At 37.9% G+C, this 110,273-nt stretch overlaps 1 protein-coding gene across 9 annotated transcripts; it reads left to right on the forward strand.

The window, feature by feature from the left end:
• Positions 1–17,720: 17,720 nt before the first annotated feature.
• PCNX1 (pecanex 1) lies at positions 17,721–108,348 on the forward strand. Of its 9 annotated transcripts, none has more exons than XM_039553268.1 (36): positions 17,721–17,984; positions 25,759–25,967; positions 31,959–32,064; positions 34,690–34,735; positions 35,602–35,691; positions 37,321–39,021; positions 49,519–49,651; positions 54,179–54,363; positions 61,565–61,655; positions 63,800–63,857; positions 66,005–66,222; positions 67,285–67,438; positions 68,180–68,212; positions 69,266–69,437; positions 72,807–72,917; positions 73,398–73,489; positions 74,778–74,887; positions 76,560–76,665; positions 78,469–78,561; positions 80,105–80,255; positions 82,078–82,219; positions 83,568–83,745; positions 84,141–84,249; positions 84,851–84,980; positions 86,022–86,080; positions 86,865–87,080; positions 87,466–87,719; positions 88,685–88,915; positions 90,279–90,379; positions 91,575–91,725; positions 93,399–93,629; positions 94,011–94,285; positions 95,951–96,192; positions 97,258–97,694; positions 99,072–99,212; positions 102,766–108,348. In XM_039553268.1, exons 1-36 carry the CDS (start codon positions 17,832–17,834, stop codon positions 102,904–102,906), a joined length of 7,050 nt encoding a protein of 2,349 aa, XP_039409202.1. In that variant the 5' UTR covers positions 17,721–17,831; the 3' UTR covers positions 102,907–108,348. The 9 variants fall into 9 exon arrangements, with proteins under 9 accessions (XP_039409202.1, XP_039409204.1, XP_039409203.1 ...); XM_039553270.1 differs by having other exon boundaries at positions 66,020–66,222; XM_039553269.1 differs by having other exon boundaries at positions 49,522–49,651.
• Positions 108,349–110,273: the final 1,925 nt, after the last annotated feature.

A 110,273-nucleotide genomic window follows, 5' to 3' on the forward strand; every position in this document is an offset into this window, starting at 1 on the left:
GTAATATTACTGGGAGATTTTCTTTACGTTTCACTTCATTCTTTTTTTTTTTTCATCCTCATTTGAATTTCAGTGGTGAACCTGGAAATGAAAAATCTCTGTTCATGCTTCATCGTAACAATGAATCGTAACAATGAAAAGCAGAATACTTTCCATTGCTTCTTAAAGACTGGGAATAGACTGGCCTTTTTGTTTACCCTCTAATAATTTGGTGGTACTTTAAAAATATATATGCAAAAATGAGCTTGAATTAAAAGCTTTGGTTCAAAGCTCCCAGTTTGAAGGAAGTTTGAACTATATTCAGAGTATCTTCACATACCCACTGATACCAAATGAGAATCCCAAGCACCCTGACAACACCTGATGTCTTCCCACTTACACAGAAAATCTAGAGTTAAGTTATTCTTCAGTGTTTAGTAAATGCAATTACACAGTTCTTCTCTGCAAGATGGATTTTTAAAAATTTCTCCATTCCCGAGTGAGGCCTTTGGTTTGGCTTATGTACAGAGTAGCTGCTAGTAATTATTTAATGTTGTGTGTTGGGGTTTTATCTATTTATCTATCTTTTCATTAGCACTATGCTGTAGCACCTTTATAGGAAGCATAAAAGGATGATGAAGATCTTAAGTGTAACATGCTCTGAGTTCATACAAAATCCTTATCATTGTTTGTAAAATATTTGAATTTACTTGAATTTACTCTGGGAATACACCTCTACTTAACTGAAACTTAGTAACAAGTATTGCAGAGAACCCTACAGGGAACTACAATTGTTCTAGTTTCTCTTTTTTTTCCCCCAAAGTTCAGAGCCTTTATTTCTCACAGAAACCAAACATAAATGGTCTAGAAAGAGCTGGTATATTAGTATCCTTATTTTACAAACAAAGAGCAAAATGCATCTAGTTGAGGTCAGAACTAACATTTTACTGTGACATATGCAAGATTTAGGCATGCTCCAGCACAAGTTTTCAATTGAACTTGTCTAAGAACTGAGCTTCAGGTTCTCTCCTCTCTCTCCATTGCCTCTTGTCATCGAGGGCAGAACTGAGGATGCATCCTCTCCACTATTCCTTTGTTACTCAAGGGTGTGTTTTCACAATTAGTGTAAGCTTATCCAATACTACTCTGTTGCTGAAAGGGACTTTCCTGCCCCTTGTCACATGCTTGACCTGCTTTCCTGATTGCAACAGCAGTGACTGTGTGGCTGTGGAGTCATTTCAGCTCATTTCTCTAGCTGAAAGCTAAGCCTCTGAGTAGAAGCAGCTAGTTTTCAATCAGCTTTTTAATGTTGATCTGACTTGCATTAGGACTGTACACACAGACATTAAAGCACAAGGAAGCAGGACAGGTGAAAGGGACAGCCACCTTTCAGCAGCATCCCATCTTTAGGTTACCTTGTCTTGATCGTGAAGACAAGGGGTAACAAATAGCTGTATTTATGATTTTTGGAGTTCAAATAATAGATGACTGAGATGGAATGTGAAGGGTTGCTGTTAATCTTCCTAGTTAAAATAATTGCAGTTGCATGCAATAATTTTCTGTCTAATTTTATGTAGAAAAAGATTATTTCTTTAATTCACACAGTGAGAAACAATTATGTTTTATGTGAATATGGTGCTTTAAATGTTGTAATATAAAAAATGTGAGTGAGATATAAGAAAATAGAGGCCCTCCTGTCTTTCAGCTGTTTGCCACTTACTTTGATCACTGCTATAGAGCACTGATAGGTTTAAAGTAGAGAGTTGTATTACTGATGGTGAAAACTATGGTAGGAAAAAGATTGCTTCTGTAGAGACTCAGGTTGCCTTCTGTAGTGACCTGCCAAGACAGAACCCTGCCATCTTGTGGAATGCCTTGATATCAAAGTACACAGCTTTGCTGCTCAAAAGACACCTTCCTTTTTTGTTGTTGTTTGTTTGTTTGGGGTTTTTGTTTGTTTTGGTTTGGTTTGTTTGCTCGTTTGGGTTTTTTTTTTCTTTATTTACCGTGATTATATGTTTGTTTCTACAGAAGTGGTGTGACTGGCTCAGGAAGCCACTTGTGCTTGGAGCTGGGAGAGTGTCCAGGGAAATACTCTGAAGAGCCATCATAGGATCTTCCCACTCTCATAGACTTCTCTTGGCACCTTTTACCAGCCATGTCAGAGACTGGTTTCTGAATGAAAAGATCTGGCCAGATTGGGTAGGCTGTTCTTAGCATCAAGGTAAATAGAGCTGTCAGTAAATATCAAGCTCATGTTCCAGTAACTGACAAAAGGTAGAAGAAAAGAACATTAAAGACTGTCTGCATGCTGTCTTTGAAACATGGCATTTTAGCACTGGCAAGATACAGAAAGATTTTTGAAACGGTCCATGCCTTTCTGATGAACATATAGCCCAAATGCTACATTGAAACTTTTTTCTTATGCATTTTCTAGTAAGACTGTATTTGTTTCCATTATTATTCAGCAGATCTGAATAATGGGAATCAGATTTTAGATATAACAGATCCAGCTCTTAAAGTCTGTATTTGAATACACACTCTGTGCTTCTTAAAGTTTGGACATGGTTTTTCTTATAATTTGTTTAAAAAGGAGAGTCTAACCTGAAAAATGCAGATGATACTCTGAATATAGTTCAAACTTCCTTCAAACTGGGAGCTTTGAACCAAAGCTTTTAATTCAAGCTCATTTTTGCATATATATTTTTAAAGTACCACCAAATTATTAGAGGGTAAACAAAAAGGCCAGTCTATTCCCAGTCTTTGTTTTAAGAAGCAATGGAAAGTATTCTGCTTATTCAGTATCATTATTAATACAAATTTAGGATTATGATCTCAGCTTTTGCCCTGTGTTTTCTAGAGGCTTGTGCAGACTACCAAACTAGTACTCTCTCTTTCAGTGGTTGTGTTTCCTCTCTCTTCACTGGACTTAGCAGCTCTATAACTTCTTAAAACTTGGCAGTCCATAGTTATAAATCTACACTGGATATCAAAATGTTGGCGGTCTAGGCTCCGAGTATCTGTGTTCTGTAAAGGGAGAAAAAGAGAATAGTATTAAAAGCAAAAGAAAGAGGAATGTCCAGAGAAAAGGAAGGAGTACTGTCACAGTCCAGCTACACTGCAGTACTAGAAACATACTGTACTTCCAACTATAGCTACAATGAAAGCACATCCCTACCAGCACAGTGAGAAAGTATAAAAGATTAAGGAGATGCCCCTTGGCACATCTATTGCAGCTCACTCCTTTTACATCCTGTGGTAATTTATATTGCATCTTAAATTAACCCAGCACTAACACTCTCATTTGGCTTTTATACATTTCAGAGGATACACCACAGATTTGTTCTGTGCTTTTATCCACAAATATAGCCATATATACCACTCTGGAGATGAATCTCACTCCAGTAGCCAGATTTGTTTGATCAGTTGCTGGTAATTTCTACTCAAACAATGTAAGCTTTATTGACAAATGGATTCTTCTGTCATTAAAAATTGCCTCTCTACATGGCTGTAAAGCTGAACTAGGTCTTTTCCCCCACTTTAGAACAGTACCACTTTGCCAACATCACTTTAGTGTAGGTTTGCTCTTGATGAGGGGGAGAGGGGTAAGCCGCTGGCAACAGAAGCTTTATGAACTGTGCTGTGCTAGCTAGGAGGCAGGCTGCAAATCTGGGTCTTTAGCATCTGAGTCAGTAAAGAGAGAGCTCTACTCTGCTTCATAAAATATATATGCTAATCTCCCAGATGGCTATATGTTCTTTCTCCATAAAACAGATGACCTGGAAAAATAAAAGACTAAAAACACTGGAGAGTGGGAATTCTGGGCCAAAATCTGGAAACTTGCAGTAGATTTTACAGACAGACTTGGATTTTAAATTTAGTTTGAATCTGGTTTCATAACAAAGTACAGCAATGCCTATTATTATAGGTCACAGTATAATTTCACATGCAACGTGAATGATTCATACATCTGCATCCCTATAAGAAAAATAAAACAAAGGAAGAATTTCAAATGAGATTTCTGTCTGCACTAAAAGATATACACCTAACAGAAATAACGGTTAACTTTGGCTTAGTAATGATTAACGTTTGCACACCGTATATTAGCTCAATCCAAGCCACACATATAGTTCTTGTTTGATTAGTCATAGATGGAGTTGCTGCTCCTGTAAAGGAATATCAGAACCATGCTGCCACACTGGCAACATTGTGCCACAGTTTCGCAAATGTGTGGAAGAAATATTTAACTTATTTGAGGAACTGTGATTAGTGCAATGCAAATGCTCTCACCAGAGTTCAGCAAAGACACTACAGAAAACTTTTAACGTTTCTGAGATCTTTATAGGTGGTGATAGCCTTGATCCTTGTTTTCATGTTTCATGTGAAAATAAAGCAGCAGCAGACTACCCTTCAGTGTCACGGCCAGCATATGGTGCAGCACTCACTCAGAGTACTCTGCACTGCCTCCAGCACCTCATCTCCCATTCAAGGCCTTCTGCCCATGGAACAACCAAGTCTCCCTTGTTTGTGAGGACAAATGAGATTTTGTTTGGAAATACCAAAACCAAGAAGGAAAACAAGGCATTTTGTTTAGGTTTTAAGTTTGTCAAACAAAGCCTTTGGGACAGTTTTCAGATCACTAAAGCCACCCTTGAAAATCTTCAGAAAGACAACACAAGAATGAAGAATCCTGCATCTGAGTTCAAACCATACAGATAAAAACTTCATTTCTAAACATACAGAGACACAACATCCACAAGATACCAGCACTTGTATGCAAATCATAGCCTCATACCCAAATCCTAACTCTGGTAAATTTGTCATTATAAAGTTATGGACATAGAATAGATAACCTTGTCGTTTGGAGTGGCATAATCATTTTGTCAATTGAGGCTGATGTCTTTTTTTCCCTAATTATTATTTACTGAGTTAACTTATTATTCAGAATAATAAACCTCAATCTAAAATAAGACCAACTAGGTCAATGCAGTAGTAATTATCATAGAATTATATAATGGCTTGGGTTGGAAGAGACTTAAAAGATAATCTCATTCCAACCTCCCTGCCATGGGTAGGCACATCTTTCACTAGACCAGATTACTCAGGGCCCCATCCAACCTGGCGCTGAACACTTCGAGAGATGGGGCAGCCACAGCTTCCCTGAGCAACCCGTTCCAGTGTCTCACCCTCACAGTAAAGAATTTCTTCCTAATATCTAATCTAAACATACCTTTTGTCAGTTTAAAGCCATTACCCCTTGTTCTATCACTGCTTGCCCTTGTCAATTGACCCTCTGCAGCTCTCCTGTAGCCCCCTTCATGTACTAGAAGGCTGCAATGAGGTCTTCTCAGAGTCTTCTCCCTCAGTCTTCATTGTAATTGTTTTTTGACACACTGTCTCGAGAGAACAGGCGACATTTGCCTGCTGTTTCCTTTTATTTACAATCCCAGTTTAAATCCTTAGCAGAATCAGTTGGAGGAGCCTCTTTTTAAAAAGTGGATGACTTCTGGAAAATTTTCTGTCTTGATTTCCCCTTATAGTGTCTATGCCTGGTGACTAAGCTCAGATATAATACTGTATCCATTCTAGATTTCATAAGGCAACTAGAAGGAGATTTCCTCATACTTTCATGAAAATAGACCTAAGTCTGTTTTGATCTTTTAGTTAAGTGCGGGCAGAGAGACACATGTTTTTATTGTGATGCTATCTCTCAGTACTGGCAGCACCAGGTCCACAGACAGCCAGAGACATGCATTGAGCAGGGATTTCGTGTTACAGGGTTGAAACCATGTCAAGAAGTCTGTCTTTACAATTCAGAATTAATTTGTGTTATCTGTTTACATTATTTTCCTTCTCAAATTGGTGGTCTTAATTAGTGGACTTGGTCCTGCACACCGTCAAGGCACTGCACAGTTCACTGTACAGCTGAAGCTTTTGTAGGACAAGGAAAATGTGATTCATGGAGTGAGACTAGACAGTTCAGTCCCAGACTACAGACTGGTCAGCGTCATTGAGTCTAATTGGTACTTGAACAGTTTTCAAAAGAGAACATGAAACATAACTAACTTATGAAGGATACATGCCTTCTTCTTTCTCGTGCTGTTGTATTTCCCCTCCAAATGATGGTGCTAAAAGAGCCGGTGAGAATAAGATTGGTTAGCGTATGAATGACAGGATGTTTGCACATATATATTGCTTGACCATAACTCTTCCTGCTCCACTGCTGGTAGGATCGAAACTTTTGCCCGGTCCGGTGGCGGGGAGGCCCCTGGAGCCTGCGGGGGGCGCCGGCAGCCCGCGGTCCCGCCCGCCGCAGCGCCTCCGGCCACTCCGCGCTTAAAAACGGAGGGATTCTCGTCCGGGCTATTTTTGGCCCTGCTGGAGCCTTGCGCTGTTTCCTCAGGGCTCAGAGCTTATTGTTTTTGTTCACGTAGATGAACCAACTGTAGTCTACATAGGACGTATTTGTTTTCCAGTTCCTCAAACCATTATTACCTTTTTCCTGTTCCTCTTGAGAAAATGGACTTTTGACACCCTGCCAGGTTGCATTACTGAATTCCCTTGCCTGTTTCAGGGTGAAATCATGATAAAGGCAGGCGCTTTTACTGAAAGGAAAAAAAAAAAAACCCACAGGAAAAAAATGTGGAAGAAAACCTTACTGTGGGAAAAAAGCAAGTTGCGTAATAGTGAAGGAATGAGGTAGTGTGAGTCATCCCGCTCATGAGCACTTCATCTGGTGAAGTTAGCACCATCCAGGAGGGAATTTGCCAGGCCCTGCTTACATCCCACAACCAGTAAGCCTAGCCAGAGGTGTAGCACTGAAAATAGGACTGTATCCAGTAATCCCCTAGCATATATGAGAAACCATATCACAGTTGTTTTCAGTAGAAGCATCAACTCTCCTTACCTGCATTTTATTATGAATAACACCACGAAACCTGGCCTCATCTAGGTCCACAAGGTAGCCTGGAAGACTTGGGTCCACCGGCTCCCCCAAAGACCCAGTTTGTCCTTGGAAGACCCCTTTTTATGGTCCATGCTTCATACTACCCTTACCATATTTTCTCCATCTTCACCCTCAGAACAAGTTCTTTTATCATCAGAAACTGCAGTTGATTTCAGTCCTTTCCTGTTCTCCAGTTTATCCCTTTTAACCTTCTATGGATCTTAGGGCTGTCATCACCAATCCTAAGGGTGATGTAAGAGTGAGAGAAAAGAAACATGCATTTTGGATGTAATCTTGCTTCTTTTTCTTAAAAACTCTGGAGGAGGTGAGGCAGGTTAACTATCTTTCATTTGAACTTTGAATTAGTCTTAATTCAATTGTAACTGTACACACACATCCAGGACTTCTAGCTTTTTCCTCAGCTCTGCTACTGACGGATTCAGAGAATGTGACAGGTTTTCAGGCTTGTACCCTCAAAGACTGAGTAACTATTGGCTCACTTCTATCCATTATTTTGTATAGAGAGTGTTAGAAAGAAATATGGGTCACAAACACAATGGCCATTGCTATCTCATTGGTGGGGAAAATATGAGGTGTTACTTTAAAGGACAAGCTTTCAATAATGAAATCTCTTCTTTTCCTGAAGACTATACAAGGCCACACATGCTGACTGTGCAGCCACCTCATACTGAATTTCCTTGAAGGTCACTCTAGCTAATTGAATTTGATGGATTTTCTGGAGACATTAGTCCCCCTCCTTCTAAACATTTCTAGCCTGGAGCTGATACTCATCCATCACTCCATTAAACTCAGTCCCTCATAATTTCTCTGTTGTATTTATGAGCAAATCTGATAATTTAAGCACTTGTCTCAAAACTTGTGGTATGATGAGGTACACAGAACCAGGAGATGAAATTAGCTAGTGAGAATAGCATCTGACAGAAGCTCCTACCAGGCCTGCCAGTCACATAGAAGTCTTTTTGAGAAAGTGTGTGTTGTTTAGATCTGTGCTAAGAAGTAAGGCAGAAGGGAGGCCAGTGAAGAGCTGGATAATTATAAGTTCTGAACTGTTTATTTGTAAGACTCAGATCCTAGAGACTTTCTGCATTAAAAGAAAAGCAGAGATATGCACAGTTTTCCTGATGTCAGTAGAAGTAATAGTTGTGAATAAAGATGCTTTTCAATTTAGAGCTTTCAAAACTACACCTGGAACTTTGACTTAAAAAAAATTCTAGAATGTTTTGCTTGTTTTCCATCATATTTCATTTAAAGAGTTACAAGAAAGCATTTAGTTCCAATGCTACAACCTAACTGTAAAGCAGCAGGGTGTACCAGAAAATTCAAAATGCAGTCCAAGAGTCAAATTACGTTGGCCACCTGTACTTAATTCTGTTGTTACCACATTGAAACTGTTTTTCTATGATTTGTGTAACACTCAATATTAAATTAAATCTTGGGAATACTTGTTCTACTGCAAAATATCTTTTTGTGGTTAAAATATTGTTTGCAACAAAACTTCCTCTTTTCATCTCACAGCACATGCTGAAACAATGGCAAAAAGATAAATTACTCCAAAAGTAATTTTAACTGCTGTAAATTTCATAACAGGATCCCTAATTTCTATAATGTTTAGAACTCTGTACATAACAGCTATAGGCAGTGCTTACAGATTTCTGACACAACCTTCACTGGCATTTCTGGGTTCTGTAAGCAGCACAAAACAGAGAACTAGTCTCTCCAAAAGGGTTGCTTACTCCACCCTTCCTTTGTTTCAAAGTGGTTTCTGATTTTTTTGCCTTTAGGGTTATTTTTAATGTTAGATCATTTCCATTGTTTATCTCCAAAAAAGTGTTTCCAGACCATTTTGCAGCCACCACTCTTCTGGAAAGGCCTATGAAAAACTGAAGATTCTATGTTTCCTCGGCAGATGTGGTCAGAAATATATGACTATCATCAGCATCGTACACCTACAATAGTCTTCTCCCTGATCATTTTTCATTGCTTAATCCATCAAACATTTCCCAAAGGGTTGAATATATCTTTCCATGCTGCAGACCAATAAAGAATGCACCAAGACTAGTGCTATTAATATGGACGGTGTTCTGGAGTGAAGAACATAGCAGCTGCACAAGGCACCCATGCAAGTGGTCTTGGGAAATACAGGCACCTCTGGATGCCTGAAGATCCCTAAGGATCTGCCATGAGGGATTTATAGGCTGTTCCATAATGGGTAAATTCACTCATTTCTGAGCAAAAGATCAGGAAGAAACTCTTCAAAGGCTTGCACTCTCTCAGAGAGTATCCTGTGGGCTTTTCCACAGAAGGGATGGACAAATGAGCAAATTTGAGGGTACAAATTTGTAGAAAACGCTTTAGACTGGCTGAGAGCTGGAATTCATCCACCTGCAATTCTCTGACCCATGAACTTCACCACTACTTTGCCAGTTATTATCTGCTGCTGATATGAGCTGGGGAACACTCTCATGTGATAAACAGGTATAGGGGAAAGCTTTAGTTTCATCCCACTGCCTTGTCTCTGACCCAATGAAAAACTCACTTGTCTACCACTGACTCTGCAGAAGCTGTGACAGTTTGTGCAGATGTTCTTCATGTAAAACATAAGTCTGTTTAATGGATCAGGACTTGGGAGATCTGCGTGCTGGATTTGCCAGTGATTTACGTCATGACCCAGAGCAGATCACTCTATTGGTAACAGTTTTAACATCTGTACAAAGCAGTTAAGGGTACCTTCTTTGCAGGTTGCTTTCATCCAGATTAAAGAAATATATCCAACACATGCATTAGTATCGGTGCCACTTAACAGAAAATTTTGAGTTGCAAAGAGTTCATCTATTTCTAAGTCCACTTTTCTTGGCTGCACATAGTTCTCTATTCAATCTGGTGCTATTGTGACATTGCTCATGTGGTAAAGAATTCTGATGTCAGACCTCATGGACACAAGGATAAATATAAAAAGTGAAACCCAGTCTGATATGAGAAGAGGCTGAAGACTATCAGGTCATGCAGCTGAAAGAAGATTTGCATGAAAAATTACCCTGTCTCAGAACCTGTGGTATATCTATACATGTGCATGAACACATGGGGCCATATATACACATGTGCTCTTTGTTCACAGGGATTGCCTTACTGGGTTACAGCAAAGAGCTGGCTGAAGGCAGAGGCTGCAAAGAGAGACGAGTCGAACGTGTGCCCATGTTTCTCTATAGCTAAGACACTAAGGTCTTCCTCCCACATCAGTTCAACATGGAAGGCTGTTTTCGGAGGTAGGCTAAAACCAGTTGCCCATTGAATGTCTGTAACAAATCTATTCAGCCAGCACAAGAAGGAGAAGACCTTTGTTGCTGCTTTTGTTTCCTTGATGAATACTTATGCCATCCCCAGCTGGCTGCTGAAGACCGTTTCTTTAAAAGCCATATGTCCTCTCTAAGAAAGCTCTCATCACACCTCCTTCAGGCTTCCATCATTCTACTGTACTTATGCTTGATTTCATTTAGTTCATGAAGCGATGCAACTGTAAGATGATGGCTTTCTTCAGCTCATGCTTAGAGAAAACATGGCCTAGAGAAGAAGAAACGATTGTCTCGGACAGCAAATGTTACTCACTGGGTAGCTTATGTGGGTTTTCTTTCTAAATAGCTCTTTAAAGGGTTGCTGGAACACAAGTTACTTTAGATCTGCCATAAATTGGCAGCATTTCAGGGCACTCCCCCCAGATTAATAATTTTCACATTCTGAAATCTGTCAACTATACCTCCAGACACTGCCAATTCAAGCAAATACAAAAAAGAGTATTCACAACACCTCAGGGCATGATTTCATCTGTTCTTCTACACTAAGCAGGTCTGACCTGCTCAATATTTATCTGCGAGACCTCCAGAGAACAGAAAGAAGAGTACAGGAATAGGCAGATCTTGTGAGGCAGCTGAGATTTCTTGCCAATATAAATCATGCAACATCTCTGGGAATTTAAACCTTGGTTGCTTAAAAAATGGCACTGCTTCTCCTGTGACCGACCTATATTGGCACTGAAGCACTGTATGGCTAGAGATGCTACCTTCCAAAAGGGATTTAAAACTGAGATTCTGCAGTTCTTTTCTCAAATTCAGGTTGTTAACCATGGCCACATTCCATCTCAAGGCAATGAATTACATACTGTTTCCAATAGTCTTGAATGTCAAAATTATTCTTCACACCTCCTACTAAAGCACATATTCACTGCCATGTTCCACTTCAGACAAGGCTGTATTCAGTGAGGAGTCTTACATACACAGTTAGCAAAGGAGTTGAAATCAGACAGAAATATGGAGTTACTTTTCTAATTATTCAGAACGAACTTAAAATCCAAGAAAGTTCTAGGGAAACTGCTAACACTTGCAGGACCTTTCAACTAATTTTCCCAAGCAAATCCTTTTAAGAAATGCAATTGCATGAAAATGTGACATACTCACTTCAACACTCTCGCCTTGCAATGCCACTAGTTATTCCACAGATTTCCACAGCTCTCTGTTGATAAGCCAGGTGTCTTAACACTATTGTCCAAATTCTGCCCACATTTCCTCCTCGGAATTCCTAATTTTTGCACCTTTGCAGTACCCTGAAATTGACAGGCATTTAATATATGTTGTAATTCTGCCTCTAGCAATGTACTTGAAACCAGAACTGTTTCCTAGGCAGGGACTGACCAATTCAAAAGGCTGAACTTTCTTAGAAAAATGGCTAAGAAGAGCCATAAGAGAGAGGAAATCCTTCAAATTTGAGAAGATGCTTTTGGGGGCTCATTATCTTACAGTGGGAGCTTTGTATTTCAGACAGAGAGTTTTAACTGCAAACAAAGATCTTAAATTGCAATTTATGCCACTGATATCATGAATCATTGTTTGGTAGAAATCTCTTACAGTGAGGCACCACTGTGCTGTACTTTAAAGAATGTGGTATAAGTGCTGCTAAAATACTGTCAGCTGAGTGTTTGGATATTCCAATTTTAGCCTTGTTTATTATGCTTCTTCTCCATGGCATTTTTAGGCAATTCATGTACCAGCAATGTTAGCAAATTCCTCTTTTTCAGAGAGACCTCACGGTCACTGGGACATTGATGACGCTTCTCGTTGTATGGACATGTTCACACAGTTAGGTCCTTCAATGTAAAAGTGCATGATGCCCTTAGAATTTTCTTGTAAGAAGCACTGACAGAGCTATTTTTAGGAGGAAAATCCATGTAAAACTCCACTCTTTCTCCAGCAATGGGACTATTAAGCCATTCTGACTGATTTTTCAACCATGCTGAAGCAGCTGCAAGAAGTTAGGGTAAGGAGACTGTGGCCTACACAGCTGTTAAAAGTGTACAGCAGAAAAATGCATAGATACAAATTCTAACATGAAATAAAAGGAATAGAATTGAAGATACTATTGTTCAAGTGGCAACTTACAGAAAGCTGCTATCAACAAGTTGGTAAGAATTTGTTTTTATTAGCTGTCACGGGACTTCTTTGTCTGTGTGGATCTATTTTAAGCAGTTTTCCCCTTTCAGCACTCCTTGATAATAAGAAACTTATGCAAGTGCTCTTATTTGGAAAGACTCTTGCTTTGGTCTTCTTATTTTGTCTTGAGAAAACCACAGGGCTCAGACAGTGTATGGATAGAGCTTACATACTCAAAAGGTGTAGCAGGCAGCTGAGATAAAGTGCAAGGGCAGGATTAGTGGGACTGTGGATTCCACAGTTCAGCTGTTTACAGATGAGTAATTAGCATCCTCCACCCAGTGAATTATCTCCTCCTCAGTAGCACTGTGAGGTAATATGGAGAGCTGTATTAGTCACAGAGATAGTTGAAAAAAATTTTAAAAAACCCCAACCCCAAACCTTTCTTCCCCTTTCTTCTAATTGTGAGGGTAAGAACGATATTTTCCTCTACTGAGAGGGAATAGTTTGGCCTTTCCCACAAGGTCCTGGGCAGGGTGTATCCTGAAAGCACAGGTGGATCTGGGAATGTGATTAGTGGTAGGCAGTAGCCGGGCACATAGGTGGGGCTGTTTCATGTGGGGTCTGTGCTAAACCTGCCAGCACAGCATGGAGAGGTTGTGTCCTGCTATGGAACCTTGCAGCTGGTAAATCCCTCTCTGGTCTGTGCTGAAACACTAGAGAATAGGCGTATTTTTCTTGTTGTTTCTAAAGGATGTATTCTAGTTGGGAGTCAGGGTAATATATAGGACTAGATTTTGTGAAATAATTTCATAACAATCCCTTAATGTGCAAGGCTGAATCTGGTGTGACTTATAGAAATGAAGTGGGGTCTGTGAGAGTATCTCGTTCTTGCTCAGAAGTTTGTTTAAAATCTGTGCAAATAGCAGATAGGCTGCTGCAAGATGCTGATGTCATGGCAACATGTAGAGTCCTGTAGTTGCTAAAACCACTCTACTGTAATTAAAAGTTAACATAGAACATCTTCCTGACAGGCTTTATGAGAAAATTAGCTCTCTTACAGTGAAACTAGGCTAGCAAATATCATTGTAAAATGACTTTCTCCTTTCTCTCCCTTGTAAATAAACTCACTTCCTAATTTTCATATGAGATGAGAGAATAAAACATATCATCACTATTTATGACAAGGGGTCAAATTCAGATAAAACTTTTTCTAACTTGGTTGCTATTATAGGGAATGGTAGGGGGGAAAAAAGTCAAGAAATAAAATTATGTAAAGGTTTAATGCCTTGGTAGCAAGTATACATTTCATTATTGTTTCTTCAGAAAAGCAAAAAGTAGGTATGCTTTTTTCCTAGGCTGATTAATTATATACAGAATTAACTCCTGTCTTTTTTTTGCCTTTTTTTTTTTTGAGCTAAAGTTGTTGCTTTGGATACTGTATGCAACTCACATAGAGTAGTATGTGTCGGCAGGATGCAAAAATTGGAGTTGAAATGCTGCTGCCTAACTATAGATCCCAAGTCAAGGGATCAATAGGAAGATATATATATATATAAAAGTTGGTAGCAAGCCACCAAGGCCTAGTTTGTCAATCTTCATCTGAGAATAAATACTTTATCCAGCACAGAGAGAAGTGCTAACCTTCATAACTGTTAAGTGAGTAAATTGGTGCTGTTCTTGTTTTCTGCTGAGTGTTTTATTAGCTACTCACAGTTTGATATCATACTGTGATGATTTACTGTAACAGAAGTTTCCAACTTATAAGCTTCTTTTATGGACATAATAAGTTTTGTCCAATTTAGGCAAAATACTCTTTTTTAACTTTCTGTTTCACTTCTTGTCCTAATTATGAGTTATGTTCTCATAAAACTTAGGAATTCTCTTGATAATTAATTTAAAAATTATAATTTTGGGTATCCCATGAAAGATGTCAGGAGGGAAAGTGTAGAACTGCATTCCCTTGAATGAGAAGATGAGAGACTAATGCACTTCTAATGGTGCAAAGCATGCCACAATGTTATTATTAGAAATAGCAATGTGTTGAAGCATTTTTTGTGACAAGTTTCAGTGTTTTATTACTGTTTTGATTAACTTCTTCTTGTAATAGTACATGTTGGTTGGTCTCTAACCACTTAATTTAATGCCCACTCTCAAATATTTTATCTAATAAATTGTCATGCTCTATTTTTTCTGGAGCAAGCTATTTTCCTGTACCCATCCTAAAGAAAACTGTAAGGCTAAAGTACAGTGCAGATGATAAGCTCCTTATTCACTGGCATGCACAGATTGAATCTACTGCTGTTACTTTCTATCTAGGTGTTGATTGTTTGTTTCCCCTTGAAAGCTAATAGTGATTTCTTTTTTCTTGCTTTGTTAAGGATGCCTACAACCAGACTTGTTATCAATTTTACTTTTTGGGCATGGATGGATTCCAATAATATTATTTCCCCCTCTTGTGTCCTAATGTTTTCAATCTGTCTGTATTTAAATAGCTAAGCAATGAAATTTTAATTGTTCTCTCAAGCACATGGTATTCTCTTCCTTATTTTACTGGATGCAGACTAGATCCTCCCATGATGAAGTGTACTTGAACAGGGCTATCTGTGTGGAACGAGGTTATGCTGTTTTGGATCAGGGTTGAGTCTGTAATTTTACCTGTATTTTATGTAAATACATATATGTACATGTATTATTATGTTTTGCTTCCTCTGTTTATTTTTTGCTTTTAACTTACACACACACGCACCTTCCTCCCCCCAATACCCCTAAGCCTTTACAACATCATGGCTGGTCCAGTGGTCCAACAACTTCTAGGAGTGGGGCTGGGGAAACAGCTAGAAGCTTCGACAGCATCCAGCTTCTCACATAGGGGCACTGTATAATACGAATAATTACAAGGACGGTGAGGCTCATCTGGCCAGATTTAATTAAAGGCTTGTAAACAGGAGCATAAAGATTTCTAAAGCATTTACTGTAGCCTTCAGACATGTTATTAGTGAATGCTATCCCCCTTGCCTCCCTTTGTGAAGGTGAACAGCTTTTATGTAACATTCATAAAACAGCTGCTGAAAGAACTAACACTTCATAATCCTGATCATTACAGTATCAAAGTATATGTATGGATAACACAATCTAACCAGTTAATCTTTGAACAGCTGTATTTATAATTTTAGTTTTTAATGGTATTTTGGCAAATTATGCAGTTGAAACTATTTTCTTTTTTCTAAGCATACTGTAACTGTGAGGTTTGTCATGCTTGGCTTTAATGCAAAAGGATAAAGGGAATTCCCCCTCCTCATCCATGATAATCCTCTGTAGTTTTGCACTGTTGTTTTTTTTCCCTTCCCCGCATCTTTATTTCCTTTAATATCTCAATCCTGTTTGACAGAGTGAAAAAAAATGCTCTTTTGTAAAATACTGCTCCCAGTTTTGTATTTGAAAATGCACTGTCTGAGAAAGGTTTATTTTTTTTACTGGGGACAGAGCCATTGTGGTTGAGGCTTTATGTCCATCCCTTCTCCCTACTTTCTCACTGGGGGAACAAAAAATAGATGAAATACATTTGCTTTGAGTCAGTAACTTCTGTCTTCTGGTTTTCCAAGAATAGCCGAATGCTGCCATTGGCTCACTAACTGTCAGGGAGACAGCGGAGACTGAGGAATTAATGCAGCCTCTTGAAAATACCAGCCCAAATGCATGCTCATCATGAGTCATGGCTGAGTGCTTGGGTTATTTCATTCCTGCAGTTTTTCTGCAGTAGAGACCCAGAGTCACAGAATGAGTGAGGTTGGAAGAGATCCCCACAGTGGGTCATCTGGTCCAACCTCCCTGCCCAACAGGGACCTCCTAGAGCACATGGCACAAGATTGCACCCAGACAGTTCTTGAATATCTCCAGTCAGGGAGATTCCTCAACCTCTCTGGACAATGTGTTCCAGCGTGTGGTGACCTGCACAGTAAAGAGGTTCTTCCTCATGTTCCACTGGAACTTCCTGTGCATCAGTTTCTGCCTGTTGCCTCTTGTCCTATTGCTTGGCACCCCAGAGAGGAGCTTGGCTCCATCCTCTTGGTATCCTTCCCTTAGGTACTTATGGACAATGATGAAGTCCCCTCTCAGTCATCTCTTCTCAAGACTGAACAGGCCCAGTTCCCTCAACCTTTCCTTCTAAGAGATGCTCTGCTCTCCTCTTCACCATCTTTGGAGCCCATAGTGTTTGTAGGAAGAGGACTCCTCTTGTCCCTTCTTGAGAGCACTGTCTAAACTCCTTCCCTAATCTGCCCCTTTCTAAATGACATGTGAGATTTGGGATGTGCATATTAAAAGGGAAAGCTTGAAAAGCCAGCCCTTGATGAGAACTGGTGACCTTTTAAAGACAGGTGAATGTGGAAGTTGAAATTTAAATTTGTGAGAGACTCGTGGTGCACCCACGGCCTGCTTGCTGTGTTGTGTTCTCTCTGTAAACCTTAATGGTTCTGGCTTTTTAGGTGTTGCAACCTACAACAAAGCCTTTGGTGGGGATAGGCATGCCAAGGTTTTGGCAACACTATGTATTGAGAGTAAATGGGGGGGCTTCAAAAATGGCAAAGTTATTTTCTTACTGTAAGTTTGGAGACTTAAAGTGTACTTGAGAGGCTTGATAAATGTCTTCCTGCCCTGCTGCAAGGTGAGGATGCAGCACTTTGCCAGGAGTCAGGCCCTGCGAGAAGGAAAGAAAGGAGGTTTGAAGGGGAAAGGGGGTTAGCCCAGGCTCCTTAGACGTGAGCCTGAAGATGGCGTGTCTGAGTTAGGGGCAATGCTGATAGCCCAGCTGAAGTGCCGTCTACACCAATGCCTGCAGTATTTAGATTTAGGTTGGACATCAGGAAGAATTTCTTCACAGAAGGGGCGATTAGACATTGGAATGAGGTGGAGTCACCCTGCCTGGGGGCCTTCAAGGAAAGACTGGATGTGATAATGCCATGGTATGGTTAATACGGTGGTGTTCGGCCATACCTTGGCCTCGGTTAGCTCAGAACTGTTTTCTAACCGAATTGATTTCGTAATTCTTTGATTGAAAAACCCCTTTCCCAGGGCTGTGTCTCTTCCCACGTTCCACAGTACCCTCAGAAGGCGGGAGCCCCGCGGGCCGCTGGGGGGGGGGCGGCACGCGGTACCCACGCTCGGGGCGGACCCGGGCCACCAGGGGGCGCTGTGCCGGGCGGGGGCGGGGCTGCGGGTAGGCCATGCGCAGGCGCAGCGCTGCCCCTCCGGCGGCGGCGGCGCGCGTCCCCTGCCGCAAGGGCCGCCGGTCCGTCGGCGGCGCGGGGGCGGGCGGGCGGCCCGGGCCCGGACATAAGATGGCGGCGGCGTTGCTGGGGCGGGCGGCGGCGGCGGTTGCGGCTGTCGCGGAGCGCGGGCGGTGCGCGGCTCTGCCCGGGCTCGCAGGGGCGGATAGAGCGGGGCCGGCGCGGCGGAGCGGGGCCGCCATGGGCTCCCAGGTGCTGCAGATCCTGCGCCAGGGCGTGTGGGCGGCGCTGAGCGGCGGCTGGTACCAGGACCCGCACCAGGGCGCGGGGGTCAACGCGCTGCACCTCTACCTGTGGCTCTTCCTGCTCGGCTTCCCCTTCACCCTGTACATGGTGAGTGCAGACCCGGCCTGTGCCGGGGGTCGGCCGGGCCTTGCGGGGCCCGGGGTGGGGGGGGACGGTCGGGAGGGGCCGCGGGGCCGCCGCGCGCGCGCCCCCTGCCCGCGGCGCGGCCCCGGGAACGGCCCCGGGCCCCCCCCGCCGCTGGGAGCGGGCCCGACAGCCGCGATCGGGGCTGCGGCGTTTCGGGAACACCGACCCCTTACTGGCAATCTGTGGGTGGGCGCTATCGGGGCGCGGCAGGGCTATAGGCGCTGGCACTTTGCCTTCGTTTTTCTGTTTTCTTTCTTTTGAAATTGAAAATATCTCTGTCAGTTTCCGCTGCCGATATACGGACGGTTTAGTAAAAAGCAGTTTCTATAGAAGCTGTCAGTTTTATCCAGTGTTTTTGACTGGCAGCATTATCACTTTCTGAGTTTTGAGTGTGGTGGAGGGATGTGGTTCCATAACCTGGAAGTTTTATTTGGATGTGGTGTGGTGTGCTCGCTGGCAGTGTATCTGGATTGTATTATCGACAAGAAGTTAGTCTGGCTTTTTTGTTAATGTCCAGATTTCAGTGTACTCGGTTTGTGAGATTTCCTGTCCTATATATCTTTGTAACTGACACTTCAATCAAAGCTGTTAAAATACTAACCTTTAAACCTAGAAACTTTCTTGGCGTTTGGACTTGGGAACAAATAGAGAAGGGATGTGATCGGTTAGAAGAAAAGGGGGCGGTTTCCTGTTGGCCAGTAGTTTTTTTCCCTGTGTAAGCTGTGTTTAACTTATGAAATGCTAATAGTTTACTTTGGGTTTTTCAATAGAAAAGTGTGATGATAATAGTGTGCTTTGACCAGTTTTGTGTATATGAGGTAGAACATCATTTGCAAGACTGCCAGATGCTGTGACAACCTTAAGTAGAAGCTGCCTTATGAAAATTTAGTTAGTGAATGAAATGTTGGAGATAAAATGGTATGCAAGTGCAGTTGCAGAAATTGAGAGCTCTGAGGTCAGGCATTTGCTCTGTTTAAAAGCAATTTGTAAGTTTGCAGTATGAGACACTTCATACTAAGAAATAGCTAATGTGGAAAAGGAGGTTACAGCTCTGTATGGTTTTTAATTCATATTACAGTGTCTTGGAAAAGGCAACTCTAAGGCTTTTTGTTTGAAAACTTCTAGGCTACTGGCAGGGAAACTAAAGGCTGAGACAAATTACTTTTAAAACTGAAGTTAAGTGAGAACAGCTAGATAAAACTTTTAACTAAGCAGATACTTTGTATGAGAACTGTGAATCTGTATGTATTTAAAGTTCTGCAGAATATGGGCAGAAGAGGTACCTTTTGGTTTTGAATATAGCTTTACAATTTTTTTTTTTTTATAATAGCACTGCTCTTCTGTTTCGACAGAACAGTCTATTTAATTAATACTGCCTTGCTGAGAAGGCTCACCATGAACATCTACATCCTGCATGCACAGGAGACTTTTGAAGGGGGCTGATCTATATCGCACATAGGTCTTTTGACAAATGGTAAATCTGGGCCAGCATTTGAGTCTCCTGCTGCTCCTAAAGCAGTAGGTAAGCTTCAGTTACCCGTACAATGGGGTAAACTTCAGTGTTGCTTAAACGCTTTTTCCTGTGCAAAGGGAAAAGACAGACAGCAGCAAACTGCTTTGGGTTTTGTTGAGGTCAGAGAAATTCTCTTGCTTCCTAGCTCTGGATAAGTTAAAGATGCAACAAGTGCCAACTTCCCTGAGAATAAGTAGGGAGATTAGTCACAAGTTAAAGGAGATTGAATCATATTTGGCTGTTCTCCCTCTTTCCACCCTCTGCAGTTTAAGTGTTGTCTAGACATAAACTAAACAGGCAGAACTGTGTTGGTCATCTTAGCTCTTTAGCATCTCTTAAGTTCTTTTTCAGAATAAAAAGCAGTAAGTGTTGCATTGCTGTAGGACATGCATAAATAAGCAGAACTTGCTTAAAAAGTCTTAGGTAATTGTAATCTGAATTCTGAGCATGGCTCACTGATGTGTAGGAGGGAGTTTCTAAGCTAGCTTCAAGTGACTTGTTGCTGGCAGACAACCCTGTGTGTTTAAAAAATCAAGGTATATAGAAAGACTTAGACTGCTGACAGGTGTTATATTACTTATAAAACTTCCCCATTTAAAGATTTATGAGATCATAGCATTGCTTTTATGCATTGGATCATCAATAACTGTGGTTATTTCTAAGTTCTTTTGTAGCAAGAAATACAAAAGAATCCCCTAAGAACTTTGCTTGTAGCTGGCTCTCAAGGCTGAATGCATTTAATAGAAAGCTAATCACTTTTTTTTCCAAATGTTATTTAACCCCCAACAGGAATAGAACACTTTAGGATATGGGAATTTAGATGCACTTACTGCTTAAAGACTTGGTTTAGTGCAACCAACGTTGCTAATCTTTTTTCTGTGCATTTGTTTTGTTGATCTGGTATTTTCAGAATGGAATCTGGTAATGGTTGTGGTCAGCAAGTAATGCCATAAATCTGTGTGTTCCATTGTGTGTGTATGCCAGTGCTGTTAGAGTTGATGGATTTAATGTGTGGTACAAACTTACTGAAAAAATTAGCCGTAGTCAGTAAGCAACCTTTCTTCCTTGGTACTGCATCTGCCTTCTGAGCTTAAGCACGTGCAAGTGAGGGTTTTACCCTGTGTGAAGATGACGGATGTATACATAAATGTATCTGTTTTACCAGTCTGGATACTTTTACTTTTTCTCGTGTATTTATATACTTAAACTGAGCTTGTTGGAAGCGTGGCAAAAATAAAAGTGTAGATAATGAAGGAACTGGGGTCTAGAGTAAGAAATGCTGGTATAGGGGAGCTGCTTGAGTCTGTTCTTGGATTTGTGGCTTGGCAGTATGCATATAAAAATTTTGATTTCTAGGCTAGTTAAATCTATCCTGTTTGTATTCAGTAACAGACTCAACTGTGCTTGTTGATGTGCCTGTCTGTTGTAAGAGCTGATCCCTGCTTTTACTCTAAAGCAAAATTGGAACTGGGAGAAGAAAATGTGCTTTCTATATGGTGAAGCTGTCCAGTCACTTTGTAAAATCTAGTGGTAGAGTTGAAAAAAATACCCTGAATGCAGAGGCTAATGTTATGCATCAGTGTTGCAGGGGGGAGGGGAAAGAGGAGGCTGCCAAAGCACTTCCCCTAGTCGGAATGCTGTTTCAGCCCCACCACGTGCACATGAGGGGGTGAAGTCTTGGCTCTGGCACTTGTGGAATTTTGCCAGTGACTGAAGAGGAGCCAGGGCTGTACCTTGCTTGGGGTGATGGGCTCATATGTACCTACAGAACTTGTCTGTCAAAGTCAAGCTCGTTTAGACAACAGTTCACTTAATTTCCTGACTTGTGTACATAGTTATAGAAGTAGGTCATATAAATGTAGCTTCACGTGGAGGTTTATCCAGCTGAAGTTCCTGAAATATGTCCTGTTTCTTAAAATAAGATTTTAAATAATTGAAATTCAGTTTGTGATCGTAATGCCTGGTATGCCATATTGTTCTAAGACACTTCTAGTTTCTTGGCTACTCAAGTTTCGGTTGTATGGTTTGAGGTTTCAGTCAAAACCTACATGACTTGTAACTGAACTCTCTTCCAGATAACAGCAGTTCTTAAGGGCTCTGATTGTCCATAAACAAGAATTGGGGACAAAATTGTATCTGTTGTTTCCTGATCTTTCCTCTTTTCCAGTAAAACTGTTTCTATAAAATACTGGGCTCAAAATGCTTGTACTCTTAAGTCTTTTTACAAGATGGCTGTTACTTCTTAATGTTTAGTTGATATCACCTTTATGTATGGATTTGCAATCTGATTTGATTTTGAAAACTTTGCTATGACTGTTTTCAACAGGTAACAGCTATGCATATTTTTTTTTTCTGAAAATAATCTGGAATTTTCATTGCATCTGTAGGGCCTAGCTAAAGATAGGTAATTTATTAGATTAGGTAGGATCCATATAGTGTTAGTTTCTTCATAAGGATGTTGTACAGCCTCTGATCAATGAAGTTTCCTCTGGTTCCAGGCACATATGTGCTGGAAACATTCAGTTTAGATGCAGTGACCTTTTGAGGTTAGGAATTATTTTAATGCTGTAACTAGTGGTGGGAGCTTTCTTTTTCTATTTTGACCATTAGAATCTAGAAGTGCTTAAACCTTTTTCTACCTACTTTTTTAGAAGAGGTGTGTTGTGATAGAAGGTGAGCTGACTTAACCACCAGGAGGTGTCAGAAGAGGTAGTCTTCCTTAACTGTGCATTCCTGCATCTTACCTTTGTCCATATGTATATCTTGGATTTGGTAAGTTGACTTGAAAGCTTTAAATTTGGAACGTAACTCTTGTGGCAAAGGTGGTAGAAAATCAGTGTCCTTCTCTCTGCCCCCCATATTTGAGTGTACTACTCTAGCTTCCCTTCAAAGAAATAGTTTCAGGTAGGAGTTTATCTAATAGTTGGGTTTGTTCAGTCATTAGATAACTGAAGTTTTCAACAGAACATAATTAAAAACAGTTTTTGTATGGTTCTGGGTAGCTCTTTATATTGTACAAGAGCTTCAGTTGTGATGACTGCTGTGGAGTATGTTTTCTTTCGGTGCTAATGCAAGTGATTAGAAATGTGCAGTAAAAAGGGCTGTTCTCTGAAATGTTGTTGCAGCTGTAGACTTGTGGCCAGCTGGTATCTACTAACAAGTGCTAACCTGAGGGTTTTAGTATGCTGTGCTCAATAAAAACGCTTTAGTATTTGAAATTATTTTGATTGTATTGAGATGTAATATAGTGGGAAATTTGCATGACTTAGATTTGTATTCCAGTTTTGAAGGTGGTATCACACAGGATGCTGGTGAGAAATCTGTCTCTCCTCAAATGTGGTAAAATGCTAAGCATGGTTTAAAATGGTAATCTTGCTTTTAGCTTGCTTTGTTTTGTGCGGGAGAAGACCCCAAATGGATGTTGAGTGCTTCTAAGTTTGGCTAAGAAAAACAGAGAAGGTGCAAGTGATTTAGCTTAGGCTGCAGTAAGTTTCCTCTTCAGGCTGTACCGCAGACAAATTGCTGGTACCATGGGTGGCAGTGCTGTGCCCACAGCATGATACTTGATGTCAAGTATGTTCATATGGCAGACTAAGCTAGGTAAAATGCCATCTCCTTCCCAGAGTATGTGCCCTATTCTGAGATGAGCAGCTACTACAAATATGAAGAAGGAAAAGTAGTCAGTTAGCTTAGCTTATTTTTTTATTTTTCTGCAATTCTGTGAAAACAGAATGTGAGGAAAAATCTTGAATTCCTTGTTAGGTTTGCTGCAAGTTACATGAGGTGTTTTGCCTTTTTTCTTGCACTTTTTCTTAAAGCTTTCCTTTGAAAAGCTGGATGTGTAGATTTTGGAAGATAAACTGGATATACTGTGACCTTCCTGCTGACAGAGGAGAGGGGAGAAAGAGCTCTCTAGACAGGAAAGTACAGGCATGTCTTTTATGGAGCAATTCTAGCTTTTGTTACCTAGTGTTAGTCTGACTCTTCTGGTAATGGCTTCTGAATGCTAGGTGTTGTAAAGGAGAGGAAAGTTGAAGCTGTGTGAGATGGGGTAGCAGACTGCCTAGCAGGTACAAGCAACTCATGTGTTTTGTCAAAGTTAACGGGCTGGCCCTTGTCTGCAGGGAACCAACTCTGAAGTTTTTGGAAGTAGAAACACCTCATTTATTGAGGAAACCATTCTAGCATGGCTTCATGAGTTGTAGGGATGCTATGTGATTGTGGATCCTGTTTGCTTATTGATGCTGGTTTTAAGTAGCTTGGTTTCTTCTTTCTCCTCCTTAGCTGGTGCTTGGTGAGTGAATATCTGTTCATCATGATGTTGTCCAGCTCAGCATGTGAAATGAAGCTTAGAAAACTTCAGCTTAGTTTGCCTGGCCTACTTCAAATGTTATATTCAGTGTTGACTTAACTTTTTTTGGAGGGAAAGGTACGTGTTGATGATGGTTGTCAGACTTGACTTGTTTTGGATGATACCATGCTGGGTTACAAAGAGTTGTCGTGGTGATCAAAGTTCCAGGGACATCTTGAAGAGTCAGAAGGGGAAAATGAGTAGAGAAAAAGAAAAGGAGGCTTCTCTATTCAGCACATATGATCAGGCTGAGTAATTTAAAATTGATTGGCTGACAACTATGGTTAGGTTATGCTACTTAAAATCCTTCTAAGATTCAGGGAAATAATTTCAGGTAGGAGGTTGCGTTACATTGCGTAATGTTGCGCTATGTTGTCAGCAAGTCAATTTTAAATGACTCAAAATGTTTCTATGTGCTGGTTAAAGGCATTACTGTCTTATACTTTGATCGTTTTGTGGTTTTGACTTGCAAGATGTTCCTGGGACTTTATCAATGATGACTTTTCTCTTCCCATGGCCTCTCTAGGGAGGTATGGAAATGAGCTGGAATTGTCTTTCAGCCATGAGGTCTAACAAGACAGTTCATTTGTTCTACTCATTTACTATTAATGTTCAAGCTGGATATCAGCTGTTTAATTCTGATTGTCATATGTCTGTATGTGTTTTTATATTTTGGAAGTATATCCCAAACTACACTGTGAGCAGGGTAACGGATAGTGGTGCAGTGAAATACTTCAGAACCTAAACTTTTGTTGCTTTTGTAAGGGAAATGGTCTATTTGTGGATGAATACTGAGACTTAATAGCTCATTTTGTTTAGTCACTGCCTAGGGAAATGGCAAAATTTAAAAACATGAATAAAACATGTTTTAGAAGGATGAAAGTGTTGAAGTGAAATCTGGAGTTTAACCAGTACTTTGAACACTTCTAAATAGCTGTTAGGCTGGACTTCATCAATACCTATTGCTGAAGTGTAAAAGCCTTACTTACCTCTGCAAAAGTTGCATGACAACTCTTAACTCTGACTGGAATTTCAAATGTTGAATTCAGGACTGAGGGGTTTTTTTTATGTGGCTTCTGGTTGCCTTTCATACAGATGAAAATTTTTCTTCAAAACATGTGTTGGCTACCTTTCCATGGGCATACAGTGATCTAGCACAAATCTTTGCTGCCTCTGGTCTTGCAGGTTATTGTGTTCTGGTATGCAGTGTGTGTGTGTCACACATGTAAGCAACCTCTTTATGTATGCAAGTAAGAAAGTTTGGCCTTTGTGACTGATCAGTATCTTGTCATGCAGCAGTAGCTGTTGGAAGCTGACAAGCAGAGTCAGAACACCAGTGTTTGGTATCTAAGCAGGTTTTTTCCCATCCAACCATGCTGTCAAACTTGCATCAAGTTTTTCCAAAACGGAGTTGGTGCTGTGCACTAGACCTGAAATAAGATCTCATCCCATCCCATGCTTGCTTGGTTTAATCTTGCCTTTTTTTTTTTTTTTTTTTTTTTTTTTCTCTCATAACAGTTAATCAAAAATATTGGGTGTCACACATGGCTAGCTCTAAGTTTCCTGGTCTAGGTCTTGCATTGCAAAAGCATGGAAGAAGAGAATAAGAGTTGAGCTTGGTTCTCAGGCTTCAGTGAGACAAATCTATTGAGCATGGTGCTGTGGTGATTTGGTATGTTTGGTAGTCCAGCTGTTTCTTTTTTCTGTGTTGCTAGACTTTTAATGTTTTTCACACAAAGACCGACTGTAGGTGGTGTAACTTTCAGAATGATCGTATTTTCTCCATGAAACAAACTGTTAAAATCTAGATAGTGTTCTTACAGATATTTGACCTTGTATTCATTAACTTTTTCTTACTCTTTTTTTGGAAGGCTCTTCCTTCTTCCATGATGATAGTAGCTGTCTACTGCCCCGTGATTGCAGCTCTCTTTATCGTTTTGAAGATGGTGAATTACCGTTTGCACAGGGCACTGGATGAGGGAGAAATTGTGGAGAGGAATGCCAGTGAGCATATGGACAGAGGTGCAAAAACAGAACAAAGCAATGTTTCAGCCAAGAGGAAAGACAGCAGTGGGCCCAGGTAAGTTGTCTGCTGATGTTTGCATACTGCTTCAAATGACTAACAGTCCTGTCTTCATCTGTGTAACTGGAGTGGTGATTGAGATTAAACACTGAGGAATACAGATACAGACCTGTAGTTCTGAAAGATGGTTTTAAGTCTGGTCTTGAAAAGCAGACTTATTCATGTATTAGGTTTGAAATGATGGTTTCACAATAATTTCCTAGTTCCTCTCCCGAAGGAGCTCAAGAACAATATTGAACATGCTGGAAGCACTGAAACAATAGCATGAAAAATGTGAGCTGATTAGGTCACTAAAATACTTAATGAACATAATTAGTACAAGTAATCTTATTTCAGTAGTAGATGTAGTATTAAAAATCTAGCTTCAAAGTCCTCATACTATATGCTAATCCTTTTATCACTAGGAGGAGTGTCTGATGTGGTTTCAATTTTAGTGTTGCAAAAACAGGAGTCAGATACAACGCTTGACTCCAGTCAGTCTTTCTTTAGGAGAACATTTTCCTGTGAATTTGGAAATTCTGGAATTGCTCTGCTCAGTAATGAAGTTAATGATTCTGAAGTACTGTCAATAGGAGGTGATTCCTTTCCAGAGAACTCTGCTGTAGCCAGCATAAAAAAACACCAGAGGTTTTCCTCCTCTGACCAGACTGTTTGGAGAAAGTAGAGCAAAAGATGACTCATCAGCAAGGCCAGCTTAACCAGTTTGATCAGACTGTGGATGTTTTACAAGCTCTATTATCAAAGCCTCTGCTTGCCTTTAGATAATTAGGGCCATCTTAAAAGTTAAACTGTATGAAGTAAATCAACCTTGAATTGTTAGCTTTTAAAGATGACCTTTCTTTTGTCTCTGAGTTTCCGGTACTAGTAGTCCTGAGTAGTTTTCAAAATGAGGTGATTTGTATGCTATCCTGACTCTTAAAAGGCTGTGTGTCTTACTAAGGAAATGTAGTTGAAAGAAGCCTCTTGAGTCTGTTTATTGGGATGCTTTTAAAGAAAGGAAGTGTTAAACTGCTGCTCGTTAAAATGCTAAGCCTAGAAGTGAAAGGACTTTCCTGTGTATATATGGGGTAGCTTCTCATGAGATGGGTCCTAGATTCTTCTCTGTCTTCTCTCAGCTCAGGTATTGTTGGCAAAAACGGTGTCTTAGATTCCTCTAAAGCTGATATACAGTAACTTCTTGTATCAATCTTTTATAAACCTGCCCCTTTTTCCATGATGTGTTTGGCAACTGAAGCTGCTTATTTTAATTGTGACTCCGTTTAGCTTACCCTATACCTTACTAAAACTGTACTGAGGTATTTTGGCATTCTGTTTCCCTAATTGTATCTTAATGCTTACTCTGCTTAATAAAATTCATGGAAATAAACTAGTGGTCTGTTCTTTCTCATGCAACCTTGGTAATGCATGTTTTAGGTGTGACCTTTAGATGTTTTGTCTCTGAGTGGTTTTTGGTGGGTTTTTTTTTTTGTTTGTTTGTTTTTTTGGTTTTTTGCCATGTAGCTTTTGCTTCCAAAACAGTGGCCCAAACTTGGCAAGGGAATTTCTACTAGTGTTGTGAATTACTTCTGGATGTTTCAGTTCTGTTTTGTCTAGGGAGCAGTTGACATGGGACAAGATACTACATTATAGGCATTGTGAGCTCAGAAGTAGAGGTTAGTTTGATGCTGTGTGTCCTGCTTGCCAACTAAAGTTTCATTAACTTTTATATGATCCTTGTTCCCACTTTCAGGTCTCTTAACTAGAACTGGGAACAAGGTCAATGCAGAAATTACGGAGTTACTTTTTGGTAAGTGGGATGTACAGTATATACTAATCTTTGCCTGGAAGCTTACAAGAACTCTGGGATAACATTCAAACCAGTAGATGGGATGTAGAATGAGTGTTTAATTTTGAGCTGTAACTTTATTAGTAAGTTAAATTGGAACACTAATAAAAACCCAAACCTGTGTGGGAAGAGAATGTGTAGGTAGGGTTTTCTTCTTTTTGAATTCTGCTCCTCTAATATAAGGTGGATATAGGGGAGATTTGAGCAGAGATGCTATCTGAAATATTTGCATAATCATAATATTAGTTTTGATAGCTTAGGCTACAGCATGTGATACTGAATACAGATGTATGTAGTATAGTTTGCAAAGCCATCCTAGAGTTTTTACCCTGCCCATTATATACTCATGGAGATCACTTTAGATACAAATCTTAGTATATTTGTAGGGTTAAGTAGAAGTAATGTTGAGGGTTCTGTTTAGCTTTTAAGAATTGTTTTTCCTTTTTTCTGAAGATGTTTATCCTCAAAGTGGTGCTTTCAGGTATCTTAAATTATGTGCTGTCACTTGTAGGCTTGCTTGAGCTGCTCATTTATCTTCAGTCAACACTGGTTTGTGGATGGGGGTTTTTAATGTTTCCGTGAAACTTCAATATGTTTAAGCAAAGAACAACTTACTGTTCCTTTAGGGATGCCTTGTTTATTTTTTTGCTGTCCTCTTTCTAAAGCTGAAATTCTCTAGTTAATTTTTTCTCTTTTGAAAGAAGCTAGTCTTAATTTAGAGATAGGAATGTGAGTTGCTGTTTTCATACTTCATGTAGTTGGTATAGTAATGTTTCTGTGAGGTTTCATGAGAGCAAGTAGAGCAGATATAGGCTGCTGGTCTCGTAGAAATTTAGAAGAAGCAATGCAAGCACGATCTTTGTTGGGTATCAGTGGACCCACATAAATAATTTAAAACCCTTAAGTCAATCCTTCTTTTGGATGTATGAATATGGCTTCTTGTCAGTGACTGCTATGGTTCAAAGTATCATAAAGCGTTCATCTGGTGACGTTGCTGTTTCTGATCTCCATCAGCATGGGGGAACTGTAATAATGATGCTACATAAATTTCAAATGTATTTCTATCAAGTAAAGCTAGTAGCTGGAGAATGTTGCATCTTTGAAATATTTACAGTCTACTTAAATATGAGCAAGAGAAATAAAATTTTAAAAAGGTGATCTCTAAAACTCTTGCCCTGCTTTTGCTTTTTATTCTCCTTGCAGTTTTCTGTGGCTGGCAGACCTGTTCTTGAGTTTGGAGTTGGTTTGTATTTTTGACTATAATTAGTGACTCAAGCTGGAAAGAAAATTTGTCTTAATACTTGAAGTTGTTGTGATCTAGCATTTGCTAGATGCAGTGGCTCTTCTGTATTATGAGAGCAGCCTCCTGACTTGTTACCCTGCTATTTTGATTGGAAATTAAGGACAGATGATGATTTTCAAAGGAAAATAATAAAACCTTTCCTCTGCTTTGTCCAGAAATCAAAATAACTTATTCCAGTTACCTCTTGAAGTTCTGGTCTGAATGTCAGATTTGAGTAGTCAATCAGCCTAAGTCAGATTTTAAACTTCTGAATTCATGTAGACTTATGGCCTCTTCAGACTTTTGGTTAGTCTCTGACATGCTAATGTAATATACCTGCTGGTAGTAATTTTAGTTGAAAGAGTTACTAATAATTAGAAAGAATAGTTTTAGTTTGCTTTATGTCATCTTTGAACGCCTCTTTCACAGCTATCTCCACTGCTGGATATAATGTTTTCAGTCTTCTTGATTTGTGTAGTAACTTCACTGCAGTTATTTTGTTTGCAAATTGAAAAGTGTTAACACTTGCTTTAGGGAATGAAGACAGCCAGCTGTAAGAAACAAATTGTGGATTTTCATATCAGAAAGGCCTGGCCACAGCACTAGCATCAAGTAGCTTCTAAAGAACTCTGAATGTTGCTAAAGTCCAGATACTTAAGCATACAGTGGTCAATCCTAGAAATCTGTATTTCCTGTTTGTTCCTGCAGACTTTGTTGGTGCTTGTTACTAGCTTTTGTTCATCTATTGGTTTGTGTGTGCTATCACAGAATACAGAAGCTGTGAGTATAGTGGCAGTGATGGATTGTGTTGTTATTCATGCTGATATCTGATGATTCAGTTTTAGACAAAATTGCCTCCTTCTTCTACCCTGGCTAACTACCCAGTTCTATGCATGAAAGCATATTTGCAATGACTTATTTTTCTACTTCATAGGATGTACTTTAATCACATGCAGTGTTTCTCAATGAATTATTCAAACAGGAAAGGAAACCCATCTTTTTGTGAAAGGCATTCTTTGTTATATCTTCAGTTTTCATTGTAATGTATGCTGAACTTAAACATTGTGAGATTTTTTCACTTTAGTCTTTAATTTCATGCTATGTCCTTCTGTATTCTTAAAATGCTTACAGAAGCAATATTTTGGCTGAAGCTGGGACTGTATCTTTTAAAATTCATTTTCCTTACCTGCTGTAGAATAATTGATAATACCAGGTCAGAGAGGGCTCTCCATTGCCAAGAGGGTGCCTGTCTGTTTGCTGAGCTGTAACAAAATGGTGGCTTTTCACTACTTTTATTTTTTTTAATTTGCTGGAGTTGGATCATAGTTGTTCTGTGATCTAATGGCTGGTTGTCTTTTAAGTTAACTTATTTTTACTGAAGCAATATAGAATATATTCCTAACTTCAAAGTGTCCTTTTTTTGGTCACCTCTTTGATGTAGGAAGAATCATGTGCTGCTTATATTACCTAGAGTGATTCCCAAGGTTGTGCCCTTACACCTCTCCAAGATGAGAACATCTTGAAGTGTCATACTGCAGAATGAATCATGTGTCAGGTTCTTTAGTGTACAGACAGTTTGTTTACAATGCCCTCAATTGATGTCCATATATTACAAAAATTATTAGAATAACAGAAGATGCGGAGGTGGAAGAGACCCATCAGGATCATTGATTCCAACTCCTGGCCCTGTGCAGGCCACCCTATTCAGTGTTGGTCTTATTGCATGAGACTTTCCTATAAGACTAGTTGTCAATTAAGTAATCCCTGCAGTGCTTCTGTCCATTTCTCCCCCTTTCTTCAGGGGGATTTTGTCTTTAGTGTCTTTGGTCCAGCTGGAGGAGCGTTGTGCATGCGTACTTTGTTCAGGAAAACGCTGGACTTTGCTTGTTGGGAGGCAGTTGTTTATGCTTGGCAAGAAGCAGAGAGGGTCAGTGTCAAATTACTCTGCAGTTACTTCTGTTTAGAAGTCTTCTGGATCAAGGTGCTTGAAGACAGCTGTAATGGGATAAGAAGAAGAGTGCCTCAACTGCTTCCTCTTTGCAATTAACAATCAGTGCTAGGTTGGATCCTTGTGTTCTAGTCCTCAGCTTATTTCAGATCCTGTTCTCCTAATGGATGGATCCAACTTGCCCTTGTTTCATAAAATATCTGCCTTTGACAAGCTGAATTCTGTTGAATTTGATGGTGTTGCTCTAGGAAATAATTTCAAACCAATAGTTATTAATCCAGAAAGGGTGAAATCACTAGGATGTAATGGTATATATGTTGTACCTCAAAGTATTTCTTGGTAGGAACTGTAAAGTACCTGACGGAAAGTTATTTTTGGGTAGGAAAATGTGGTTTGCATCCCTGGGAGAGATACCATGGCCCTATATGTCTCTGCCTGTCCAAAAACTTTTACATGTGGCTTTCTTCATTAGCCATCCTTGCTTTTGCTCCTAGATTCAGTCTAAGGAAAAAAACAGGAGTCTTTTCCATGCTCTGAGTTCTGTGTAGTACATTTTTCTATTGGTGAATTTCTGGGTGTTATAGTTGCACAGATGATCCAAAAGTTACATGTGTACATGTACAGACAGGGAAAATTTAATATGTCAGCATTTTGGAATGTCTTATAGCACCTAGGTCTTCACAGTTTGTGTTGGCTGGTGACGATGGACTTAAGGTGGCAGCTTCTGTGACAGTGTATAGCGTGCTCCAGCTCAGACTGAGCTTCATGTGTCAAACAGGCAGTGTTCATCCAAGATACTGGAATATATTTGAGCCCCTGATTTTTGAGAAGGGAAAACTTGTTTTGAATCTGCAGTCAACATAGACAGACTTTTGTTTAACTGGTGGGATAATGTGTTTTGTTTTTTTTTTTTTTTTTTAATGTTTCTCTCAGTGACCCTGGTGGAGGGATTGAGATGTCAGAGTTCATACGAGAAGCAACTCCCCCTGTTGGCTGTAGTTCACGCAATTCTTATGCTGGGATAGATCCAAACAACCAGGTGAGAATTAAAGCTACTGCAGTTGTTGCTTTAGTATTGCTGGCTTTGCAATCTGTAGATAACCTCTTCCTATTATTTTACAGGGGTTTTTTTTGTAATTTGTATTAGATTAAACAATTTATCTTTCTGTATGTAACTGCTTTATTAGTAAGGCATTGCATTCTCCCAGCAGCATAGCTCTCTCATCCCATCGTGTACTTAAATTAGTAATGGCTGGATTTTGTAAGGGAGCCTACTGTCCCATCAGAAAGTGTTCACTTTTGTTCAACTAGCTTTCTTCTGATTTAATAAATCAAAATGGCTCAGAGCATGGTGAGCTAAATACTAAGAACCCACTGTGGTGGGATTCCCTTGTCCCTCTGGGTATTGGTGAGCCATTAGATAGCTCAAGCTGTATCTTCATCCTTATGTTCTAACTTTTTCTTCCTCCCTTAGTTTTGTTTGTTCTGCCATTTAAAGCTTAATTGGTAAATTTAAGTGCTGTATTTGAGGAGGCTTCTGTTGTCTTAGAAAGTATCCACTGCTGATTATCTCCTGCAATTGTAAATAGCTTTTTGAAAGTTATTATTCCTGGTAGTTCAAATTTTGCAGTTGAAACAGTTAGTTTGCTTAAGTATAAAGAAAGATAAACTGCTAGAAATGGAAAGACTAAAACTGCTTATTTTTTGGATGTCCTCTGCAAAATATTCACTTTCTTGATTGTTCAGCAGGGTTGGGAAGAAAGCAATAAATAGGGACTCCTACCAGATAGAAGTGCTGAAGAACATGGCTTTCTTACATTTTAATGTAACTGCATTATGCTCTAGTTGCCTTGAATTTCACTGGGGAAGTTGCTCTGTTTCCATATTATGTCTACCAGGTTTGTGTTCAAATTCCATAGCATTGGATGTGCTGTTCCTTCTGTCTGGGTTGTGATGTTTAGCTAGTTGTGGCTACTTTTTTATCAACCCTTCATGAGGACAAGTAGATGGTCTGGCCAGGCTGTACAGTTATGTTGACAATGAGCAATGCAGCATCATAGTAAAGACACAGAACCTGTCTTTGAATGACATGGAAGTCCTTGGTGTGGTATTACAATATCATGTTCTTCTAATTAGCTCTCTGAGCAAGCAGTAGATAACAAAGTGCAGTGGTATGCTAATGTTGGTGTTTTATCTGAATCATGCTCAGTTATGCAGCATAGATACTCTTAAGAGATTTTCCTTCCTTTAAGAGAGAACACCAGCAAATGCCAAAGGAATAGGAAGCGATGGTCTATGTGGGAAGATGGAAACATGATGCCCAGACTAGTTCTTTCACTTGTCTTTGGGATAAACCTGTTCCAAACATACTTACAACAGTTTTAATATTAAAGCATGTGAAGAAGTTCAAGCTACTGGGACAGAAAGTATCATGTTTAGAATGTATTTGTCCTAATAAAATTAGTATCCACTGGTCCCCTGTGATTGAATGTGTAGCATCAAAAGGGAATGTGAACAGTAAGCATCTGATTTCTGTTCAGTTTTTTGTGTTAAATAGCTTTCCTATGATGATGCATTTGTATTCAGTGACAGAATTCAGCAAAGCATATTACTGAAGGGAAAAAATGTTGAAACATGACAAAATGAGTAACTAAAAGTATGTGTGACAATGTAGTGAAGAAAATGTATTAAACAAGCTCTTAGCTGCTTTTTCACATTACCCGTAACAGAGCCATTGTTCTTCTGTGGTATGGCTGAATAGAATCTGCACACATCTTCAGGTTACCACAATTGCTGTGCTTACAGAAAAGAATTAGTAGAATTATGCTCTTTTCCTCAGAGTAACTTGAACTAGGAATTTTTGGAAAACAGCATCCCAAATTTTTATGTATTTATGGGTTCAGATTTTGCCTTTGAGTGCTCTTTATCTTATTTCTGAGTAATTTAATTTTCTGACACATGCATTTTTGTATGCTATCTATAGTTAAGAGAGGTTGTATTGAAAATATTATTGAAGGAAAGACTAAGTTCTCTTTACCATCTCTGTAAAGTAATTTCCTGTGGATTATAAGATATATGTAGAAAGGTAGACTGCAAACCTAAATGGTGACATTTTTTGTATGAAGAGGTACTGTGCCTGCTGGTTTGCCATTGAATGTGAAATTAACTGGAAAAATATGGGTTTTTTCACATGGGAGCAGTTTTTGGATTTAGCTTGGTGTTCACTGTGTTGAACAGATAAGTTTTATAGTAAGATTGTGTTTTCTTTAAGCATTTTAGACAACCAGGATCACTGCATTAAATGTTCAGCTTTACAATACCAGTTATTAGTATAACACTGCACTTGTACTTTGTTGCCACATTAAGTAAGGAGAATTCCTAGGTTAGAAACTGTTTTTAAAATCAGCATAGTAAAGTTTCCAGAAACATTGGTTTTTGAATGGAATAGTGGTGTGATATAGTTGGATGCTTAATTACATGACTTGTCATCTCTGCTTGCAGTGGACACATAGTCAGAATTTTACAGCACTGTGCTGCTGGATGCTCTTGTGCCTTCAAAAACTTCTTCTAGGTGTATTGGCAATACATGTGTTGCAGTAATAGGGAATAAGAGTTGTTTATTTCCTGAAAGTGTACAGCTTTTTACATAAATCTCCGTTTTTAGGTTGGATCTGGGTTATCTCGTCTGGGAACAGCAGCAACCATCAAAGGTGAGATTTTTAGCTGTTTAAATTATCTTGCAGAAGCACTTCAAATCGCTGTTGTTTATTATGTTGTTTCCAAATACTGTCTACCATACTCATCTTGATTTTTTTTTTTTTTTTTTTCTTTTTTGAGCAAAATACAGCATTTACTAGTTGGAGAAGGTCTTCTTTGGACATGGAAATTATATGACCAAAACATGAGGAGAGGATATTCTGGGGCTCTTGTTCCTTTTCCCATGTAATGACAGGTTTTCCCTTTGCCTATAAAATGCAGAGCCAAAGGGTTGGTTGGGGTAGACTTTTCTCTACTATTTTGAGTTCAGTGCAACCAGTTACCATTCTGGTATTGTATATCAATGACTTGATTATTCCTGGTTGCTTGGCATCTAGCTAAAGTGTTTTCCAGCCCTTGTGAACTCCTCTAAAATGAAAAGATAACAATTTTGCATATTATGAACAATTTCTTGTGAATTTATCCAGCCACTAATAAGGCAAAAAAAAAATTTGAATATGAATTTTTGTCACCTTGATTTTTTTTCCCCCTTGCTTTTCTGACCATTACAAGCATTTTCTTAGTCTACCCCTCTTTTTTTTTTTTTAATGGGCAACCATGCAAAAGTAAATGTTCCAATAGATACACTTCTAAGGGGGGAAAAAAAAAATCGTTATTTCCATTGAGATCTGTGGAAGATAAAAGAAATAGAGTAGACAGTACTTGTATCTAAAAGAAATCTTGTTATTGTAATTATGTAATTATTGTTACTTACCTATAAATGAAGAAATACAAGCAGCAGTCTTTCATGACAAGTGAGAATGTAGATGAATGTGTTAATACTTTGAGCACTAGTACTCTCATTTATTAAAATTCACAGGTGATACTGACACTGCCAAGACCTCTGATGATATCAGTTTGAGTCTTGGCCAGAGTTCTAGCCTATGTAAAGAAGGGAGTGAAGAACAAGGTAAAATTTCTTCTTCTCCATATTTAAACATGGTATTTTGTTACCAAAGACCTTTTGCTTAATATGCTAAATAAATTAATGCAGTTTGTTGATACCCTTTCTTAGAGTCTATCTTGAAGTTCCCTGTTTCCTTTCTTAATTACTCAAGCTTCTGAGAAGCATAATTTGAATGCTTTTAACTTTATTCTTTGACTATGTGTTTCTTGTTCTGGCATCTTCCAGCAGGTAGTAAATATTTACTGTAACCTTACTGCTGAAAGATAGCTAACTTAATTTCTTTAGACAGTATCTCAGACTACAGGTGGCCTGGGGTTGTAATTTGCTTTGCTTACAAGTACAGACAAATGGAAATGGCTTTTCTATAAAGTAAATAACCCCATACAGAGCTGTATGTTCTTAGAGCTATAGACTGCTTCCAAGGTGCAAGTTATTAGAGCTTGGTGATTTCTTTTTTTTCCCTAATATTTAAGGAAACTGTTTGCTTGTGTTCTGAAACAAAACTTGACAATTTTTCATTTCACTTCATTACCAGAAAAAGACCTGCTCTGACTAAAACAGCATAAAACCAAAGGGAAATCTTTTGTTTTCTGATTTTTCAAGTACCTGGTGATAAGGAGGAAGTTAACTCTGAGAATATCACCTTTCATTTTTCCAGTCTTATCACTAGTGGGTGATTAGGGCCATTAGATGGATGACTGTCATTAATGTGTGTTTCAGTGCAGAAAGTGTGTTTGAAATAGACCATCACAGGTGGCCGTGCTATTGTAATAGGCCAGCAGGGTTCTGCTACTTTCAGCTGAGTAATGTAACTGTGAAGTCTCTTAAGTTGCGTGTGTTCACATACACTCTACAGAAATTTAGCAACTGTAGAAACTGAACTTGGCCTCCAGATCTTCTATTTTTAGTGATTAGTACCAAAAGGGAAAGTAGTCTGACTTTTAGTACTGCCTGCAGGTGGACACTTCTACAGGAGACTGCTTGTGATGGGTAAGAGGAACGATTGTTCTAATCAAGAGCTAGCAGTGAATCGTCATGGTTTGCTTTAACAGCAGAAACTACTGTGGTTTTTTGGTTTTTTAGGGGTAGTGAAACTCAGTGACTTCATAGGGAGTTTCAATATGGTACAAAAAGACCTGTGACACTGACTGCATCCTTGCTAACTGTGAGCTTACTTGGTATCTGGTAGGAAAGGTGACTTTTGTTGTGGTTTTGGTGACTTCAGAGTTAGTGGGGTTTACTCTGTTTTTATTAATAATCTTAGTTTGTTTACTCCGTGTAGGAACCAAAACAATAGGCAAGGTAGTCTTTTATAAGAAACTTTGGGCTACGTGAAAATATTAGGTCTGAGACACATAAGCAATAGAGGAGGTTGAGGACTTGTCAGAATTGCATTGTCTTATTAGCTGCTGGGGTAAGCTGGTATTGATGGTTTCTTTCATTATTAAAAAAAGCCTGTCATGTTTGCCCAGATGTTATAAAATATTTTTAAATGGTAATGTGATGCATTCACAGTACTTGCAATTGGATTTTTCAGTTAATTTACTTTGTCTGATATAAACAGTTTCAAAGCAAGTTGTATAACTTACATGAGTGTTTTTCATTAATATTTTTAAATATGTACTTCAACAGATTTGGCGACTGATCGGAAGCTTTTTCGTCTGGTGTCGAACGACTCGTTTGTCTCCATCCAACCTTCATTGTCCTCTGGACAGGATTTGCCAAGGGACAACAGTGACAAAGTGTGCCTCTCGAACAACCAGCTTGTGGACCAGTCTAAAAACAGTGCATGTGACACAGAAGTAGCTTCGCTTGTAACTCTGCATTCTCACTCCTATAGGAAGGATCATAGACCACGAGGTGTACCAAGGACTTCTAGCTCTGCTGTTGCTTTTCCAGATGCTTCACTAAATGACTTCCCCCTCTATCAGCAAAAACGAGGACTAGATCCTGTCAGTGAGTTAGAAGCTTCCAAGCCCCCTTCTGGATCCCGAGAGTCTTTGGGTGAGAACTCTTGCATTTCAGGAGTTTTTCAATTAGATGACATTCTGAAAAGTAGCAGCCCTCAACCATTGACTAAGAGTGGGAAGAGCAAATCCTTGAAAGCCGACAAAAGTATGGACAGTCTGAGAAGCCTGAGTACTAGAAGCAGTGGTTCAACAGAAAGCTACTGCAGTGGGACTGATCGTGACACCAACAGTACCATCAGTAGCTATAAAAGTGAACATACTAGCTCAACGCATATAGAAAGTGTATTATCAGAGCACGAGGAGGAGTCTCCTAGAGAAGAGAAAAAGGATGGTAAGAAAAAAGACTGTGGTGTCGACTCAGAGGATGACAGTAGTTCTACTACTGACAAAAGGACTAGTAGCGAAAGGACTGCTGTGGAAGTGAGCCCTCTGGGTGGTGTTCAAGAGGTAAAGGGTTCTAATGCATCTGATGAGATGCTCAGCCAGAAAGGTCTTGGTGCCTCTGCTTCAGAAGAGGCCAATAAGAACCCACATGCCAATGAATTAACTACACAAGCTGACAGGCCGCTTGGGAAGGCTGCTGAACAGAGAGAGGAGCAGAGTGAGAAACTAGCTGTGTTAGTAGATTCAAGAGCTTCTAAAGAAACTAGTGGAAAACAAAAAGAAGGAGATGTTCGACCAAAATCTTCTAGTTTAATACATCGAACAGCCTCTACCCACAAGTCCAGCCGGAGAAGGACAGGAAAAAAGCGGGCTAGTAGTTTTGATTCAAGTCGGCACAGGGAATATGTTTCCTTCCGAGGTGTATCTGGTACTAAACCTCACAGTGCTGTGTTTTGTCATGATGAGGACTCCAGTGATCAAAGTGACTTGAGCAGGACATCAAGCATGCAGTCAGCTCACCAGTTCAGCAGTGATAGCTCTTCCAGCACCACCTCCCATTCATGCCAGTCTCCTGAGGGGAAATACAGTGCTTTAAAGACCAAATATGTTTCTAAAGAACGTGGGGGCACAGACTCTGAAAATGCTCACAAAACCCATGTAAGCTCTGAAGGAATTAGCAAAAAAAGATCTACACGACGGACTTCTAGCACAAACAGTGCCAAGAATCGTGCCAGAGTGTTAAGCCTGGACAGTGGTACTGTAGCTTGTTTAAATGACCCAAATAGTTTAATGGCACCAGGTAACATAAAACAGCTAACCACTTCAAAATCTGATTTGGAAGCCAAAGAAGGAGAGGTGCTAGATGAGCTATCTCTGTTGGGAAGGGCTTCACACTTAGAGTCAGTCACTCGTTCTAGGAATAGCTTACCAAGCCAGGCTACATTTCCTGAAGGGGAAGAGCAAGAGTCAGCAAGTGGAGGTAAGTAAATGACCTACCAGAAGAACCTTGTCATATTTTGTTAATGAGTCTGGTATCTATGACTTAAGTTAAAACTATACTTTAAGCATCCTCCTGTTTCTTCACTCTTGCCCAGTAAAACTGAAAAAGCATTTCCTTCATAATCTCTTGGAAGATCTACAGAAATGGATGTTGAATTCAAACAGCTTTTTCAAAATCTCTAAGTAGAGGTATTAGGGGTTTGTTACCAGCAGTCTTCGTTAATTAGAGCTGTATCTTAAAACTGTTATTTGTGGTCAAATCAAACCTGCTCCATTGTATTGGGTATTAGAAACTATTGGCAGCCTCTCTGATGGCTTGAGGTGCTATCAAGAAATAAAGCCAATCCCAAACCCTTACCGTGTTGCCTTTAATTGTGAATTCTTACAATGGTCTGGTTACTAAGCTGAATTCTCCTAGGGATTTTATTTTTGCTTAGCCTTGCCATTGCTGGCTAGACAGTGTTGTTTACTTCAGGTTTTTTTGTCTTCATTATGTGAACACAATAACCTTACAGTGCTGGAGAGGAACGTAGTTTCCTCTTACTTTCCTTAACTATTGTTTTGCTTGGTGTAATGTGAATAATGAGTTTACCTGTAGTAGCTGTTACTAATAGATTAGTAGTGGCATTTAAAACAAAGTTTGGAGCTCTTAATAGTTTTTTTGTTTATTGTTTGTTACAATGTTTGTTTCTTTTCTTGGTTATATTGACTGCCTTAATTGGAAGACTTCTTGTGTCAAGGTAGATAAATGTCCTTAAAATACATTTTCAGAACAGTATGAGGTTGTTAATTACCTCAGTCTGACTTCTGGACTTTTCAGAGGCCAGTACCTGCCCGATAATCTGGATCTTTACATCTAGGTGGACAAACTCTTCGTAAAATTGTATTTTAGATCAAGACAGGTATTTTTAACAAGCTATAGCGAATTTGACTGTTCCTATTATATAGACTGCCTAAACAAAATAATGATTTGTTTTAAAAAGAAAGGCTTCCAGCCCACAGTGAGGTAAGATGTATGACCAATAGTGGGGTTTTCTTTTGGGTTTTTTTTGGCATTTTTTATGGAGGTTTTTTTGTGGTGTGTCCCCCAGTATTAACATAAGCACTATAAAAATCAGTACAGTTAATTTCTGGGGAGGGGAAAAAAGTGTGCCACACTGAAGTTCAGCTGTGTATTGATTATTGATCAAATTTGACTGGTTTACAATTTAGTTCAGACCTATTTTTATGCCTTCACTGTACCAATGTATGCAGATTTTTTTTTTGCTTTCTCTATTATTCCTAGTAACAGATTCTGCAGTAGCTCTAATAAAAGAGTCAAGATTGCTCTTCTAGTACTAACTCTACAAGCTAAATACTTAATGCACATTCTTCCTAAGGCCTTGTTAAAGTGACAGCTGTTCATGTCTACTGAGAGTAATTTGACTAATGAAAGGTCTCCTTTATGTATTTGCCATTTTGACTCTATGCTTTCCTTAGCGCAAAATTTGATTTCTTTTTGTTTTGTGTTATTACTGCTTAAAGCTGTTAAGATTCTCTCTTTATGTGCAAAGGAGGATTAACATACCTTATCTTTCAGAACATGTCAGACTGTGTATGTACTTACTACTTGTCAGTAATCTGGAAGAATTAATGTAAGACAGATGCTGTATATTGTGAAATATTTTGATTGCACTTTTGAAGAGTGAAATAGTGAGGCAGACGAACCTTAACACATTTCAAAGCAATCTTAAAGATGCAAATCTATAGCAGCTTAAGCAGGAAAGGCTTGCTGTCATTTTTGCTGGCCTCATCAATTTCCAGTTTAAAATTTTACATGGTCATTTTGAAGTTGTTAGTATTTTTAATAAGTGGCAAGTACCCAAGTAGTACTTCTCTATGGGTTGTAGAATGTCTCTAAGAAACAATGTGGAATCAAGTTCTCCAGATCTGATGACATGATATAGTTAATAACACTTGCTGTATATTGTTTATTCCTTCCAAGAGAAAAGGAAGTATTTCCTTTATGACTATAAGAAATGAATGTTTTGAAAGCAGAACAAAACTATGACTTACTTTTCTTTAGCACTACTTAAATTTATGTAGTCTTGTCTAGCACCAAGGCAGTGATTTCTTTGCATTTATCTGTTCATGATCAATCAAATTCCTTCATACTGTCCTTCTTTACTGGTTTTTCTTGTGTGTGTTTTGTTGGGTTTTTTTCCCCTAAATTTATAGCTTATATTACAAGTTTTGTAACGTGTATCTTTAGTGGTGGCTTTCTTCTTTAGACTTACCCATGACTAATAGTAATGGGAGAAAATGTTTTAACTCTTTAGCATCTAATTGCTTTATAGCCAATATTTCTTACTACTTTTCTTCACCTTTTGGGAGGTTTTTTAAAGACATACATGTGTAATATAAATACATGTTATATGTATGTAGGTATAGAATTTTTTGGAGAGAATTAAGAAATTATTGTTGCAGGTGAATTACAGAATAAACAGTTTGGATTTTCATAAGATCAAGGGATATTGGTTGGATGTGATTTTTAGAAGTAGTCTGGTCCAACCTCCTGCTGAAAGGATTGTTTTATAATTTTATATAAATATTTTTAAATGTCTGTGATTGGTTATGATAACTTTCTGAAACAAATAATTAACAGGTGCACACTGGATAACTAAAAGACTGATATTAATACCACCTCCTCTTTTCTAGTCAGCAACTTTCAGTTCCTGTTTTTCAAATATGACTTAAATCAGTAATTATAACTTCATTTTATCCTTCAGTCTTTAGGGACTAAACTAAGAAGTACATTCTTGTTTGTGTAACTGCTAAAATGTGTTTCGTAATGGATATGGCCTTTACTAATCTTCCACTAAGCAGGATGCTATACAAACTTGTACATATTTCACTTCTGCAGATACAACTTAGTAGTTTCATTTCTTTATTATTATGCCAGGAAGTGGTGAATGACTCACTTGCTGTAAGATAGTATGTGCATTCGAATAGGATTTGCAATTCATCAAAATACAGAGAAACAGCATCTGAACATTCTGAAGTTAAGTGTATGTGGTGGATGTGTAACAAAAAATGGAAGATGTCTTACAGTAGTTATCCTTGTTTAACTATTCAGACTCCAAAAGTAGCTAGTGAATTGATGAGTCATGGGTTAGTTGAAGTTGTTCAGATGTCTAGTGATATTTTGGAAATACCCCCTTTGCACTGTCCTGTGCCTCATTTGTGTCAGATGTGTGCTGTTTCTGGATTGCTGTTTGTAACTGTTTAAAGAGCCGCCATAATGCTGTATATAACACAGTGATGTTTTGTGCACTTGAGCTGGCCTGAAAAGTCAAATCTTCTCTCCAGTTCTATATTAACTGTAAAAGATGTGCCCTTTAAGTTGCTACTCTGTTTTACAGCTTGCTGTAATTTAAGGTTTATTTACTTAGAGTTCTTGAGATACAAATAAAACTGCATGTAGTGTGATGCATTTTTCCTTCTGTACATTGCATAGCAATATTGAAGTAACAGCTGATACTGTTTTCTGTGTTTTGAGGTTTGCAGTACATCTCTACAGGCAGGCAAAATAGGGCTTTGTGAGTTTGGATTAGTCTTGTGTTTCATGTGACACATGGAAACCTGTTCATCTCTTCAGTCTGTGTGTATTTGTACATACAGGCTTAGCATGTCTGCCTGCAATTACTAAAATTCAGTTCTCTGTTATTCAGCCAATGGTCATGTCAGCTGCTAGCAATATATTACTTTTTCCTACTATGCTGATGCTGCATATGGTCTATGTCATGACTCAATTGCCTGTGTTGTAGAGCTGTTCCACGCTTCTGATGGCTTTAGTTTTTGCTATGTTTTCCTGCAGATAGAATTAATATAATTACAGAAGATGGGGCTTCTGATCTTGTTTTCTGTGCATCTACCAGTTGATGCTCAAATGACTAAACCAAACAGTTTTGCATGAGAAATTGGAGTTTAGAAATGGTAGAAACAGAAAAATGTGTGAAGTTCCTGTGATCAGGTTGCATGTGTGTTGGCTATCTCTATTAATGTATCCAGCAGTAACTGGACCCAGGTAAGCAGATCAGCTGTAGAAAGGGCTCTCTTCTGGATGAGATTCTTTATTGGAAGCAAAAGATTGTATTCCATTACTTGAATTTTTTAGATATTAACTAGCGGAGTTGTAATGCACATGACATTTGGTTCAAGCATGACAGAATTTTTATTATTAGCCCTTTTCAATATCTGACTTGGAAAGCATTATACTGTACTGCCACAGCTTTTTTGTGTGAAGGTTGAGTTTTGCAGAGTTCCTTCTGATGTTGGATGGATATCTTGTCATCTCAGTAGAGGTCGGATAGCTACCTTTAGACACTTAAAGATGTAGACAGTGTTGGGAATGATATGAGGCTACTGTGGAATTTCTGCAGTTTTGGAACTTACCGATGAAATAACACTTGGAATGAGTCATGCATCTATTAATTGTTAACCACTTCTAGTAAAGCAAAATTTTAGTTAATTTTGTGGGGACTTGATCCTGTTCTGTCCCTTTTTTGGTATTTATGGGTAATACAGAGGCTTTCATTAGATGACTTTTGCTTGATTTGGGAATAGTGGTTCCATTTTGTTGACATGTGTTGCTCATGTATTTGCTAAGTATTCATCTCAAACAGGAGCTGAATAGGAATTTTTGATACTAGATAAAAATGAAGCTGCATCTTCATGCTACTTTGTAGATGTACCTGGGTTTATTGGTATGCATATAAGCAAGAAAATTCTGAAAGCTCTGAGCTGTGATGGAATTGCTCACATTGCTGCAAAATGTAGCTGTGAGATGAAACTTCAGAATGTATTGAAGTTGGCCACTAATTAACATTTGGTTTTTTAGTTAAGGCCATGTAATGCAGTCATGATGTTGTGTGTATGCTACACTAACATAGTATGCCACGTATGCTGGAAATGCTGTGTTCTGAAGATTTACAGCAACTTTTCCTTAAGGTGAATAAACCTAAATGCAAAGTCAGAACTAACTTTAATACAGATTAATGTCAATTACAAACGTCTGTCTACTACATGAACATAATACTAGGTATCGATACCCAAATCCCAGGGTATAGGGTCTGTATTGGGCAGGGGATCAGATGAGGTTTAGCTTTAGTTCTTCTGACCTGAAGTCCATCAGCATTATATTCAAGAGGTCTATGTGAGTAGCCTAATGTTTTTAAAAGTGGAATAATTCAAGTGGAAAGTACAATGAAGTAGAATAACTAAGACTCCTAGTTTTATCTTTAGCCTTAGTATAAAAATTTTACTGTCAAGCTGGTCTGTAAAAATACTTGGTTCAGAATTCAAACCAGATGGTTTTATTGTCCTGCTTGTTCCCTCCTTGATGGTGTTTTGCTTTTCAGATTGTTGTAGTGACTGTTTTGTCATAATTGTAAATATTTCTCCAGGCTAGTTTCAGACTTTTTTTTTTAATAAATGCAACCACAACACTGAAGTCTTGGGCTTTACTTTCTTTCCTAAATTGTGTGTTGTTTTCTTCTGCACTATTTTCTAGCAAAAGTTTGTAACTTGGAGATCTGTTCTTCATTGTTTTTCATTTGCTGCCCACATCTCTGTTCTTCAGAAGTAGTCATTAGTGATATTTTTCATTAAATATCCACAGTAAGTTATAATACTCTGAGCCAATATTTTGATTTTTTTTTTAATCAGAGAAGTATAAGTAATCACTGCAACTGTAGGTTTTATTAAGGTGTGTAATAACATGGTGATAAACAGCTGCATACTGAAGATACGGACTGAACAGACTGCTTTTTTCTGCTTGGGTATCTTTCAAGTATGGTTTTTAATACAGTGTCAGGGCATGTGAAAATAAACTATAAATGCCTCAACAGTGAGGAGAATGATAGTGCTAGTCCGTAAGTGCATGTGAAGTACTTCTTCTCTCAGGTTTTGAACACGAATGAGATACAGATGCTCAATACAGAAGAACAATATTTCAGCTGTTTGGTTTGGCAAAGTATGTTCTGTGTTAGAAGACAGATTTCATTGCTTATGTAAGTGCATGAGCTAAAAACTATTCATTCCAGCTCTTGCTGAGAATTTGTAGGCTTAGTAATTAGTGACTGAAAATAGTTAGGTCACAATTTCCCATTTGGTAGGCTGAGAAATGGCATGTCCAAGCATCACTCAGGTTGTGTGTGCACCTTTAACCATGCTTAACCTGACTAATGTTCAAAACCATCTAGGCTTTAAGTGATGGGGAGAGGGGTGTAGTGTTTTTTGGTTGGTTGTTTCTTTTTTTTTTCCTTCTTTCCTGAGAAGAGTAGGAGACTTTCTGCTGTGGTAGGTTTTTTCTTGCTTTCTAGTTAAACTGATGTTTGCAATTTTTATCCTAAGAACTTTATGGTTTTCCACATGGATACTTCACCTTTGTATTACTTTCATACCATATCTTTCCAGGAATCTTCTTATGGAGAATTTGTCTGTATTTCAGAAATTGTGTAAGGCACTGGGTTTAGCATTTTTTGGTAGCAAAATGAAATGGTCTTGTCAATGCAATAAAATTTTGGCAGTTCTGCTTTTGCATGTTGTGCTTCTTAAGCTTCTGTGTTCTAAGTTTTGGTTAAAAGCAGTGGTAACTAGCTGCAGGGAGATGTTGCAAAGGTTTTGGTTTGATTTTGTATAAATGTTCCTGTTCAAAAGAAAATATTTGTACTTTGTTTCTTAAAGCTAGGTGTCTTACACAACAGTTGTGTAGTTGTAGTGTAAAACTGAGAGTCTTCAGTTCTGTTTAAAACCTAGAGAAGCTACACAGGTGAATGTAAAAAGGTTTCATGTAGGGTATCAGTTCAAGTGTCTGATGACAAAATGATATCCATGTGACTTTTTAAGTGTGTAACTGCTAATTGGCTCTTTTCCAATCAGAAGTGTTAAAAAGATTAATTTTAATGCAACCATCCGTGCAAACATATTCATTAACAGATACAAGTGTCATTATTTCTTCTTTGAAATTAAATGTATTATATTTGGGAATAGGTGTGTGAGGGGTTAAGTTTGCCACAAGGTTGTCACTAGGTTTCCACCTCTTACATTATTGATCTCTGGGGTGTAGGTTTGTATTTGTAATTTGTGCACCTTGAACTTCAAACATGACTTTTCAGTTCTTCAGAATAGATAATGTTGGGGACTCATATTCATATGACAACATGCAGAGGAAGTGCTTAAATTTCTTGACATTAAGTGTAGTGATTCAACACAAGTGTAGAATAAAAAAACCCCATAGAGCGCCTTTTAACAAACATTCTGTAAGCTAAAAAGCTTGTCTTCCTCTACTGATTTAACTAAAGTAAGCAGGAACTTTAAGAGCATTACCTGTGTTACCTCTTCCTGTTATATCTAGATTTTGTACATGATTGTAGATGTTGGATCTTACATTTCTGGAGACTAGGATAAGTTATTTTAAGTAGCAGTATTGGAGAAGTGTGTGACACATCATAAATATTAAAGAAAGCTTATTTATATTAAAAGATGAAAAAACTGCTCTCAGATCATTGTAGAGGGTAAGTTAGGAACTTTGTCTTAACTTCCTGCTGGTGAACTCACAAGCAGTTGCACTGCTCCTCCTCATTAAGGGCAAGTAGAAACACAAATAATACGAATTAACATAAATAGCTCTCCATACTGGTATAAATGTATTTTAAATTGTGTGTCTTTTATGAAATATTAAAAAAAAAAACCACCAAAAAGCCTCCCCAAAACTGAGCAAATGAAAAAGACCAATACAACAAAGAAAATAAAACCACAACCCCTTTGGTTTTCCTGTACAACCAAAAGCAAACTTTGCTCAGTTTGGCTTTCCACACTTCGTGCTAATCCTCTTTGCTCAGCTAGCTTTTTTTTTTTTTTAACTTCCTTAGTCATGTTTTCAACATGCAGTTTCTTGCAATGTTGGGTAATGTTAGCAGACTTGAAGCTTGTTGGTCTGAAAAGCCGTGCAGTCTTTTCAAAAACTTGTTGAGTCGTGTAGTGACCCTGGATGTCACCACCTACATTCAGGAAGAGTGTGTATAAAAGATGTGCATTGAACAAAAGTTTGAAGATGATAAATCAAAAATCCCATGGTAAAACAGGTAGAAAGCTACACCAAAATCTACTTTGATTTTAAAAGTTAAAATGAGATAATAAAAGGTTAGAAAATCCCAAAGCTGTTTGCCTGTACAGCTTTGAATTTAATCCCCAAGTACATAGGAGTTTTTTTCATTTTATTTTATCTTCAAGCACATTTGTATCTCTAGTTTCCTCACAGGACATTGCCTCTGTTAGTTCTGAGATAGACTTGCTTTAGTGATAAATTGGAGCTATATAGGAAGGACCTATTGTGTTTCCATAGTCTCTGCTTCAGTTATTGCAGAAGATGATGTTTATTAAAGAAAAACAGATGTCAGTGTTAAGTATGCTACCTTAAAGAATTGCACTTGAACACTGCTTTTGCTAAGTAGTTGCAAATGGTAATTAAGATGCAATGCTGATGTTTACCATGTTTTAATGGTAATAGTAATTCAGATACTTACACTGCAGTTATGACTAGTCGCTGTTCTTTATTTCATGTTGCTTAACTATGGTCTGATTATCAGAATTGCTTTTACATCTGAACTCAGTGGTAGCTGTGTTGTAAATACGAATTTTTATATGCTGATGTGTATCCTAGAAAAAATGAGCTTTACAAATTGTCACCCAAAATTAATGGGCAGTTTTGACGTCGTGTCAGGATTCAGTCTGTCTTTAGTGTGACTCACTTGCTTTGTACTTCAAGTATGAGAGCTACGAAGAAATGCTTTAAGAAATTAGGCAGTGTATTAAAATAAAGCTGTATATTAAACCACAGGAGAAATCTATTGAATTCTTGCTGAAATACCCTGAAAAGGTAGTATAATCTATTCATTATTAGAATTGTGAAAACACTTGTGGAGAGGAATGAGGAGAGAATGAGCAATCCCTCATTTTCCTGAAAGTACAGGAAAGGACTGAATTAAGGATGCCCTTAACTTCTCTAGTTTTGGTAATGAAATGCTTGTAACTTGAATGTTGGTGTTGAAGTGTATCTCTTCATGTAGCTTCTTTTGTTTTAAAGCAAACTATAGATTATAGCCTCAGAGAATTCATTTGGTAACCTGTGGTTCATGGGAATTAAACTCTTGCTTCAGTCTTTATTGCTTGAGCTATGGCAGTACTACACAACAGTAGTAGGTTGTTATAGGTTGTTGTTTCCTGTAGACCAGCATTAGAATCTTTGCTGGTAAGTGTTGAAAGCTTAATGACAGCAGTGTTGTAACTTGAAATGTGCTGAGGTGCGTATGGGTTACTCTGCCTGTAGTATTTCTGCCATTGCTCTCTGTGTTTTGGGGGTTTTTTTGGGGTGGGGGAGAGGGGGTGTTTGTTTTTTTTGTTTGACAGAATTCTTGGTTTTCTCACTCTAGTACAGCCTTCTTGGCTACCAGGTTGTGACTTCCCTGTCAAGGTAGTGATTCTCCTCTTGCACTGACTTCATGTCAATTTTTTTTTCTCTTCCTTCACTTGCCTGCCAAACCCTATTTGCTCTGTGGCCCATTCGTTTTTGAGCTCTTTAGTGCTCTGCATTCAAAATGGCTAGGAGCTTCCTTGGCTTAGGAGGAAGAATTCTCAGATTGTAGACACACCATGAAGCAGTCCAAATCTGAAGCTGTTCAGACTGTAGAGCTTAAGGAACACAGCTGGATTTTGGGGGATAATATGTAGATAAATATTTTAATCCCTTGAGTACATACAAACTGGTTTTTATGATGTTGCTTTATAACCAAACCTTTTGTTTGGGGAGTTGAAATAACAAAACCATCAGTCCTTACAAAAAAAGTACTCTCACTTACTCTCAACCTCCTGCCTCCGTAAATTATATTGTAACTAGTCTAGAAGGAGCAACATGTATCCCTTGATGCTTATGAGAAAAAAAAAAAAAAGAAGCCCCTCTTGTTTTGTCTCCTGAAAGAGTTGTGATGAGGTTAACCTCAACCCTACCTATTTGTTAGAAGTTATAAAATTGAGAAGATAATGGTGAGAAGTGGTAGACAACTTCGGTTGTCCTTTAGGCTTCTTCTTAATTATCTGTTCAGTGAGATAAAGGGTGAGGTCAGTTGTCTCTTCCTGCCATGTGTAAACAGAAAAGATTTGGGCTATCTTTTGCAACCTGGCTGTTTGGATCTGGGGTAAAAAAAAAAAAGCTGTATATTCAAGAACACTCCCCCAACCCCTGAGATGTTTGCTAATAACTGTGTGTTGTGATCCTGTCTTGAGGCAGCTTATTTGAACAGTTAGGGCATAAGCTACTTTTGTTGTTGCAAGTCAAGTTGTTAACTTGGGGAGGGTCAGAGGGAAGAGAGGAGTCTTAAGTTACTGTGTACGTAACTAGGATGGGTTCTTATTTGACCTAAAGTCTGTCTTGATGCAGCAGCACAAGCCAGCGAGGAGACAGTGACATTTCGCCGTGAACGCAGCACATTTAGGCGTCAGGCAGTACGACGCCGGCACAATGCAGGGAGTAACCCTACCCCTCCTACATTGCTCATCGGATCACCCCTCAGGTAGGGTATCTAAATGTTCCACCATATTTAGCATGCATGCAGCAGACCACTTCCCCACACCCACCAGTGTTGCCAGAAAAGCACTTTTTACTTCCTTCCCCACCATAACCTTGAGCTGTCACTGCATGTCACTGTGGGCTTGTTGAATTGTGCATGTATCTGTGGCACTATTTTAAAAATGATCAGGATAGTCAGTCTCTAACATGTTACAGCTGTTTTCAGATTGATATAAAAATTAACTAATGTTAACAAACTTAGCCTCAGTGGTTTTTATCAAAAATTTTAGAAACTTTTACTTTCAATCAATGAGAAAAACCCAAGATAACAGTATCAGCACTCCCCATTTTGGTTTTCTTGAAGAAAGTAAGCATTAGGGACTAGTTCTGTGATCATGCTTCACATCTGTAGATTGTGAGAGATAAGCAAAGTGACAGAACGTTATAAAGAGCTAAGTACATATGGAGGCTCCAAATCTGAAATACAGGTAAACCTTTATGAAGATCTGCAGCTTTTTACAGCAGAAGAGAAATAATGAAGTGAATAGAATGCCCAGTATTGCTTAGTATTAAATCTAATTGTGTGGCACTTTGCATGCCTCAGCAATGTTTGAAATGTACTGTGTACATGTATCTCAGGAGTCCCCCAGCCTTTACTGCCCCTTTGTTTACAATGCTCAGCCTAGTGATTTGTTACATACAGTGGCTCTGTTTGATCTGTCAGCCTGAACAGTAGAAACAGCAGCCACAATAAGTTTTTAAACTTGTGTTTTAAGTCTTTCAATTTTTTGGTTGCTTATGATATTGGAGAATCTGGTGAGGAGAACATGACCTGTAAGAACATCCCCTATAAGTATCAAAGTAATGCTTCCTTCAGTTATGTGATAAATATGTAGGAGTAATTGAATATGTTATATATTCTTCCTTTGTATGCTAAACTGTTTTTGTGTTTTGGGAATATTTATGTAATTTTTTTGAACTAGTGAAAGCTGTAGAAACTGAACAAGTAAAAAGAAGATACTTACAATAGAGGATGGCAGAAGAATTGTGCTATCTTTGTCATATCACTGAAATACTTGAGGGACTGCATTTGCAAATTTTCCTCAGGCACAGGGGGATTGCAAGAATGGTACCTAGAAATCTAACAAGTGAAGGATTGACTTTTGTCATATCAAGAACTGAAACTAGTTAGGTGTGTTTTTAGTGGCTAGTGCAGTATGAAGCACTAATCATGTAATTTCAGAATTTTTTTGTTAAGCTTTTGGTCTTGCTGAATGTAGGGTGTTCAACTTCAAGCTAGTGATTTACTTCATAGTGGAGGATGATAGAACTTTGTATTCTTTCAGATCGCTTTTGCTTTAACTGGTTGCTTTCACTTGCCTCTGATTTTTTTTTTGTTTTCCTTTTTATAAAGGAGGGTAGTGCAGTTTTGTGTATTGCTGCATAAGAGGCTGTGCAGACTGATGCAAGCTCCTCAACTGTGTATTAGTTAGAAAAGTGTTTCCTTTCTTGTAGGTATAAAGTAGGGAAAATAAAGGACTGTTTTAAACTGTGGTTGACAGCTGCCTCATTTCACATGTTAGTGCAGTCATTAAGGTTCCCATGGCTTTAGCTTGACTTCAGTGAGAGACTGTGAAGTAACTTTGTGAACCATGAATTTCACTTTGTGAAGTGGGAGTAACTTTTCAATCAGACAAGATGTTCAAGGGTGAAATAGCAGGTTAAATATTCTAGCCTTGTATTTCCTCTAAGCATCTTTGTTATGTAAGTTTGTTCCATTCTAAATTAAAAAAACCCAAACTGCTTACTGTACTTTCACTAACATAATGACATACATTACCAAAAATACTTCATAATATAAACATAATCAGAATTGAGTACTTAGTGAGGTTAATTTACTCAAAGTGCTGTTCGTGATGCTAAATGACTGCTCCTTGGAGTGGAGTTAAATTGCCCAACCAGACACCAAAGTGCTTTCATATTTGTTTGACACAAATTCCATTTGAGCTATCAACTGTTGAATGTATCTGAAAAAAAAAATTTATTAGTGTTCTAATTTCTAGATGAACAGTCTAAAAAAAAAACCTTTCCTCTGTATGGGTGGCTTAATTTTAGTGTAAATTCTGTGTTACTGGAAGGAGGAGACCCTTAAGAAAGATTTAAAAGAAAAGAAATTATGCCTAAAGAACAAATGTGAAGAAATAAAGAGACATTTTTAGCCGGTTACCACTAAGAAGTTTTCAAAATATTGCTGTGATTGTACTGACATCACTCCTGTATGCTGTTGGTGAGCTGCCCCAGTCTAGTTTCTGATATTGCTAATCCATTACTTCAGATATTTAACTTCTAAGAGTATTAGATTTACTAATCTTTAGTTGCCCTGATGATATGTGTTTCTTATTCTTGCCAGCAAAACTTTAATCTCTAATCTTCTAACTCTGTCATAAAATTGGATGTTGGGGGAATGGTCCCTAGGACGCGTTGCATTAAACGTGATTTCTTTTTAAATTTCCTATCCATGATTGCAATTACTTCTCATTTCTTCTGTGAAATCTTTAGGAAAAGACAATGACATTATATATGTGTGAGTTTGGCAATGGTAAACAAGTAAAACCTGGTCTAGTAATATCTGATAGTTTGATGCTAAATTAGACACAAGATTATTTTGCCTGGTAACCTTAAAAACAAAACAAACCCAAATCCCCCATAAAATACCATCTACCCCTGCTTTTGTCCTGTCTAAATGTCAGCAGTGTTTTGGGCACTTAAAAAATAAGTATGCATTGGCATCCCATGTAGTCAGTGGTGTATGCATGTGTGTAAGTGACTATATGAAGCAGAATTTTATTTTTACAATTATCAGTTAGTCAGAGAATAAGCACCTTTTTTGCATATCTGTGCAATTAGTTGACATCAATACTTTGGTGGGATTTTTTAATTGTGACAGATTTGGATAACTATTCAAAGGGCAGCTGTGTATATACCTCTTGATATGTACCTGCTATTTATGGGAAAGCAGCATTGTTTAGCATTGTTTTGGTGTTGCTGATAACACTTAAAGAACACAGTGAAGGTTGGCGCATCTGTGAACTTCCCTAGGGCTTTTGTTGCTGCATTGCTCACTGAAAGCCTTGTGTACAGTGACAAAACACTGAATTTGAATTTCAGATTAAAATACGTTAGAATACAATAAATGAGTTGCAGTTCTTATCCTCCTGAGCTGTGTGCATGTCTGCATTATTTTGCATGAGCTTTTCTTAACACCTATTCTTATCCATATTTTGTTTTCCAGTGATGCTCTAACAAAAGAACTGAAAAGTAGGTGATGTAGAAAATACTGTTAAAAGCAAGTACATCAGATATAACCCTTCAACTTAGTAAGATTTTTTTTTTTAGTTGCCTCATTTGCCAACTGTAGCATCACACTGTAAATAGTGAAGTGTTAAAAGCAGGTGGTACATATTGTTCTTCAAAAGAGTGCTTAAGCTATTTTCCAGTCTTTAAAATACAAAACCTTTTATCTAAGATAATGCCACAGCTAATGACTGTATAATATAAATTCTTTAAATCCACAAAATGAAGGATAATAAAACCACTGCTCTTGCAAAGATGGTCTGATATATAGTGACACTTTGTCATATCTAATATTAAAAATTTAATATTAAAAAAGCTATTTAAAAATCTAGCTTTAGTAAATAGCTTTATAAAGTAGTTTTGTAATGGAAGTCTGTGAAGAGAATTAACATTTTCAAACATTGTCTGCTCATAACTATAAATGTACGAATTTCTCTGAAGCCCAGGTTGACTTTTTAAAACCTGTGTTTTGGTGAGTAATAAAGCTTTTGCTATTACTTCAAAATAACTTCAGAATCAACTTAAAATTTTTGCCAATTAATAACTTTCTATAGAGAGTCTTAATACGTTCAAAGTAGTTCTGAATCAAACATATTCCTTTGGTTATCGACAAGGTCTGTGATATCATATGGCCATTAACAAAGCTTAAAAATGTTTTCTGGTTAGAGTATGGATTAATAATAAGAAAGGTGTTGTCCTGTGACTAATAAAAAAACCCCCTAAACAGCCAGCTAAACAGCTGATCAAGTCATGCCTGAATAAGCAAAAAGGACCCCAACTTATGTGAGAAGACTGGAGTAGTCAGTAGTAAATATAGGTGATACCTCAGGTTAGTCTATAGTTAAACTAACCACCAGTAATTTGCTTTTGCACCCTTAGGAAATTAAGACTTGCAAGAGTATGCCTGTTGGGTGACTTGGGGAGATAACTAGAAAGCACTACTACTTCTAAGAAGTTGACAGGAACAGTATCTCTAGATTAGTTGATGTAACTAGTGCCTAAATACTCTGTTACACAGAACTTAGGGGTTACTTTAACCCTACCTATTGGCTGCTTAATGCTACTATACTCTTTTAAAAAGTTTTCCTCTTTAAACTGAAAAATCTTGTTTTGCTTCACTTCTGGCTCTTTTTCACTTCTTTCTGGTAATGTATCCCCAATGCGTGTTTTCTCGTAGCCTTCAAGATGGTCAGCAAGGCCAGCAGTGCTCCTCCCAGGTCAGAGTGCAGTCCCGCCCCCCTTCCCAGGCAGCTGTGCCCGGTGCTAGCGCCTCCTTGCTGGTGAGAAATGGGAGTGTCCACTTAGAAGCATCACATGCCACTGCATCTGCTGTAGGCGGTAGCAGTTTGCACGATGAACTTGGTATGCAGGCCTTATGTAACCTTGGTGACATGGAAGTTTTAATACGGCAGATTTATTGGTAATAATGCAGTGAAAATCAGCTAACCTGAGCTTTGTTTCTGAATCATGTAGGTGTGTTTTAGGAAGGCCATATTGTTCATCAGTTTGTTGCCTTTGTCAATCGCCTTTTCTGGACACTTTATGTAACAAATGCATGATGAGAAAGAAGGAGACATAGATACAAGTAATGATGGTGTGAGAGCTTTCTTGATTTGAACAATGTAACACAAGTAATAAATTTTTCTTGTGGTCTTGCAGGAAGTTGAGCAGAGATGGAGACTTTGGGGATCTTCTGGTTCCTGAAAAAAAAAAAACTTATGGCTCCTAAGAATTCTTGATCTTACCTTTTTTAGATGAGTTGCTTAGCTGCTGTTCAAAAAAGAAATACTTATGTAAATGAATGCTTTGCTTTTAATGTACACCTTAATTTAGGAGCTTGGTATTGGAAGTAAATCTGGACTCTTTCTTATATCAAATGTCATTATTTTATGGAGCTTTATAGTGCCCCTTAGTTCTTCATGGTCCATTTTATGTAGTATTCTTGATTATTAACATCTTAATTAACTTCTACGCAGCTAATAAAATTGCTAGGGAGAAGTTAAGATGGTCTTAATAAATGACTGATCTGCCACATAGTAGTACAGGGGCAGGTTTGGAAAAATTCCTGGCAGGGGTCTTTGCAGCTGTCTGTACATGGCGTGAATTACTTATGACTTCATCATTAATATGTAACTCTTCCTTGAATTACTGAAATGGGCATCTTGAACACTGACAATTATTAGTGATGGAATTTTGAGCAGCTGTCAGCTGTAGTAACCTAAAAGTACAGGTTTGATCAGAACACTGACAAAGCATTTGTTTCAGACCTTTCTGTAACCCAGTTCTAAAAGATAAGTGAGTTGTCATGTTACCCCACTAATGGGGAAGACTCCAGGAGTTGCCAGTCTCTGGTAACCATTTAAATGTGAGTTTGACTGAGTTCTTCGTTCTTCTGCATCATCTAGCTGCAACATAAGGAAAAATTGAATATTAGCAAAACTGAAAACCACCTTGACCTACTGAGATATTTTATAGAATTTAACTACAGATGTAATAAATACATATGATCTAGTTATCTAATCATTTTCATTGTAGATTCTGTTGCTTTACTGTTTTCTAGATAGAAGTGTTATTGTTTCAATCTCAGTACTTGTATGTGTCTCTCAACTATGAAAACTTGTCACGTGAAACTCATTTTCTTTATTTAATTTGGACTCTTATTTCTTATTTGAAAAAATATATTTGAAATATAATTCTGAAATTGTTATACTGGTTATATCTGTCTAAGGTTAATGTTGAGATACATTCTTGAGGCTGCCATTATTTATTTGAAGGATTTGGTTCATCTTACCCAAAATAAGACAGTTGAGTTCTGTAGAATTTGCTATTTAATACACAACGTAGGTCTACATTATTTAAGAGCTTATATTACTATGCTGTAGCAGAAATCAAAGTAGATCATATATGAAATTCAGCATGGCATTCAGGCTCTCTAAAAAGGTGTATTCATTGTATTTATTGTGTATTGGAGTCTTCAAAAATTTGTATGACTCAATTCTTCTGAAACTTTGTCCATATTGTGCTTACAATTATACGGGACATCACATTGTCTTTGGGAGGCATAAAACTTCCAGGGTCTGCTAGATACAAATCTGATGTATAATAGGGATTTGTTTCCTGGTTTGAAACTCTGAGAGTCTTGTTTAGAATCCTTTGAGAGAAAGCAGCTGCTATAGGCAGGGTCTTCTTGTGTTATTTTAGCAAAATGAAATTTTCCAGTTTGTGTAGCAGGTTTTGTGTAACAGGTGCTATCTTTTGTTAAGAGTAAAATAGTTGGCAAAATGGTGCAAGCTTTCGTGTGAATGATTCCTTTATCCAGCCTGACAAGAAAGTATCTTTCCTTATAAAGGAAATGTGGTTAGTTTCTTTGGGGGGTTTTTTGTTGTTTTGGGGGTTTTTTTTAAACACTCAGGGATGAAGTAACACTATTTTTCTGTTTCCATTGAGTCTAAGGCTCTTGGTTTTGCTCTGTTATCCCAAGATATCTTACTGTGAAAGAGGACCCTATTACTTTAGATTGTCTGTGGTTTGGGTTGGGAGAAGGTTGTAGTTGGTTTTTTTTTCCTTGATCAGCATCAGAATAAAAATTAAAGCAATGAAGGAGATATGACCAATTCTGTGTTACTGTGGAAATCATTGTGACTGCCCAGGGCAAAAAAAAATCCTGAAAATAGTGGGGAAATATATGGAAACAAAATCTGGTTTACACCAACTGGACATATCAATGACAAACATAGCAGATGGGGTTATATTTCTCTGTCCACTGCATAAGAGTTTATTTTCTTAATTCAAATCCTCTTGGAAAGGCAAGCAAGGCATGTATTAATTTACTTTAAAAGCCTTCACATATAGGGCTCATGTTTTCCTTTACCAATGCAGTGTCTGCTTCTACATTTTTTCTACTTGTGTTGATGTCAAGCTGCAGCACTTAACAAGACACACAATTTTTGGTTTTGTTTGCTTTAAAGTTTCTTGTCTGTTAATTTGATTCTGGTGGCTTTTTTTACCTAGGATGAGCCTCACTGTATTATACCTGTCCCACACGTGGCCTGGTGATGATGCAGTTGTCTTTAACTGGGCATTGCTCTGGGAGTAAGGCAAGAGATGCTTTGAGGCATTATCTTCAGTCTTCCAGGTTCAAAGTAGGAAGATTTTTGTCAATTATGTTGTTGGAGGGCTGAGGGGGGAAGAACTTGAAGGGATGGAAAAGCAGCTTGATGTGGAGCAGAAAATATGAAATAAATCATAGAAGGAATGCAGGACAGAAAGGAAAGGTGGCAAACCAAATGCCATGATTATAGGCAGGGTTGATATACAAATCACAAAAGCAACAAAGCATGTGCTATGACTTAAGTGAATGATGGTTTTCAGAGCACAGTGTGGCAGTAGTGATGCTTTTTGTTCTCACTAATATATGATTCTCTAAACAGGTGGGATTTTTCAGTCCTTGCAGTGAAGACTGATTAAATTCAAATTAGAATTTGTGAAGTAGTTAGGAATCCAGGTACTGAGTTATTAGAACAGATGCCCAGTGTCTGAATCAGGGGTGAAATAACACACTCTTGTCCTTGGCTAGATTATTTTTTTAAATTGCTTTTGTGCTTAAAGAGAACTGCTCATCTAGAGTTTTACAAGACAATTATGCTGCTATGTTGGACTTCTGGTTGTACTGTTTGTATAACAAGCAATAATCTTTCAGATTTAAGTATTTTAATTCATGAAGGCAGTTAAATGGTTTTGAATATCAAAACTTTTCTCTAAAGACAAATGTATTCACTGGTTACTTACTTGATTAAAACCAATTTAGAAGCAGTTACTCAGTGCCTTTTTTTAATTAAATGGGTGTAGTTTATTTGGGATGGATGTGGGAGCATGTTCCAAGGTACATGTAGAAAATAAATATTCACTTCCCATTATTCCTATGGAAAATATCCATGTTGTAGTGTGGAATTTGGTATAATAGGTTAAGTTCTTCTTTTGACAAACTTCATATAGGAACAAAAAATGAGCTGCTTTGAAGTGTTCTAACTGAAAATATGTAAGTCTTCATACCATAGCTGATGGTAAAATTTTGACCTTTGGAAGTAAAGCTCCTAGCAGTCTTCCAAGTAGCCAAATTCTAATGACTGTGGTTTTGCTGACTAGGATTTTAAAAATACTGACTGAAGCAGTAGACAAATATATGGGGATCTAATGATGATACAGATTTCAACATGTCAGTAAGCCTTTGCATGTGAATTAGTCTGAGAGGCTTGAGTAAAAGTAATGTTTATTAGATGTAAAACTGGGAAGCAAACTGAAGATAACTTACCTGAGGAAACCATCAGAGCCCCATTTTAGTTAAATCCTGAGCTACTTAAGTCTTCCAGGTCTTGTCTGTGTAAGCTCATCAGCCTATTGCTTTTGTTGATGCCCTTAACTGTGGGAACATGAGTTCATACAGTGTGAACTATTACATGGTTGTCTCTGCATGTGGTGATGACATATTTTGGTCTTTTGGAACAAGGAAACTTGCTTCAAAGGAAATACCTTTGTCTTTTCTTCTCCATGTCAGAATGATCTATTTTGAACTTGTGCCCTTGAGTATCAGTGTCTTAGTTTGTTATTGTAACCTGGTCCAAATGGAATATGTTTTGGCTGACCTTAATTTGCTAAGAACTTACAGCTCTCCTTTTTTTTTTTTTTTTTTTTTTTTTTTTTTTTTTTTTTGTCTGTGTGTGGAGAAGTTGTAGACACTTATGTTGAGTGGGCAAACATGCTATTGATCATATTTCCTGGTTTGCAAAATAATCTTTGGAGTCTCTCATTTGTTCACAACTTGATAAAACTACAGGCTTTAGAGAGAAAATATTTTCTTAAACTTATTCAATATGATGCTATTCAAAGTATTTCAGAGAATGTTGTGGGAGACACAGGAATGGGAGAGAGTCACTAGAGTAAAGAAAAATGCTAGGTATAGCCATATGTATTGAATCTTGAGTACTGAAATTCTTTGTTAGAATTTGTGTACTGTGAGGAAGCTGTTCCTATCTCACGGAGTTTAAGAAGTATTTATTTATGTGACTTTGGGGCTCAGACATACTATCTCCAGTCACCCTTTGGAGTTTGTGTCACCAACAGCAGTGAACAGTCCTGTCAAGTTTTCTACTGAGATGAGTTGAGGCTTTTCTGAAAAATCTTTTTATTTAAACTAACCAAACAAAAAACCCCAACAGAACAACAACAGCAAAACCAAACCAAATCAAAAACAGCAAAAGAAAAACAAAAAAAGGAGGCAGAAAAAGATTTTGTTTTAATGAGAAATTGTCCTTTGCTTGCCAGGGAGCTTTCAGTAGGAAGCCTATATTAATAGGTGGGCGAATTGCAAGCATGACATATCCTGAATCCATTTTTTAGTTCATGTATAAACAATTGGAATTAAGTGTTCTGTTTGCTACCTCTCTGTTCACCAGGTTTATGTCTAACTGCAGCAATGCAGTACTTACAGCAGCAATATAAATGCAGTGAATTTTAACAGATTTAGAGATAAGTTGGGTGACAGGGAACTGTAGATATGAGTGAGTGTAGTAGTTCAGTAAACTTCTTCTGAAATAGTTCTCTCAGCCCAAGAAAAGGGGACATTATATGTCCAAGTAGTATATTCTAACTTCTGTGACTAGAATTTCATTAATTTAAAAACTTAAAAGCTTAATTTCCAGGATCTCTATTCAGTAATGCAAAACCATGAAGAATTTAACCCAAACTTCTGGGTTTTTATCACAGCTGGTTGCCCAGGAGACTTTTCCCTAATAATTTGTGAACATTTTTGTCCTGAGAGGAACCCGAAGCATATTATCCAGTATCTCCATGTTTGCTGTTGTTTTTTTTTTTTTTATTGATACAGTTAAGAAATAAACCTTTGTAACCAAGGATTTTTTTTTTTTTAGTTGTGGGACGATTCCCCATGTCTTCCACTAGTTTAAATTTTAAGCTTCACTATCAACTGTTTGCTATACTCTGCATTGAAAACCAAAAGATAATTAGCTAAAACACTTCATTAAAATCTTAGCCATTGAGGAAGAAGCCCTAACAAGTGAGCTTTGTGCTTATGCCTATGACAGATGTAATTGAATATTGAGAGGGAGCTGCTGTGTTACTGAGCTCTGGCGCACGCTGTCTGTGCCTCCTGAGCTATGTAGTGGACTGTCTTGTCGGAATGGTGGCTCTGAGCATTGCTGTGGGATATGCCTGGTTTGTCTGAAGTGCTCCCTCTGAGGGTAGAAAGCTTTATGAAGATACTTTCAATATACCAGTATTTTTTTTCGTTGCACTGCGTTTAAGGATCTAGTTGGAGGGATTTAACCTGCTAAGATTCAAATGCTTCCAAATCAAACTTAATTGTCTGTGGGTCTGAAGAGAAGCTGGAACAGGATTATATTGTGTTAAAAAATATTCAAAACCCACTGTGTTAGAAGGAGGCTATGTTCTCACAGAAATGTGAAAGACTGGAAGCTCTGCTCTTGTTAGGTATTTCTCCGGGGACTGCTTGTTATCTTGTATCAGCAGAAGGAAAAGCTGCAAGACATACAGCTGAGGGATGTATACAGTTTTTCTTCACATGCTCCAAAGTGGGATTTTTCCTTTTGTTTATATAAGCTGATCTTGGAATATTGTGTGTTTTGCATCGTGGCTTAAGCAGGGTTTTAAGACAGAAGAGACAGAGAAGTTGGCAGATCATTTAATACGAGATCAGTTTCAAAATCAGGTTCCCTGCATTCAGAGCTGAAATATATTGAACCTGGCCTTCAGGGGAAAGAAATTACAGTGCTTATCTCTCTGATCAGGCCAGTGCTGGGAGGAGGGTACTGTAAAAACATCATATTGAGTAAGGTAATTTATCATTTGAGTCACAATCTTTGGCTCCTTGTTAAAATTATGTATTTTGGAAGTACAAATGGTTTATCTAAGAAGTTAGTTTGCAGTCCTTTGTTCTTACACTGAAGCATTTGTTTCTAGCTTGGAGAATAAATCTCTGCCTCAATTTACTTTTCTGAGTTTCCTAAGTTAACTTATGAAGCATCACAGGTCACTTCTTTCAGTCTTTGTTTCTTTTCAAATAGATGTGGACTTCTCAAGAGAATTTTATTCAGGATACTTGGATTATCTCTGTTGTAGTTAAATGTTCTTAAATGCTGATAGTGAATGATTTACTGATGGTTCTGTTAGTGGTGGGGAAGAACTGAAGAAGCTGGTCACTGAAAATTTTTCATGTGGTTATTCTCTAAGGGGAAAAGAGCTTACATTGTGCCTCTGTTCTGTTAATGGTGGAATCTTGTAAATACAAACTCTTTAAATCAGTACTGGAGTTATGGTATATATGTTATGTAAAATGGTATGAAAGACAACTGTGTAGCTAATGTCTGCACTGGTGACAAATTAATGTGTAATCACATTTTATATTTTGACACTAATGCGAATTCAGATGTCTAAATTGATCTCTGTAGTAAGTTAATGAATAGAAGCTGCTGCCAATGGGATGAAACATGAGGAAATTTTGACCTGCTTTTGACCTTTTCTTTAATAGGTAAGTTCAGTTCTACGCTCTACGAGACAGGGGGCTGCGACATGTCACTTGTGAACTTTGAGCCAGCTGCAAGAAGAGCGTCTAACATCTGGTGTGTGTGAAGGCCAGTCAAGAGTGATGATTCTTGTCTTTCTGCAACTGAATACTTGATTTTAATTTTAAAAAGTTACTTAGTATGGACTACCAAAAAAAAATCTATAAAATATATTAGCCATATACATTTACTTTTGTGACATAAGTGATTTTTGCTGGAAGATGGCATACAGTTAAATATTATCTCAGAAAACAAAGACTTCTGTTAGTTTAAGCAATACACTTCCAAACTGAGAACTTGACAAATGCATTTTTTATTGGCATATAGAAAGTCTTTAAGGAATTTAACCCAGGTTTTGAGAAAGTAGGTGGCTGTTGACCATAATGGCTATTGAACTTCCAGTTGTGAAGCCATTGTAAACTGATAAATTTATTCTCGAGTTCGTACATGGCATCAAACAGTACATGAAAGTGTTAACATGCCTGAGATTAAATTTTGACTTGCAGTTGAAATAGCCAGCTACATACTGGATAGTTCATCTGCTGTTGGAAAGATGCCCTTTCTTTCTCTGAAGCGATAGGAAGCAGAAGAAAGAAAAACAACCCAAAACCTCCTGTGGCTTCCTGCCTGCCCCCAATCCACTTCACTATTGTGAAGTGCTCTGAAATTGCTCTGAAGCTATTGCATCATGTTGAATACTATAATTCCTACCACATGTAGGTGGAATAGCTCTTGGAATTATGGAGTATTGAGTATAAAACCTCCCATCTTCAAATCTTTCTTGTGCGAGTGCCTTTTGTAGAATTGAACTTTGACGAAAAGTTCTGTATTCCTTCCACAAAGCTGCCAATCCCTGCCTCTGCTGCTTGCATGTTCCAGATGCAATGGCTTTGCTGTTGGCTGCTGTTATGAAGTTGTATGTGCTAATGGAAGGAGCAAACTGGCTACTTCAGATAATCAGATCTCGGCTGTAGAGAATACTTGAGTTTCAGTAAAGTAAAATTGATAACAAAGAATGTTTTTATCTTAAGGCAAGGAACTGAAGGAAAGTTGCATAAATTTGATAGAAGTCTTAACAACCATGTGATTTACATAGAAAACAAACACCCAAAAGCTATGCAAAATTGGGGGAAAAAGCAATGGTTGGATATGGACTCTCATACAGTAAGAGGAATTTCTCTTCATCTCTAATGAATGGAAATTGCAAAGTAATTTTGCTCTTATTACCATAGGTTTAACTTCATTTAAAGTTAAGTTTTTCAAAAGCAGTTTAAGTAGCTCAGTATACTTGTGATGCCTTAGGATTTTAGCTTTTATATTTTTCATATATTTATAATTCTGCAATTCTGTAATGTATAACTCTAAACTCCACATAGACTGTTAGCTACTGTTCTCCCATTTTGGTCAGATAAAACAGTTCCTCTGTAGGGCTGAAAATCACGGACACCTTACTGTCTCAGGCCCCGAGAAAAGTAAACAAAAGTGAGTTGGGGGGGAGCAAACTTGGAGTAAATGACTTCATTACCTGAAGCTGTAATTGGAGGATTAACCCCCAATATGCAAATGGACCAAACTTACAAAAGTGTGAAAACCCGTGACCTGTCGTCCATTTTTGGGTGTAGCCCCGGGGCGGGCTTTGTCCACCCTAAATGTACCTGAAGGCCCTTGAATGAGTGTAACTGCTTTTTATTCTCTTAATTTTGTCTAGCCTCTGTTTTTAGGTTGTCCTACAAGGCATCACTTGTGCTAAGTATGTACTATTTTTGGCAGTTTTGGGATCTTGATTAAAAACAGTATAGAACTAAGAGAAACTGCATGTGGACACCTAGCAGCCTCTGCACTTTAGAGATATGATGTGTGTTTACAAATCAGTAGCTAACAGCTTATAAAATATTTTTGGTTTTTTGAGTGGAATAATTACTATCATTGTAGTTCTTTTTAGACAATTTAGGGACTGGGTGTTGAGAAAATGTTATTAAGGGTAAGATTAAAGGATGTCTTGGCTTACTATAGCTATGGAATGTACCACAATACGTGAGATGAAGTGGCTACTTGCATTTATAATAAGTGACTGAAGGAAAAACTTCCAGATATTTAGATAAAATTCACAAGGAATCAAAATTTGGGACACTAGGAAATTAGAGTGACCTGTTAAAATAAAATGTAATTTATAATCTGAAGTATTTTCCCTGTTCTTATAGTGACACGGACTCTCACGTATCGAGTTCTACCTCAGTTCGCTTTTATCCACATGATCTAGTAAGTTTTTCTTACTTATTTTTAAAGCATGCAAAGAATCAGAAAACTATCCAATTTTATAGCACTGATTAATCATTCTTTGTCGTAGTTCTTTGTTCTTATGTAGGAATTTTGTCTGGATTAATGAAGAGAAAGTATTTAGTATTGTAGTGTCTTCGTATATGGATACAAATTAATCTTTTTGCATAGCACTTTAAAACTTAGTTGATTTCCTCTGATCTAAAACCTAGCGATTTAAAAACACTCATAGAAATTGGATCTTCTAAGATACCTTGTAAAGGTTTCCAGAAATAATGTGTACAATTTGGACAGAGTTTTCCTCCTGTGTGTTACTAAGGTTAGCAGGCAGCAGAAAGACTAAATATTTTGTTCTGACCAAAAGAAACTTCACTTGAGTAATTTCCCTGAAAAGAATTTAGAAATTTGTCATTGGAATCTGCTGTACAAAATCTACATTTATATGCAAGGAATGACTGGGAAAACAAGGCAGAAGCTTACACTGTTTCATACTGAAAATAGCTTTAATATTCCTTAGTTTTGTGATCTCAAAACTTTTATCTTATTGTTGAGTCTAGACAAACCTGTACCCTTAATTCTGAAGTCATATATTATGGTATGAAAACAGTGCAAATAGTCATGATTCTTAAGCTGGCAAACCAAAGAAAAGTATGTTGAAGTACCCAATGACCTAATCAAGAGGGAAAATGAAATACAGCTTTAGGATTTGGCAGAGGAGCAAGAGACCTCCATTTGCCTGACCATGCTTGATCAAGAACGTGCTTTTTAAACTTGGTGTCTGCTAGAGGAGCTTTCTTTGCTTTCCACAGTCCCCCTTGAAAATGTAGCCTTTAAAAAAGAGGCTGCATTACCTCCTCTTAGTTTGCCAGTGTAGTCCCATTGGAGGGAATGATTCTGTTTTAAGGCAAATTTGTGACTGAAAAGCTCAGCCTATGCTCCTAAATGGAAATTTCCACTGAAATTTATTATTAGTGCCATGAATGTTATGCTGATTCTACCTTTTAAGAAATTAAGTTTTTAAAAAATTGTCAAAAAAGGACCTGTTTTCTGACACAGCTTACCTAAAATAGTATGGTTTGTATTTTTGAAATGCCTTTAGAAAGGGAGTGTTCCTGCTTGTTGTTTTCACTAGTATTTTTCTAGGAAGAAAAAGCTGGCTAAGCATAGTTAAATACACTGATGATTTAAGAAGTGATGAAAAAAAAATTATAAATCAAGAAATTGAATGTTAACCTTAGATGATTGTAGGAAAAAAGCACCTCCAAACACTAAACCTGTACTTTTAACACTTGAAGGTGGCATGAGTATTGAAATTTTACTCTTTGCTTTAAACATCTGTGAAGCTTTTTCATTAAATGACATTTTAACAGTTATATTGTCTAAGAATAAAGGGCAATATTGTTAAGTGCTTAAGATGCTTCTTGGCCTGGTTAATGAAATTTATGAAGTGGATTAGATGATGCATACATACTATAGTATCTTACTAGCATTGAGTACTCTCCTTAAATACCTTCTATGGTTGTTAGTATTACTGTGATTTTCAGGACAACTCTAGACAAGCTACAAAATAAGTAATAGTCAGTTGTAAATACTACTTGACTGGTTAGGGTGGAGCTTTTTCTTTGGTTAATTTCTGAGTGTATTCTGGATTCAATGAGGTTTGAATTTGACCGCTGGTGCATGTGTATGTTGCATTGTCATGCAAAAAGAACCATTCAGCATTGGTTTGCATGCGGATTAGCTGTCTATAAGAAATGCGTTGTAATTTACTTAAATTAATAATTGGATTATTCTTGTAGTGTATGTTGTCTGTGTATCAGTTTACTCGTCTTCAAATTTGAAGTTTTCAGAGTAAGTGGGATAATGTGCTTGGAAGATACATTCATTTGAAATAAGGCATATGCTGAAATGCCAAAGAGTTGTGTTGTATGCAAACTGTTATTGCTGCTAGTCCTATTCATGTGCCATGATAAGCACAGAAAAAGTAAGTATAAGCCTGTGACAATGCTTAACATGTAATTTCTCAAAAGTGAAACTAAAGAGTTCTAGCAATTTTCTTCAAAGGAATTTTCAGTATAATACAGTGATTCAATATAAATGAGCTTTTGTTAATACTAACTTTCTTTTAGCTTTCTCTTCCTCAGATCAGGTTGAACAGGCTGCTAACAATGGATACAGATCTGCTGGAGCAGCAAGATATTGACCTGAGCCCTGACCTTCAGGACCACATGCAACCTCAAGAGGAAGCAGCTCAAAAAGTCAAGCAGTACTATCGCTTTTGGATCCTACCTAAGATTTGGATTAGCATCAATTTTGATAGATTAACTCTTCTGGCTTTATTTGATAGGTGAGATCCTTGTATGTCGCCAGACCTCAGAAAGCAAAGATGAAAACAGTTACTAAACTGTCGTATAGATAAAACTATCTGTAGAGAATTGTACTTACTTACTGTACTCTGAAAAATGAAAGAATAATACTGAATGCAGTTTTTCTAAAATAATGGAGGATACTCTCCTTTTTTTCTCCAGAAATTGAAAAAGGAAACCAACCCTCACTTTGCCTGTGTGGGGCAGTAACACATTTGTATGATCAAAAACAAAGATTTGTTGCCAATCTTATAGCTAGAGTATAGCCTTCTCCAAAAATTAATCGAAAGAGTCTACAACCTGGCATGTACTTACTGTTTCAGCAAATAGAGAGGATTTGCCTGCTGCTTCATAGCATTTTTTCCAAGAGTCATTTAGTAGTGTGACTTCTTGTCCCTGCTGCATTTACCTAGAAAAATAAAATTAAGGTGATCCTCCAGTTACCAGCTTTTGGAATATGTAGAGTATTTATATTTTGGTAATGAACCTCCTTGAAATAAAAAAGATAGTAGTGATTCTGTCCAGGGAGGAATATTCATAATTCTGTTCTGAAGCACTATCAATATCATGTGGAATTATCTGTATTCCACTTGGCATATCTTACCCAAGCGAGAGTATTTTTAGGTTCTTCATTAGAAAATCATGAATGGCAGGTTGTATACACAGGTAAGTTACCATGCTTGTGTTTTTCATAGGCTTATAATCATCCTAGATGGGCTTTGAATATTGATTTGTTAGACCATGCTTCTGGTTGAACGTTTGAATTATTTCTAAAATTATCTGCTGAAGTTATCTTCTGTTGTTTAAAGTAAGATTCTGTAAGATACTGTTTTCTGCTGTCATTGAAATCCTGGTAGCTCCTAGCTTTGCTAAAGGGCAGTGTGCTAGTGTAGACTGTGGAAGTTCAAATCTATTAACTATTTTGCTACCAGTAGCATAACCCTTGTTAATTTTTGACCCTAACTATTCTTTTGCAGCTTTTTCTAGACATAGTTCGCTTTAAATTCTTTTTTTGTCTTTTTTTATCTCTCCGTTTAATACAGGAATCGTGAGATCCTTGAAAATGTATTAGCTGTCATCCTAGCTATTCTAGTTGCATTTCTGGGCTCTGTACTTCTTATAGAGGGCTTTTTCAAGGATATTTGGGTCTTCCAGTTCTGCCTGGTAATAGCCAGTTGCCAGTACTCGCTGTTGAAGGTATTTTAATTTCTCTTTACTTTCTATAAACAATAGATTTAACTCCAGTTGGGTGTTGCAGGTTAGTTAGAGCTTTAAGGAAAAATGTGCATGCGTATCATTTATAAAGAAATGAGTAAACTTGGCCTCATGGAAAGTTCGATAGATGGTAATACAAGGTCACTTCACTAGAATGGTTCTGCATATGTTTGTTAAACAATCCTTTATTTATTGTTCTCATACTTTTTTTTGTTTGTTTTCACAAAGAGGAACACATTCTTACTAGCTGAAAACCAGCTACAAACTGAACTTGAAGTTTTATTGGTTTGGGTTTTAATTTTTTTTAGTGTCTATGCCTCAGTGCATTCATGATATCTAAGCGTATATTTAATCAGATTATTAATTTTTGTTAGGCTGTTAATGGCATATTGGTAATCTAAGTGATTATTTTTTTATGATTTGACTATTAGGATGGAAATTGGATTTAAAATTGAAGTTCATAATGCTATTGAAAAAAACAGTAAAAGTCCTAAAAATGAGGGGGTTGGAGATTTTTTTAGAATTTGGGTTATGGACATATACTCTTTAAATAGATTTTATTGTTTATGACATCATGCTGTTTAAAGGCTGTAATGTAGCTTGACAACTGTAAAATTAACTGTAGATATTGTTAAAAGAACTTCAACCAAGAAGTTGTGTGGGGGGAGGTAAACATGCCTATCTGTAGATCGGGTGACTTTCCTCTTTTCATTTTGGTTTCAGAGCGTTCAGCCAGATTCTTCTTCCCCTCGACATGTAAGTTGTTGGCATGTGCCACTGTACTAACCCTGCAGATGCAGAACTCCCTCAGAGAATTGATCATTTTGGTTTGATCTTTTTGGCATTTCTTTTATGTTCCTTCTTATAAGGCACAAAAGGCTTGTAGTTGTCTTAGTGTGTGAGAGGGGAACAGATATTGTTTCCCCCCCCCCCATCATACTTACTCCTTGTATTTAACAAGTCATGTCCTCCTGTTTTGAGCTTAGCTTTTGCTAGGGAGGCATGTCATGATAAGCTTTTTGATGAATCTTTATTATTCAAGCAATTATACTGAGAAGTATTCCTAATGTTGTAATTCTCTTTGCTGGCATGAACTGACACAACTTGGATGTTTTGTTCTAGTCTTGTAGATCATTCAGTTGTCCTAGTGGGCACACTGCTTTATTTTTTCCCTCTAACAAGCTGAGTTTGCAATTCTCTAGTGAGCATTAATGTTTGAGCATGGATATGTTAATGTGCTAGTATTGCACAATATGTTTATACTCTGTTGTGCATCTACTAGATTGCGAAGACAAAATACTACCTTTGTCCTAGATGTGTAGAAGCATTATTCCTCTGCAACAGGTCATTAACTTTATTTTGCGTAAGTTGTGTGTTTTGATATAAGACCAATAGAGATTGTCCCCCCCGCAGCAGAAGCAGTATCTGAGTAATAAACTTTAATCCTTTTTTCCTTAAAATTGGTTTATTCTCAGTTGCTTACAAAGCCTAGCCAGAGCTCTAGCATTTAGTACTGCAAGCAACATAGCATAAAATATAGCTGAGACTAAGGGTATGTATATCTTAGTCTAACTTAATCTAACCATTGTGTCCTTGTTATATCAAAGCCACAAAAAGGACAGACTGGTATCACTGCAAGGCAATGCATTAAGGATTTTATGAAGGATATGGTGAGGTGATAGTACACTGGTTGATGACCAATGATTAATTTTGGTTCTGAAGCTATCTGTAGCAGAAGAGTAAAAATTGCCTTTTCCACTAAAAATGAACAAATGTTGGTGTTTTTGTGTTTTTTTTTTTTTTAAACAGGGTCACAATCGTATCATAGCCTATAGTAGGCCTGTATATTTCTGTTTATGTTGTGGTCTTATTTGGCTGTTGGATTATGGCAGCAGAAACATATCTACAACAAGATTCAGGTTGTATGGAATGGCTTTCACCAACCCATTGCTGCTGCTGTCAGCCAGGGACTTAGTTATAGGTGAGTAGATTTGAATTGTTTGCTCTACAGCAGTAGAACTTTATTGGAACACTTTCCCCTTCTATAGCTTTGTTGTAACAAATGGCAGTGATGCCCTCTACTATGGTGTCACAAAATTTTTCATTATCCAATATCTTAGCCCTTACTTTGTTACTTAACTTGGGTCTGGATAGACTACCATTTGCTTGGACCTAGCTGCTCAGTAGTTAAAGGAACATTTTGATTTGGACCCTTTCACACTCTCTGAAGGGGCTTATGGCAAATGAGTAGGAGTTCTCTTAAGTCAGGTTATTTTGCAGTTTGGCAGAACAGTACAGACACAATTTTAAAAAACATTATACACAGGTTAAATCTTATTTAATATGCCTCTTCTCAGAACAGGCCTATCAGCAATACCAAAAATACAATTTTTGAGCTGTACTTCCATTTTGAGGTAATTCCATTGTTTTCTGAGCAGCACAGTGCATTCAGAATACCAATGACATTTAATATCACCCTCCTAAACCTAATGCAAAAAACAAGCATAGACCCCTAAACAACAATCCTTTCCCCTGTGTACTTAATTATGAAAATAATAACAGCCCTGTAATCTCAGACAGAGCTCATAGAAAGAGGGAGACATAAACATTTGAAGACCATCTTATCATGGGAACTTTGTGCATTGCTTTAATGGAGCAAAGTTATTTGAGTGATCTTCTGTGGATCACTGCTTTGGGTGGCATAAGAAAATCTGTAAGAGTTCATCTAAACTGAATGCAGTTGCTTTTCAGTGGTGTCAAAATACCCGTGAGTGAAGGACGACAGCAGTTAAATGTTACGTCTGCATGCCCCCAGACCATTTTCTGTCCAAGAAAAATGAAAACTTGGTCTCAGTGTGGGTTTTTTAAAATTTTGATTAATAAGAATTACTGACCCAGGCATTTTGGGTATTAGTTCTTATTACTTGATTTTAAGAACATCCTGAATTTTATGCCTCATACTGCTTCCCCCTTCAACTTTCTGCTAATAAATCTGTATTTAAATTTAAATGCCCAGAGGGAAAGTGTGTAAGCTGCATATTTATGAACAGAAATTGTCCAGACCTTTTCAAAGGTGCTTTTTGAACAAATTCCTTGGTTCTATTCATATACTGGCATACTTTGTTCTGTATAAAAAAAGAAATTAAGATAGAAGATACTTTTGACTCATTCATGATACAAAACTAGCATAATTTCTCTTGATAATGCTCTGCCAGTTTTGGAAGTATTTTCTTCCCTTTTCTACCATGTGGAGTCATTGCCATAATGTATACCCATATCACCATAAGATAATACATAAATGTACATGGAGATGGTGTGCCCTACTGTGGAAGTGAGCTACTTCTTAAAAGTACTGAACAGTGAGTCTTTACCAGTTTTAAAAGATGTGGTGGCATTTTCACCAGGCCATGTCCATCTTGGGATTAGCTTTCAAAACTACTTAGTTGAAGAGTTCAAAGTGGGTTTTGATCCTTATGTTTTACTGTTCTTCTGGGTTATCTTGCAGCAGCATATGGCGTTTATATTTCTTACCAGTTCTTCCAATAAAAAATCAGATTGCCAGAACAGCTCACTGTACTTTAAAAAAAACCCAAATGAAAATCCTCCAAACAATAAAAAACCACAAGTGGAACTCAAAATAAAAAACCAAGAACCAAACTGAAAAAACACCAAGCAAAACAAAAAAACCTGCCCCACCAACCTGCACTGCACGTCCCACCGTGCTCCCCCACGCAATACACTTGCCCTTGGAGCAACTCTTACTGTTGCCGAAGCACTGTTTCAGAAAGCTTTGCAGTTGATCAATTGTTCTAAATCTACTCCACATTTATAATAATTATTTTGTCTTTTCACCTAAATGAAATTTAATAATTTCATTTAGGTGAATTTAAGTTCACCTAAATAAATTAATAAAAATTATCTTTTCACCTTCTTTGCTATTAGAAAACAATGATGTAAAAGACTGTAAAAGCATCATAAATATTGGCTTTTTGCTGGACTACTCTTTAAAAATTGTGTATTCTCAGATCTGTCTAATAATTTTGTTTCCAATGGGCCCAAGATAGCTTGACTTACAGACTTTGAGGAAACAACTTTTTAATCTGTCAGTGACAGGAGGCTGTATTTGCCTCCTATGTAGGCTTCCTTGACTAATGATTTGAGATAGGGGGTTGACCTGAGAATTTTGAAAAAGTATTTTCTTCAGGTAGTGAAGAGCTGGTCTGAAATCCTATATTTCCTAATTCGTGTCAGTAAAAAAAGTCAGAATTCAGTGTCTTTCCCAAGCTTGCGACCTGCATGTTTTTAAATTATATTATTGTTTAACATTACCATGGAGTGGGGAAAATCAGATTCGCAGTATCTGACTGTAGATATTTCTAATGAGAAATCCTTCAGTGTCCAACTATTCTGTGCATATGGAATTAGAAAATTAAATTTGAGACTTGTGGTTCTTTACAAGATACTTTAAAATCTGTTTCTTCTTCTGGTCACTGAAGGTACAAGTCAGTAAGATGATAGAAAATCTTTCCTAAACTGCCAAATTTTGTCTGCTAGGATTATTCTCATTATTTGATCCTTCTATCTCTCAGAACTTAGAACTTACAATATGCTGTTGCATGTGAATTAAATCTGAACTACTAGATCTGAACTTGTGTAGAAGATTATTTCTGCATCTTTTATTCTTTAAGATAGAAAGTAAATAATATGTACAGGTTGAGACATACCATTTTCTGTATTAAAATTAGGTGGCATTCATTTATCTTTGCGTTCTGAAATCCTGTAATTTGCAGGTGTTTTCATGGTTCATACAGTTGTCTTTGTTAAAAAAGCACAAAACCCCCAGTCATTTAGGATTAGAACTTTCAGAAGTGGTGTGGAAAAATTAGTGAAATTGTCAGATGTTATTAGTAGCAGAAAACCCGGAGGTGGGGTGCTTGGCCTCCCTGACGTCAGAGTGGCTGGTGTTAGGTTGCTCCTGTAACTCCAGACAGGCAGTTAGGCTTGGATAAGCCTCCCTTACAATGAGTGAAAACTCGTAAGTCTAATCTGTAAACACTCCTGGCTGATCTTTGCTAAATAAAAATGGAAAGCCTGAACTGGCCTGTGTCCATGTCTACAGCAATTAAAAGGAAAGTACTATTGATTTGTATGACCTCTGTATGCAGTCAGTTCTGAGTCATTGAAGTAGAACTTTACATAATGTGTATTTTCCTTAGAAATTATAGTAGAAATGCTTCAGTGATGTGGAGTTAAAATATGGGGTGTGTGATACCCTAGAACTTAAACTGAAAAATATCTTACTATGCTGGTTTTTTCACATTCACCACTTTTTCATCTCTTTTTTTTGTAGTGTTTACACTATGTTTCCCTATAGTATTCTTCATTGGTCTCCTGCCTCAGGTGAATACATTTGTGATGTATCTCTGTGAACAGCTGGACATTCATGTCTTTGGTGGCAATGGTGAGTGTTGTGTTTTGTGTCAGTGGCAAAAGTGTGAGATGTGGAGCAGCCAAGATTAGTATGTTAGTTAAAAAATTTAGTGGTTACAGTATTTTTATTCCTACCCTCTAAACATAGAATACTTAATGGTGTTTTTAAAAAGCCTAAAGGTATTCTGATTGATTATTGGGAAACAGAATTGCTGTCCTAGTAAGTCTGTCAAAAAGTGTACTTTCTTCCTCAGCTGGTTTCTATTGCTATTCTCATGGTAAAGCTGTTGAATAAATAAGGAGGTTAAAAAAGCCACATAAAATGCTCTTTATAAAAATCGCTTCTAGGGAAAAATACAAGTAGCTGCTCTGGTTTCAATTGCCTTTTTTTTCCATCAGAGGGTTGTGGCAACTAGGGGGCTGATATCATCTTAAACTGAAGTATTTTGTATTCTAACTTAAGAAGATAACAGTGTTTTGTTTTTTTTCTTTTCATTTCTATGATATTCAGCTACCACAAGCCTGCTTGCAGCACTTTACAGTTTTATCTGTAGTATTGTGGCAGTAGCATTGTTGTATGGACTGTGCTATGGTGCCCTGAAGGTGAGAAAAATTTTATGCACAGTAAACATCAATGTTTTGGGTTTGTTCTCTGCTTCCTTCTGTATTAAGTAATGAAAGTATGCAGCTACTGAATTAGAAACATTAGTTTGATTTATTAGGGTTTCATACTTGCTCAGCTGTGATGTCAATAGAGGAGATGCAATGCAGGAGCAAAGCAGATTTTTTTGCTTTCAAAAGGTGTGTGATTTGTGCCTGCTCTAACAGGCTCTTTTTTTTAGTTGAAAACACATGACATTTACTGTCAGTCCCATTCTACATCAATTCTTGAAAAAAATCATGCAAGTGGCTTGATTCTAGCAGAGTCTGCATGTGCTAGTACATTAACCTCTCAAAATGGCTCATGTAAGTATTTTTTTCTGGTGCTGCAAAACTGAAATAGTATTTTCAAATTAATATTTATTTGAAAAGAAACCAAGAAATAGTTTGTAGTGTCAAAGCGAAGATGTGTGTCTATCTGAAAGGTAGAATTCAAGAGTTAGCTGGCAAAGGGGCAAGCCCCCTCCTTTGTTTTTTGCTTGAAATGTTTTGTTTGAAAACAGTATGGAGTGTGATGTTGGTTCTGTTTGTTCATTTCAGGTGTGTCAATAATCAAATGTGCTCAGTTTACAATGAATTGTAGCATGTGTGGGTCCAACTCAGAGTTGACTGGCTTTTCCACTTTGTCACAGAGAGTAGAAAGTTCCTAGAGGAGATACTCCCATGATGCTATCACCTGCAGAAACATCATTAGCCTTCTGTGAATTTGTACACTTGTCTCATTAGCCTTTTGTAAACACATCCATTTAAGACAAACAAGCTTTAGAAAAGAATAACTCTTACATCTTTGCAGATCCAATACAGATCAGGAAAATAAATATATACACAAATAAAGCCACTTTTTAATCTGCATTCAGCACAACAGAAAAAATAAATCTTGAGCCAAAATATATGTAACTTTCAAAATTGAGAAGTGACTAAATACAGCTCTTAAGAGCCTGTGGTCTCCAGGAATGTAGGAAATGCCTCATAAGGGTTATGAAAAACGATGACTGTTTAATGATTAAGATGGTGTAGACTTGAAGGGGGTGTACACTGTGTTAGTGTTTCTGATCTATAGTTGGACATAGGTAAAGATGGAGCAACTTTTTGTACAAAAAGCCCTGGTTTGTTTTTGTGGAATTGTAGTTAATTTTTCCATTCTCTTACCATGATATACAAAATTCTTGTATGTCAGATAAGTGGTATGTACTTTGTATCCTTTTTATTAACATTTCATTTCTGTCTCCAGGATTCCTGGGATGGGCAGCATATTCCAGTTCTTTTCTCCATATTTTGTGGTTTGTTAGTGGCAGTATCGTATCATCTCAGCAGACAAAGCAGTGACCCTTCTGTACTTTTGTAAGTGGCTCAGTTTGTATGTCTTCCCCAAGGAAGAAGCAAGTTGCGAGGAAGTACTAAGTGAACTAATGTTACACTTAGTACTGTTTGAACTTTTACTCACCTTCATTAATCAGAAATAATGTTCTTGGTTCAATAGTTAGAAATTCTCACATTTTGCATCTAGTTCCTTCTCTAACAATGACCTTTTTTTATGGCTTTTGATAAATCACTTACATGCCAAAATCTGATCTAAATGCCTGCTGATGTTCTCCAAAATGTCAGTCAGGTACCGTCTTTCTGCTGCTGGGTTTGTTGGGAACAACATGTACCCTTTCTGTGTTTAAAGAGGTGCTCAAGGCACTGGTTTAAGCTGAAGTCCACAGGGGGACTTTCTGAACAGTTTCACTTTGTTGATGTATTCTCATATTGAATGTGTGCTCAAAGCACTTGTTCAAATAATTGTGCAAAATTATAAGGATCTGTTTTGGTTATGAGGATTCCCATCTAGCGGGGGGAAACAGGTATTCATGTTGTTATACTGAGTTGGAGTAGTGATCTGACGCTGAGGGCGTTTGATTCATTTAATAATGATACATGTAAAACATAATAGTTCCAGTAGGAGAAACACCTCCCCCAGAACAGCCAATAAAAACTCAGCCATGTACCTAGATTAGGCAGAGCTTGAACTTGGATTTAAATGTAGCCGTAATGTTGGATGGATTTGATAAATAGTGGCCTGGGGTAGAAAGTGAGGGACTGATCTCGGTTAACAAGAAAATTAATGATTCATAAGTGTTTACACTGGAGGAAATTTCTTATCTTTGGGTTGACCACTAAACCTTGTCCAATTACTCTTAGTTCAGTTGATCTGAGGTCCTTTTCCCTAGATATTTGTTCTTCTGTTCTTTCCAAAAACTAAAACCTCTATGTTCATGTTTGACCGGCAGTTTCACCTGTTTAGCCAGATGTGGCACAGTTAAGCATTGTAATACATTGCAATATGTAATTTCCTTGGAAGATCTAGGGCTTGTTCTGTAGTGATCTTCCTGTCCATAAAGTGAAATAGTATTTCTGCCCTGTGTAGGGTACTGTAAGAAAAATCCCACTGAGGAGTTGTAAGACAACTGGTTATGGCTAGTAACACTGCACATGGGCTTCTAAAAGCTTCAGTGTAAGGTTTTGGGGCTTTAGTATCAGCAAGGCCTGCTAAGAATTTAGAAGTTTGGTCAGCATGGCTAATTCATTAATTAATCAGGGTAGAATAGGTTTCTTTTGTTGTTGCTGAAGTTTGAATTAAATCAAAGAATTCATGGGTCTTTAACTGGTGTTGACAAGTAGACTACTTCTAAATTTTGCATATTCCTGTTCAGTTACTTGTGAGTTCAAGTTTTGTTTCATGATTGCTAAATTTCACCTAAAATTCAGGTTTTTTTCAATTACTTCTGTTGCTACTAGAGAAACTGCAGTTCTGAACATTTGGCTGCTGTTCTTTAATAGTGGCCATTCTGTACAACAGAGAACTAATTCTTTTATAAAGTTGAGATAGCTGTAAACTTGCTCAGCTATGTGAAATCATTGATGTGGCAAAATGAATTTTTTGTGATTAATATGTAATAGAGCTTCTGACTGTTATAAAACCATGTAGAACAATACATGCTTTTCAGTGGGGTTTTTTTGTCTTTCTCTTAAGCTCTTTAGTGCAATCAAAATTTTTTCCTAATTCTGAAGACAAAAACCCTGAGGATCCTCTGTCTGAAGTAAAAGATCCTTTACCTGAGAAGCTTAGAAATTCTGTGGTAAGTAGGCTTTTTAATTATTATAATTTTTAAATTCAATTTAAGAATTTGCTTTGTGTTGGTTTGTATAGCATCTGTCTAGATCTTGCTTAGCTCACTCTTGTCACTTAGCATGGTTCTAGTCAGAATGGATATCACAGCATTTCCTTTAAATCTGCAGGTGAACTCATGTGCTACACTAGGAGTATAATGCTCGTATTGCAATTTTAAGTTATTTTAAAGCAAAGAGAATTGGAATTCCCTAGTGTGGATTCAGTGAAGTATCACTGAGGATCATCTTTTAGCTCATGAATAATAGTAATACTTGCTTTTGTGCAGAAGTTCGTGGGAAAGACTTAATGGTGGCAAAACTATATAAACTCAGTATTTCTAATAATTGTGATGAAGAGCTTTGTGCTTGCTGTTCCAGAAGTGGAAAATAAGTGGTGGAAAGTGTTTTGGGGCTTTTTGTGGCTGGTTTGGGGTGGTTTGAGTTTTGTTGCTTGCGTTCTTTGGAGGCAGATGTAACCTGTTCCATTCAACTTCAACTACTTTGAAGTTTTAGTACAAATATTTATGGAAGTAGTAATATTTAAACATTATTCTTTTTCGCACAGTGTAGCAAAAAATGAGTTAAGAAGCTTAGTATGTTTAAGTTGTACAAAAGAAGGTTGAATATTTATTTAGCTTTGTGTAGGGCTCAGCTATAGGCTGAACTGTGTAGCTGGGTTTTTCATAACACAGCAATTACAAGCATGATGAGGTGCTTGATGTGGAAATAAATATTTATTATTATTATTATTATTATATAAATATTTAGAGTAGAGAAACTGCAATTCTTTTAATATTGAACAGGAGAGAGTTGACCGTAGGAGCTGCAAGCTACTCTTTAGCTGTCATACGGTGGTGTTAGTCTCCAAGGGGGCAGAGGAGCTGAGGATTTTAATAGCCTTTCTTACAGTGGTTTTTAAAATCAGGACAACTGATTTTTAAAAAGTAAGTTATAGCCCAAGAAGTGAAGGCTTTGCAGCAATAATTGCTGTGTGTAATTATTTGACTGATGGAGTAGATAATCCTTAAATGATTTTCTAGGCTGTAAATATTGATGGTATTTTTACAGAGTTGGGAACTAGTCTACTAAACTTGAGGCTTTGAGTTGCAGTGGCCTAAGTACGCATTGCCCCCTTGTGGCTGACTCTGGCATGACTAGTTTGGGGGGGTTTTTTGCCTGTTATCAACGGCTTGTTACCATTTTTTAGGAGTAATGGAAAATTCAAACTCATTCCTCGGGGTCATTCCAAAGCTATCCTTTACCCTTCTACAGAGGAGGCAGAAAAGGGTTAAAGAGCCTGGTTGTTTCACCTGGTTGATAGCTCTGCTTAGGCAGCACTCTTCCAGAGCTCTTATTTGCCCTGTAGTTTAAGCAATTATTTTCCCAATAAAGGGAAATTTGGTTGTCCCTTTCAGTGCTTTCATCAGCACTTTAAGGGGATCCTTACAACCCCTCACAGTCCAGGATTAGATACTATATTGTGTATTGATTTGTCCTGCCCCATTATAGATATGCGTCTTTCCCTTTCACTTAGTTGGACTGATGCTCTTAGCTGTAAGATTTGTCTTGTGAAATTTCTAATGACTTCAGTGGAAGTAGCTAACATTGGCATAATTTGAAAATCTTTAATCAGTTTCAGTGTTACTGCATTTGTGTATTGGAGTCCAGTCTTTCAGTACTTTCTTAACTTGGAGATATTTGCCAACTTTAATGATTCTAAGAGGTCAACCAAAGCTGATATTTTCTAAAATAATTTTATTTTGACTTTGCAGAGTGAACGATTGCAGTCTGACCTGATTGTGTGTATAGTCATTGGTGTCCTCTATTTTGCAATTCATGTCAGTACAGTATTTACAGTTTTACAGGTAAGATGTTACTTCAGTTGGCCTTCTGTATGCGATTACTCTCATGTGATATAAAGCTTATTCTGGTAGTTCACCAAGTCTTCTGCTTAGTTTTAGTGTTTAAACATATACGGTGACAAGTACATGACTGAAGGTCTTCACTTTTATGTACTCAAAAAGTCATCTTCCTTAGTTCTTTTCTAGTTTCTTCTTATATTCTAGACTTTTATTTTAGCCTCTGACATAAAACACACTTTTGTTTATCTATCTCTAATAGTGTCAAGCTCATTTTGGAATAAGGAAAAATGAAACTTTAAAAAAATGTTTAAAAGGATCAGTGCATAAAGTTTGAGGGGCTGAACCTTGACTTAGCAGTTCCATGCTGGCATGGCTGTTTGTAGACTATAGAATCAGGGAGTACCCCTTTACTGGAATGATTATTTACAGGACTTCAAAGATCATCTGAGTTTCAAGTTTTTTACTTGTCAGTCTAGCTAGTGTTACTGCTTTGGATACTTTGAATGTCTGTATGTGGCTCTTGATGATAATGGCATGGGACTAGATCCTGTGCTTGAGTTTAAGTAAAGCATTTCGCTCGAGAGCTGCAGTTACTGAGTTTCTTATTTTGGTATTCTTGTTATGGAACCATTGACTACCTTATGAACAGCCTTATGTAAGGCAAATGAAAATTTCTTGCATGTATTTTAGAAGGATTTTACCTTCCTGCTGCTAACTAAAGTTAAAGTAAGAAACTAATTTTAAAAAGCATATGCATTTAGGTAACTTCATATTTTCAGGTGAAGTGTGTTACTTAAGCATGTGTACTTGTGTTTGCTGAGGAAAATATCCCTTCTGTTGTATGGTTGGATTTCAGCTCTCCACCTGAATGTTGCTTTCCCCCATTTTTGAGAGACTTGGCTGTATGCTCTTCACCAGTTATGTAGTTCAATAGCCTTGGGCTTCACGGAGTTCACAAAGAGCTTATGACAAGATAATGCAATCCCAGTTTTGCAATGACTTATCTAGAAATTTAGATAAAATTTTAAAGAGTAGAAAGCATTATTGTGAAATCCAGCCATAATCCCGTGTTAATTTTGCAGTATTTTGTGATTTCTGTGGAAGGGATTGGTCTTGTGGGAGGCTTCTTACCTTCTCAAGAGAATGTGAAGTTAATGATTTGTTTTTGCTTGTTCTTATACCTCCTTTTATCCAGCCGATGGAAATGTAAATTGGGTTCAGCCTTTAGAGAATAATACCTTTATAAAATGAAGTGCATATGGGTCAGAAGCAATGAACTGTGCAAGAAGATTGGTGTACTATTTTTACTTGAAAGTACATTTCAGCTTAGTGAAAATTTGTTAGATATGAAGGGGGTTTTTTTCTCACAGGGTTTCTTGTTTTATCTTAAAATTGGTAGTACAGTTTCTCATGAAGAAATACATTCCCATTATAATTATTAATATTACAGGAGCACCTGCCTGGATGCTGAAAAATACACTAGCGAAGTAATATTTTATTTTGTTTATAAAACACAAACCTTAATTTCTTCAATTCTTCTTTTTAGCCTATTTTAAGTTATGTTCTCTATGCATTGGTGGGTACGGTAGGCTTTGTGACCCATTATGTTCTGCCTCAACTCCGAAAGCAGCTTCCTTGGCACTGCTTTTCTCACCCGCTGCTGAAAACCAAGGAATACCATCAGTTTGAAGTCCGGAGTAAGTATTGTTTGTAACGCTTTCTTGAACTTGCTGTAGTTGCTGACCAACTTGTTGCCTATTCATATAATTAATATCTTTATTATTCTCACCACTGGAGAGTTTAATTATATCTAATCTATAAATGAATTCGTTTCTCAGTTCCTCATGCTTTGATTCCATGATGTTTTATGTATCGTTTAACTGATGATGATAATACAAGTGTTAACATTGTCTCAGAGCAGCTCCATTAAAACATAATCTTCAAAACCATAAGTGGCAAAATTTGTGCTAATGATTGCTTCAAGAATTTTTCATAACAATCAAGTGTGTTTCACTATGTATTTCCTCAACATAGCAAGTTTTCAAATGTTTTAGAGGATTAGGTATGGAAATGCTGGTGGAGACTTCATCCTGGCACAGATTTGGTTTTTAATAGTTTTGTTGACATGTTTAACAACAGCAATAGTGCAAGTGGCCAACTAATGGATAAAGACACCAAGGGACCAGTCTTACAAGTTGATCTGCATAGACATGTGCTTGCAGCTTGTGCTAAAGCCTATGAAATCTTTCCCCAGAGATGCAGAAAAGATGAAGTTATACTGCTCATCAGTTTTCCAGAATGGATAAATGTTGTGGTAGATTGTGGGGACTTCACTGTTGGAATGTTTTTGGTTTTAACAGCAGATTTATGAAATTTGTGTCTGAAAGGCCTTGGAAACAACTGAAATTGGTTTTTCTTTTCAAGTAGTTGTCAAGACAAGAAAGCATTCTGCTGCTTTCAGGAACAGAGAATTGTCAGAATTGATTCACATACCTTTGTAGCAACCGTTCAGTGTGGTCTTTTCATTGATGTCTAACTTGTGGAATTTTTTCCCCAGCGATTGCGTGTAAAAATGGATAAACATGAACAGCAATTGTAGGATGATGTCAGACTTTATCTGGAAGAAGTGAAAAGTGCAACTGTATGCCTTAAGTTTTTAATCTCTAAAACTAGAGAAGCTGTAGTTGGTGTCCTTTTGCTGATACCTGGCTTCAGTATTTTTGTATGTATTAGTATTTTCGGGAAAGATGGAAGCCATAACCAGTAGTGTTAAATAACAGTTTGTAACATCTTCTGATTTTGTCCCTGTAACTTAAAGAGAATTCATGCCATGTCAATGACTAATAGTCTTTATGGCTTCTCTTGAAAAGGAATGTGAGTTCTTGCTGGGGTTCATGTAGACATGTGTAGTCACTCACAGCACCTTTTCTAGCCTCTTTCAAGTGTGCCTTAACCCTTTATGAAGGCATCAATGTTTACCGTAACTTTTGATATAAGCTCTTCTAGCCTATATTGTAGAATAAATTTTCTTATCTTAATTTGCATTAATTTGAAACATATCTTAAAATTCTTGTAGAAGTTTAAAAGAAGTTGCTCAAGTGATAGACACTTGTGTTGGCAGGTTACATAGGTTCTTCTGTATCGAAGAGTTGGAAAACAGGAGTCTTTCAGACTGACTATGGTTGGAAAACATCCTTTTGCATGAGATGAAGCTGTTTAAATGATGCATTTTGTCTATGGCAATGTTGAAGTTATTGAAGAGGTGGAACCCAGTTTGTTTCCTTCTGTGTAGAGTAAGCATGTAGCTTGCAAACTGTTCTGTTGTTGTGTTAACAGTGCAAAAACTCTACTGGGGCTGCTGACAGGAGCTTCTCTTTATTTTGGTTAAATAAAACTACAAAAGTCCATTGTGAGAAGACAGTTAATCCAAGTTACTCGGATCAAGAATCTTTATTTTGTAAGCAGAAATTTTTTGATTTGACAGTGCCATCTGATTTCTTTTTTAATATATCTTGACAGATGCTGCGCATGTTATGTGGTTTGAGAAACTTCACATTTGGCTCCTTTTTGTAGAGAAGAATGTTATCTATCCACTGATAGTCCTCAATGAGCTTAGTAGCAGCGCTAAGAATATTGCTAGTCCAAAGAAACTGGATACTGAGTAAGTATAAAAGGCTATCAAGTAATCTTGAGTATGTCTGCTGTGGTGGAAAATTAAATAGGGACTTCTATGGGAAGACAGAATACCTTAATGGTGCTGTCTTAAGAGTAAGGCAAGGAATAAATAAAGCTTTTCTTTTTTTGAAAGCCCTGATAAAGCTGACTTAAACCGATTGGAGTATTACGCTGTTAAACTAGAAACTCCCATGAAGATAAATCATTCAACTCCTAGCATATACTGTCTTGATTGCATGTTGTGGAATTACCTAGTAGTGGGATAAGTTTGCTTGTTAAGCTTCAGTCAGTCTATAATATGATTATCCAGATGGCAAGTTCAAGATAGTGTTGATATGTTCTGGTTCAGGTGTAAATTTCAGACTTGTTCCCTGAGTTGGTGTGCCAGCTTGCAGCCCCTCTGTAGCTTTCTTCTCTCATCAAGGAATTCCTCAGACTTCCTAGCCCTTAAGTATAATCCATATCCAGATGGAATTGCACACTGCTTCTTAAATTGAGTCTTAGTTATAATCCCTTGAGCAGTGTATCTGACTGTCTCAGCAAATGATAGCTCAATAATAGGCCCTACATTTTTTATCTCCAAGAAACAGTAGCAAGGTGTCTCTTTTGGATTTAAAGTTCTATTCATTTAGAACAAAAGAGTATAAATATTGAAACAAAATGGAAAAGATATTGGAAGGGCAGGTTGTTAGATTAATTTTTGGGGGGTGTGGGGGTAGCTTTTTTGGCTTTCTTAATTTTAATGCCTGCATCTGGTAAATCCTTGCTTTGGGTTTGTTGTCACTGTCACTATGAGACCTTTGGGAGGAATATTGCCATTGTGTTACTTTAATTTCTCAATAACCATTTGATTTGTCAGTTGCTATGTCTGAAAAAATTGCAGTTCCCTCAATAATAATTAGAGCAATATAGTCATGTAGGAAGTGATAATCCAGTGTTCATTCTCATCCTCTTGATGATTAATCTTGCCATTTTGCATTTCAGTATTCATAACCTAAATTAAAGACCAAGTTTCTCTTCAGAGTTCAAGGATATTTCATCTCTTAATTTTTTTTTAGTGGCACACTTAGAAATAATGCTAATTCTTGAACATTGATTAGCTTGAGGATACTGATGAAAAGACTTAGTAACCTTTTAAAGAAAAAATCTGAAGTTGTCTTTAAAAAAACCAACAAACAAGTAACACCCCTCCACCTTCCCCGACCCCCCAATTTCAAAAGCAAACCCAAATCAAAGTTTGAAGAGATTGGTCTTGCATGACAGCAACAATTTGTGGTCTTTAAACCCCGTTCAGATAACAGTTAATAACTGTTTTGTGTGACTTCCTTACACAGGTTGGGTGCTTTAATGATCACAATAGCTGGCTTGAAGTTACTGCGTTCATCATTCAGTAGCCCAACGTGCCAGTATGTCACTGTTATTTTCACAGTGCTCTTCTTTACTTTTGATTACAAAAGTTTTACTGAGACCATGCTGCTAGATCTCTTCTTCATGTCCATACTCTTCAGCAAGGTAACTTTTAACTCTATTTTTAGGTGTTTCAGTTCATCCAAAGGGGAAAACAAATGGATAGTCCTATCTGATAGGTAATCTTGCAGATTCTCAGTCTTTTGTACTGTAACAGATATGCTGTAAGGCAACTAAGGTTTCTCTTTCCCAAAGCATTTATGATGGCTTGATAAACCTTATGTAACTTTCTAAACATCTCCTGAGTTTGTATGTAGAACAATTAAGTGCATGTTATGTTACTTGCTTTTATAATTACATCCCTTTTGTAAGTCTCAAAGCTTCTGGTAGACCAGTAAGAACTCTAGGATGACCAGTAAATTCCTCAGGATGCAAAACATGTTGGTTCTTACCTAAAACACTGAATTGTTTTTCTCTTTTTTTTTTTTTTTCCTCTTTAGCTTTGGGAACTCTTTTATAAATTGAGATTTGTATATACCTACATTGCTCCCTGGCAGATCACATGGGGGTCTGCCTTCCATGCTTTTGCCCAGCCCTTTGCTGTGCCACGTATCCTTTGAAAATGCAAACTTTCTCCTGAAGTTGTGTATTTATAACTTCTGAGTATTGTGTTATAATGGATTCTGCATTATGGGGTAAGACTACTGAAGGAACAGGTTTGTCTAGTGAGTATTTACAAAGAAACTGTTCACGCTTTCTGCCTTGTTACAATGCTATGAATTATACAGTAACAGTAGGAATAGACTCATGACATAAAAGAAACATGGACCAGAATTATTTCTGAAAGTCACACAGCTTTTCTTTGGATAGTCATTCCCTTTTACAGGAGTCACTAATTATGGTTTTAGTACTTGAGTTTTGCATTTTGGACTTCTGTAGGCTGGTCTGAATGGAGTGCTGAGTTAGTATTCTCAATAGAATTTTTAGGAATGACTGTCATGTCGAGTGCTGGATTTTCATCTATTTCTGTTTTTAAAAACAAAAATAATCCCCTTATTGCTGGAAATACTACAAACATACTTCACTGCATAGAAATTCATCGGGAACTCGTTTTGCTCTTCATTGGTGTTGCTGTCTGTATTGAACACTATCACAGAAGCTAAAAAAAAGTAGTTGTTGCTTTGCTTTCCTTAATTCTCTTATCCTACAGATTCTGCCATGTTGTTTGTCCAAGCAGCTGTGTCAGCTTTCTTCTCTACTCCACTGAATCCTTTTCTGGGAAGTGCAATATTCATCACTTCATATGCCAGGCCTGTCAAATTCTGGGAAAGAGACTACAAGTAGGTGAAATAAAGTTTAAAAAACTTTGTTTTTAATAGTGTAAATATGTCTAAAGTGTTGGTGTAGGGGTTTTGTTTGTTTTTTTTTAAACTTGCTAATTTCTGCTATTTTTTTCCCCCTCAAAGAAAACCAGTGTATAGCATTGAAAGTTTTCTCTAAACCTGTTTCTGAAATACTGTAGCAGCTGTTTTTTACACTAGGAACATTTGCTTCAGCTGCTTAAGTAATTTCTACTTAGAGATATGCCGTCCTGGTGATTTTAAACATAGAATTTATGGTGCTGTGAAGTGCAATTTTAATCAAAAAGTGAGTTTATGTATAAAAAGGTTTAGGGGAACAGCTCATAGGTGTATTTTACCTCTGTTCATTATTTCTCTGCTCACAGCAAAACTGGTTAAACTTAATATAAAGATCTTTTAAAGTAAGTATTTTTTTTGTTCGAGGTGGGATCAGTAGTAAAAGAATCTTCAGGTCAGATTGTGCTTCCTTTTGTTTTCTCTTAAGTTCCCTATTGCTGATAGAGTATTAGACCAATCAAGTATTGTATAAACAGCATAGAGGAAGTTGAATGGATATTTCTGGTATTTATTATTTCCCTTCTAACATTATTACAGTTTAAATGCGATGTTTCAAATCTTAGATTAAAGTGTTGTGGTTGTAATTTCAGACAATGAAAGAACTGTCTAAAAATTAGTATTTCACTAAAGTCTACTGAAATGTTAGCTGTGCTAATTTAATTGTTAAGTTTTTCTCATATCTAAACCTTTATGATATCTAAGAAAATATATGCACTTTTACCTAACGTGCAAGATTATGGCCATTTACTGTGGACAAACTTGATTAGGCATTATAATGCTATCGCAGGCAGAAAATACTTCTACATATGAGAAGAGCAGCAAATATGCATCTGAAGTTATTTTAAAATAACTTTTTGAAACTATTTCAGTGGGAATATTTAACATTGTATTAGAAGTTTCTTTCCATAGACATTCTTACAGTAATATATTTTGTGTTAAGCATGCTTTATTTTATTCTTTCAGCACAAAACGTGTGGATCATTCAAATACTAGACTGGCTTCACAGCTTGATCGGAATCCAGGTAACTCTCCTAGCTGGATTTTGGTAGTTGGTTTGGAGGTTTTTTTGGGGGTTGGTTTTTTTGCAGGGGAGATGGGGTTGTTTGAGAAGTGGGTTGGTGGGGTTTTTTGGGTTTTTTTTTGAGGGGTGAGTTTTCTTGTAGTGGCTTTTTTTCCAAATGTAAATGGCTTTTATTGGATTTTTATAGGACTCATGATCAGTTTGCCCTCTGATCTTGTCCAACTGTGCCCAACCTCTCTGTTGCTCTGTTATTTTTTCTCCCATCATCTCACTTGCTTTATTCTTTAGGCTCTCCCATAAATTTTGATTTCACTCTTAGGGCTTGTGTTCCTGCTTTTACCTTTTTATTTATAATTGTAGCATGCATTAAACTTTTTTGCTTTTTATTCTTGAGTAATTGAAAAAGTGCCAAGTATTATTTGAGGATCTCTCAATACCATGGTGATGAGACCAGTGCAATAGACATTACTGAGATATGTCTGTGCTCCTTTGATTTTACACTTCGTTATCTTGAATAGGTTGATGGGAGATGCATGAGTGGAACTGAAGGAATAATTTGGAAAATGGAGGGGTGGCTAAGAGAAAATTTGGTTTGAAATACAAATGTGACTCGGCATTCATTTGGAGTAGTTATTCCTTAAAAAAAGGGGAAGTGGGGGTAGAGTATGACCTTGGAACAGCATTGCCATTAACAAAAACGTAGTATTCAATGTGAAGTAATAATTGACATTCAAGCTTGATGTTTTTCTGCAGTTTCACATAACCTAAATCCCCTCTTCCTGCAGGTTCAGATGATAACAACCTGAATTCTATCTTCTATGAACATTTAACTCGTTCCCTTCAGCACAGCTTATGTGGAGATTTGTTGTTGGGTCGCTGGGGAAACTACAGTACTGGGGACTGCTTCATTCTAGCCTCTGACTACCTCAATGCACTAGTACACCTTATAGAGATAGGAAACGGCTTGGTCACCTTCCAGCTGAGGGGGCTTGAATTCAGAGGTGAGTGTCCTAGACTTCCTTAACTGTGTGCACTAAAAAGTAGGCTTCTGCTTTGGAAACTGATGTTTTTTCAGTTCTTTCCTGTTAATAAATTGCTTTGAAAATGGCCTGTAGGGCCTCTTGATGCTCCTGTCACTTGATGCTAAGTCCCTCTTTCCATTTTAGTGCAACATGATTACTTGTTAGAGAAACCTAACTAAAATCAGATCCTAGAGTGATAAATTAAGCTATCTAAATCTTTTGTTTGTTGGCAGATAGTTCACTTAGTGTTAAAAGAATTTAATTGGAAATAAGTTGAATTTTAAAGTCTTCTAAACACAAGTTCACATTAAAACAATCTCATAAAGCATTCAACTCTTTCTTCTTTCCTCTGTTTTCTCCTAAGGAACTTACTGTCAGCAACGAGAAGTAGAGGCCATCACTGAAGGTGTAGAGGAAGACGAAGGTTTTTGTTGCTGTGAGCCAGGCCACCTTCCTCACATGCTTTCCTTTAATGCTGCCTTTGGGCAGCGTTGGCTGGCTTGGGAAGTGCTTGTAACAAAGTATGTTCTGGAGGGTTACAGCATCACTGACAACAGTGCAGCTTCCATGCTTCAAGTCTTTGATCTCCGGAAAATTCTCACCACTTACTATGTGAAGGTATGGTTCGGATCAGTGCAGCCCGTGGAGGGAGGCAGGCTGGGTTACACCTGGGAAATGCTTAATGTCTTGAGCTCATAATGTCTGTCATGTGAGGATCATAAGGTGTGTTGATAATTACAGATGTATGAACACCTTCTTCAAAGGAGGACAGAGTTTGTTGTACCGATGGTGACTCGGTATCCTGGTGCATGAGCAGGACAATGACCCTGTAGTCTAGATCAGAGAGAGGACACCTCCCAGCTGAAGCTGGAATAGAACCTTTAAAACTGTTACCCAGATACAATAGCTCTGTTGTAAATGAGAAGTTGCTTAGTTTGTTTCTGTAGAGAAAGCTGAGCTGCTTTGGTCTTCATAAGCTGTCCAAACCCATCTTTGGTTCTTAAAAAAGAAACAAGCCCTCTTCTCCAGTTTTAAGAAGTCTAGGCCTCAGATCCTTTCAGATGATCAGTGTACTAATTGAGATCTTTCATAAACTACTCTCTTTCTGAGAGCTGAAAATTTTCAGGTTAAAATGTTTCCAAGATACTTATTCACACATGCACACAAGTTGTCTTCCCTAGCACAGGGGTCTTAAACTGTTTGGTATTTTAGCTTTTTGTAATTCAGAATTCTTTAGAAATTCAGTGTCTAAGTGTCCATGTTAACTAGATAAAAATTTCTATGTATTTGTTTTGTGCAAAAATTGCAGTGAGGATCCTATCCCCATCCTTTTTTCCTTTCCTTACTCCTTCAGTGTAGGCTTCAGAAATCCTGACAGTCTTTGAAAAATACTCCTATGCACCACCTGTATTGTGTTTTCTGTGCAAATCTGTTGCACCTGTGAGCTATAGAAATGCTACTGTGTATCACTTTGGTTCATTGTCAGGAAAAGAATGCAAATAAGTTGAAAACAATTGAGATTGCTGACTGGGTTTTTTTTTAATTGCAATACTGACTCATATTTTTAACTGCTGCTGTTTCAGGGAATCATCTACTATGTCACAACATCCCCCAAGCTAGAGGAATGGTTAGCTAACGAGACAATGCAGGAAGGACTGCGGCTGTGCACAGACCGCAATTATGTGGATGTAGACCCAACATTTAACCCCAATATTGATGAGGATTATGACCACCGGCTGGCAGGGATCTCAAGAGAGAGCTTCTGTATGATATATTTGAACTGGATAGAATATTGCTGCTCTCGAAGAGAAAAGGTAAGTATGTGAGGAAAGCCATTCACTACTCTCGGATGGTGTTACGTTTTTCCTGTTGGTTTGACTTACAGATGGGTTTAATGCTGATTTTTAAAATAGGTATGTATAATTAAAGTATTTTGATTGAAGTGGTTTTGATCTTCCACTTTTGAGATCTGAATTTAATAAATTCTGTAAGTAGTGTATGGTTTAACCAGTTCATTAATGAATTTTATTTGCCAGCTCAAATCAACCAGTTGAATCTTAGGTATTTATCTACATGCAAAAGGGTATGTCTGCAGAATTGATGTTTTGTGCTTAGCGTTCACAAATCAACCCTAACTTAAACAAAAAAGCACCAAAACCAAAGTCCCTAAAACCCAAGATACATGTTGCGAGCTTGTAAGACTTACTCCTTTCTCAGTGAACACACTATACCATTCCTTTGGACCACTGGAATTGTTGGCTCATGGAAACAATCGTCCCATATTCAGCCTTTTCTTCTTTCTGCAATCCTTCCACCTTTTAAATAGGAGTGTTAGTATGTTTGTAGAGGAATGCCCTGACTTCTTACTGTTTACAAAATAACTCTGTGGTGTAGTCAGATTAGTGTTGCCTTTGAGAATAAGCAGAATTCGACTGAGATTAAAGGGACAGGAATATAATTGGAATTTGCGTGTTTAATGAAGGATCCAAGACTTTAAGAGTTCAGTTTTGCTTTGGAGGTAAAGGATCAGTTAGAAGCCAGTTTTAACAGGGGTGAGACTTAAAGTCCTGTGGTCAAACAACAGCCAAAGAAAATGATTTCCCTCCAAAAAATGAACATGAAATATTTTGTATGTGTACTGAAAATCAGATTTAATCATTTAATTGAGTGATGCCGTTCGCTAGGGTATTATATACCCTGGCTATACTATTGGCTTTGAACTGAGGGCAGGTCTCCCCTAACTAACCCCTTGACTAAAGCTGTAGTCCAGGGAAGTTCTCAGGTAAATCAGGCTTAAATACTTCTAACCAGTGGTAATCCACTATATTCACTGAAAATATTTTTGTCTAAACCCCATGGTTTTGCTAATCAGCAGTTTGCCTACAAGATACACATACCCATGGGGAATGTAGCATACATCTGTTTAGCTAACAGTTTGTCTTGTTTCAGTTAATCTGTGTGTTTGCCTTTACAAATATTCTTAGGTACTTGTAAAACTCTTGCTCAGACTTTGAAACAGAATTGACTTTTTTAAGAGTAACTGCTGTGGTAGGTACATACACACGCTTGAGAACTGCTACGTTTGGGTCTTTTTACTCCTGCTGTCAGAATCATCTTTTTCAGTGGCCATTTCTTTATTCCATTCACCTAATTTATTTTTTCTTTTGTTATTACAAGCCACTGGATTCAAGTAAAGACTCACCCCTAGTGACATTGTGTTATGGACTGTGTGTTCTGGGGCGGAGAGCATTGGGAACAGCTTCACATCATATGTCTAGGTAATAAAACGTTGCTGTAAGCTTCCTGTCCTCAAAATCTGAGTTCTTAGATTAAGTTTTAGATGACTACCTTTTCATAGAAGAAATAGATAATTAATGTCATCTTTCCTTAAACTGGGCAGGTTTGCTGTGTAACTAAAGAAAAACAAATGAGGGAGAACTTGAATTTCAGCATATTGTTTTATTGAACTAATTCAAGATGGGAATTCTGGTATGGGTAAAGACCCGTTATAACCAATGGAAAAAAAAACCAGGAACTGATAGAATTCTAAAAGTAAGCTCCATTTCCTGCATCAAGTAGATGTCCTATAGGAAGTAAGGGGAAGAAGAGAAAAGTTTCTTAAAATGAAAAACTGATATGCCTTGGTGGATGTTAGATGAGATTGTTGTGATAAATGTCACAGTTTAGCTGGCTCTGTGGCAAGCAGTTGTGGTTCGTACAAATCTTCAGCTCAATTCTCTTGTCATATGGCAACTTTCTTGAAGACTGACAGCCTCAACTCTAGAAAGCAAATGTAAAATACAGCTATAAGGTTCAGGAAATCACAAGGTGGTGGCTTAAAAAGAAGCATAATTGGATGTTGAAGCTATTGGTCAGCTGGGTGCTGACTATAAAAACTGTTCTACTTCATGTTCAGCGCAACTGTTAATTAATTCTTCTAAGTACCAGCCAGTTGCCTCTTGAAGGTTGTGCAGATATGGAGTTCTAAGATTTATTAGAGCATATTTGATTTTTCACTCTTAAGTTAGCTTAGTAATTGAAAACAATGCCTTTTAAGCATGAAAAGTTGACAAGATTTTTATTTTGTTCTAAAGCATGGGCAATTGAAGTTGCATACCCTCTTTAACTGGTCCGTTGTGTTACATACCCTGAAAAATTTTCCCTTTAAAAATCTTCAGAATGAAATCAGGCACTCCTCATGGTGTTTCTGTTTACTTTAGTCCATGTAAATAGTCTGTTGCATGTATAGTTTGTTCATTACCTGTTCAGTGCAGGTAGACATCTAAAGTACCAGATTTTTTTACACACACACCTTTTCCCTGTCTTATCCTGTAGCTTACCTTGGTAGAGAAGAATTGTGTGCCTTTCTGTGCAGCTCAGCATTTTCTGTCCTTTTCAGTGATAATAACTATGGATCTGTTTGTACTTCTGTTAATACTTGAGCTGTTTTCATGGTTTTTTCCCCTTCAACAGTAACCTGGAATCCTTCTTGTATGGCCTTCATGCCCTGTTTAAGGGTGACTTCCGTATATCTTCAATTAGAGATGAATGGATCTTTGCTGACATGGAATTGCTGAGGAAAGTAGTGGTTCCTGGAATACGGATGTCACTGAAGCTACATCAGGTGAGAGATTACACAGAAAGATATGTCTAGTCTTTTATTTCTGTGCATTTGTTCTTTTAAAACTAAGTGTCTGGGAGAGAGGAAAAAGAGGATGAGAATAAAAGGACTGTGATAGAAATTGACAACTGAAAACAAGGGAGCATTATGGTCTTGTCCTTTGATTTATTGTAGCTTTTGTGGAAGGTGATACCGAGGAAAAGGGAATGTTTATGCTCAGAGCTTGAAAATTACATTAACTGTAAATCAGAGAACATGTCAAGCATTGTTTCATACCTATCTGGAGACTTCCCTTATGAGCAGCTTCTCTCATATTTTCCCTCTCTTCCCTCCCCACACATATGTAATAGGCTTTAAGGTTATGCATTCAAAGCTGCACAGTCCTCTTCTCCAGTGGGAGTTGTTTTTCTTGTTCTTTTTACTCTGAAGTGTTGTAATCACAGGTTTCAGGTGAGAATGAGAATAAGCTGAAATTAGAGTTTCTTTGTAGTGAAGTGCAGGTGAAGATGAACAATCTCAAATTCTGTCCAGCCCATGTATTAATTCAGCAAGTACAAGAAAACATGTACTTATCACTTTAACAGTGATAAGCACTGTGTAAGGGGGGGAGAAGTGTTGGTATGCAAGAAGAATAGATTGCTTGAAAATCATAATAAATAAACAAATCTTAGTTGCAGTTTAAAAATTACTAGTTTATTTTTTTGCCTTCATTGCAGAGTTTGGAGTCCCCCAAAACTAGCAGTGATTGAATTAACTCATTCACGTAACACAAACTCTGAATTTAGCAGTGTGTGTGTTGGGAGTACATACAGCAAAGCAGAATAATTACAAAATCATTGTTGAAACCAGCAGAAGTACCACTTCAACAACTCTCTAAGTGTTCTCAGAGAGTTACTGTGCAGAATGGGTTTGATTGAAGTCAGAGAATGAAAAGTGAGAAAAATACAGATCACTCTAGCAATGAAAAGATAGAAGTTCTGAACATTATTATATTAATCTATGAAAGATTATTTTATTCACTTGTAGAGCATGAACGTACCCAGGCTTCAGTCAGTGTGGAAATTTAGCTATTAACCACAATTATTTTTTAACCAGGAAGTAATGTTATCCAATACTGAATTGAACTTGCAGGTTTTGTGTTTATTTGACTGGCAGTAATGTAAGTTGTCTTGATAGTATCTGATGCTGAAAAGGTTTGTCATCAGGTATTAATGTGAACTTTTTAATAGTAAATATTGTTTTTCTTCTTACTGCTGTTTTCATATATAGTACAGTCTCAGTGAATAATCAGAGCTTTACTTAAGTGTGTTTTACAGTTGGAGGCTCGTGAATAAGAAGAGAAGCTAAAACTAAAAGGCTTCTGCCAACAGTATAAACAGATATAAATCTAGTGTAAAATTCACCTAGAAATTTACTTGAATCAGTGATAGGCAGGTCCTTCCAATTATTTTGGTTTTAAGTTAAAAAAGAAGCAAACACAAGCAAACAGAACCAATCTATTGTAAAATAACTTATCTTTAACAGTGTTCTTCAAGTAGGTATTTGATACTTTTGATGGCTAACTTTGTATAATGCACTGGTCATTTCAAAAGTTTGAGGTGTGAAATGTTCTATTTTTGTGTGGTTACATCTGAAATGTTAATCATACCTTATTGAACATGTATTATTGGAAACAGGATCACTTCACTTCTCCAGATGAATATGATGATCCTTCTGTCCTTTATGAAGCTATAACAACCCATGAAGAAAATCTAGTTATAGCACATGAAGGGGACCCCGCTTGGCGGAGTGCAGTTCTTTCCAATTCTCCGTCTCTTCTTGCTCTGCGTCACGTGATGGATGATGGCACCAATGAATATAAAATCATTATGCTCAATAAGCGCTATCTCAGTTTCAGGGTCATTAAGGTAAGCTTTGAGTATGTTTCACAATGTGACAGCAAGTTGTGGTGTATCTTAATCACTATACCGAACTGCTGCTTCAACTCAAATCTTGACTGTTTTGTTATTAGTAGGGCTGGTTCTTCTCATACAGTGCAAGTATTGTATCAGAAAATCAGTTCCGTCTCACTTAAAATGTTATTTCTCATCCTATTCTTAGATTTGTTTATCCTCACTGTTGCAGCCTGTGTGCCTAAGTTCAGCCTGTTAAAGAACTGCGTACGAATGTGTGCAGTTGTGCAGTGCAATTACTGCATATGCTCACGAAGGCTTTGGTATAACACAGCAGTCACCACATGCTTTCATTGCTTCACTTTCTGACACAGCCTCTCTACTTGGCTTTTGCAGGTGAATAAGGAGTGTGTGCGTGGCCTGTGGGCAGGACAGCAGCAGGAGCTTGTCTTCTTGCGTAATCGTAATCCAGAAAGAGGAAGCATCCAAAACGCTAAACAAGCTCTGAGGAACATGATCAACTCCTCTTGTGACCAGCCAATTGGATACCCCATCTATGTCTCACCTTTGACTACTTCCTATTCAGATAGTCATGAACAGCTAAAGGACATTCTTGGTGGAGCCATCAGCTTAGGAAACATCAGGAACTTCATAGTGTCTACATGGCACAGGTGAGCCGAGGAAAGGGATTCTCATTAGTACGTGTTCATGCTCTCATATTCCATTAACTAGTCTTGTACAGGCCCAACACAGCATAATTTATAATACTCAGTCACATAAAAATAAATCAGTCTTGACTTTTATTTTAGGCACATCAGTAACATATGGCAACTGCTTTGGTGCAGGATTAATCTCCAAGGCTGAGTAATACACCACAAACTATGTAAATGAGAGCTCAGAGGAAACAGGACGAAGTCTAGATGTAGGAACTGCAACTTCAGGTTTAATGTTAGGTCTGATAATGAGAGACAATGCAACTTCTGTACTGGTTTTTTTCAGTACCATTGCTTTTGCAGTCTATAATACCATCTTTACAGAATGGTACAGTTTGGTAGGGTTCCTGTTTGGCAAATATTTAGCATGAAAATACCTGTATTAATGTTGTTAGGGCATGCTCATACATAGTTAATGCAGGCTTTAGCTGTTGTTTGAAATCACACAAGTGCTTATATGTTATATAATGCTTAAGGTTAGCACCAGAACAAGTAACTGGAATGATAACATAATAATTTCTCCATGTGACCCCTGGGTAATCCAGTAAAACTCATGCTGTGTTTTATAGGCCATGAGAACTTTTACTGCACTTCTGGTCCTCTATGACAGTGGCTCCAAAAGCAACAGTGGCAGCAGTGTGGCGTTCAGAAATGTGTGTCCCAGTTCTTACTAGTTCCAGGAGCTGGTGCCCTAGTCTGAGCAGTCCTGTAGCTGTTCTGATGGTCGTATTTATCTTAAGACATCTGCAGCACATCAGAACAGAACTTGCTGCTTCACCCAGAGTGCCAAAAATGCCACATTTACCGCAGTCTGTGGTGTTTGTCTCCCGCTGCCACCAGCTTGTCCAACTTGATAGAATAACAGGTGAAAGTATGACACACAACAGTATTTGAATCCAAGGTGTTTATGCTTCAGGAAAAGAGAAATGTAGAGTAGGAATTGAAGGCAGAAGGAAATGTGCTGTGGTTGTTATGTCCTTTTGAATTAGTGTAAACAATGTGGTGAAAAAGCTGTGTGGTTATGTATATATGTACTGGAAAATGGTGGCTAACCTTCTGTCTGAATGTTCAGTATGTGCTTGAATGATGTGTGTCAATAGGGGATACACATCAAGTCACCCCAAGACAGCTTCAAACAGTTGTGAGTGCATTACTGAATGTAACAGAAGCCAAATATATTAAAAATCCAGCATTCTTTCCTTGCTAGTCTGTGTAGACAAAGGTCTTGCATTGTAACAGTTATACATGACTAGTGTGTTAAGTGGCGTAAGTTTACTAAACTGTCCTAAAATAACCAGGATGTTCTATGAGCATTTTAGAGTTAAAATTGTATCACTTTGTTGTAATTCAGAGGTAGCATAATTTTTAAAAAGCTGTTTTATATGAGCATTTGACTTGTCATAAATAACTGTTATTGAATAGCTGTCATGAAGAAAATCGCAATCTCTTAGAAGCATTTATATTTGCAAAGCATATTCTGAGAAAATAAAGTCAAGTTTTAACTGATTTTGGGAAGTGCTGTGGATTGTGCTGAGTGAAGCCTTTTGCTTGTCATGAAGCATTTCTTAGAATCCTAATGATTAGAAGGCCTACCTTAATGTATCAATTGCATTGTGTTTCCAGACTAAGGAAAGGCTGTGGAGCTGGCTGCAATAGTGGTGGAAATATTGAAGATTCAGATGCTGGAGGTGGAGCTTCTTGCACAAGTAACAATGCAACGATCAATGAGTCACAGAGCAGCATGTCACAAGGAGGAGGGAATGCACCTACAGGGCAGGGACCTGGAGCAGTACAGCACCCTCCTGTTGCAGCTCATCCCACAACTTTTCCTGCAGCTCATCCACCAACTCATCCCTCCACTCTGGGTAAAGTTAAAACAAAGAAACAACTTCATACAAGTTCAATCCTATAGCCAGAACAGGCCTTTTAGCTCTTTGGCCTAAGTTAAAAGAAAAAGCAAACAAAAGTGATGTGATTTTGTGTTGTGTTAAGAGCTGCTGGATTCATCTCAAACTACAGTACTGTTTTATGCAATGCAAAGTTCCCAAACAGATCTGATAAATAGAGGTATAGTTGTGCTGACAAAATAGATTAAATAACTTTTTATAACAGGTTTCTACAGACTGGATCTTTTCACTTCTGTTGTATTGTCTGCAAATGTTGATCTCATAATTTTTTGGAATATTTATAATATCTAGACAGTGAAACAAATTCTCTTTATTTGCACAGTATTCTAGCTGAATCTATCCAAGGGTCCGCAGTGATCTGTAGTTAAGGAGGTGACAAACATTAAAGCTTTCAAAGCTTTAAAAAGTCTTTCAAACACTGCCTTTACTCAGAAAGAAAACATACATGTATGTAGTTGAATGAACATAATTACATCTATCAGCTGAGGAGAGGTATCTGCAAATATTTACGAAAAGCAATTACACCCATGCTTGTGAACTGCAATTTCTGGTTTTAAGTGTATTAAATTCTGAACTTGTTTTAAAACAGCTTTTGTTCTAACAAATTTTCTGACCCAAACTTTGAATGTGTAATCAAGCATATTAAGAAAGAATAGTCAGTATTTTGAAACATGGGCATCTGTACCTGCCTTATTGCCTTAAGTATGGTAAACTGAAGTGTTAATATTAAGTAACAAATTGTTAATGCGGCAAGTGCAAGACTGAAGCGTTTTTCAAGGTACTTCTCTGATAGTGATTGTGAACTGAACAGATGAAATTCTGAGATAAGATAAGTGGAATATATTGAAATGTTCTGCTATGTGAGATGCAGCAGAGATCTTCTGCAATACATCTATTTCAGATGATGTTGGTTAGAGCCAATCAGTTTTGTATATCTGTGCACTAAAACATTTGTGTGTCGGCAATCTGTTGTGTGTGGGAGGCTTTATCAAACTTTCCTGATTCTGTATCTTTTACTTTTAGGCACCAGTCACAGCTCTCACTCTGTGCAGTCCAGCCTTGTCAGACATTCCCCTGCCCGTGCCTCAGTAGCTAGCCATTCATCCTATTGCTACGGCAGCCGTCATTCATCTCTTCGCACATCCACAACAGGCTTTGTGCCTTGCCGGCGCTCTTCCACCAGTCAGATATCCCTTCGTAACCTCCCATCATCCATCCAGTCCCGCCTATCTATGGTGAACCAAATGGAACCTACTGGCCACACTGGGGTCAGCCTGCAGCATGGACTGCCCTCTTCTAGCAGCTCCAGCCAAAGCATCCCAGCCTGTAAACAGCATGCCCTTGTGGGCTTTCTAGGGACAGAAGGAGGGAGTAATGCAGCTGAAACTCAGTCAGGTGGCAATGCAAGCCCTGCAAATCAAATGCAAGCCAAAAAGGATGACGTTATTTACAGAATCCAGGTGAATAGTCTAGAAGAACAAGTTAACCAATGTTTCCATGTGCTTTTATTAGTTGTTCCTTTGTATGTTATTGAAATAGCTACTTTAAAATACACATTCTAGAATATCTGGTATAAAGTTTCTGTGCAGTTATGTTTGGAGAATTAATGTAGAGAAAAGATTTTCTGGACAAGCAGCCTTTCCTGCATGCTCCTTGTTTACATTATTTTTGTTTTGCTGTAGTGGAGCTCTGAGAATGTCAGTGGAACTCAGTTCCAGTTCATACTTAGTTTACCTTTTACACATTACAGTAGGTAAAGCTACACAGCTTCGTTTGCAGGGTAGAAAGCTTTTTTCTTTGAAGCCAAGTAGATTTTCCACAAAAGTAAGTGTAAAAATACTTGCTTTCATTTTCATTTGTATTTATTCTTTGATTATATCCACTTCAGGGTTTACTGAGCAGCAAACAGTACACTATTGACTAAGTTAATCATGGCAGCCTTACTTGTTTTGTGAAAATCCAGAAATTTGTATTCTTGCTTTCTTAGCTGTTTATTAGCCCCACATACGTGTCTTTGGCATTATACTAGTGGGAAACCTCAAGAAGTGTATTTAAGAGATTAGGTCATAATAACCAGGATTTCATTGCTGATACCACCTCAGTTTAGAGTAATCCTTAGTAAATTGCATCATAGTGGGCAAAGTTAATTTAATTTTTCAGGTCTGTGCTTAGTAGCTTTTGTTTGCAGGCAAGGGCCCTTTTATGAAGCTGCTTACTAATCCTCTGTGTGAGGAGGATAAAGTGGACGTGTGCCCTTGGATAGTGGACATTATGAAGTTCTCTCTGTCCTTAAATAGGAAGAATTTTTCAGGAGTTTTCTCCTGCTTGCCCTGTGGAGAGGCCAGTTTACTTCAAAACACAGGGTGGGTCTCAACTAACCATGCTAGTAGATAAATACTTCTTCTGCCTAACAAAGAATTCCCCAAGACCATGTTTCTTAAGATACTCTGTAAGAAGTAATGAGCCAATTTTAACAGCTCATCATCACTTAACTTTTTCCTGCTACTAGACTGTGTGCTGCCAGTGCTCATGTTGTGCCAACTCCCCAATCCTGCCATGAGCTAGTATAACTGAAAGAAGTGGGGAAGGGAACCAGAGCTGTTGCTTCAGTCAACTGGCATATTGTCAGCTGTGTCTGAAACCACAGCATCATTTCCAAATTCAGTGCTGTTTGGGCTTGGAGAGCCTGGAGCTTGAGTTTCCAACCTTGAAATTGGTCAGAAATCAATTTCAGTGGGTTAAAGTCAGTTATCTGGAATTATGTAAAAGGTTACAGTTTATCTGTTTCTTTTAAATTTTGGCTGAACTAACAGTCAAAACTCAATTCCTACTTATAGTTAATGGATCCCAGTCAAGTACTGGAAGGTATCAACGTGTCAAAAAGGAAAGAGCTGCAGTGGCCAGATGAGGTGATACGGCTAAAAGCTGGAAGAAACAGCTGGAAAGACTGGAGTCCTCAGGAAGGCATGGAAGGCCATGTAAGTTTTGCTTAGAAGTTGACAAGCTAACCTTAAAAAAAAAAAAAAAAAAAGCAGTGTCTTGATTCTGTGGCAGTCTGCCAATATGTCAATGCCAAAGATCAGTGTAGTGGTTAAGTTAGATCAGCAGCTGTCCTCAAAATCACTGTTGCTGGAAGAGCAGGTTTAGAATCCTAATTTGAAGCAGAGGGATATTTCTGCGACTCTGTGCAAAAGATGCAAGATGATGTTTCAAATGTTGTCAGCCACCTCTCCTTCCTTGCCTTCTTTCAGCTCTTGTCATGATCACTCAGGCATTGCTCTCATTCATCCAACCTTCATTTTCCTGTCTTTAAACTGCCAATCCTTGAACAAATAAGGAAGATCAATTTACTAACAAGTCCGTAACTGAAAGATTAACAGTATTTCGTTTTAAATTATTCTGATCAAAATAGAGCCAAATAAGATTGTCTTTGGATGTCTCTTTGTTATATAACAGATACATGATAGGTGTTTGCTTTCCTTTAAGAAGAAAATCTCTTCTAACTAAAACTTGTCAAAGCCCATGACATGAAATTCCATCTCTCTTTTCCCTAGCAATGTTACATCTGCATTTTATAAAAATTGACTGCATTGGCTAGAAAACTTATCTCCCAATTTAAGCTCCTTTTATGGGCAAAAACCCCGGTGTGGTCTTTGAAGCTTTTTGATTTTTACTGAGGTGCACTTTTTTTTTTTAAGATCTTGATGTCTGTAAAGATGCTCCAGTATTCTTTGAGTGATAGAGGGAGGAGTCATTGACACTGTGTCTGTATTGGTTCATCAATAAAACTGTATTTTCATCTGGAATATATCTGTTTTGAAGAAATTTCTGACTGCTTACATCAGTTGGAGGCATTGTTTATAAATTGCATTTAGGGATAGATTTTGCCATTTGAAAGTCCACACCACTGTGGATAGATGTGCAAACTTGAGGTAAGAAATGGAGATACACCAGTAACACAGTATCTGCTGTATCTACCTTGCTGTTTTATCTACATGAAGAAAGGGCCTCAGAAACACAATTATTCATGGAAGAAATCTATCAGAGTTGACAGTCCACTTTTAGGACAGTAGGGTTATGTTGTAGGTAACACCTGTGAGTAGAATGCTGTTGTAAATGTTCAGTTATGTTGGGTTTAGACGTACTGTTGCAGATCAAGAATATCATAAAGATGGTGAATGTAAAGAGTTTTACTGAAACCTGTCCTCTTGCCTGGTGTCACTGGACAATTTTTTCAGGAGTTTGAGAGTGTGTTTTGTGAATTGCAGCATGCTGACATGTACAGTGACTGATGCTGAAGAAAGATTAAGAGGATTTAAAAGTCAGAAGAAGCTGCTGTTCTGAATGCTTCTCATCTATTTTTGGTACAGCATAAGGGCAGATTTTTTTGGAAGAGTGTCTTTTAACCCAACAAGAAAGGGAAGAAAGCACAGATTATCCTGTTTGTGATAGGAGGAAAGGATTTAACTTGATGACATAGTTTCCACTGCCTGCTTCAGCTGCCTGTGGTTAAACATACTAGTATCAGTTAAAGCTCTTAGGACAATATTCCCTTTCTGATCCTGTGGCTGCGGTCCTTTCTGCAAATAGGCAGAAATGATTCTTACCTGCTGAGTTGCTGCTCATCAAGCAGTTTACCTTACATCTGCTCTCAGTATGAAGTTCAGCACTCAGTAGTTTAAGACTTTGCTGCTACACAGAAAAAAGCGTTTTTCCTAACTTAGCTTCTTATCTTGCTAAGTGTGCTATACAGTGTGTATATAAGGCAGAAAGATATTATAAGGTTTCTTCAAGGAAATTACATTTAGGAGTCCTCTTTGTAATGTAGCTACTTTTTCCAGATTTTGAGAGGGTATGCCCAGCATTATCTTTTCTATGATACATGATGCTGGGGTGTAGAAGAACCCTTTTCCTCCTGGAGATTCTTACCACCTCTCGGCTACCTAGTGACATAATTTTTCATGTTGTCAGTCACTTATAGGGACCAAATAAATACCAGTCATGATAGAAGAGATGGTAAAACTGAGTGTGGGAATATGGCAGTGGTGAGTTTTAATCTGTGTACAACTTTTTGCATATACACAGGTTTTTAAGGAGCCATGATACTGATGCCCTTAGCTATCTCAAAGGCAGCAATTTTAAGTTGGACAACAAGGATATAGTACTTGAGACTTCACTGGAAGACTTTTTATTGTGTCTGGGGATAGGATATTCCTGGCCTCATTTCACAGAGCAGTGTAAAAAGTTTATATGGACACACTTTGAAGTCAGACTTGAACAGACCACTTAAGTATCACAGTGTTGCATCAAAGAGGAACTAAAGAATCCATGCTTCCCTGGTTAAAATTCTCTCCCTGTATCTATGCAGCATAAATCTCATGCAATGGACAAAGCTAAATGTCCCTCACCCAGTGTTAGAGAAATTGTCAGCTGTGTATAAAGAAGATAAAGTGAGTCTCTTGGATTTGATCTTGGAAAACTTGTGGGGTTGTTTTTCTTTTTTTTCCCCTTGATATCTTTAGGACTCTTGAAAACTTCACTGTCGTGGAATTTGTAAAAATTAGTTTTACTTGCTTTTTGACTGACTTTGTCTTGAATTAAGGGTTCTTCTCCAACAGCTGGAAAATTTTAGATAATCCTATTTCTATGAAGCTGACAATACTTAGACCTGTGTTAATGGAGCATCCTTATGGTTCCTTTGAGGCACCCAGAAGTTAAGGGTGTGTTTTTATGGAAGCAGCTGAGCAGAGACGTGCAAGGTCATACAAGGGCCTGTATGAAAAGGGACTTTCTGGCAGTCAGTATCAGGCAGGATCCTTGGAAGCAGCAGATCAAAATACCTAAATTCTGTAGATCCAAGGGAGTATGGTACAGTAATTTGTAGCACTGTTTCTGAACCCCTTCTTTGTAATATTTATAATTTAAAATTATCTTTGAATAACTTAATTTAGAAGATCAACCTTGAATTTACAGTGCATAGGAAACAAAATTAGGGCAAGGGCTTTAATTTGGAAGAAACAGTAGTGTACACCTGACTCCTGGTAAACTGCAGTTCTGTGCTGCACGACACTGAGGTATTTTAAGGTTATAATAATTAGAACATCAAAATATCCCAAATCTGTATGTGTGCACTTTTTTCAATTGCTGCTCACTTTGGATGAACTGTTGGTTCTGATCTGGGTCAAGTTGTTTGTTCCTACTCAAATCTAAATCAGACTGGCTGTTCTCAGGTAAGGAGGCTATTCTCACAGTTGGACTCAATGATCGTACAGGTCTTTTACAAGCATTTAGGTTGTAAAAGACCTAAATGTGATTTTAAGCTGCAGATCTTCAGAAATACTTCAATGTGCAGCTTTGGGGGTATGCTGTCACTGAAAAATGAACAACTATGTCAGTATAGCATCTATGTTTTTGCTCCTTCGTCCCTGTAAGGGTCTTGATCCTTGATCTGATATCAGCCACAACTTTGATATGACAGCTCTCTCTTTGGAGCTTACATTTCATTATACTTTGGGTTTTTTTTCCCCCTAGGTGATTCACCGCTGGGTGCCTTGCAGCAGAGATCCAAGTAGTCGGTCACATATAGATAAAACCATCCTGCTGGTTCAAATTGAAGATAAATACGTTGCTGTTGTTGAAACTGGAGTCCTTGAACTTGGGGCTGAAGTGTAAATCTCTTTGAGACTGAAACTTCCCCTTCTCCAATGGTTCGGAAGAGAGAAGGGTCCAGAAGAAGCAGCTCCCAGGACATGAAACTTTGGTCCGGTTGTAGGAAAGGACTTGAAACACAGATTTGTCTAAGTCCCTTTCCTCAAATAAACAAGTGTAAGAAATTTTTTAAGTTGTTAGCTGCTGAAGAAACATTTGCATGAAGGATAGATTTGTTGAGACATATCTTTTGTTTATAAATTTTGTTATGCATTGCGTAATGCTTTAAATCAACAAACTTTTCAGTTCTAAGATCAGAGCACCTCATATTTTTCTAATTGTTTTGCCAAAAATTGCCATGTCTTGTCACAGAGTGCGTGGAATTCATCCACCTTATTTTAATGAAATTGACTACAAACCTTCAGTTTGGTGAAACAGTGTAAGGGTTTCAGGTGTGGCAAGAAGAGACTGAACAGATGTATAGATTCTTATTCCTTATGAGCTAAACATTAATGAGAACTGCACTAATTTTTTTACAGCAATGCACTAAAAACAACCCTGAGATTGCTGAGAACATTTATTTATATATATAAATATAAGTATATAAAATACCATTATTTAAATTGCCTTTGGGATTAATCCCCTCCCTCTCCATATACATGTTGATGGTAAGGGCTGTGCCATGGGTTTGGTTCTATGTTCTGTATTTCGTACAAGTGCATTTGCTGCATCCTCTTCACAATAAATGGTAAAATAACAAATGTGTAGAAAAGCACCTGAGTATCCCTGTACTACATCAGACTTTATTGTGGTGGCAGTGGTACCTCAAGCCTGTACAACACGTCTAGCTTTAAAGTGGGCCCCAGTATGACTTTCCATCTGTCTTCCCTTCATCAGCCATGGATGCTTTGCTTCTTTACACCCAGAGCTGGCTGTGTTGTTTCACTGGCTCTTCTCTGGCAAACACGGTGGTTTTAGTTTCGTAGTGGGAGGTGCAGGTCCATGATTACTTCACGGATGCTTGAAGGATTTTTTGATTCTATCCAATTTTAAAAGAAAAAATAGCAACAACAAAACTCCCCAAACAAAACAAAAAAAGTACCAAACGAAACTTGACTTCTGCTTTTAAAGATCTTTTATAGAAGGCACAGCCCTAAACTTGTATCAGTTTTACCACCTTGCCTTTTCTTTCCCTTTAGTCTTCATTCTTTTCTATGACTTGAATTTTATTTTCTGTGATTATATATTCTATGTAAGTGTAATTTGAGTATTTATAACTGTGAAGTTGAATTATTCATGTGTTACATATCCTAGGTTTTATTGTATTTTTTTAAAAGTGTGTATTCAGGGAAACAAGTAACTCAGAACTATCATGGGAGTGTGAGAGGGAAACTGGTTTGTTCTTGACTTGCAGTTCCTATGACTCACTTTTCTTAATCCGTAAGAAAAAAATGTACCTGTTGTGATTGTTTCCTGTTTCTGACCTGTAATTATATAGGACTCTGGGGAAATTGCATACAGTACTAGCTTTTGGGAGCAGCCATCTTCTTCCCAGTCACTTCCACTTCTTTATGTGTATTGTAACTAGAAGAGACTTCTGATATACCACAGGGGTTATTGTAATTAATTCTCTGACATCAGAGAAACATTGTCCATTATGTACCTAATGTAAGAGTGAAATTATATGGGATAAGAAAAAAGGAAGAAACAGCTACTTAAGAAACGCTGGTATTCCAACTCGAGTCACTGTATGCCATCTAGGCATGAAAGGGTAAGTCTGTGTGCCTGGTAGCTACTCAATTCCAGTTACTGTTCCCAGTAAGTGATACTGGGACCTTGCTTGCATCATTGATTATGCAAACTTGTCCTCGAAATGCTGTGCATCTTAGAGTTGCATATTGCTATTCAGTTTATTCATACACAGTCCCATTTAATCACGGTATAAATGCACAGATCTGCCACCCTTAAAACTATGTGGAACAGCAAAATTATTTATCATATGTACACATTATAGAGTAGTTGAATTCATCTCCTGCATACGTGAAAATATAGTACAGTAGATGAAACTTCTGTAGCGGTCTGGTAATGCTGCTATCAGGAATGAAGAAAATGTGTAAGTTTTGAATTGAAGGCCTCTTAGTTAAGGTTTTATTCTTTGTCCATCCTTTCAGGTAAATACCCATTTGATTAATTAACCCTCCAGGTTTTCTGTATCATTGGAAACATTGCTTCATTTTAAAGGGAGAAGTTTGTTTGAAAATAAGCCCCTATTTGACATTAGTTGCACAGGGTTGGTTTTTTTTGCTGTGGACTGAAGCCTTGAGGTAAACAAATGACTGAAAACCAAAAAACATAGTTTAGGTTTTTTTGCTTTGTTTTTTTTTAAACCTGACTGAAACAGCTTTCAGTATGTTAACCCTGACAGAACAATCTCTCTCTCTTTGGGGCAAGGTAAGGACAATGTGAATTGCTGGTAATAGACATGATTGGAATTAATGGCTTGTTAGTGTGGAAATTTTAGCACATATGTGTATCTGCCTGGAATTCAATTGGCAAACAGCAGACAGGGAAAGAGAGAGACTCTTTTTTTAAGGGCAAAGAGAATTGAAGAATATTTATATTTTTTATAAATCATAAGGTTTTTGGTGTGCTGCCTTCAGGAGATGGATTTTAATGTGGACAGCTAAAAGGTGAACACTTCCTTTCAGGTACGCAGCTAACATTTGTTGTGAAGCCATTCACATAGTGCTCATGCCTGTTCCAGATCTGCTCAACAGAAACCACCTAGTTGAAATTTCACTCTTCCATAAGGCTTTGGAAAATTAACTCCTTAAAGTTTTTCCTGAACTCATTAAGATTCATATATGATTGTATCTTGGTTTGTACAGAGTTTGTGTTTGGTTTCCAGTGTGCAAGTGACAAAAATGTTTGTTTTTTTCTAACTCAGAATCACACAGAATTAACTAGGTTGAAAAAGACCTTTGAGATCATAGAGTCAAAGGACTGAATACCACCTTGTCAACTAGACCATGGTACAAAGTGCCACATCCATTCTTTTCTTAAACACCTCTAGGGATGGTAACTCCACCACCTCCCTGGGCAGCCCATTCCAGTGCCCAATCACTGCTTCTGTGAAGAATTTCTTCCTAATGTCCAGCTTAAACTTCCGCTGGTACAGCTTAAGAGTGTGTCCTCTTGTCCTGTCACTGGTTCCCTGGGAGAAGAGGCTGAGCCCCACCTGGCTACAGCCTCTTTTCAGGGAGTTGTGGAGAGTGATAAGGTTTCCCCTGAACCTCCTCCAGGCTGAACAACCTCCTGCCCGGCTTCCTCAGCTTCCTTATAGGATTTGTGCTCCAGAGCCTTCACCAGCCTTGTTGCCCTTTATCTGGACGCATTTGAGCATCTCAATGTCCTTCTTAAATTGGGGGGCTCAGAACAGGACACAGCACTCAAGGTGCAGCCTCACCAGTGCCAAGTACAGGGAGACAATCACTGCCCTGGTCCTGCTGGCCACACTGCTCCTGATAAAGGCCAAGAGGCCTTTGGCCTTCTTGGCCATGTGGGCACACCTCCCCACAGGATAGATCTGTCTGTGGAAACTTCTGTTCTAGATGGAGATGATTTCATCTTTTATTTTCTTGGCCTTTGTCTTGATGTGTAATACTCTTCTGTTGTAAGGGTGGAAAAGATGGGCATTTTCTAGTGAGTCCTGTCAGTCCGAATTGAACCTTATGACAGAGCAGAATTTTTTAGATCTTTCTAGATTTTCATGAAAACCCATATAGATGATTGCTTTTACTCTGTCCACTTGCTTTGTGATATTCTCTTGCCATAAGAACATTCTAGTTAAGTCCTCCTGTTGTAGCTTCCAGGAAGATCCCAGTCTATTTTCTTTCTCTTAGATTTCTTTGGAGGTGGTATCTGTGTACATATGTAAGGACTTCCCTAAAACACTCAGTTGGAGAAAAGGGCTTGAAAACCCCATGGATCAGATTATGTTCGTTAGTAAAAATGGCTATTACGTGATTTCTTAAACCCTCTTCCTATTTCACTTCTCTGTGAAATCTTTTAAAATGTTCTGTTTAAAACAAAAACCTAGAACTGTGTATGTGACACCACTGATGACACCTAGACTTCTGGGCTACTTGGCAGTGTATGATACTAGTGCTGGATTCTGGGGATCTCTCTCATGGTTCAGCATATGTGAAATGGTTTCAGAGTTTGGGGAAGATGATGGTGGTTGATCGTTTTTTGAGGTAATTCCTTGGCTGAATGGCCCTACAGCCACTTTGCCTGGGACATCTGGCATGTTTCTGAGCGGTGATGTCAGTTTTCCGGTCAAGAGTGTAGTTACCACCAGTCATTCCTCATCCCATGTTCACAATGCCTTTGGGAACTGAAGAACTCTTTGAGAAGCCTGGATGACTGGTGAGGTGACAGATGAAGACTTGTGGCACAGGTCCTTGCCTTTGGCAGGAGGCCATAAAGTTTTATCTGGATGTGGGCAAGCAGTGGAAGAGATGCCTTATGATTGATTCAGCTTTCTCTGATAATGCACATGCCACCATGCAACCTAGGGGTGTAGATAACAAAGACACTGCTTTAAAGATCTATCTCAATTACAGAAGTCTCCATTCACAAAATGGAGCTGGATAAATTGCATTTCTTACCATTAACAATATTATTCAACTTATATTGGATTTGGGGTTGACTGACCACAGGTTTTATGTACTTAATTTTATTAAGGAATTTTATACCTATTATATAGGCATCTATTCTTTTCTTGTCTGGCTTGCTATTTGATAATCTAATGCAGTACATTCAGTGGCGCTGGACTCTTTCAGAAATTGTACTGGTAATTCCTGGTGCCTTAGTAAAAAAGTGGGTACATAACACCTTGGTGGAAGGTAAAGCATGTGATTTGTTTCACCCTAGCATGATATGCATATTTCTAAAAAGGTGATTAAGATGGCTGCCCCAAAAGATTTTGGGAGTATACCTACATTACTTGGTCATGAACATTTGAATATGAGCAATTTTTATGAATTCTGGTATGTACAGTTTGAATAGATAATCCCAGTACACTTAGGCCACAACTTTGAAAGATGGCAATCAAATAGCTGGATATGTAACTTCTTACACAGATGCCCCTGAAAGCTTGACAATAGCTGCTGGTTAGGAAATGGAGAGGGGAGTAGAGCATAAATGAGAGGATGGCTTTGGTTTTTAATGGACAATGAAAATATATATTGCCTCTACCAGCAAACGGTTACTTTGCCAGGGATAGGGATATATGTACCTGCGTGTCTGTGAGTGTGTATGTGTCTGCGTGTGTTATTGGAAACAGCCTGTAAATATTGTAGCTGTTTAAAATGGAAAAGGCAGAGAGTTTTTTTGCAACATGTTGCAGCAAAAGGACAGTATTGACAGTGGAGAAACACTGAGAAATAAAAGAACCTTTTTTCACTTGTTGTCATTTATTGCACGATTACATTTTCGTAAGATGTCATTCTCACAAATTCCCTATAAAGGACTATTTTAAGTTTACTCAAACCATCCTTTAATGAAGGATTCTCGTGTTTAAAAAATGTCTTTTGTAGCTATGCAAAGAGTAACCTCAGCTCTTCCTATTTTACTGCCAGCATCATCCCTGTTTTCATGCTTTTACATAAATAAGTGCCACATGCCCTCTCTTTTCCAGTTAAAATGTTTTGTCTTTGTTGAAGCATTTTCTCTATCAGTGATTTCCCTTCTCTTGAATGTTTTTCAAAGCCCAGAACAGTCTTTTACTGTCTTTGTGCTCAATAATTTTTGTTCATCATACTTCACAGGGAAATACCTTACCTAGTGTGGTTTAATCAGTCATTTCTAATTTTCTGCCATCCTTGATCTGATAGCCAAGTGCAGCATTGGGTGAAGTCCTGATGACCACGGTGCTTACATGAAGCACTTTTTGATACAGTGATACTAGTTTAAAAATACTCAGCTGCTGTCTCTCCAGGACATTCTCTCAGTATTTCACACTTGTCCAGGGACAACATTATCTTATCCCTTACAGTTTGAAAAAATCATTTGTAACATAAACAATGGTGATTGGACAGCCCTCGGTCTTTAAAGATTGGATGTTTCCTTTGTATAAAACCTAAACACAGCATCTGCAACTTTTCTTCTCCTTGTCTGTGAGGCTTGACCCACAGCTGTTTCAGGCCTCAATTTAAGAATGAGAGAAGAGCACAAATAGAGCAAGTGTTCTTAAGGAGAAACAACTCTTTTTTTCTTAATGTGAGTAAGTGAGTCTCAGTGAAAAAGATTAAAAGTTCTGTAACTGTTGTGTTCATAAGCAGCAGCTGAGCTTTCAGTTGCCAATGTCAAAAAAGGATGAGCAGCACTTCCACACTGATTTAGGGGATGGCAAAGGCTAAGATTTTTACTGTAGTCCACTGTTACTTGCTGTTGGTGTCAGCTGAAGGCCTGCAAATGGTAAAAATGGGGGGACCAGAGCCCTGGTTAGTGGTTGGAGGCTGCTTCTCATGGTAGTTTGGCCTGAGAGAAATCCAGTTTGCGTACTCTTGAGACACTCAGTTGCTGTGAGCCTGTCTAGGACCTGGGAGCAGGGTCTTTGCTTCTACAACACCCGCCTGGTCTATGTGAGTGTAATGCCTATTGCATGGCTTCTTTGTATTGCCAAAGATGGTCCTCTATCCTATTTTTAACCGGCCTTCCTCTGACCCATAATTCTTGTGTAGAAAGATGATACTTGGCTTCTGGCACTTTTTAGATTTCTTTGGTTGGATCAGTTTATGTGGATCTTCCTCTGTTCATCAGAAAGTGGTTTGGGTTTCTTTCGGAGCTCCCGCGGCAGAACACCGTGTCCTGGTACGGCGCCGCCGCTGCCGGGGCTGGCCGAGCGGCCGGTGCGAGCCCGCGGGGCCCGAGCGCTGCTCGCGGCCTGCGGCGGCTCCTGCGGGGCCTGGGCCGCGGAGCCCGGACGGGGCACGGCGGGGCGGCCGCGGCCGGCAGGGGGCGCCGGAGCCCGCGGGGGCTCGGTGTGTGGGGGCGGCGGCGGGGCCGGCGGGCGCCGGGCTTGGGCGTGCAGCGGGCGCCCTGGGACCCGCGCCTGCCTCTCCGCCCGCTCCTCTGCTCCGGCCTTGCCTTGGGATTGTGCTCCCAATGACGCCGCTTTTATCCCCACCCTCACCGCAGCATCCAGCTGTTCCCGCTAAACCGAGCGGTGAGGCTGCGCCGCTGGGCCGCCCCGGGATTCGGAGCGCCCCCGTGTCCTTCCCTCTGCACAGCAGGACATGGATGAATTAATTTGACTGTTTGACTTTATTTTTTTTTTTTCCCCCACTATTTCGTAATATCTATTAAGATATCACAAAGAAAAGAAG

The sequence above is a fragment of the Corvus cornix genome, chromosome 5 (assembly GCF_000738735.6).
Source record: "Corvus cornix cornix isolate S_Up_H32 chromosome 5, ASM73873v5, whole genome shotgun sequence".
Lineage (NCBI taxonomy): Eukaryota > Metazoa > Chordata > Aves > Passeriformes > Corvidae > Corvus > Corvus cornix.

What these genes read in the sequence shown, in the direction of transcription:
- PCNX1 (XM_039553268.1), top strand. Translation starts at nt 17,832, where the DNA reads ATGGGCTCCCAGGTGCTGCAGATCCTGCGCCAGGGCGTGTGGGCGGCG. An exon ending in AGTGACCCTTCTGTACTTTT is followed by an intron (nt 74,888 to 76,559) that starts GTAAGTGGCTCA and finishes CTTTCTCTTAAG; the next exon opens with CTCTTTAGTGCAATCAAAAT. An exon ending in ATAGTGTCTACATGGCACAG is followed by an intron (nt 94,286 to 95,950) that starts GTGAGCCGAGGA and finishes TTGTGTTTCCAG; the next exon opens with ACTAAGGAAAGGCTGTGGAG.